We start from the raw sequence: 142,997 nt of genomic DNA on the forward strand, positions 1-142,997 counted from the left end.
ATACCTACCACACAAGCCTACTGTCAACTTTTCACTGTGGAAACATTAGCTAGAATCTAAACTTGATGCTTCAGGGGACAGGGCAAAAGTAAATTCTTTTCTTTCTAACCCTATTCCAAATCGATAATACATTATCTTAACATCTCAGGAGACTGAAGTATGTGGGGCTTTTTTTATTGTATTTTTTTTAATTGAAGTCATCTTTGCAAGTATGGATGCTCATGGTACTACTCTTTCCATTTTACTGAGGAAGAGCTGATTTTTGAAAATAAGAGACCTTTGACATGGTCTAAGTAACATCTGTCTTTTAAAATTTTTTAGCTGACTTCGTTTTTCCTTTTGGCCTTGAAATGTATTTAACTACTTTTTCCTGAATTTGTCTACTGGTTCTAACTGTGGTTTAAAAAAAAAAAAAAGACTTTTCCCAAGAATTTGTGGTGTTTATTCCTTCCACAAATTGTAGTTAATTTACATGAATGCAAAGGAATGATCTGTCCTGCTTTTTGTTAAGTAATCAAATGAGCTATACAAAGCTCAAAATAAAAACAGTAAATCTTTAGAGTTTGCTTAAAAAAAAAATCCTCTGTAAATAACTTCAGTAGCATGATTCCAGATATACTTGAGTGGTAAAAAACTGTGCCATTTCTTTTATTGTTTTTTACTGTAAAATCTCCAATGTTACTCATAAGAATGCATTGAAAGTGGTTGAATTTAGATTCTGGACTCATGCACACTGAAGTTTAGTATATAAAAACTTACTGTATTTTTGAAAATGAAATCATTCATAGTGTCCAATGAGAACAGTTGTCTTCATAATTTTCACTTTTTTCCTTAAAATTTTATTCTGGGATATAAAGCAAATTTCTGATGTGATAGTTGTTTAAACTTAATGCAACAAATTTTTTTTTTGAAAAATCACTTTTAGCTTCAAACATCTTTTACCCGATATGATAATAGCTATTAATTTACATTCCAGCTTTTCCATAGTAAAGCCTGTTTTCTTGTTTTGCTTTTTTTTATTTTGCAAAAACTTAGTGATTCCTGTATTGATTATCAGTTACATGATTGTAACTCTTCCATTTAATAAGTGGTCTTACATTGGTCAATAAGGCCTGTAACATAATATGTAAATGTTGATGTGTGGATCAGTAATGGCTTTCACTCATGGTAGACACTGTTATCCCCTAGCTGTAAAACTGTATTTTATTTTTCCTTTTTTGGAAGTAATTTTCCCTTAAATCTTAGATAGGCATCTCACTGAAAATATACTTGAGAACTTTTTTTTTTTAAGACAAGGCGCTGACACACTAGAATGCATTTCCTCTGCATGCTGTTGTAATAATGGATCATTCTAATCCCAACATGAATTTAAGGTCATTTTTTTTTTAAAAGTAGTTTAGACATACAACTTTTAACAAAGGAAAATACATTTGGGACTGTCATTGAAATATGTTGCATTTGTAAGTGAATGTGAATCCCACTCCTGTTATACCCCTACATAAAAAATATTTTTCTTTTTATAGAACTGACAGTGCATCAGCTGACCAGGACAATTTAAAATACTCTTCATCCAGAGATCGGGGCAGTTCTGCCTCCTATGGATTACAACCCTCAAATTCAGCTGTGGTGTCTCGACAAAGACACGATGATATCAGAGTCCACACTGACATACAGAATGAAGAAAAAGGTATACAGATTGCTGTTTCATGTGTAAATTATGAGGGGACATTCAGAGAAAGGCAGTAAACTTGAAATGGTTGAGAGGAATTTTGTTTTATTTATTAATTTATTTTGCAAAAATGCAATGGATTGTTAGAACTTGTGCCACAGTATCACTGAGTTGAGAGATTTATCAGGGATCAAAGAAAAATTGTTATGGGTAGTGAGGAAGATACGGTGTTGCATTAGCAGGAAGAATGCAAGTGGAGACTTAATGCATAAACAACTTTTACTGAAGAATAGTATTCTGGATGTGTCTGGTCTTCAAGCTGTAATTTCTTCCTGCGTAGTATCTAATGCTTCTAGTGTTGGAAATAGACTGCCTGATTAAATGGACCACTAGTCCGATAGATTATCTATTGCAGCTCTAGTGATTTTAACAGCAAACTGGAATCTTAGTTTGGTAATTTAATCTCTCTTTTGTCTTAAATGGGAGTTTCTATTTTCTCTCCCTCAATCTGACTTCATATAGATTTGTGAGATGTATATATTTTGAAGTATTATGAAGATGGTTCATATAGTTTTTTCTGATTTTTTTTATGAAAATGCATTAAATACTTTCTCAAGAAAACAGCTGTGAATTTTAATTAGTATGTCTTGGACCTGTGTGAAAGAGAAATCTGTATTCTCTTTTTTTGAATTGCTAAATATAGTTAAGAAATAGGAGGGTCTTTTCATTGCAAAATCACTTTTCTTGACTATGCAAATTTTCTTCAGACATGCCGGGCCAGAGAACTCAAAATTCCACAGTAATATTAGTATGGAAGTTTTTATTCTTGAACCTGAAACACTTGCATTCCCCCTACTTCTCTGCCCTGTAACTTTCTGTAAACAGCTTCACGCTTCATCTTAGGAGAAGTTATGGATGAGTGTACCCATGCAAATTTATTTTTTATAACTGGTACATACTGTTAGTAGGAGAAAGGAAAGTGAAATAGGTATTTGTTTATCTGAGTAACTTGAAAACCTTATGAGTTGGTTACCTTTGAAAGAGAAACTTCTTAAAAAGCAGTGTGACTGCTAACATTGAGTTTTAGTTTTTCTTACACACTGACATATTATATTATTCTTAAATGCTTCAGAGTGGGCTAGTATTTAAATAATATATTTGGAACTTATTCAGACAAATACAGTAAGGTAGCGTTTTGTGAAGTTGCTGGGAAACTGTCATTTGAAAAGAAAAATGCACCTAACCCCCCCTCCTCCCCCCCCATACTGTATTTTTCAGAACATGTCTCTGCTAGCTCAACACTTTTCTTTAACTCAGCTATTTTGTTCAGTTGTGACTTGAAAAGAGATGATTAGGATATTCCGTTTTATAAAACTGGATTCCTTATATTTCTAGTTCACTTTTATTTGTGTAGAAATTTGTAAGCTTAGAGATGCAGAATGGCTTCCTTGTTTACTAAGATTTTTGAATTAATGTGTTGGTGAGTATACCAGCTTGGGGCTTTCATTTTAAGAACTTGTGGCTTTTTTATGATGCATAACCATTGTAAGTACCTGGAATTCTTAAAAAGATTTTTCTTTTTTGTTTGGTGCTGAGAATAAAAATGACTTGTAATTTCTTCATTTCTAGAAGTTGCCCCATATCTGATGAAGAACAATATTCCTTTGATATGTAAAAGTTACAAGCAAAGAAAATGCATGGTTTTTTTTCTAGTTCTGAAAAATATTTTTTTTTCTTAACAAAACTTGGTAGGGTGGAAATGACCAACTCAGTCTCTTCAGTTGGTCATCCCTTGAAAATTTCTGGTCTAAGGGCACTTTAAAAACATGTACTTTTATATTTGCTTCTCCATTAAAATTTATTTCTGTTTCATGATGATGAAAAATGCATGTTTGGTAGGTTTCAATTTGATGCCCTGACCTCTGCACCAGTATTTAAAAATATCTCTATTACAGATTTTGTTGAGTATTCTGCAAAATATGAATGGCACTACCAAGTATGTCTGGATTAAAGGCTGCAGATGCTTCAAAGAATTGTAGAGTCGTAGCGTAATGTAGATTGGAGGGGACTTCTTGAGGTCTTTGGTCCAAAGCCCTGTCTAAAGCAGGACTAACTTCCAAACTGAATAGGATTGCTGAGGCCTTGTCCAGCTCAGTTTCAAAAATCTCCAAGGATGGACTGTTCCACAGGCTCCCTTAGCAGCTCGTTCAGTGCTTTACCACTCTCATGGTAAAGAACTGTTTGCTTCTATCCAATTGGAGTCTCTCTTGTTGCAGCTCATGACTGTTGACTCTTGTCCTTTTGCTCTGCACCTTTGAGACAAGTCTGACTCTGTCGTCTTTATCACTCCTGCTGTAGGTAGTGGAAGACTGGAATTAGATCCTTCCCTTTAACCTTCTCTCCTTTACTTTATGAAACAAGACATGAGTTTGCAAACTGAAGTTTTTAAAACTAAATAAAAGCTTTCTGGATTTTTATTTATAAGTGATATGTTCTCCCTTCCTTTATCACCCCCTTTGGTCTGTAACTTCATGATGTACTCAGAGTCCTCGTTGCGGGAAAGATACTACACTAATATTCATATGTCATATCATCTGTATATTTATGCTAAAATTAATACCTAGTGACATAGCTGATTGCATTCTTCTGGGTATCAGATTTAACGCTTCACTAGACTGACTAGAATTTGCATAAATTGACTAGAGTTTTCAAAAATTTTTCAGACCAGCAGCTAACTGTCTATAAGGAGAGTTATAATGTAATATTTACAGCCTTTATGCCTAAATACCTGATTGCCCTGCTGTTTTTTAAATATGCTGTAGAAAGTACCACATGCTCTTACAAATGAGCAAAACCAGCTGGGGTTTCTTGAGTGCTGAAGGGAATATATAAAATATGCTTAAGAACTCTAATTGTATATGGCAGCATGGATATTTTTGATAGTTGATGTTTGTGGTCTGAATGTATGATTGTCTGACATCTTCAGTGAAATTACATTTCTTTGTTGCTCTGTGTTTTAGTGATATACTTCTCTGTACTCATAAATATAATTATCGCTATTAGAAGTAATTTTCTTCATAGGAGAGTGTTACTTTGTTATGACAAAATAACCTTAAGGTGGCATACATACTAGTTTCTTACAAAGAGTTTAATGTTGTAAATCAAAATGTACACAAATTATCTTTACTGTAACTGTTTAATTAATTACAGAACACTGCAAAGTCTCAGTTGTAATGGTAGGGGAGCCTTACGTGCATAGGAATGCACAAACTTCTACTTGTAGTTCACAGATCCATTCTTTTATCAAAAGCTTTGTCATCAAGATGACATTCTTTTCATCCACTAAGGTTCAGACTCACCTTGATGTTTGGACCTGATGCAGGTGGAATTGTGGAAATAACTTTGCTGAAAGAAGTCTTGTATATCTTTTGTTGTTCTACGTTTAATTTTCTTAGTTGATTCTTCCCTATCTCAAGCAGGGAAGGCACTTTAGAAAGCTGTTTGCACAGCTGGCTCAAAAGTGAGCTCTAATACATTGAGTGAAGTATTGTTCAGGCTTGGTGGACAGTTTCATTTCTCCACAGTATTTATTGCAGATGGGAAGAGGTTATCCCTCAAAGTGATGTGGCAGACTGGAAAGAACCTTGGTTTCATTATTTGATTATGTAAATTCTTTTGCATCTAGGACTAAAAATAATCCAGTTACTCAAAATGACACTTTTATTTCTGTTTTGTGTTGCTACCAAAGATGTACCAGGTGTACTTTGAGTTGGAGAATTTAGGATTGCATTTAATTCATTTAAGCTAATGTCAATGTGTGAAAATACTTGCTGTTGCATGTTTAGGAAGAGTTGTTCAATTTGTGAATTGCGATCTACTTGAAGCTTTTGTACTTGCATGTAAATCTGTGGCTTTTGCAAAGCTTTCTCACTTTTTGGCCATTTTGTTGACCCTGGGGATGGTTTATAACAAAAAGAGTTAAAATTCTATATGGATTGTCAAGGAGCAAATAGGTGAATGCCTCTAGCCATGTTTGCTAACAGGTCGATGCAAAGGGTCTTTTAAAATACAAGAACAAAAGTAATAACTTCAAAATACAAGAAAATCCATGTTAAACTATATGGTAATAGTTATTTTATAAACTGGTCAAAAAAAGACTGGATTCTGAGCATGTGACCTGGAAGCTTAAAGGACATAGCAAAAAATTTTTGCTTGTGAAGGTAAAAAATCAGACTAAAGGTGATGATAGAGGATAGGAATGTTGATTTGAATATGAATTAAATAACTAGTAACATACTACCCTGCTGAATAGATGGTCTGACAGCCTGGTTTAATGTCATATTGCTTTTTCTACAGGTGGCTACAGTGTCAATGGAGGATCTGGGGAAAATACTTATGGTCGGAAGTCGTTGGGGCAAGAGCTGAGAGTTAACAATGTGACCAATCCTGATTTTACCAGTGTTCCGCATGGGAATCGTGCTTTAGCCACAAAAGACATGAGGAAATCACAGGGTAAGAATGCCGTAGATTTTCAGGAAAAGGGATCTCTTTTCTTCACAAACTCTCTCGTGTTCAGAATATGACAAGAAGTTCCTTATGAATAGGCAGTCTATACAGCTTTTTCTTGTGTAGTATGTGGTTGGTTGACATTGATGGAAACTGTCATCTTTAGAAGCCTGTTTCTAAAAGAAACAAAGTAAGAATATAAAAATAATTCTGTAATTGGATAATTTACTTTGTGTTTTATAAAGGGAGGGGGCAGGATCTCATTAGGGCTAAAACAAAGATATATTTACTGTTTCCCTTTGAGATTTCCTCCATAATCTAGGCAGATCTCTCAACTCTAATGCTTGTGCTATCACTCTTTTGATTTCCTATTAATAGCTTTTGAACCCTTATTCAATTTAGCCAAATTTGGCAAAGAGATTAAGAGCTCCAAGAAAGAGGATAAGCTCTTAAACTTGTTGAAAATTGGTACCTGAGTAAAAACTTGCAAATTTGAACCCCTAGTGTGGGGAAAAAACTGTTGTGTGAGCTCAACCATTGTGTGTTGTAACTGACCTGCGGTGAACTAGTGAACAAGTGAACTAGTCATTGGATCATACCAGCTAATTAGTCAGCAGCTGCATATTCCTGAACCAGCCACCGTTTGTGCCTCTTGCTCAGCTGAGCATTAGAGGCCAGGGAGGAACTGGAGGCACTGTAAGAATGGGGCAAGGACTTGGGAGATACAGTGATAGGAAATCTGGAGTTATGAGAGGGCATAAAAATGCTGGACACAGGTTTGTTGGAAACAAGGCTTCACTATTCACACTACTTGGGTTTATATCATGGTTTAAAAAAAGAAAAGTTGGTCCAAGGACACTTGAATGAAAATAGAAACTTTTGTTATGACTAAGCATTGTCACTGCATCACTTAATGTAAGTGGTAGGTAGTTGAGCCACCAACAAAAATGGTTGCTACTTTATACCAGCATATGGAGACATAGTCCTTTCCCCTCAGAGAGCTTACATTTTAGATGAAACAAAAAGTGAAAGGAAAGAGTATTCAATGTGCTTTGCAGGTAGAGGCACTGAGGTGCAAGTACCTAGTGACATGATTGATAGGAAAGCCTGATCTTTGGAATGGGTTAAACTCGGACCTTGAAATCCCATTCTGGTGTCTTAATTTCAAAACCATTCTGCCTTTTAGTGCCTTAAATCATGTCTATGTAGAGGAAATAGATAGTTGTCTAATAGAGAACTCTGTGTAAATAATACTTATAGTAGTGCAATTGTGAAGAAATTTACTGGCAGAAATTTATTTATTGGCAGAAAATTCACCGTGTCTTCCTAGACCTCTTTAATGAATCTTTACAATGTTAAAACTGTCCCGAATGACTGAAGTAGCTACCTCCGACTTGTATGCTTCTTGTATGCATTTTTTTCTCTAGATGCCAGAGTTTGAGTCTCCTTGTTAACTGGGGAATCTTCATGATTGTTGTAGGTTTCAGCAAATCATTTTTGTTTTTTGGTAGTTTCTTTAAAATAGGGTTATGTCACAGCAAGTATCATTTTTTTAATTTTTTATATTTGCTTGAGTTTGTCATGGTATGAATGTGTGCTCTTAGCTTTTTTTTAAATAGTAGTCTTCTGTGGTATGTGGCTGAGAATTTGCTGATTTCCCCCCCCACACACACACACACCAGAAAGTCTTGTACAGCTATTCTTTAACGAGTGCTTTGATTAACATATTTCAGTCATATTGGTTATTTTATTCCTTGGTTTATTTTAGGTTATGATTATGGCTCAACAGACAACATTTTCTGTCTCAGGGTGTAATGTTTCTCAGTTATTAAATGGAATAAAAGCAGAGCTTTTAGTAGATAATTTTGAACATTATGTCTTGTTCCAGCAGCAGTGAAATGTCTCTCATACCAGTAACCTTGGTGGTGGTGGTTTTGTTTATACAGGTCTGTTTTTAGGATTTTTCCATCTATAGGACAGCACAACTGTATTTTCAAAATAAATCAGTGTCTTCCATGAAGAGATTACAAACAAAGTGATAAATGCAGAGAAGACAGGGCACTAGAGAATCAGAGGATGAAGGTTTAACTAATTTGGGACTTCGTTTCTGTTGAATTTTCCTCTAAAACTGAAGAGCCAGCCAGCCCTTTCTAGGGAAAAGAGTTACTTTACAAAGATCTAGAATCTATCTATCTATATATACACACACACATATAATTTAGTAAGGCAGTATTTTCCAAACCACTTCATCCTGTTTTGTCCTTCAAGAGCAGTCTCTAGTGACCTGACGCAGCTGATGCTGGTTGTAGTTTCCCACATGCTTGCTGTGTGGCAGGGATCAGCACAAACTGGGTGTGACAGAAAAGGCAGGTGACATGTACTGTGCCTTTCTGGTCCAGGTGTGTCTGTGGTTGTGTGTAGCTGGAGGGCATATTGTAGAATAAACTTTTCTTTCTCATGAGGCTCATCTGTTACCTTGGAAAGGATTGTATTAAGGGACCACCAATGCACTGAATAATTCAGGAGTCGATTCATACTGCTGTTTTGAGTGTCTTCATATGTAGGCAGTCTAAAAGTGAAAGAAGCATGTGTAGATTCAGTTTAGCTTAAACTTTTGAGGTACATTCAGTAATGTAGCACAATACTTTCCTAGCAGAAGAGAGTCGATGCTTGAAATTATTTAGGAATAGCTGTTGCACTCTTTATCTATGTACTGTAATCTATTAATTTCCATCATAAACAAGGCTTAAAAGAACTTCCATTCTTGTCTGCATATGTTTTGACTCCTAACTATTCCATCTGAACTTTCAAAAAAAAATTTTTTTTTCTCTGAAGGTCTGGTGACCTGCTGCTGCTGCTGCCCAGGTTTTAAAGAAAATGATAGACAAAGTATCCCACAAGGCAGACTGCATCCTTCCTAAACCTTTTCTTCCTTCTCCAGGACTGATCAGAATTTTTTTCCTAGATGAGTCACTGCACTAGGTCCCTTTTTCCAACCCTGGAGTTCAGCTTTGTGTTGACTGTTGGTGGGCAAGCCAGGTCCAGCAGGTGGAGATAAAAGGAGATCCTCAGATGCAGGTGATCTAGCGGGAGTTGTAGTTCTTAGACTGGCAACATCACTCAGAAAGACTTCAGATACTACCTCAGAAGGTGCTTTCATAGATTGTGATTCCTTGCATGTTTGTTGCTAGATATGTGGCTTTTCTCCCCCACTACAGAAGGCTGTGGTTCCCAGATAAAGTAAAGAAAAAGAAAATTCTTCCTAAATAGGTATCTATATACTTAAGTTTCCTGTAAAATCAGGAGCATCCTAAAAGAAGGATTCTTCATACCTGTTGGATAACATCTCAACAGATTTAATGTCTTATGCAGATATTCTAGCTATGAACAAAATATGTATTTGATCCTTCAGCCCTTCTTGACATTTTACTGTTTGCTAAGCCATCTAATCTTTCAGGATGTCAGGTGTCTTCAAAATTTATTGCTTAAACTGATGCCTGGCAAGAAACAGATTATCGAAGCCTATTTTATTCATACTTTAAAAAAAAAATAATCAAGAAATAAAGACATGGCAGTAAGGTTGAGAATATTCTTCATGACTATAATACAGAAAAAGTATTCTCCTAAAAATGACTGATGTGCAACCTCAGGAAGAAGTCAGCTGTAGTAGTCTTGAATGTTCACATAATAGTCACTGTGACTAATAAAATCTTCATGTTCCATGAGTCTTCTAATTTAATCACCATGAAAAATCTAATGTTAGTCTTTTGAAAAGAAACCTTATTTTCTTTTTGCAAATGAGGGAAGTATATCAGTCATATGTATTGAGGAAGAATAAGGTCTAACTGGTGTCTAGATCAAGTAAACTGAGTTGTGACCTTTCTCGCTGATATCAATGGTGATTTTGATCAACTTATATGAAATGTCTTCTTACGAAGATACTAGTTCTCTTGTATTATGAATCAGCAGGGGAAAAAAGACTTAAATCAATGTACACTGTACCTATGCACAAGTTCTGTTCCTCAACAGAGGAATTGTATACCTCTTCCTTTTAGAGGCATAACTCTTCTAGCTATCTGAAGATGACTACCCATAACCTTTTCTCTCATGCCAAAATGAGAGAGAGAATCATGTTTCTTGGTAGTCACTTGGGATATAATCTGGTTCTTTACTTAAAGAAGCAACTTGATTTTTCCAAAGGGTTTGCTTTAAACATTTTTTTTTGAACTATTTTGTTTATATGTTCAGTCAGAAAACTGATTTAACCACACCAAACATTTTTAGTTCCATTTATACTGAAGAGGACTAAATCCAGGACTTAGTTTAGAAGTAAATCCAAATTTTGCTTAGTTCTGAAAGTGTGTTTTCCTGGGTACTGTTAAGATTCTACAGTACGTTTTAGGTATCTGTAGGGGTATTTCAGTACCGAAGCTATAAGTGTGTCAAGTAGTTGTATAGTTTTTCTGTAATAAAGGTATATTTCAGCTCTGAAAGTTAGTTAATTACCTTATTCTTTGTAAATATTGAGATAAATCTGCTAACTAAACACAAAACAGTTTGAGAGACAGGAGACTGGCCGTGTTTTTTCTGTCCACCAGAGGAGAGGAAATATTTTGGTAGCTAAACTGGATTTTATATTTGAATTTCCCCATGTTAGCTTTAAAACAAATCAAGATGTATTTTTCACTTTTCTTTCCTCAAAGTACTATTACGACTTACTCAGTACACAAATGCCTATTGCATGTATTATTGAGAAAATGTTGTAGAGAAAACAATTGCCTTTTTCAGAGCGATCGTTGTCTTATTCTGACGAGTCTCGACTGTCAAATCTTCTTCGGAGGATTACTCGGGAAGACGACAGAGACCGAAGACTGGCTACTGTAAAGCAATTGAAAGAATTCATTCAGCAACCAGAAAACAAACTGGTTAGTAGTATTTCCTGTTCCATAGTACTGAAATACTTGTCTTTTTAAAAACATGTCTTTACAAAGATCTAAATATTGAGAAACGTCTGTGAGAAATATCTTTTATACACAATGAGGGAAAGAGTATTAAATATTCCTGGGTTGTCTGGTCTTTCTCTGACATTCTGGAAACTTTTTCTTCTGGTTGATTACCTACGACATGTTGCCTTAAAGCAAACTACTGAATGTATGAGCTATAAGGATAAGTATGCATTCAATTTGTTTTTCTTGTCTGGTCTTGGAAATATTCTCTATATCCTTCAACAAGGAAATAGAAGAAAATGCAAGTAAAACATCCTGTTGTCTTGTTTAAGAGCTGTTTTTGTATTTTAAATTAAAAATATGCAGATATTTATACAGTCTGCAGTGAATGGATTGTCTAACAATAACTCATCTTTCTAGCTAAATGTGTATAAAAACTGAGTTATAGGGAGAGTGCCATTTAGTTTCCTATAACCTATCCAGAGCATCTTATCCACATTTGAATTGTGAGTCGTCCTCACATAAATACCAGTATTTCCTTCAGTAGCTTCCTATATGTTGGCTGAGGAAGAAATGAGAGTCAAATTCTCTGAAGTAAACATGGCGCCTTGTTTTGGGGAAGATGGTTATTTGCATGGTGCAAGCCCACGGGCTCTCCTGAGAGGAAGAGCAGAAATTCTTAAGATACCTCATTGCTTCTGTGGTTTATATCCAAGTGAAAAATTTTATAGTTAATTTTACAGTAAATTGCAGTTTACTCTGAACCTCCCCTGGAATAAAATTGCTCAAAACCGTTATTTGTCAGTCTTTGTACCATAAGAAGCCAACAAGAAGAGTGTAAATTCAAACAGCGTTAGAGATGTAAACAGTGCCGTTTTGCTGTAATGTTTTCTCAGTAACTTTGCTCAGTAGGAAGCATCTGTGGCAGTGAATGTGTTTCGTAATGGCGATAGAGACTGGTAGAATCAGTAGGAGGTTTTGCTTCAATTTGACATCTTTTTGGTAATCTGAGTTCAAGGCATGTTTCTGATGATTTTAAGTTAGCTGTCGTAATGGCTGTTCATCCAGATTTCAGGTTGCAAGTCTGACAGCACTTTAGTGTCTTTTATTTGAAAAGCTGAAGCCTGATGGAGAAGAAATTGCAGTTTTATCTTTACCAGATAATTGTATTTCTGTAAACACAGAATATTTCTGGGAATAAGGCGGCATCAATTTGATAAACTGTCCATTGCATGCAGCACTTCTAGTTTAGGTTTCACAAAGATTGTGCTAATACAGAAAATGTTTTGCTTCCACTGGGTTGCTGTTGGACACGGGAACAGACTTGAAGCTATCAGTTGCAGAGACTTGATGTTACAGGTTTACAGTTTGACAGCCTGAATACATTTGTCAATATTTATGTAGAGAGAAGTGCATAAAAGAGAATCATATAAATGGAACAGTTGCAACACTTATTCTTCAGTAATTGATGTGTTTACCTATTTTGTCATCTGTCTTTGAAATTTTCAAGCTTTAAATTACTCTTGTCTTAACATATTAAAAATTAACTGCAGTATCTTTTTTGAATATAGGTGCTTGGTACTGATTTCTGCTTATTGGTTATCTTGCCTCTAATGATCATCTTATTAGATATAGATAGATATTGGGAACTTAAAACACAGAATCCTTAAAGATTCCTGATTGTTATCAAGAGTCTAAGAACCATAATATGTATCCTTAGAAAAACTAGGACATATCATTCCAGCAGGTCAAAATGTATTTTGTGTCTTTCAGACTTAAAATAAAACCCATGACTCTTCATCATTGTGCATAAGCTTTCTAGGATTTTTTAATGTAAATTCTCCCCTGGTATGGTGAGGCCAACATAATAAGTCTTTTTCTTCATTAGGTCTTTAGGTTTTTAACGAGGTGTTGAACTCTTTAATGTCCTCAAGTGTTTTCTAAGAATTCAGAAAAAAATTATCCTAGAGTGGATATACATGAGTGTTTAATATTGCTTATTTTGAAATGAAGTATTAAAGGGTTTTTGTCAGATGCTTTTCCCTCCCCTGCCCCCTTTCTTTTTGAGAGAGCTTAGGACTTCTCCAAATATTTAAAGGGCAAGAAGTGACAGTTTAAATACACTGACACTCATTTACAGGCAGTGCTGAGATACTTCAATTATGGGTTAATCTGGAAAAGTTAGGACGTCTGTGTCTGTCCATGCTTATAAAAAGTTGATTCATTCTCTTGCTGTCTGGTGGTATTTCTGGTCTTTTTCAAAGCTGTGACACTTAAACATGGTAAGACTTACATTTTGTACATCTAGGCACAAGCAGACCATGTGCAAGTGTAGCTAATAATTCAGCCTTCCTTTGAAACAAAATCCTTGTTAATTCAGGCATTTGCTGAGTAAATATTTTCCATAATTATTCCATGTTTTCTTTGGAATTACTTTCTTCTATTCTCAACCCATTTTTTTTTCAGTTTTCTTATAACTACCTTTTATCTAGGTTTATCAGTATTTCTTAGAATATATTGGACTTGCCATCCTAATGTCTGCAAAGCAGTGGTGAAAAAATTTGTACTCCCTAGTGATCAGAATGTTAATAGTTAGTCACTGAGAAACTGTTCCCTGGATTTCTCCCAGCTAGCTAATCCCTTGAATTTCTCCCAACTAGCTAATGAGAATAAGATGAGCTGTCAAGTGATCTCCACAATGTCAAATGTAAAATTTTATAATGGACAATACATAACCTAGCAGTAATTCCTGCACTATTTTATACTATTAAATGTAATTAAACAGAGTTCTTGTCTTGGCGTGGTAATGTAAATGTACTCAACAAAATAAATTAGTAAAAATATTTAAGCAGTGCATACTGGCATTTTGTTCCAGCTTCTAAACTGTATAGACGTTGTCTTTCTCTTTTTATAGACTCTTTGAGGCCAGGCATGTTCTTAAAATGTCCGCATGAGTTCTGAGGGGGCCAAGCAGGCAGATCTTCCCCCTCCCCCCCCCCCGAGTCGTGATGCTCAAAATTTAAACAACAATACAAAAATATGAAATAACATCTGCCCACTGTGTTAGATTATTATCTTCTAAAGGAAAGAACAAACCCTTTTATTAACACATCAGGAAAACTTCTTGTTGATACCTTACATGTAATACTGTTACAGCTAATATATTATTTTGCAACTCACTGATATATTTCAGTGCATATTAGGCAAATAAATATTTCTGATCTTATATATACTGGAAAGTGCTAGTTGATCAGTAATGTCTTGCCCCTGGAAGATTTCTCTCCATTTCTCTGAAAGTCAGGCTTGCTTAAGGAGAAATTTTAATACTCAAGACTGTATTAGCTGCTCAATTAAATGCTGATACACTTGATTATTAATATAGGAAACTGAGTCTTTGATGTTATTGATAAGCTGTATGATGAGTCTTACATTTGTGATGTAATGTTATCAGCAAGAACTAAACTTAGAACAAAACTTGATATCAGGCTGCCAGTGTATTTTCCTGGTTACTGTAACTAAATATGAAATATAACATGTAGGATAATGTTGCAGTATTGCTTAATATAGTTCATGATAGTCTGCAGTGGCCATGGAAAGCATAATAGCATTCTATTAGCAAGCAGATTTGGCAATGGTGTGTTTAATGTGGGTGTAAACAGAATCTAGTTTGCAGAAGTTATTATGGCAGTATTATGTTTATGGCTTTTATGTATCTTGTGTTACAGGTACTGGTTAAACAACTGGATAATATCCTGACTGCCATTCATGATGTACTCAATGAAAGGTAAGCTGAAATTTGGAAAAACTAGGCAGTTTGAAAATTTTAAGGAAGAAAAATAGTGACAGCGTTAAATTTGGATTTCAGTATAGAAATGCAGTAGAGGGGGAAGTGCTGAAAGAAATTGTCATTCACTGTTTTTTCATGGGTGTGACAAATCATACTAACAGGACAGAACTGGGGAAGAGTTAAGGCTTTCTTAAGCTTATCAACAATACTATTAGACTCTAGAGTACACTTGACATGGGATTTTACTGCAGAAATACGGCTTCTATAGTTGATATGAAGTTTTGCCTCAACTAGATTTAATAGCTTATGTGTAGTGTTGTGCTGCCGTGGTTATGTAGCTTTTAAACTGAACTTAAATTTTTTTACAGCCAGATCTAGTTCATCTATAGCTAATTCAGAGCATATGTAGAGCGAACTTGGGCCTGTATAGGCTTCTTGGTGTTTAGATCAGTGTTTTCAAAGTCAGCTCTGTTATGAATCTTCTTCCTTGGATAGCTTGTTCCAAGTAGATAATTGGCAACATATATGGTATTCTTTTTAATTGATTTATTTCATAGAAAATGGATTTCGGATCCATAATTTTTATTTAAACTTTATGGTGGCTGTTGCTATTAAGTAGGAGGAGAACAGCTTTGTTCATGCACGTACCTATCTTCTTTAGAAAATGTTTTAATTTGGTATGGTTTCTCCTGTTCTGCTCTCACCTCTAAAATGTTACATTTCTTTTTTCTTCCCACAAATACAGTAGCAAATTGCTTCAAGAACTTAGACAGGAAGGAGCTTGCTGTCTTGGCCTTCTTTGTGCTTCTCTGAGCTATGAGGCTGAGAAGATCTTTAAATGGATTTTTAGCAAATTCAGCTCATCCACAAAAGATGAAGTAAAACTTCTTTATTTGTGTGCAACCTACAAAGCACTAGAGACTGTAGGAGAAAAGAAAGCCTTTTCATCTGTAATGCAGGTAAGACTACAAGTTAAAACAGGAACATAAACAATTTCTGTAGTGCAATGCTTGAATCAACTTTTTAACTAGAATGAACAACAAGTAACGCTATGTTGATGTAATAGGTGAGTGTAGGTATAAGTACCACTGGGAGGGAACTTTCTGTTCAAATAGAATTCTTATGATTCCGATTTCATTAGAAGAGAATGTCGTGTGTTCATAAGACTTGATATATTTGGATGCAACATTTTAGTATTTATCGCAGATCCAAGATGAAGAATCAAGTTGAAACCGAAAAGACAGCTCAAGTGGAATGGTAAACAAAAAGCAGCCATTTGATTGCTTAGATGTGCTCCTCCCATTTACAATTTCTACTTAAATTTCTGTCGCATCAGACAGCGGGGAGGATGTGCGCTGACAAACCTGGTCCCTTGGTTCAGGTTTTAAGGTCTATTTTAGGTGTAAAACTACTATATTCAAGATCAGTGCTCCAGTTTAATATTTATTTTATGGAGCCAGAAAGCTTCAGCAGAAGAAACAGGAGCTAAGGACAGCTAGTTGTCCTGTGACTGACTAAAATCTAAGAAAATGGCACCTCCAAACCTTGAACCTGCGTCTACCATATCCCAAGCAGAAGCCTAATTGAAGTGGTTGTTTTGAAGCGGTGTATGTGATGTTCTTTATCTTTTTGTCTCCGTGCAGAACGAATATTGAAAAGTACCTGAATCAGAGTAGTTTGCTAATAAATGCAGTTTGTGTTTAATAACTTACGACTTTTTCATGTGTTGTTTTAATGAAGTGAAATGTTTAGTAGCTTTGCTTTACCTTTTAGCTTGTAATGACCAGCCTGCAGTCCATTCTAGAAAATGTGGATACACCTGAGTTATTGTGCAAATGTGTCAAATGCATCCTTCTGGTGTCCCGATGTTACCCACACATTTTCAGCACCAATTTTCGGGTAAGCTTAATCTGTCCTCTGTTTTCTGTCTTGCATAGAAATGTTGGTATAACATATTGGGTAATTAACCTTTTTTCAAAACTGTTGTTCAGGACACAGTGGACATACTGGTTGGGTGGCATATAGATCACACTCAGAAGCCTTCATTGACGCAACAGGTGTCTGGTAAGTTTGGCCAAAGAGTCACTGATGTAGTCCACTCTAGCCTGCAGAAGACATAGGTTTACTTACTTGTGTCTGGTCACACTGACATGGATGTGGACATGAAACAAAAATGAATTTCTAGCTGTATAACAGATTTTGTTCCTAGTAAACTTCCATTTGCTGTTTTATCCTATATGTGGGAAAAGGATGCTTTATGCAGGCTACACTTAAATGTCAGTTGCTTTGTGCAACTCTTCAGGAATTTTTAATAATTTTTCTAGTTCTCAATTCTTAAATTAAGTTGTGGAAAAATTAAGTTGCCTCTTAATGTACTTCTCAAACATGTCTGTGGTAAAGATACTGGAATTTAGGAAACTGCGAGACTTCTTCCTACCACTACAGTAGTTGTCTTGGAGGAGCTCACAGCAAGTCATTATGCTTACTGTATCATAATTCTTGATTCTTTCTTTAATGTATAGATGTCATGGGACAGGACTTGACCTTAAAGTGAAAATGGCAAAAAAGAGAAATACAATTGATAATTTTTTAAAAAAAGCTTATTATAAAATTTTCATGTGGATGACCTTTTCTTACCTTAGTAATATGGAATTAAAAATTTTTCATTTTGGAATGTTACCTTGTTCATCTGTTCTATTTGGCTTGGTATTTTTATACAGGATGGTTACAGAGCTTGGAGCCCTTTTGGGTGGCTGATCTTACTTTTTCTACCACACTCTTGGGTCAGTTTTTAGAAGATATGGAAGCTTATGCTGAGGTAAACAGGCTTTATTGTAGAGAGCAGAGTTAACTGTTACAAGGTCATTAAGAAATGCGCGGCTGTGACTTTATGTAAATATGACACTTGTAGAAAATAAAATTATATGAATTTCCTGGGGAAAAGAGGATGAAATTTCAGAATATATTCAAAGGATGTAGAATGATATTTCTTAAGTGCTCACAGACTATTTGGATAAAATTACAGCCAGGCTTTCAGCCCTTGTCTTTGAGACTGTTGTGTTAAAACAAATTAAAATAACTAGGCAAACAGAAATATCTTTAACTTTAAAGAATTGCAGTGAAGCTATTTCACTCTTTCCTGATATTTTCTCTAATTGTCCAAAGTTTTTCAGTTGAAGTGACTGTTTTGGGGAGGGTGAAAAGAGATTTTTAATGCTGTCTTAGATTAATAATATATATCAAGCATTTAAACAGAGTAACAGATTATACTGTGTAGTAAATAATGCAGCAGGAGCTCTGAAACCTTTGCCTAATTAATAGGGCACAGTTATAGTTTGTTTGAAGGTTCAGTAAAGGAGGAGGGTTTTTTCTTCTTTTTTCCTTAAGGCAAATGTGTTCTGGAAGACTGTATGGCTGTAACTAAATAATGCCATATTATATATAATTAGAGTTGCTAGCAGAATTGCTCTAGTTTAGGTGCAGATTCCATAGGTAAAACTGCATTTTCAATGCAATCTGTTTCACTCAAATGAATTATTCAGTTTTATTAGCGTGCTTATATGTACAGGAAGACTTCTGATGGTACAGCTTTAAGAGTTAGGATTCCCAGACCTTCTTGGCCCTGTCACATCTACAGAAATCTGCACTTTTGTGATTGTAGATGTGGACGTATGATTGTGATTAAGTTAGTGTAATAAGTCACTGCTTATCAGCTTGGCTGCTGAACTGGACAATATGTATGTCCTTAGTCATGGTAGAATTTTAAGATAGCATGCATCAACTTAAATCAAGGAGGAGACAGTTTAAGCTAGCGTGTTTTATCTTGCAGTGGGTTTGACCAAGGCTATATCTATACTAATGAGATCAGCACTTCTGGCAATGTTCCCAGGCACTGAAGCCAGCTGGCACGAAATAGCCCACTCATAAACTCGTAGTCTCTAGATCAAGATAGCTGCAGGTAAACAGTGTGTTGGGAATGGCCCCTGGAATGCCCCGAGACCCAAACTGCAGCCGGGGGTTGTACGGGAGAGTGGTAGCTAGCTAGCACAGGCAGAGGTATGCAGCAAACTGCTCTAACAGTGCAGCAGTGTGGATGGTCATGATCCAGGGAGCAAGAACACTTTAAGCCTCTCTCAATTTGCAAGATGTGGTCTGAGTACTGTTCCAGTGGCTGAACTGATGAGCACCATCTCATTACTGTTCTCTGACTTGCTCTTCATTGTGTGGTATGATATATCCTGTCTTGGTATGTTTGTGAGTTAGTTATATTGGATAAATGTATCTATTTTTGGATAATGTCTATATGTTAATATATTAGATATATTTAAGTATTTTTAACCTGGTATTTTGATCTTTTATGCATATATTGTAACTATTAATAATGTATACTGATAAGTGAAACTTGTGCACTGTAGGACCTCAGCCATGTGGCTTCTGGAGAATCAGTAGATGAAGATATTCCTCCTCCTTCAGTATCGCTACCTAAACTGGCTGCACTTCTTCGGGTTTTCAGTACTGTGGTGAGGAGTATTGGGGAACGCTTCAGCCCAATTAGAGGACCACCAATTACGGAAGCATACGTAACTGATGTAAGAATTCAGGTTTTTCTTTTTGTTTGTTTGTTGCTGACATAAATCATCATCATATGATGACAAATCTTCATGCCTGAGTTCGAGTCTGTGTATGTCTGGCAGTTGATAAATATACTTATATTCAGCTTTGAATGTATACATTTCCTTATTAAAGAAATATGCTACAAGAATTCCATTAAATATTCTGGTATAGATTGTGACAGTGGCAGGTGGGAGTCATAAATACCAGAGAATAATGTATTTTATGAAGATATTCTGATTTCATATGACTAAGTTCATGCTTGTTATCTGTCTTTGTAACCATGTTACATGTTACCGTTTATTCGAATTATTATGGTGCTATAAAAATTTAAGTTTCATTATGAGTGTAGCTTACAAAATGTAGTTTTTATTGTATCCCTACTGAAATTGGATCTAATCAAAATCAGATAGCAAAGTCCTTTTCTTCTAAAGTATAATAAGGGAGAGTGTAAACTCAGAATAAATATTACACAATGTAGAAGTAGCTTCTGTGCTTCTGTAACAGGAGCTGTAGAGAGTGTGAATGATTTTGGAACAAAGATTAAACAAAACAAAAATATTTGCAGTTAACCTCTTGTTGCTGTTACATGAGCTGCACAATTAGATTTTATGCCTTTGCAGAATTCTATCAGGGATAACTTCTTGGATAAACAGTGGCATGGATTTCCCAACTAATGCCAAGACAGTTGTGTAACTTGCATCTTAATCTGCAGAGGATTCTTGTGACACAAGTCCAAGAAAACAAAACTAGTCCGTCTTTCACAAGAGAATAGGAGTTCTGTTGATGTCAGGTGGTGCCGAATAGAATTCCAAATACTTAATTTTGGGTTTCTATGTCTTTATAGGTCTTAAAATGAGTAACAAACCTAGCAATCAAAGGTTCATTTTTTGTCTTATACTTTTAAAGTGTAATGTACATGTGTGTTAGTCAGAATATTCTCGTGACAGAATTTACCATGCTGCAAAGGAGGATATAGGATACAGTATCAAATGGATGTGGATGTGATTAAATAATGTGCAGTTTTTCTCCCTTAAATGGAGTTTAATTTAGTTTCTTTTCTAATTTTTCCAGGTTCTGTACAGAGTAATGAGATGTGTGACGGCAGCAAATCAAGTGTTCTTTTCTGAAGCAGTCCTTACAGCTGCCAATGAGTGTGTTGGTGTTTTACTTGGTAGTCTGGACCCAAGTATGACCATACACTGTGACATGGTTATCACATATGGATTAGATCAAATGGAAAATTGTCAGACTTGTGGCACTGATTATATCATTTCAGTCTTGAATCTGCTGACACTGGTTTGTATATACTTTTATTATTGTTGTAGTTTTTCCCATTGAAAAATATTATTTATATGTATAATGCTTCTTTTTTGCATATTTGATATTGAGATAGATTTATTTGCTTTAAACTCTTTCTGACTATAAGCAAAGATAATCCTCTTTTAAATGCTTGTATTCTTTTGTGTGAAGCATATCCTGCTAGCTGTTTGTGCATTTGGATTGTTGATAAAGTGGCTTTTAGTTTAGAGTGGCTTTTTTCCCCCTCTTGCTGACTGTTGGGCAATGCCATTTTCTGGCCTCTCTAATTGATAACACTGAATTTCAAAATTTGAGTGGTTAATAGGTTTATCTACTTTTGCCACAGACAATAACTTTGGAAATTGGACTTCTTCAAAATACAGTTCTCGAAGACTAGGCCACATAAGTTTTTAAACCCATTTTGATGTAGGTTAATCGAGCAACATTTTCAGCTCTGCTCTTAAGTGCTACTTGAGTTGAAAAGCCTAAAAATAGCTAGATCACTGAATGTGAATTTGGGAAAGCAAATATAAAATGTTTGTATTGTTGGGAAGCTATTTCTGTAAGAGTTTTCTAAATGAAATATATGTAAATATTTAAGATTGATTAAAATATTGTTTTTCTACTAATCTGTAATAAATCCATTCAGATAAAGATTTTTTATTTTTATCGCTAGATTGTTGAACAAATAAATACAAAACTGCCATCATCATTTGTAGAGAAATTATTTATACCAGAGTCTAAACTACTTGTACTTCGTTATCATAAGGAGAAAGAGGTAAGAGAAGGGGACTTTTTACAGGTGTTTTACAACAGCTTTCATGTATTTCTTAGAACATATTTATTAGGCTGTAAAACTTTGCTCATCTTAAATATATGTGTGTGTGTGTGTATTTTTATATGTCTGCATTTATGAAACTTCTGAGAGAGCAGATGCAGCTAGTTCTTGTTTCAGGCATTTAGATTGGATAAGGAATTGGTAAGTTGGTTGTTATACCAGATGGAAAGTCATTAGTTGGTATGTTTTTCATACTCAGCGTGCATTATGTTAATAGGAAGAGCTGGTTCAGAAAGCATTCCAAAGATTATATAATTAAGTAACTCTTAATTATAGAAAACTGAAGACTTATTTGCATCACACTATGCTATTCATAAAGAAGTGTAATTTTTAATTCTATATTGGCAATTGATATATTAAAATTTCATGCTAATTGATTATTTTTTAAATTATTTTATATTCTCAAGGTTGTTGCAGCAGCCCATGCTGTATATCAAGCGGTACTGAGCCTGAAGAACATTCCTGTTTTGGAGACTGCTTACAGGTTGATTCTAGGAGAAATGACCTGTGCTCTAAATAGTCTTCTCTGTAGCTTACATCTTCCTGAGGCCTGTTCTGAGATCCAGCATGATGCTTTCAAGAACCATGTATTCAATGTGGCTAATGCAAAGTTTGTTGTTATATTTGACCTCAGTGCACTAAGTACTATTGGAAATGCTAAAAACTCATTAATTGGGGTGAGTAAAAATTGTACAGATAATCTGTACAAAAAGTGTTAAAAACACCTTTTTACTTAAGCTGTGGATTTCTTTTAACTTAAAGGGTAAACACAAGACTCTGAATATACCATAAGAGATTTCACCAGTAGTATGTATATATGATTAAAGGGATTATACTTGTTTCCTGACTTTATAATATAGAAAAAGGACTTCCAGTATTAAAACATACAGGATACGGAATGGGTGGACTATATTTCTAGTCTGTGCGTAATGAGAAGCAGTTTCCAGGGTAGATTATCTTACATGCACTGGTTCTGTTGTTATTCTTTGAGAAAAATGAGATGGATAGAGCAGTTTTAGGTCTGTCCCGATACTATATCTGACATGTGAGAACATTTCTTCCTTATCTTTCCAAATAAAAACATAAACCCCTTTAACAGGCTTAAAAAGGGGAAAGAAACAATCAAGGTCAGGGAATGAATGGAGTTTTAAAAAATTATTTCCCTTGTGTTGTGAACAAGCAAAACAAAATAATTAATGGTATAGAAATTACACTTTAGAAATAGATCCTATTTATTATTTTTTTGTGCTTATATTGCAATTGTTTTATAGATGTGGGCCCTTTCGCCGACTGTGTTTGCACTACTGAGTAAAAATCTGATGATTGTTCACGATGACATAGCAGTTCATTTTCCTGCTGTCCAGTATGCAGTTCTCTATACATTATATTCACATTGTTCCAGGTATGAAGACAAGTAATTTGTCAGTATTTTAGGATGGACTAGGATGGGCTGGTCTAAATGGAATGTATTTTCTGAAGGGATGAACTTAAACTATTACAATTCAGCTTTTGCCCAAACTTCCTTAATCAGTTTTTACTTTCATAACTGCAGGGAGTCTCTGTCTCAGTCAAGAAAACCTATTTTGGGTTAATTTGGCATTTTATTCAGAGACAGGCTAGGAGTCTTGAGTTTGAGTAGCAGTAACTGATGGAGAATTTTATTGAGAGTGAATAAGGAGCTATTTTGCTTACTATGAGATCTAGGAGTGACAGTGAAATGTAAACAACAGGTTTAAATGCATTTTGGACCTTATTACTATAGAATGTTGCCAAACTAAGAGACAGTACTAATTAATTGCATAGCTTCTGTGCTTTTTCACTAAGCATTTGATACTGGAGATAGTTGAAACTATGCTACTGGGTTATGTAGCCTAATGTAAAATTGTAGTTTTGTTTTTATATGCCAAGGATCAGAATACTTCTGGTTTTCTAACTTATGTGGTGGTTATGCTGATGTAATTACTGGTAGTGTGTGAGTGCATATTAACTTCTGCTATTGTTTTTTCCCTGTTATATTTAAGGAAATATCCCTTGTTTTGTTTTATTCTTTCCTTGCTTTCCAGGCATGACCATTTCATATCCAGCAGCCTCAGTTCTTCCTCTCCCTCCCTGTTTGATGGAGCAGTGATAAGTACTGTAACCACAGCTACAAAGAAACATTTCTCAATCATACTAAACCTTTTGGGGCTGCTGCTTAAGAAGGACAACCTTACTCAGGATACCAGGTAACTATCATTTTGTTATTAATTAAGAGGGCAATATTTTCATTTGTAGAACTTGGGGTAACTTTAACTGGTAAAGTATTTGGTTTTTGGAAATACCAGTAATATCTATGGAAAAAGTGGTTGCTCATTTTTGTGTGAAAATCACAAAAACTGAAAACTTCATAAGATCTATACATTAAAAGCAGAGCTATCAAAACTGTGCTGGAAAAAAATCTTTGATTTAAAGTAAACTTTTACAATATTTGCAAGGCTGTATTACCAATATGCTGTGAAAGCTAAGGGCATTTTGATTAAAAATGCATGTTACTGTATGACACTCATCTGTAACATGAAGTAATTTAAGTTATATTGAAAGACATCATATTTCTGTAATCATATAGGGTGACTAATACTTCTCTTTTTTTTTTTTAAGGAAACTACTTATGACATGGGCTTTGGAAGTGGCTGTTCTGATGAAAAAATCAGAAACATATGCACCATTGTTTTCTCTCCCATCTTTTCATAAATTTTGCAAAGGACTTCTAGCAAACAGTAAGATATTGGAAACTTTTTGCTTACTATTTTTTATCATGCATAATTAAGTATATAATGTCTTAGTCATATTTCACTGATAGTCTTAACTGTGCTTGTCTCTTTTATTTTGGAGGGGGAGCCTCTGGTTATAACTGCACAAAAACTCACTCTCCTTTCCTATTTTCAAATGCATTCAATAGCTATTACTTATGCAAATAATTATTTTCTTAAAATAGTAACTTGTGATTATGCAATTGATCTACGAAGAATGTCAGCGATGTGCTAAATCTTGTGAGTAAGATTGCTTTTTTTATCAAAAGCAATGGAAACATTCTGTAAGTGATATATTTTGCTGGATTTCAAAATAACCTGGAAAGAAAAATGTGGGAACAATTGTTTCCATAACTTCCGAAGGCTGGGGATTGCTAACTTTACCTTTGTTTCTCCTTATTAAAAAAGTTATAGTACAAATGTACATAGGCCATATGATGATTAATCTGTCAACAAACAGAAAAGGCCATATAAAACAGTAACAAATCCTTAAGTCAATTGTGTTATAAGCATTTTCTTGTTATGATGAAACCAGTCAATTAAATCAAAATAGAAGTAATGCATAGCGCCTGTGCCTCTTTCTACCAGATATGCTATAGAATGTCTGTAGATGTTCTGCCACAACCAAAATAATGAGTAAATTATCAAATTCTAGCAAGAATAACATCTTTTCTTTCAACTCTTAATGCAGCCCTTCTGGAAGATGTGAATATTTGTCTTCAGGCATGTAGTAGTCTCCATGCTCTGTCTTCGTCCCTACCAGATGATCTTTTACAAAGGTACTTGCACTGAATTCTGTCTATTCTTTGAATTATCTTGTTAATGGAAATGTTATGACTCTTTTCTTTTGTCCTTTTTGATGATGCAGATGTGTTGATGTATGTCGTGTTCAACTAGTACATAGTGGTGCTCGTGTGAGACAAACTTTTGGAAAACTTCTGAAGTCAATTCCCTTAGATGTGGTATTGAGGTAAGTTTTCAGGCTAATTTAAATACAGAGAATGCTTTGGATTTTTGCTCTAGTAAGATTTATCTGAAAAGTAATACTTGCTGAATGTTATTTTTCTCAATTTAAAGTATTTAAAGAAAGACAGTGTCATGGTGTCCCTTCTACTTTGCTACAGGCTTACTACAGGTAGTATACAAAGTAGTTAACAAATTTGATAAACTAAGCAGGACTGCTTGTGAGAAATGTGAATACTTGTAAGGTACAGGTTATCCAGAACTTCAGTAATATTACCTGCAATTATACTCAAAAGATGCGAGTCGGTAATTTTTAACTTTAACATGTTCAACTGTATGCTTTAGTCTAGAAGCACATGCGTAGACTTTCTTTCAAAATATTTTGCATTGAAGGAGTTTCTTGTGAAGGAAGCCAAAGCAGTGAGCAGTGTATAACAGTTCTTACCCTGTGGATTTCTCTCAGTTAGCTTGATGCCCCTGATAATAGAAAACGTCTCAATTTGTATACAGAAAAGACAGGATATTCAGAATTGCCTGTGGTATGTGGTAGTCTCCTGCTCTGGAGAACCTGAACCTTGAATATCTACTGTAAATGACTTGTGAACTGCTTCTGGATAATCACACATATATAAATATCAAACTTAAGTCTCATGGAGGAGAAGACATTTTTATTGCATTCAAGTGTTTTTTCCACTGTAGGTATACTCTGTTATGGTAATTTACTACCTTTTATTGTTGAGGATTAAGATGTGTGTGAAATAAGAATAACTATTGGAAAAAAAATATTTTAAATGATTGACTCGTTAAGTCTTTTGCTTTGTCTTTTAAAGCATAACATTTGATTTATTCAAATACATTATGGTGTTGTTTTTCCTCCTGTTCCTATAGTAACCGTAGCCACACAGAAATACAAGAAATTTCTTTGGCTATAAGAAGTCATATGAGCAAAGCTCCAAGTAATACATTCCATCCACAGGACTTCTCTGATGTCATTAGTTTCATTTTGTACGGAAGCTCTCACAGAACTGGGTAAGAACTTCTCTTAAAACTGAAATTCATGGATGTCAAATGGATAGTGAACAATTTCAGAATATATCTAGTTTAAAATTTATAAATGTCTTTACAAGTTACATTGCTTTACCTTCAATCATTTTTTACAATTCTCTTTAGGTACTTTTAAATATATTCAAAGATGCATGTTTTTATATATTTGCATATATAAACTGCTGCAGGAAATAGTTCTATGAGAGATTTGTTTGAGAACAAGTGTATAAAATATGAACTTGTTTTCACATACTGATGTTTCCTTACAGGAAGGATAATTGGTTAGAAAGGTTGTTCTACAGTTGTCAAAGACTAGATAAACGGGATCAACCAACTATCCCTCGCAATCTGTTGAAGACTGATGCTGTTCTTTGGCAATGGGCTGTTTGGGAAGCAGCTCAGTTTACTGTTCTTTCGAAGTTAAGAACTCCTCTGGGTAGAGCTCAAGATACATTTCAAACAATTGAAGGTAATGTACAGAATATAGGTGGTTTTTTTATGTGGGATATTCTTTGTAAGAGACTGTGCACCTAAGACCTATCCAAGACAAGAAAGTCAGTTTTTTCCAGTGGATTTCAGAGATTTTAACAAGTCTGTTTGAAATATCAAGAAAGGGAATTGCAGAATATCTGTTCCATAATTGCTAGTAATGGCAGCACTTTTGAGAGACTTAACTCTGGTGTGGATATCTTCTGACATATTTAAATAGAGCACTGTCTAGTAACTTAACTTGTTCTTTCTGTGTTTTGGTAAAATGGGTAGGTATTATTAGAAGTCTTGCAGCTCATACGTTAAACCCTGACCAAGATGTTAGCCAATGGACTACTGCAGACAATGATGAAGGACACAGTAGCAACCAGCTTAGGCTTGTTCTCCTGCTACAGTATCTAGAGAACTTGGAAAAACTGATGTACAATGCTTATGAAGGATGTGCCAATGCCCTCACCTCTCCGCCCAAGGTTTGTTTCTTACAGTGCTGATGCTTCTTCAAATAGTCCACTAAATTGGTAGTTTTCAGGGTTGTCCAGGTCTTACTGTGGAATCTTTTGGAAAGGAATGCTGTAATCAAACTTTGTTTCCTAATTAGACAAATGAGAAGAATCGCTTCAAAAGCCAATTTGTGCAGTTTTGACTTAATATTATTCCTGGAGAACATGTGAAAATAGGAAATACATTTCTGGAATACCAGCTTGTGTGGTGATGCAATATCAAGCAAGTTTCCAGTATCTTTGATTTATAGCAGCTACTTACTTGTATGTTATTGACTCTCCTGTTATAAAGTAACACAACTACCTGAGGTTTAAACTTGCTTTTTGAAGGATAAAATAATTCTGTGTAAGCAGCATTTCCTTCTGTGTAGTTTCCTCACATTACTGTTGAAATAAGTTGTGTAATTACCAGATTTTGACTTGGCAGTAATGTGTAATTTATAGACAGTTCATGTCAAGATTTTTAGCTTGTGAGTGTGTCTGGCCAGTTGCATGCTATACATGATTTCAGAGCACCTGCAGTTCTTAACATTCAAGAAACAGAATTTTACCTGTTTCTTTACCTCTTAATTGAAAATTAAATTGGAGAAAAGAAACTTGTTTTGACTTGATTGTGTTTGTAAGTATTAAGTACTTACAATAATTAGGCATGCAAAAGAACTGTGTTGTAAAACATGTTATGTTTTTCTCTTTTAAAAGGTTATCAGGACATTCTTTTATACTAATCGCCAGACATGCCAAGATTGGCTAACACGGATTAGACTTTCCATCATGAGAGTTGGATTGCTGGCTGGCCAGCCTGCTGTCACAGTCAGACATGGTTTTGATTTGCTCACAGAAATGAAAACTAATAATAGTATCTCTCAGGTATTCTCTTTTCAGACTTTGTAGACTACGGCAAAAATATTCCCACAATATTTTAAATGAACTAAGCTGAGGCAATCAGTAGTCACTAAACCAAGTGAAGTGGTCTGTCAAGGATCATGTTATTTAAAATATTTTAAATTCATGCTCCTGTTTTGAGAGGTTTTTGTGGTTAGGCTATACTACGTTGGAGATTAGTGTGTAGTGTATGCATTTGATCAAATACAATTAATAAACAAATGCTATAGTTCATTTACAGTTTGAACTGAATAACTTATTTTTAAGCAGGAGGTTCTGCTTAAACCTTATGGCGCTTGTTTGATAGGTTTGTTATATTAGTCTGAGGTCTCTCCTGAGCTTGTGACGATGTCTGTACCAAGCTTTGGGTGTGAGCAGGAAGGAGATGTATGGTAAGGGAATCCTTCCCCTGCAAAGCAATTTCTAGATAAGCATGGGTGTAGGGTGAGGGAATAAACTGGTTAACACTTTTTAAAAAGTTGAAGGGCACAAGTAGTTTCTTGAATGCATGATTTGATATGCTTAAATATTTAAACAAAGGAGATTTACTAAATGTTTATCGTTTGCAGCTTTATGAATTCTTACATGTATTTTTATATGGGTATAGACCATAACACAGTGATTACTAATTTAGCATTCAGGCTGTGAAATCACAGCATAAAAACTTCTGCTGTTAGTGCCCCCCCCCCCCCCATCCAAAAGAAGTGCAACATAATGGATATGCAGAATACTTCACGTTGTGTATGCGTATAGTGAAATACTGCTTTACTGTTTTCAAGCATTTAACAATGTATATAGCTTTTAGTTCATATGAGATTTGTTAAACAAAGCATTTCTTTTGGTTTTAGGGAAATGAATTGGAGGTGACAATTATGATGCTGGTAGAAGCATTATGTGAGCTTCACTGTCCTGAAGCTATTCAGGGTATAGCTGTCTGGTCTTCTGCTGTAGTTGGGAAGAGTCTTGCCTGGATCAATTCTGTAGCTCAACAGGCAGAAGGGCGGTAAGTTGTGTGGTGTTTGTGTGTGTGTTTTTGTTTTGTTTTTAATGCTGAATGGTACGACTCTGGACTTATTTTTCTTTTTTATAGTTCTACTTCTGAATCTTTTAAATTGTGACATGAATCAAGGCTACTGAGCTAATTTCCTTGTTGAGGAAACTCTAACTAAATTACCAGGGTTTGAATATAAATGGTGTTCCTAAGCTGCTTTTTTTCATAGTATCTTGTATATTGCAATACTATTTTCGCATACTACTTAACTTTGCATTGTGAAAATTGATTAATTTAAATCTTTTCTAATGAATTTTCTGGCCAATGGTGTGATCTGGTTATTGGCCACAGTTTGAGAGAGGGAATCTGAGGGAAATACTTTACATTTTTGATTCTGTTTTGGAAATGTAGCTTCTACTTCTGTTGAAGTAGAATTTTCAGTTACTGATACTAGTTAGTGGGTCAATGTGTGATGTTTAAAATAGAGCATAACTTAATTAAGAATATTGTGGGCTTTTCATCTACTTAAAGGAATACATCCTTTCTTCTACTGGGAAAAGCGTATGAAATGAAGAAAGGGACAGCTTTTTGTTTCCATGTTTAAAAAAAACCCAACAAAACAAAGTTGTTTTTTTTTTTTTTTTATGAACTGTTTATTTTTCCTATTTTGTAAGACTCTAAAGTAATGTATATCTTTGTAATACATAAGGAGTTGCCCAGGAATGTCAAGTTTAAGATATGAATTGTTGTCCTAGACCCAGTTTTAGAAACCTCTAGTAAATGTTATTTAGCTAATCAGTATTCTGGTTTATTCATTCGAGTAGAAAGTACCACAGTCAAATCTAAAACTCATGCCTGTGCTTCAACCTATACTTGTTTGAAGTTGGCATTAAGACTTGAATGGAAAAGCTCTTATACTAGGCTATCACCTGAAAGTTCTTTCTCAACTGGTAGACTTAACTCTATTCTATCTTAACCATCCTTTTTTTTCCCCTGAAGTTACGCATTATTTTTTTGGGTTGTGTGGTAAAGAAGTGTTAAAATATAGTCTAATTACAAAAATAAAAAGCTGCTGCTGTAAAATGCTGACTAAGACATTAAACCATTTAAGGTTTGAGAAGGCAACTGCAGAATACCAGGAGCACTTGTGTTCCATGACGGGAGTGGATTGCTGCATAGCAGGCTTTGATAAAGCTGTGCTGAAGTTGGCCAATTCCAATAGCGTCAATAATGCCAGCCCAAAGCACTCTTTGAATGGTAAGTGTTTATCAGTTTCTTCTTTTAAAAGCTAATACAGATTTCATAACTCTATGTACACAGAATTAGAAGTAAAACATTCAGTGATATAGCCATGCTGATTTCACAACATCTGATTCCTGAATCTGAAAAACTTTGTAGTTAAACATAACTGCTTAAAGCCGCTGAAGCTAATATTATGCATAGATATATGAGGGTTTGCAGGACTGAGACTTAGCTTAATGAAACTAGTGATTGGTAAAACATTTTGTATTTAAAGTAATTTAGTTCTAAATTATTGTAGACTATCATAACTTAAAGCTTAGTATTTATGACCTAATTATATCACACACATGCTACTTAGTTCAAAAAGAAAAACTTAATATGAGACTTTGTTTCAATATTCTGTTTTTCATCTTTGAAAAGAGACTTTGTTCCTAATTTAGTTCTTAACAATTTTAATATTTTAAAATTTCTTTACAGATATGGACTAAGTTTTTCCAAAACTTCCTTTGAAAATGTTCTGTTTATATGTTTAAAAAAAAGTTATAAATAAAGAATACTGTAAATGTTGTGTAACTATTTGTTTTTAAAAAATGGAATGTTTCTCTTGACAACAGATTTGGAAATTACATTGAATAATAGACTTACTGTTTAAAAAATATATATTTTCATTGCACAGGAGAAACTAGAAAAACTGTTCTGACTAAGCCAAGTGACTCTTCACCTGAAGTTATAAATTACTTGGGTAACAAAGCATGTGAATGTTACATTTCCATTGCTGATTGGTCTGCTGTTCAGGAATGGCAAAATATGGTCCATGACTTGAAGAAGAATACTAGTAATACCTCAATCAATCTAAAAGCGGATTTTAACTACATAAAGTAAGGTTATCATTAATTTATTCAACAGTATCTATCTCAGAGTACTGAAAAATTAAAGTTTTTGTTGATTTTTAGAGACTGGATATCATTGAAATAGAGGTGTGGTAAGAAGAAAGTTGTGTCCTTAGGGACATATATGAAAAAGCCATACAGATAACTAAAGAGTTAACATCATTCTGAATTACTGTGGCTTTCTGACTATTATGGTTTTTTTAAGTGTTCAAGGAAAACATCTTAATTTATTTCAAGTAAAAGATATCAAATTTATGCTACTTACTTTGGCAGATGAAGAGTATTTTCCTACAAGATAAATATTTAAAAAATAAGTTGCCTGTTAATATATACATTTTTTATGAATTTTGCAAATTTTTATAATCTTTTTAAAAACAAAATATTTTAATTTGTGAGTCTAAAATAACAAGTGCATTGAGGAGGTGGCACTTTTTTGGAAAGTGTCATAGCTTGTGTGTTTGTTTCTTAGCACTTGGTGTATTTGTCTGGTTCTCCTGAACAGACCAAGAAGAGACTCTGTCCTAAAGAGGATTGAAATAGTCAGTAAAAGTGGGAATTTTCACATACTGACTTTTTTCTTTCATAGTCCGGATACTTAAGTAACTCCTTCTTGAGAGTAGATGGGAACAAGAACATTTGAGCATTTGAGTCTTCCAGATTTTGAGCCATCACCCCTCTTACTCTTTCAGTGCCTTTTTTGTATAGTTTGATTAAAAATCTATAATGTCCAAATTATTTCCTGATGTTGAAGAACAATTGAAAGAAAATGAAAGTTTGCTTCTACAGGCTGTTAAGCAATATAAATTTGTATGATCTATGCCCTACACAATATTCCATTATTTCTGGAATTTTCATGGAGAGTGAAGCATTGAAATCTAGGCCTCATGAAATTCCATCACAAAAACTTGCTTTTCTGTCTATGAAGTGTTTTGTCCTTTGTTTTTATCTTATTTTTGTTTGTTTTTTAAGTACTTGCAAATTCAGACTTTTTCTTCCTGCATATGATAGAGTATTATGTATATAGTGTGACAACATGAAAAGTTTCATAGCTGGAGAGAGTATTTGTCCTTTCATTTTAATATAGAATTTAGCCATTTGGTTCAGTATTATTACCATTTACTGATATATGTGAAAATGGGAAACTTTGCTTAGAATTAGTCTTTTGTAAATGCTGTGTTAAAATTTCGGGGCTTTGAGTTAGGCTTGAATCTTTCTTTTGCTGTTTTGATCATAAGATATTAAACATCTGGAATTAAGAAAGAAATGTGAAATAAAACTATAAACATTGAATTGCAGATCTTTGAGCAGCTTTGAGTCTGGAGAACTTACTGAATGCACAGAACAACTAGAGTTATTACCAGGAGAAAATATTAACCTACTTGCAGGGGGATCCAAAGAAAAAATAGGTATAAATACATAAATTAACATTACTTCATATACAAAAGTAAATATTTTTCCCCTATATCTGTCTCTCTAAATGATAGACTGAAACTTCCGAATGCAGTTTGCTGTGTTCAGTTCTGTAACCTTTGTGAACCAAGCTTCAAAATAATCGGCAATAATAATTCTAAATGCTGTTGCAAGTTTTTCAGATGTGTGTCTTATGGAGGTAATTTGTTTTGTTCAATCTATCACAAATTACTAAAATGATTTTTATATACATATGATGTGTGTGTATATGCATGCACACACAAGTTCTTTTCCCAAACTTCCTTGCTTTCAAAAATGTATTCTCAAACTGTGATGCTAAAATTTGACAGTTGTAGTTGGTTTCAAATGCTTAATCTTCTTGTAGACATGAAGAAGCTCCTTCCTAATATGCTAAGTCCTGATCCAAGAGAACTTCAAAAGGCAGTGGAAGTGCAACTTTTGAGAAGTTCAGTATGTCTGGCAACAGCTGTAAGCCACGCAGAGCAGGAGCAAAAGTGGCAGTCAATATCTGAGTAAGTTAAAGCGTGCTGTGAATGAATGTAATGTACTGGGAAAACCTGTTTTAGTTTGTTAACCATAACTTTGTGAAAAGTGTACTCGACTTTGTACTTCAGCATCTATGGTGGTGTTTGCTGCTAGTTTTTGTTGTTGTGAAGTGTAAACTTACAGAGGGAAAATAAATTGGTGTTCAACTTGGAGGTCATCAAGTACTGCTTCCTGTCAACGTAATGTAGAAAGTATCATAACGCAACTCGTGCATGATATTGGAACATTTTTCACATCATCCATAGGAAGATGATGTTTGTGTTTTCAGTATTTTTAATGTCATTTTTTTCTTTAAAAGACTAACAAAAATACCATTCTGATTCTTAACTTTTATTTCAGAAACGTTATAAAATACTTGAAGCAAACTTCACGGATAGCTATTGGACCTCTAAGACTGTCCACACTCACTGTGTCTCAGTCTTTACCAGTGTTGAGCACTCTTCAGTTGTATTGTTCTTCTGCTTTGGAAAACACTGTATCCAACAGACTGACATCAGAGGTGGGTCTGTTTTAAACCTAAATTTTGGTAATGTCTTTCTATTGAATAGTCATGTCATGAGATATTGAACATAGAATATAAATTAATTGTTCTGACTTTTGTTGATAGCACTGTAAAAATGCCTCACTTAATTTTCTTTGGTTTTCTTTACATGCTTTGACCCCAAAGTGTTTTTAATTTACACTTCATTTGGATGACTTTTTATAGTTGTAAATATAGCATTTCTTTTGATTACGTTTAAAGTAAATTACATCTGACTTTGTTGTAGGAATAAATATTACAGTGTATTTAAAGAATTGATACATCAACAGTTCTTAAAAACTACCCCTAAAACTTTGAAAATACTATAAAGGTAACTTTAAAATATTTATGCAACTTTGCCTCTTACAGGACTGTCTTATACCTCTCTTTAATGATGCTTTGAGGTCGTGCAAACAGCATGATGTAAGGCCATGGATGCATGCTCTGAGGTACACAGTGTACCAGAATCAATTGATGGAAAAACTGAAAGGTATACAAACTCTTATTTTAGTGTTATGGAAGGTAAATGCAGAATTTCAGCTTAAAACTGCTGTTAAAAGCAGCCATGTCTTGTTGAATTATTTAAATGGATTACTTTTTTTTAAAAAGCAAGTTTGTTATTCAGGCATCCTGCCTTACAACCAGGGGTCTCAATTATGACTGTAGTGTAGATAGTATTTAAAAAAAAAAAAAGCAAACAAGTTCTTATTCTGAAATGCTTATATGCTTTTACTGTTGAACACTTCAGTGATCTCAATAATTGGTCTTTAAAATCAATTATGAAAGACGTTTAAATTTGTGATATGGAAAAAAGCTAATGGGGGGGGAAGTAGCATTAGGGAAGGAGTACATTTCCTAGTTAAGAAGAAAGATTATAGTGAAAATGACTGATTTGCCCAGCAGATAATCTGTAGATATATATTTTCTTTCAGATAAGATATAAATATTCTAGTCAAAATTGCAGTCATCTAAATTTCTGAAGGAGTTTTTAGGAGATAAGGGGCTGAGCATTTTTTCTTTTATTGATGGCCATATACAGAATAAATTGAACAGAAATTGTCTGAATACCCCAGATGGAATTATTGTTTGTTTAATTCTTTTGTTTAGAATGTCTTTCTTCTTCAGAACCAACAGTTCCAATTAAGAGCCATCTGATGGAACTGGGCTTAACAGCAGCAAAATTTGCCCGGAAACGAGGAAATATTGCCCTAGCTACACGATTACTTGCCCAGTGCAGCGAAGTTCAGCTAGGAAAAACCACCACTGCACAAGATTTAGTCCAGCACTTTAAAAAATTGTCTGCACCAGGTCAGATGGATGAAAAATGGGGTCCTGAACTTGATATTGAAAAAACAAAATTGTTATACACAGCAGGTGAGTTTGTTGATTATCTTGTAGATACTTGAGCTGCTTGTCCTTGTAATCAGGCTAATTCCTCTGACCTTGAAGAAATCACAGTAGAACAGTGTCATTAGGAATTGATTTCATCCTGTTAGCTATTGTCTCAATCTGAAAGTGTTTTCAAATAGATTTTTCTTCACTAGTCGGCTTTAATTTCAAACAAGAACTTTCTCTGTAAAATGTATTACAAGCTGTATGTGAATATGCTGAATTTTAGAAGCACTTTGAATGAAATTAACACTTTACTGAAAATATACTTTTAATGATATGCAGGTCAGTCAACACATGCTATGGAAATGCTGAGTTCTTGTGCCATATCCTTTTGCAAGTCTGCCAAAGCTGAATATGCAGTTGCTAAATCTATTCTCACTCTGGCTAAATGGATTCAGGCGGAATGGAAAGAGATATCAGGACAATTGAAACAAGTATATAGAGCTCGACAGCAGCAGAATCTCACTGGTCTGTCTACCTTGTCTAAAAACATATATACTTTGATTGATCTCCCAGCTGTTAATACGCTAGAAGAAGAGTACCCCAGGATTGAAAGTGAATCTACAGGTAGAGATGTTCTGCTTTTTTTTTATTTATTTTTTTTGGTGAATTAGTGACTGATGGTTCCACTGAGGGGTAGCCACTGTTCTATTGATAAAGGCTGAGTGCCTTATCACTTGTGTGTTTGTTTTGCACTTTTTTGTGTTTGGTTTTACTACTTTTCTAATGTTTTTGTCATTCAAGTGATAATGGACTGGGCAAAAAGGCCCTTGTGAGCATGAAAAGGAGTTACCATAGATTTTCTTATGATGTTTGTTCTACATTTAATTTGAACACTTTCATTGCATTTTGTGGTAACAATATAATTCCCCACTTTCAGTAGACTTTTCAAATGTCAAGATAAAGCTCTCCCTTTGTTTAAATCTGGACTTTATATATAATTTAGTTCCCCTCTTGCAGAGTGTCAGAATTATTTTAGAGATATTAATGGATGTGTACGCAAATAAACACATGTGCCCCTCTTCTTCTCCGTAGGTAACTTATACAAGTTTGCTTTCTGAAGCATAGTATCTTGGTGTTTTGGAGATCATGAGCCTCTAATTTCATTTCCATGTTTCTAAGAAAGTGAGAGAGAAAGCAATTGTAGAGTTGTTAGCCTATGTAAAACTGGTCTTTGTTTTGCCATTTGTGTCAGAGCTGAAGAATGTTTGGTTTTTGGAAAACTGGACTGTTTGGGGTACTAACTTGACCGAAAAAACACGGTGTACTTCTAATACTTTATTTTGTGTGTTGAGGAAATCAGTAACAGGTTTTACCTCATAAACCAACATACATGATTTTATGTATTATTTTTCCCATCACAGTAAATATTGGAGTTGGAGAGCCTGACTTCATCTTGGGACAACTGTATCACTTGTCTTCAGTACAGGCACCTGAAGTAGCCAAGTCATGGGCAGCCCTTGCTAGTTGGGCTTACAGATGGGGCCGGAAAGTAGTTGATAATGCCAGGTAAATTCATCCTAACGTTTAAATTTATAAGCCATAAAAATTTCCTTTTTTCAAGAGGAACTCTAGCTCTGTATTTATGATCGTAGTTCTCTATGATAAGTTACATGTGAGCAGAGATCTGTGAGTATTCTCTTGATTACTTGCCCTCTCTAAATAGAAGTGAGCTTCATGATGTTTTATATATACAATGTTAATAGGTTCAGCTCTACAAATAATATTATTTTGGGGGTCAATAATTCATTAAATATTACAGTCAGGGAGAAGGTGTTCGTCTGCTGCCCCGGGAGAAATCTGAGGTTCAGAGCTTGCTTCCAGACAGCATTACAGAGGAAGATAAAGAGAAAATCTATGGAATTCTTGGGCAGGCAGTGTGTCGTCCAGCTGGGATTCAAGTAAGTGGAAATTTGCTTGCTTAAAAATATTCCACTTCAGTTTGAAACTTAATTTTCCTCTAGTTGTGAATCATATTAACTCTTGTAAATGTTTTAAAGTCAAAATTCAGATAATATAGAAGTTCTCAAGAAATCAGCTGTTAGCTAAGTAACAACACACCTGTTCTGTAGATTATGGTGGTATGATCAAGTAAGGCAGTTGAGTGAGTTGCCCAGACAAAAACTGGATCAGCAACTGATGTGCATTTGTAGAAGCAGCAGGGGAACTTAGTCAAATCTGTTATCTTTATTTGCATTTAGGATGAAGATATGACTCTACAAATCACTGAAAATGAAGACAATGAAGAAGATGATATGGTGGATGTTATATGGCGTCAGTTATTAACAAGTTGTCCCTGGCTTTCAGATCTTGATGAAAATGCAACAGAAGGGTTAATTAAAGTTTGGAGAAAAGTTGTAGACAGAATCTTCAGTCTCTATAAACTCTCCTGCAGTGCATATTTTACTTTTCTCAAACTCAATGCTGGTCAGGTTAGTGTTGTGCTGGTGAGGGAAGCTAAATTACAAATACTTCTAAATGATGATATGTGCTATATAGTTAGCTAAGAGTATTATTTGTTTGATATATAAGGTTCCTCTTGATGAAGATGACCCTAGGCTGCATTTAAGAAATACTTCTGAACAAAGCACTGACGATGTTATTGTGATGGCAACCTTAAGATTGTTACGGTTGCTTGTGAAACATGCTGGGGAACTTCGACAGTATCTAGAGCATGGACTAGAAACTACACCTACTGCTCCTTGGAGAGGTAATTACATGTTATTTAGTAGTTAAAATTATTTTTTTGACACATTTTCACTAAATATAAATAAGCAGAAAGTTATTTATTGCACTTTCATAAAGTTCAGATGTAAACATGATAAAGAGAAAGCTTTTTTTAATTCTGCTTTTACTTAAATAATTTAAATCAAGATGTTGTCCAGTCTCGGTTATATGTTCTGGTTTTAGAATAGATCATTAATACAGGTTCTTTCCCCCCCACCTCTCATTAAAACATTGAAAGGAGAAAGAAAATGTAATTTGTGAAGTATTGCTGCATCTTTCTGAAAAAAGAATTTTTTTTTCCTAGCTACAGTTTGAAAACTGGTTCAGAGAAGAGATTCATCTTTAAGTTTCTTGGTAACCACTGGCCAAAGACAAATATCTCAGGAGTTGTTTGACACTCCACTACTGGTTCTTGTTGTTCAGGGGCCTTCCCACAAAAAATTGTTGAGTAAAAGTGCGGAAGGCAGTACAGGAAGAGACCAACTATTGCAAAATTGTACTACCCTTTGTAAAACATCCGATTTTGCTGACACTAAGAGCTACTGGTGCCACAGATACAGTGTGCAAAACAATTCCTAGTGCTTTACTGCAGGATTTGTGCATTGCATTTCAATGGTAGGAGAAAATAAGCTAGCATCTGTATTGTACAAGACAGTTACTTAAAACAAGGAGAAATTTTTATTGGGAAACTGACCATTCACATTCTCCTAATGCAAAAATAGCATGTTTTTAAAAAAAAAAAAGTCTGTATCATTTGCAGTGTACAAAGTGACTCAGCGCCTTTTCTTTTCCTATATATAAAGGTATTATTCCTCAGCTCTTCTCCCGCCTGAATCACCCAGAAGTGTATGTTCGTCAAAGTATTTGCAACCTGTTGTGTCGAGTGGCTCAAGATTCTCCTCATCTTATATTGTATCCTGCAATAGTGGGTACCATTTCACTTAGCAGTGAATCCCAAACGTCAGGTATGGAGGAAAAACTGAATGTTCAGATATGTTTTAGCTTGTGTTTTATATACCGGATGAAATCATATTGATTTCTTTTTTTAGTGACTCCTTGACACTTTTCTTAAGAACTTTCATATTATGGGACATCAGTGATACCTTTTACTTTGATCTAACAGTTTAGCAAATAAGTTATAGTTTTTCAATTGTATCATCATATACTTGGACAGTAATTAGTGTAATATGGGGTCCTGATGCTAAACGATGTATCGACTAGTATTGTCTTTCTGAGGCCAGAGCAGCATAGGTAATATTTGAACATCTTTTTAAATTTAGGGAACAAGCTCCCTTCTGCCATCCCCACTTTGCTAGGTAATATTCAAGGAGAAGAATTGTTGGGTGGTGAATGTGATGGAGGGAGCCCCCCAACTTCTCAAGAAAGTAGTAAAGATGACACAAAAGTTGGATTAAATGAAGATCAAGCAATGATGCAGGACTGTTACAGCAAAATTGTGGAGAAACTCTCTACTGCAAATCCAACAATGGTATTGCAGGTAAATAAGCAAAATGTATGTTACTAATGCTCTCACTTGGAACTAAAAATATGTAATTTGTATATCTTGTGCAGAAGGATACTGAAAGTTTTGTTGCATCTTTGATGCTGTTAGACTGTCATCTTTTTTCCGAGTTGTTCATCTACAAAAGTAAGTCCTAATATTAGTACTTTTAAAAGTAAGTGAATCTTAATTTATTTTATACAGGTTCAGATGCTAGTAGCTGAGTTACGCAGAGTTACAGTTCTTTGGGATGAACTTTGGTTGGGAGTTTTACTGCAGCAGCACATGTATGTCCTCAGAAGGATTCAACAGCTGGAAGATGAAGTCAAGAGGGTTCAAAACAACAACACTCTACGGAAGTATGTTTTTTGTGAATAATCTGAATGAAAGGCATGACAAAAGATTGTTCTTGGGGAAGCATGCAGTCAAATTGACCAACAGTGTTGTTGCTCCTAAATTTGCATGGCCTTAGCTGCTTCTGTGTAAGCCAGTGACTCAATTCACAAGCGTTTTGATGCTATGGCTAGTAATCTAATCAAATCAGAAGTGATAAGAACAACAGTGTCCATCTGTGAATCCTTGCTAGGATTTCCATAGTGATAATGTGGTAAAACCCAATGCATATCGAGTTCTGGAGGTTTTTGAGATCCTATAGTTCTCTATTTCCAGTCTTTCTTACAAGTCAGCTGAGATGAGGAAAGGCATGTTAAGGGGAGTGACCTGTTTGGCATTTGTACTAGATAGGATAAACAGAATGCCTTAAACCACTTCTGTTTTTCAGTATTCAGCAGGTCTTTTTTTTTACCTATGTGTTTCTCAATTGCTAGTCATTGGGTAGTTACTAAGTTTAAAAATGCCTCTTGAATTCTGTTGTCAAGTCTGACGTGGAATGGGGAAACAGGGCAGTCAGAATCACTGTCTTTCCATTCTTTATAGTGTTGTACCCCATCAGGAAGTAGTAGTCAAGAGCTCTTGTAATAAAGAAAGGAAATAAGTTGCTTAGAGTGCTTTGAGCTGAGTTTTTCCTCAGGGTGTCCAATAGTGAAAGATCCTATTCAGTGTTTCAGTTTAAAAAAAAAATAATAAAATTCAGAGGAACATGTGTTCACTGTGGAATGAAATAGTTTTTCCTTTTAATATAGACGTACACGAAGGCCTCCTTTTAGAGATGTAAGCATTTTCCTGACTTGTTTGATGTCTCACTTGTGATCCATTTTAATGTTTAACTTGTTTTCTGAAGTAACTTGTTTATGGAGTTAAGAGGAAATTAATTTTCTTAATAGAGAAGAGAAGATAGCAATCATGCGTGAAAAGCATACAGCTCTAATGAAGCCCATTGTATTTGCTTTGGAACATGTACGGAGCATCACTGCAGCTCCTGCAGAAACTCCTCATGAGAAATGGTTTCAGGATAACTATGGAGATGCTATTGAAAATGCGCTAGAAAAACTTAAGAATCCTTTGAATCCTGCTAAACCTGGAAGCAGCTGGCTCCCATTTAAAGAGGTATAGTATGCACAACCTAATAATATGATGTTAAGGTTCTAAACATTCTTGCTGCAGCATGTGCTTGACTCTCTCCGTAGTTTTCTATTGCTATTCTCTTGTCATTTCATAATTGCAGCCAGCATTCACTATAGGCATGCTTCAGAGTAACACACAGTAGTTTTTGCCTCCCTAACAAATGCTGCTGATGCCTTGACTATCTGCATTATTACCTTTCTACCTAATGGAATTATTATGTTCTTTCAAAGCTTGCGTCTTCTGCTTTCTGGAATCCTGTCTGTTTCTGGGACAGAGGACTTCAGTTTTTTTTAAAATACTGTCTCTTTGAAACTCTATGCCCTTTGAGTTCAGTGGATTCATAATCTAACAAGTTGGTACTCCAGCTATCCTTAAACATAGTCCTCAGGTTGTGCAGCAACCTTCAAGTGATCTACCCTTCCCAAAGATACTTTTTTGTAATAAGTTTTTCAGTTATGTCATCTTTTCTTAGTTTCTTAAAGGTCTGAGAAGAGACAAAGTACGTATCTGTATTGTCCATTTGGATATCCAGAGCCAACCTGGTAGTTTTTAAATAGCTTGATGGATAGGTACTTGGGTTTACATAAACAGATTTTTTTTGTAATTCCCCTTCTGCCAGAACAAGCAAACAAATTGATATATGAATAAGGAGTTGCTGAACTCTGCTGTCTTTCACCACAACTCAAGTATTTATAAATACAGGAACAAACCTCTTAAGGAATTTGATTTGCCATGACTTTGGTGCTTATCAAAAGACAGGGTGTACATGCTGCATAAAATTGTTTTAAAGGATATTCTTTGCTTAGGTTTTGTCATCTTTATCCCTAAGCTATAAACGAATTAGTAGGGTAGCAAGACTGAAATTTAGTTTAAGAAAATCTCCATATATTCTGGAGGGGGAAGATCATTAAGTTTTTTGTTTTGGAGTTTTTGTTTGTTTTGTTTGTCTGTTTTCTTTTTAATGTTTGCTGAGGTGAACCTCAACCTAAAACACAATTTCTTTGGAATAGGTTATGCTAAGCTTGCAGCAAAGAGCGCAGAAACGGGCTAGTTACCTTTTACGGCTTGAAGAAATCAGTCCCTGGTTGGCTGCCATGATGAACACTGAAATAGCACTCCCTGGAGAAGTATCCACCAGAGACACAGTCACAATTCATAGTGTGGGTAGCACCATCACAATTCTGCCTACCAAAACCAAACCTAAAAAGCTGCTTTTCCTGGGTTCCGATGGGAAGAACTATCCATACCTTTTCAAAGGTAAGAAATGGAATTTTTTTCATAAAAGTTACTGTCTCTTGCTGTAAATTAGACAGACTATACTAAATTTGGGAAGATGCATCATTGCAACTCTTATGTATCCCCATGATACGGAGAAAGTGTTGTTTGGTCCATTTGTACCCTTCCCCTCACCACTTCCCCATATGCATTCTAGGATTTTTGCCCTGTGAAGCTCTAAATCAAGCGTGTTTCAGATCTGTTCTTCAAGGGTTACATCAGAGATAGTGTTCTACTTGCATGCTGATAGGATTAGCTGGATGCACATTTCCAGAAGCTTAAGGTAGCATCTGGAAGAGAAATTCTGAGACTTCATGCCTTCCCCCAAAGAAAAAGGCCTGTGTAGTGTGTCGGTTACTGTTGTGTGTACTGCTCACAGCTGTGATACACTGATTCTAGTAGGCAAATTCTATGTAAACGTTTAGTTTCAGGCTGAACTCATCTGTAGTCTGAGTGGTTTATAAAGCTTCTGAAATGAGTTATGATTTCAGAAATGCTATGTTTTAGGCTTTGTTTAAGAATAAGAATTTTATTTCTAGAAATTGAATTTGAAACAAAATAAATTAACACAGGTTTGGAAGACTTGCATCTAGATGAAAGAATCATGCAGTTCTTATCAATTGTGAACACAATGTTTGCTACCATTAACCGTCAAGAGACACCAAGGTTCCATGCGAGGCACTATTCTGTGACACCTCTGGGAACAAGATCAGGCTTGATTCAGTGGGTGGATGGAGCTACACCTTTGTTTGGTCTTTACAAGAGGTGGCAACAGCGAGAAGCTGCTTTACAAGCGCAAAAGGTAACAACTATGTTTTTTGCCAGCTAGAACATTTCAGAAGGGAAACATCCTGATTTGCTTTATGATCCTGTTTGGTTTTAAATAGTTGTAAATTAAAGTTTTAAAATGTGTTTTTGTTTGTGATAATGCAGAACAGTTCTGTGTATTCATATCTCCTGGGATTTGACCAGATGTCAGATGAAACTACATATATGTACTCCAGTATCTAACATAAGTATGTGGTTCTGGCATAAAAATTCAGAACTGTTTTTGAACAAATGCAGTTAAACTTGGTTTAAGTCATGTTAGTTTGACACCCCATTCTTAACTCTCTTTTTTCATTTTCAGTATAACACAGTGGGAATTTTGGATTTGACCTTGATAACAGTAGAGTTAGGCCAGATTTTTTTCAGAATCTTTAGGTTTTCTTAACTATTGAATTTTGAAAGTAATTCTTTGAGCTGTAAAAGAAAAGTTGATTTCATATTATTCTTGCTAAACTGAATTTGAGATACTCTTCTGTGGTAACGAGAGTTGCATTACGTAAACAAGCATTATTTACCTCTTCTAGGCTCAAGATTCTTATCAGACTCCTCAGAATCCTGGCATAGTGCCTCGACCCAGTGAACTTTACTACAGTAAAATTGGACCTGCTTTAAAGGCAGTTGGGCTTAGTCTTGATGTGTCTCGTCGTGACTGGCCCTTGAATGTAATGAGGGCTGTTCTAGAAGAACTGATGGAAGCGACTCCACCGAATCTTCTAGCTAAGGAACTTTGGTCATCATGTACTACACCCGATGAATGGTGGAGAGTTACACAGGTAAGTCGTAGCAGATGCATTTTCCACTTTGAAAGGTTATGTTCTGAATGGGATGAGGGGCAACAAAAGCCTGGGATTTGTTCAAGCAATAATGCTCTTGAGTTGCGAGCTAGCACTGCTGAAGTTTCACATAGCAGGAAATGTTGACTAACAGAAACAACTGTGAAAAGAGTATATACCTGATAAACACAGTTTATTAATGTAGAGCTGTCAGCTTAAGAAATGAGAACTCTTGTAAGATATCATCAGACAACAAATAAAAAACAGCTTGGAATAAGTTGGTTTTGATATGTCTTACACTTACAATTTAAATAATATTTTGAAATGGTAGTCAGTCCAATGTGTTGGCAGAGGATTCCCACAAATAATTTTTTTCCTGAAACTCTCTTTAAAGTTGTATGCAAGATCCACTGCAGTTATGTCCATGGTTGGCTACATCATTGGTCTTGGAGACAGACATCTGGATAATGTTCTTATAGATATGACTACAGGAGAAGTTGTCCACATAGATTATAATGTTTGCTTTGAAAAAGGTAATTTAAAAAGTGCTATATGTTATTCAAATAAAAGGTTTCATTTCTCGATCTTTAAAAGAAACAACTTTAACTTTTATCTTAAAGGGAAAAGCCTTAGGGTACCAGAGAAGGTTCCGTTTCGGATGACGCACAATATTGAAACAGCGCTTGGTGTGACAGGAGTAGAAGGGGTTTTCAGGCTTTCTTGTGAACAGGTAAGTTAGGAAAAGTGCAGAAAACAGAGGGCTTTCATTTATCATACATTGTCTTAGAACTTCTCTACTAAGCATTCTGCTGTTGATTTTGATAAAGCCTTCACTTGGTGTGATTTTAATTGGACTTATTTAAGATGTACCTAAAATTAGACACTTAAAGTAGATGAATGCCAGATAAATTTAAATGCAGGTAGTGGTGCAACTACTATTCTGTGGGATTTTTGGTGGCTCTAGATTAAAAATAAAAAATTGAATACCATATTACATACTTAAATGCAATTTCAAGAAATAGAAGTTTTTTGCATTACATTTAACTTCAATGTAAATATATTATTAAAACATCGAACGATGCCTTCAGATTCACGTTACCATTCTGGAACATGCACCTTAGCCAAATGAATATATGCCAGTCATTCGGTTAAGAGAAAATTAAAAAAATGTAGTGGCCTGTCCTGCAGAGGAATTAGACTGTATGATCCCACTCTTTCTATATTCTTTTGTGTAAATTCTGTGAATTACTACTACTGAGTTGCTAAAATTATCTGAAAATTTAATATCTTCAAATTTACTATAAGAATTCACATGAAATGGAGTTTCTGGAAAATGTTGATTGGTGCCACAAATGGGACATTTTATTAAGCTGTGCTGTAAAGCTTTAACAAATGTCTTTTAGGGTTTTCTTTTTTCCTAAAAGTGTTGTCAGTCTTGGTAGTATTTCCCTCCCCCCTCCCCCCCAAATGCCATACCAAGTGAGTAAGGTGGCTCTTCATGAAGATTTTAGCCATGACAGTTTTTTGTTTTGTGGTTTAACCTTATAGATATGCTTTTAAAAAAGGAGGGGAGGGGCTATTTTTTTCCATTTTGATAGCAAACAAATTTTAGATAAAATAGCTCATGAAGTTTTGCTTAGCCTTCATCCTATATGACCATGGCAGATATGATTACTATGGACAAAGGAGAAGTTTCTTCCTCAAGGGGATGTTGTTAAAGAGAATAGAGTTTGTGAGGAATGCTAGAATGCAAACTTTAATTTTAGTACTGCTACAGTAGGCTAGCTGCATTTGTATATACTGTGGTGGTGATCCTGCGTTTGAGGTGGTTTTGGAAAAACTATGGATTTCTGTAGTTATTCAAATACAGTATTTTGTATTTAAAATTCCACTGATCTACAGTGATAACACAAGCTCAGAATAAGTCTGTTTAAAATATATGATGCAGGTCCTACATATCATGCGGCGTGGGAGAGAAACTTTGCTTACGTTGCTTGAAGCTTTTGTATATGATCCTCTGGTGGACTGGACAGCAGGAGGTGAAGCAGGATTTGCAGGAGCTGTCTACGGTGGTGGGGGCCAGCAGGCTGAAAACAAACAGAGCAAAAGGGAAATGGAAAGAGACATTACACGTAGTCTCTTTTCTTCTAGAGTGGCTGAGATAAAGGTGAGTTCACTACAATAATTTTTTATTGCATAACCAGAATGGGCCATATGCTTTCATTTTAATTTCATTTGTTTGCATTTTGGGGATGGTGGAGGAGGTAGTCATTTATTAGAATCAGTTCCCAAACTTTATTGTGCTAAACTGAGTTTCTGTTTGGGGAAGTGTTTATATGGAATTTGCAAATATTTCGTTTTTGGTTTCTGTGTGTGCTTAACTCTAAAGTATGTCTTAATGTTTTGCCTGAATCAAGGCTGGAGGAATAAAAATAGAAGTTTAGAGAGAGCTGTCTAAATAAAGAATGTCCATTAGGATTTCGACCTGTAGCGTTGAAGGTAATTCCAGATGAGCAACATGATCGAAATCTTGTATCCTGCCTTATATTATTTTTTTCTTACCTGTTTGAACTAAGCCTAGTTTTATAACTTCTGTATCTTGCTTATAGGTTAACTGGTTTAAGAACAGAGATGAAATGCTGTCTGTGCTTCCAAAATTGGACAGTAGTTTAGAAGAGTATCTGAACTTGCAAGAACAGTTGACAGATGTAGAAAAACTGCAGGGAAAACTGCTGGAGGAGATAGAATTTCTGGAAGGTGCAGAAGGAGTGGATCATCCCTCTCACACGCTTCAGCACAGGTATAGAGGAGCCAGGCATTCTGTCGGAGATCTCAAGGCTTGATATAGTTGGTGGTTTAATAATGTGCTTATGAGTTAGATGTTAAAAATGTGTATCTGAGAGAGACTAACAGCTAATCTTACAGTAAACAACTCATTCCTTATGCAGAACAACTACCGAAGCCCACTTTCCTACTGAATAATCTTTGTTACGTCCTAAGCCTCATACCTCCTCAGTAGCCTCTGCTATCGCATGTTCCATGTATACTGACCAAAATGTGCTGACAGCCAGCAGCTGTCAAATTCCCGACATAATGCTTGAGTTGAGCCTGCCTCTTCCTTCAGTATGGTTACTAATTTGGATCACTACTCAGCTGTTGATAAATGACACAAATTTTTGTTTCTAACTCTTCAACTTATTTCTCGTTTAGTTGAAACTGATCAAGGATTTCAAAGTTGGATGAGTATGTGTGCATGCACCCACGTTCTTTATTTTGTGGGAAACCATAATTAGTGAGCACAATGTTTATTTTTGTAAGCTTTATGTAACTGGTGAGAGTATTTTAACTTTTTGGTCAAAAAAGTAGTACAGTATTGTTCAGTATAGTTTTGTATTCAGTATAATTAAGTACTTTTGTTTTCTGGTAGTATTTACTTGATTCTGTGACTTCAATAATTTAGGTATTCTGAGCACACACAGTTGCAGTCTCAACAAAGAGCTGTCCAGGAAGCAATCCAGGTGAAGCTGAATGAATTTGAGCAGTGGATAACACATTACCAAGCTGCTTTCAACAATTTAGAGGCAACACAACTTGCAAGTCTACTTCAAGAAATAAGCACACAAATGGACCTAGGTATAAAATAGTATTTGATCCTTTTTTTCTGATGGGTTGAAAATAACTAGAGTTTAATATCAGGAGGCATTATGAATATACCCCAATTTAAAGGCATGGTTACATATGTAATAAATGAAAAGACATGGGTTTCCCTAAAGGGTGATTTAGAACACCACAAGGCTTCTATTTCAAGCTGCCTGAAGGTTTGAACTTGTCTGTCTTGCCCCAGCTGCGTACATTATTCTCTTACCTTGGGCTTAAAATTGGCAGTATGAATACTCAATACCTCCTTTACCACAGGTGAAAGAATGTTTTGGAAAAGACTTTAATACTCGGTGCTTGTATGCTATGAAGTGCGTATGCTTCAGAGTTCAGTGGAGGTTGATTGTTTAACTGTCTTTCTCAAAAGGTCCTCCCAGTTATGTACCAGCAACAGCATTTCTGCAAAATGCAGGCCAGGCACATCTAATCAGTCAATGTGAACAATTGGAAGGAGAGGTTGGTGCTCTTCTTCAGCAAAGAAGATCTGTTTTACGTGGTTGTCTTGAGCAATTGCACAACTATGCAACCGTAGCTCTTCAGTATCCAAAAGCCGTGTTTCAGAAACACCGAATTGAGCAATGGAAAACTTGGATGGAAGAACTCATTTGTAACATGACAATAGAACGCTGTCAGGATATCTTCAGGAAGTAAGTTTGCAAAATAATGGATTTTTTTTTCCTGAAGAATTTAGTTTTCAAGCTGTCTTAGGATTTTAATTTTTAAATTAAAATTAAGTTTTGCTTCATAATGGGCCTCCCAAAACAAGTTTAAATTGTAATTCCAGAAGCCTAGAAAAAAAGATGAAAAGCTGCTTTAAAAATATTGTTCCAGAGTCTTGCTATGTACTGCAAAAAGAGAACTAAATAACATTTCCCTGTAATAAAAAGATGAATAACAAGGTGTGGCTTTAGAGTAGTTATAATTGGGGATTTTGGAAACTTTCTAGTATTTAAAAATCACTTAAGTCTACCAAGGACTCTTTTTCATTAAAGCAAACTTTCAAGCAGTTATTTTTTCCTTTTCCTCCAAAACCAGGCCATTCCAGCATTCCTGATGCTTGGCCTACAAGTTTTAGATCATATGCAAGTGTTTATACTGAAATGTTTTTCCTTCCTATTCCTTATCTTCTTTCTTTGCCTAGAGGACTTCTATTTGGCTGACCTCTGTCCTTGCAGATAGTAATGGGATGTGATGCTTCTGTGATACTTTATGAAAGTGTCAGTAGGACAGCCATTGACTGCTGTGGTGTTTCAGATTGATATGAAGTGCATGATGTGATAACTGTTCAACTGGGGAGTATTTTTGCTTCCAGGGAGTGGAATGCAACTTGCTAGAGCTTGAGAAGGGAGAATGTTGTCATGGTGTTCTTGCTTTACAGGTATGAATTGCAATACGCTCCTCAGCCACCTCCAAGTATGTGTCAGTTCATAACTGCTACAGAAATGACTCTACAGCGCTATGCAGCAGATATAAATAGCAGGCTTATCAGGCAGGTGGAGCGTTTGAAACAAGAAGCAGTTACTGTACCTGTCTGTGAGGAACAGCTGAAAGAAATTGAACGTTGTATTAAAGTTTTCCTTCATGAAAATGGAGAAGAGGGCTCACTGAGCTTAGCAAGCGTTATCATCTCTGCTCTCTGTACACTTACGAGGTGAGGTGCCTCTTGAGACATTTTTTTGTATTTATTCATGCTTTAAGACCACATTAAAGGAATATTCTAAGTGACATAATTATGCGGAGCATGCAATAGCATGTTGGTATCTGCTTGTCTAACTAAGCGTCATAATTGGTCTAGGCGGAATCTGATGATGGAAGGTGCAGCGTCTAGTGCTGGAGAGCAGCTGGTTGATCTCACCTCAAGAGATGGAGCCTGGTTCTTGGAGGAGCTGTGCAGCATGAGTGGGAATGTTACGTGCCTTGTACAGTTGCTGAAGCAGTGTCATCTGGTACCCCAGGACTTAGATATTCCTAACCCAATTGAAGCATCAGAAGCTGTTCATTTAGCTAATGGAGTATATATCTCACTTCAGGTGACAATTATTTTTGTTACTTTTTCTTCCCTCATCCTGAACCTTCTAACCATTCTTAACAAATCCTTCCTTAAAAATAGCTAAATGCTTGTTTATGCTATTGCTAAAATTGTTTGGACCTTAGTCTTGGTTGCTCCACTTCTTCACTGAGTTGACCAGCCATTTACTACTTCCATTTGCATTTTTTGTTGGTCAGAAGAAACCATTTTGATCTATACATGGCAAGTTTTTAAAATTGCTGTAGAATAACCATGAGAAAGTTGGTAGCAAAATAAGAGCTTTGTGTCTTACTCACAAGTAAGACACAAATTAATATCACAAGATAGAAAGACACAAATCAATTAAGTAGCCTGAAACAAATTCTGCAAAACCTGCTCTACAGACCCCAATCCCCAAAATAGGAAGGAGAAAAATCCATTTTTAATTTTGCATTTTAAGAGTTTTCACTAACAAAATATTTCATTAGTGACAGCTTGAGTAAAACAAACATCTTGTAAGGAATGTAGGCATTTTACAAACTCTAGCTGGTACAAATAGCTTTTTGAGGTTTTTGGTCCCGCTGTATTGCTTTTGAAATGTATTTCCTTACCAACCTTTGAGTGCATTGAGATTTTCTTCACTTTTTTTCTTTACTCTTCTTCAAAGCATTACCCTGTGTTTCAGAAGCATGCATGTAATTTCTCTGCACTGCAGCTGGATCTTTCACCAACACACTGCCATATTTTGAGCTCTTAGATGAGATGTGAAGCTTGGTAAACAGCCAACTAATCTTTTTTGGTGTGTGTTGTCTCATTTTGGAGATGGAGGGCAATGGCTGGTCCCTTCCATAGCCTGCTGTAGCCTTCTGATGCATTCTGTAGCCCTCTGATGCACTGTTTGGTGAAAATTGCTTTACATACTAAGGTACTGTTTTTCCTACCTGCAGTGATTTCTATGGTGTGAATAGGCCTCTAGCTACAATAATCACTACCTGCCATCTTTGATTCTGTTGCCTTCTCTAGTCCAATCAGTTTAGCAAATCATAAATTCAGTTGTTAATTTAACTCATTTATAGTTCCATAGTGGGAAAGAAAATCTAAATCATTTGAACAAATGGATTTGCAAAGTGTGGTCTCTGCACCGTTAATTCTCTGCTGAGCATTGCTGTAAGAGATTGCTGCTGTTGCTGTGAGGTAGTTGTTAGTACATTATGTAAATGTTTGACAAATCTTTTCTTTTTAACAAGATTTTATGTGCTAAGTTTAAAACCTGTTGCTAGCCCCAAATTTAGAGGGAGCCATATTCCTGAGTGGGTTTTTTTGATTAAATTTTTTTTTACCTTTGCTAACCAGCATCCTGTTATAATTTAAATAATATCTATTGTAGGTGGTGTAATACTAAAATGAGAAAGGTGTTGCATATGGTAGTTTTTTGGGGAAAAAGTTCTTATGATTCTATACTTAATTTTCAACAGGAATTGAACTCAAACTTTCGGCAGATCATTTTTCCTGAAGCACTCAGGTGCTTAATGAAAGGAGAGTACACTTTAGAAAGTATGCTTCTTGAGTTAGATAATCTTATTGAACAAACAACTGATGGAGTCCCTTTGCAAACATTGGTTGAATCTCTTCAAGCCTACTTACGAAATGCAGCTATGGGACTAGAGGAAGAAACACATACTCATTACATTGATGTTGCAAGGTAAATCGCATACATTATTATTTTGTTTTTTTAGTTCAGCTTTATGTTCAGCAGTCTTCATATACTTTCTTGTTCTTAATTTGGCTGCATTTGATTGATTATCTGTTTGAAATACAGGCTTTTTTTGCCCAGGAATACCCTTAAGAAGAGCATATATAGATTTTACAGTGAAACAAATACAGAGCTACAGCAATAGAAACATTTATATCTGCTGAAGGTAGACTTTTGAGTTGTATGGTAGTTAACATTCCAAAATATGTGTGCTTGTGATTTTACATTTGAAGCTTTTAAGGAATGAGAGAAAAGGAACAGGAACTGGTTCACGGGTCTGTGGGAGGAACCTGCGAAAGGGAGCACTTGTAACCGTGGCACCTCCTTGTCGGGAGCTTTGGGCAGCTTTTGCCTAATGAATCAGTGACTTGATGACCAGACTTGTGCAACTTGTAACATGGGACAGTACCTTTCTGGAGAAGTGTTTGCTAGACAGCCGAGCCAATTTAAAAGCTTCCTGCCAAGTAAAAGGAGAGTGGTCTTGCCGCTTCCCTTGCGCCAGTTATGTGGTGCTCATCTAATCCATCAGTGGTACAGTGAATCTTGCTATACCAGTTAAAAACAATTTACTTTTTTCTCTTAGGTTAATTTTCTTCATGGTTTACCCATTGGCAAGCCTGCTCAGCTTGTTAGTTGAGGGTCAAAAATGATATGAGGGAGGGAGAAGATAAGACTGCCCTTTCAGGAGCAGCAAGCTGTTAAAGCATCCCAGCCATAGCCTGAAACCTCATCCTCCACCTATTTAGCCCATACCTCATTCAGTCAATTATAAATGCGTGTTTTCATAAAATCAGTACTTGGTTTTCAAGGAACGAAAGGTAATTTTTGCATCACTTATTCATAATTTTTTACTATGCTTATTATAGGAAGTACAGTCTGTATCCTCTAGCTAGGATTTAAGTTCAACTTATAGGCGATCCTTTAATACAACTTTAACTTGTATAATAACATCAACTGTTCTTATGGGTCCAGCATTAGAACTTCATGTATAGAATCATATGGAAAGAGGAGTGGAAAAAAAGAAGCTACAAAAAATTCACTTAGTTTGAATGCAGCTTACATTTGGTTCTGATCTGCTCTAGCTATGGAGAAAATAGATTTTTAAAAAAAATCCTGTTTATTGACTGTAGATTAAGCAAAGACATGTAAATTTTCTTTCTTTAAGAGTACTTCATGCTCAGTATGGTGAGTTGATTCAGCCAAGAAATGGTTCAGTTGATGAGACTCCCAAAATGTCTGCTGGTCAGATGCTTTTGGTAGCATTTGATGGAATGTTTGCTCAAGTGGAAACTGCATTTGGTTTATTGATTGAAAAGGTATGTGCTTTATTTATTTTTTTCCCCAAAGTACTCTTTGAGCCAGGAGTAAAAGGTTTATAAAACAAAACTAATTTCCTTTACATCACTCAGCTAAACAAGATGGAAATACCTGTTGCTTGGCGTAAGATTGACATAATTAGGGAAGCCCGAAGCACCCAAGTTAATTTCTTTGATGACGATAATAATCGGCAAGTTCTGGAGGAAATTTTCTTTCTGAAGAGACTACAAACAATTAAAGAATTCTTCAGACTCTGTGGTACCTTTTCTAAAACATTGTCAGGTAAATAAATATGTTGTCAAATATTCAATATTGCTTTGTCCACTTCTCATCTCATGTCCTTTTTGAGAAAAATGTTAAAAGGATAGTCACATCTTTTGTAACTTATCTTTCATATATGGCTAGTAGCCAGAAGTTAAAAATGAATTCCTGTAATTTTGCTGTGTTTCTAAATCTGATGATATTAGTGTATCAAATGTTTAATTTATAACAAGAATACTATCTATTTCTTTCCTTTAAAAGGAATCAGTTCACTTGAAGACCAGAACACAGTGAATGGACCTGTTCAAATTGTCAATGTGAAAGCCCTTTATAGAAACTCTTGTTTTAGTGAAGACCAAATGGCCAAACCAATAAAGGCTTTTACAGCTGACTTTGTGAGGCAGCTTTTAATTGGCCTTCCAAATCAAGCTTTGGGACTTACTTTGTGCAGTTTCATCAGTGCTTTGGGTGTGGATATCATTGCTCAGGTAGAAGCTAAGGACTTTGGAGCGGAGAGCAAAGTTTCTGTGGATGACCTGTGCAAGAAAGCTGTGGAGCACAATATCCAAATTGGCAAGTTCTCACAGTTGGTCATGAACAGGGCAACAGTATTAGCTAGTTCATATGATACAGCATGGAAGAAGCATGATTTAGTGCGCAGACTTGAAACCAGTATTTCATCTTGCAAGACTAGTCTTCAGAGAGTGCAGCTGCATATTGCCATGTTCCAGGTGAGACTGCATGTTTTTTGCAAATTTTTTCTGTGGAAAATAAGTTTTAGTTACTGTGTCTGAGCACTACAGGGGCTTTATTTTGTCAAATGATTTTCAGTGTATTTTAATGGACTTGATATACTATTTAGGTTTTTAATTCTTCTCTAAATGTATAGAGGGGGGAAAAGTGTAACAGCTAATTACTTTGAAGATTAGCTGCCTTATAAGATGCAAATGTGACAATGCGTAAATTCTTTTTTGACTAAATACACAACTTTTTTTCAGTAACCATGAAGTCATTTATTAGAAGAAAAGATGTCATTCGTTGGCTTTCTTGTAAGGAAAGATTTCCCATCTCCCCCCTGCTTGTTTAAATAAAAAAAAAAAAAAAAAAAAAGTAGACTTTAAAGAATGTGCTTGCTTAAAGCAGAGGATATACATTGCTGAATGTCATCTTGTACCCTTCCTTCAAATTTCACTGCCTTAACTCCTTGTTCCCCTCTACCTCATGGAACAAGTATAAATAGCAGCTGTATTGATCATAAAAACGTTCTTCAGAGGCTTTAGATGAATGTCATCATGTACATTGAATTGTATGTTGGTATCCAGTTGTATTGTAGTATCACTGCTCTTCATTCTGTAGCGACTTGTAGGTTAAGAGTAGAGGCTTTGTCCACATCGGTTACTAACCTGTTTCACAGGTTGGTAAGCAAAATTGTCTGTTTGTTTTGTAACGTATCACAAGTGAACTGTTTCTGAAGATTGAGGAGTTTTCCTTTACATTAAGGAAATGTGTATAAATCACTTCTAGTAAGTTAGTGACTGATTAATGGCATAATTGTCCAGTCCAACAAAGCATAGTTTATAGAATTTAACACTGTAAAGATTAAGAACTTCAAAACATGCTGGTATCATCTTCAGATACCTAGTCCTTTTGAAATACTCTTACTATAAGGTGTACCAGAATACTAGAATTGCTGTTCGTGAAGCAAAGTGTTTTGTGATGAGTAATATTGCTAATCAAGCCTTTTCCTATTTAAAAAAAAAAAAAAACAAAAGTGGCAGCATGAAGATCTTCTTATCAGTCGCCCACAGGCCATCTCTGTTACTCCTCCACCTCGTTCTGCAATTTTAGCCAGCATGAAAAAGAAACTTCATACTCTCAGTCAGATTGAAGCTTCAATTGCAACAGTCCAGGTACTGCTACTTCCGGGGGCGGTTGTTCAGCAGCATATTGAAATGCGACTCTTTCTAACCATACATTCCAGAATTATCTGCCACCTCCAGATTAACTGTGTTGTTATCTAAGCACAAACTTCATGGTATTTTCATTGCTCTCTTTCAGTCTGCTTTGTCTTGCTCTGTCTGTTGTGTATTATTATATTTGATTTTTTTGTCATCTCATAGTACACAGCATTCTCTCCTGGTGTACCAGTAAATCTGTTTCATGGGCAAAAATTCTGATACGTAAAAATACCCTTCTTTCTGAAGGCTGATCATACTCTTATTCTTTACGTTTGTTTTACTTAGGTGATCCTCACTATCATTTTACTAACAAAGTGTTGAAAGCTTCCTGTGCAAGTCTGGGCAAATCCTTTCTTGTGTGTGTTAAGGCTTCTACATGTTGTAGATCTGCCCAGCTTTTCAGGCTGTTGTAAGAACAAATTAAATTTTTGTTTTTATGTGTTTCTTTTTTAAGACTTCAGGGTATTACAGTAATTGATGTTTAATTGTTTAAAAATACCTACTGTTTAACTTGTTGAATTTTAATTTTGTTTTTATTTATTAAGGTACTGCTCATAATCCTTTTTTGAAGATTATTTGTACAAGAGTCCAGGACTCCCATGATTTTATTTTATTTTTAGTCTAGACATGTAGTGATTTAATTTGTTACTGTATTTTGTGGTGGGTTAAAATCTAGACAAGTGATTTTGTTTTCATAACAATCAAATCCAGTTGTGATGTGTTCTGAAAACAGCATAGGCCTACATCTGTCATTCACGTATACCACATTCTTTTATATATATGGATATAAAAATGTATGTGACTGCACGAGTTAATATGCATAGTTTTTTTAAGTTAGGCTTAATATGCTCTGTGTGTGTGTATATATATACACACACTTTCCTATTATCATTTTTTCCCAATGTAGGAGAAACTAGCAGCACTTGAAGCAAGTATTGAGCAGCGTTTAAAATGGGCAGGAGGTGCTAATCCTGCACTGGCACCAGTCTTGCAAGACTTTGATGCCACTATTGCTGAAAGAAGAAACCTTGTCCTTAAAGAAAGTCAACGAGCAAGTCAGGTACTATAGATGAAGAAGTATTGACTTGATAAGTATGTTTACTTGTTACTTTCTACTTGAGATATAACTGATTTATGTGAAAGATATTTTTCCTCCTCAACATCTAAACAGCAAGAAATCCAAATATTTCTGGGAATCCCACTTTAAAAGCAATTTGAATCACCTCTGGGAGAGTTGCCACAGGGCTGGATGCCCCTGAAATGATATCATTATTGTAACAGGGCAGCTTTACTGCTGTATTTAAAATTCGCTTTTCTAAGGATATGGGACAAATGCAGTTTGTTTAATACACAGTTTAATTGGGCTATCTTCTTTCTTGCTTTCTCTTTGATTCTCAGGTTACGTTCCTCTGCAGTAACATCATTCATTTTGAAAGTTTACGTACTAGAACAGCGGAAGCCTTAAATCTGGATGCTGCATTATTTGAACTTCTCAAACGCTGTCAACAAATGTGCTCATTTGCATCACAGTTCAACAGTTCAGTCTCTGAACTGGAGCTTCGCTTACTTCAGAGAGTGGTGAGTAAAAGTCAAAGCAAAATACATAACGCTACAGAATTACTGTAATGAGTTCTCCATTTTGCCTTTCATTCCCCATAATATTGTGTATACCTTCTAATGAGTAATGGATGACAGTTTACACTGTCAACTGCTGAACACTTGGTGGTAGCACCTGCAAAGCAATTGAGTTTTATCTCTGGATATAGCTATTAAAATGCTTCTGTTATTTTTAGGGCACCGGTCTCGAACATCCTATCGGTAGCTCTGAATGGCTTCACTCAGCTCACAAGCAGTTGACCCAGGAAATATCTACACAGAGAACAGTACAAACAGAGAGAGAACAGCAAATAGAAACAGTCTGTGAAACAATTCAGAACCTGGTGGATAGTATTAAAACTGTGCTCACTGGTCATAATAGGCAACTTGGAGATGTCAAGCATCTGCTGAAAGCTATGGCAAAGGTATGCCTGAAATGTCATTAAATTTTAGTGCTGAAAACAATGTCAGTATAGTTCAAGAAAAATAACACTTTTATAAATAAAGTGTGTATCTGTATATACAATTAAATACGTATGTATAAAAACAAAACAGTGAATTTTGTTCATGCATATAGTGTTCCAGATGTGAATTTTTAGAGATCAAATTGGTTTTATAAAGCTGTATTTCTAGAGCTGTTAATCACATTTTGGTTGACCTTAAGCCTTTTTGTCTGTTGGCAGTTGAAAGATTTTTTTTATGCATTTAAAAATCCTCCTAGCTTTTAATCGGTAAAACATATGATCTTTTTCAAATTTTTCTTGAGATGCAACTGTTGAAAATTATGGTTATTTGTAGACAGATTATGAACTAAGAGGCTGAAAACACTAAGAAATGCTGAGCTTCATTCTATTTTTAAAAATATAACAGATAGTTAAACCTTTTTATCACATCTCTGTTACAGGATGAAGAAGCAGCTTTGGCAGATGGTGAAGATGTTCCCTATGAGAATAGTGTTAGGCAGTTCTTAGGCGAATATAAATCGTGGCAAGATAATATTCAGACAGTTTTGTTTACATTAGTTCAGGTAATGGGTCAGGTCCGCAGTCAGGAACATGTCGAAATGCTGCAGGAAATAACTCCCACCTTGAAAGAACTAAAAACACAGAGCCAAAGGTAAGTTCCCTTCTGTTTGTTGAAGACATTTTGCTTATCCACTAGCCTGTAGCAGAAGCACGACACCGCGTGCCTACTTGGTGATTGTCTTAGCATGCTAAAATCTTTTTGCAAAACTTGACTTCTGGCTTTCATTTTGAATTTTCAAATCAACTTGAATAGCTGCATGAATATTTATCAACTCCATTATGTTTTCTAGTGTCTACAATAATCTAGTGAGCTTTGCATCACCCTTAGTTACGGATACATCGAATGAGTGCTCAAGCCCAACATCATCTGCTACGTATCAGCCAACCTTTGCTGCAGGTAACACTTGAAAAAGTACCAAAATTCAAACATGAGGAATTGATGTTAGAGAGGGCATCATAATTTTTGATAAATCTTGAAATACAGCTAGTCCTTACAGGATTATAATAGCCTGTAGAATTCCAGTTATGCAACATCCAATACTGGATGACCAAGTAGCCTTCAAGATCTAAATTTGCTCCACAAAGCCCAGAATGCATGCAACCCATTACTGTGTATTATACACTATTATCAACCAAAGAGTAATTAATGTTAAAATTATTATTAAAACTTAGGGTGACTTTGGAATAAATTCTGAAACTGTGCTAATGCATTCATGTCCACAAAATTTTTCATTACTTTACACTTAACAGAAACATGCATAAACTTACCCTGAGCATGAATTTCTTCTTATATAAAGAATTATTCTGCTATCAATATTTGGACTGAGCATAGTTTCCTGACTTCCATTAAGGACAGGAATTGCTTTTTATAACTGCCACACAAAATGATAGTCAGGCTAAGAGCGCTTTAAAAAATTGTTTGATATAAATAAATATTTTGTGATAGAACAAAACCTCTGGTTTAATTCTATGAAGTGAAAGGAATTGGCTTTTATACAGAAAAGGAAATGGGAAAGACTGAAGAGAGAAGAACTGTTCAGAGACTCATGCATTTGTTTATACTGAAGTACTGATAACTGTATTTGATGCATATTTGATAGTGCTTCCATCTATAGTATACTATTTTGAACACTTATGTGTGTTTAACAGGCAAAATCCAATCTTGATAAGAACAAGTATTTTCTCATTTCAAACTTCACTGAATGTATAGTTTATCTACGTTAAGCCTCTTCTTTCTTAGACTGAAATGCGTTTTTGAAAATAAAAGTTGAAGGCTGCTGGAGTGGGACATGATACCTCACTTAAGGCACAATCTATACAACTGCTTGTTTTGATATTAGCAGTTCATAAAGATGCAGAAATCCTTAGGCAAGAAGGCAAAGCTAAAGATTTAACTATTGCAATTCAATAGTGGACAGGTTATTTGGATGAATAAAGGTTATTTTTTCAATTTAAATGTATTCTGAAATTTAGTTTCGGAAAGTAGATTTCAATGAAATTCTGTGGCTTAATTCAAATTACTTCAACTCTTCTTTTTGTACAGCTGTACGTAGCAATACAGGGCAGAAAACTCAGCCAGAGGTGATGTCACAGAATGCAAGAAAGCTAATTCAGAAAAATCTTGCCACATCAGCAGATACTCCTCCAAGCACAGTTTTGGGAACTGGCAAAAGTGTTGCCTGTAGTCCTAAAAAGACAGCCAGGGACCCTAAAACAGGAAAAGGTAAGTACAGGAATACAGTGGGATTTGTGTGGGTTTCTTTGTTTGTTTGTTTTTTTTAATGAAAAGTGCACTTCTGTGCTGGAATGTAAAATTCAATTTTATTTTGTGCTTTTAGCCGTGCAGGAAAGGAATTCGTATGCAGTTAGTGTGTGGAAGCGAGTCAAAGCCAAGTTAGAGGGCCGAGATGTGGATCCCAACAGGAGAATGTCTGTTGCTGAACAGGTGAGTTGAAACTATTAAAATTCTATTACTAGACCTTGCTTTAAATATTTGTGTGTGCACGCATGCCTGTGTGTGCGCACACATGCTAAAGTACAACTTTAAAAATGAAACACTATGGTGAATGGGGTCTGTTTTTTATCTTTTGAGATGTACTATTTATATTTCAAAGCAAGTCAAGTATGCGGTTGCCCTGTATTGCTGCATTCATTTTTTATCAAATGTTCTCATTTCCTATATCATAAATTTTATGTAAACTCATGAAACTGATAAAATTGCATTTTGTACCTTAATAAGCCAACATTGGTTACACAGCTGTTGATATCCACCAAAGCACTGGATTTTTACAGCTGTCTAATAGACAGGACTTGTCTGTGTTCACCAGCATAACATAACAATATCTGTCTGTCTCTGAAGCGTCAAAGTCGGTGGACCCAAGTGCCCATGTAAATTTGAGAATGTTGGGACTATTTTCTAGATTGGGGTTATGAATGAGATACCATCTTTCCCCCACCCCTTCCCCCAGTACACGTTCCTATTTCTTCTGTGGATTATGTGAGATTATGTAAAATTAAGTGTACAGTTACTATAGATCTTTTTTCACTGAAACTTCGTATATTCAGGCAACATTCAACAGTTAATTTTAAGATCACCTAAACACACTTTAAGATCTAGTGTATTTTAATTTCTTGTTTGACTTTTTCATAGGTTGACTTTGTGATTAAGGAAGCAACTAATCTAGATAACTTGGCTCAGCTGTATGAAGGTTGGACTGCCTGGGTATGAGTAGGGAGAAAGCAGATGAGTCTGGTTCAGCGAGGTCAGACATCCACCAGAATCAACACGGCCTCAGGCATCCATAGCCGCACCACAGTCGGTGGTGATGCATACTGGGGCTTAATCTGAGGAAACCTAGGAAATCTCGGTGCACTGGGAAGTGAATCCTGCAGGATAGCTGCACTCAGGGATACGCTAAACACAATGGTCTGCAACCCCCAAGGTCAAGGGTGAAAGTTCACTGCTTGAACAACACGGTTTGTCTTTCTGCTACGGAAGAACTGCAAACGTGTCTGGGGGTTAGCTGCAGAAAGAAATCGGGATGCTACAAACCGCAGAGTGATTTGGAACTCAATTCCACCTGACCCTGTGAACAATTCAGGAAACACCGAACCCTGTTCAAAGAAAAACAGAAAAAATGGGGCCATGAAGAAATCACAGCAAAGGAAGATTTGATGCATTCAGATTCTTGTTACTCTTGTTGCTTGGCAACAGAGCTGGTTGAGTCGACCAGTTAGTGCAGAAAAAGGCTACAAAATGTAAACTTCAGAAATGGACTGAAAGCAAAGAGCTGTACATCAGATATACGCTGCATTGGAAGAACTTCTGAGATAGAAGAAAAAGCCTTTGTTCTCTTCTTTTCCTCTTTCCTTTCTTTCCTCCCTCCCAGCCTCTCCTTGCATACCCCTCTTTTGGCTTATTCTTGTAGTTTAGGCGTACTTCCAATATACTTTTTATTTCAATCCTTCTACTTCACAGTTTAGTCAAATTAACAACTTAAATTTTGTTTGGTAAACAAATTTTCCAAAAGCACTGAAAATAGAGAACATCAATGATTACTTATGAGTTGGATGGTCAAATGCAAAATGTAATTTTGGTTATTTTAAAGTCATTTCTGTGATTCTATCATGTACAGTTTCTCAAAATTGTCACTGTGCATTTAAAAGTAATGAATCTTACAGGCATTTGATTTAATGTGCACTTCCCTCTGCTTGCAGTGTACACTTTTTTTGTAATTCAAATTGTCCCTCCAATTCATTCTACTGTGATTGCTGTAGTTTCTTTCGTACAACGTAGCTAATCCAATGTAATCTTTACCTTTTTAAAAACCAGGATAGAGTATCTAGTAGAGTTTTACATTGATGACAGATAAACAATAAAGTGATGTTCTGGTGGAGGTAGAGTGATACGCTTTTTACTTCACTTTCCTAATACTTTTAGTTTACACTTGTAAATTATAGCGCTTCAGTTCACAGGGGTATACATATAATCCAACAAATGAAGGACTCTCCAATTTTTGTTCAACTAGATTTGTAAAGATTTCTGCAAAGTAATTTTGCTTTGCCATATTACTTCTATAGGTTGTTGTTCAATAATGCATTCATAGTGAGTCTTCCACCAAGGCTTTTTTTTTTAATCAGTTCTTCACTCGAAGTGTGATTATGGTCAGAAAAGTCTCTCTAAAAATGGCATCTTTTTACTTAGAACTATGTCCTGCTTGTCCGTCAATTGTCTAAAATACCACTTCCTTCCTTTTAGAAGTTTGGACTGTCTTTGGCTCTGAAACACCTTTAGGAAAAGGAAACTTGCTTTTCTTATCCCAAATAAACCTAACATAATTCAGTTATAACTACAGAATCTGTTACAGGGATATCCAAAGCAGAAATGCACATTGTCTGTCTTAACTCAGATAAATTTGCATAGCTACATATAAAAAGTTTCCTTTTGTAAATTTGGTGAATTATTTACATGCAGCTGCTGAAAAAATGATAGACATGAAGTTCCTTTATGCCATTTTAGTCACTTTTCAGAGTAAAAACACACTTCAGTTTTTCAATCAAAATTTAAGTATTAGTGAACTTGGCTCAAATTCTTTACTAGGATAAAATTCATTTAATTGAATGGATTTACAGCAGTTCATCTGAGTAGAAAGCTTGGCTAACAATTTTCAGATAACAAATTAACACCAGACATAAGTAATAGAAGAACTTATATTATTTTCAGTATTTGCACTATGCTAACTGCTCTGCCTCCTAAGTAGGTCTTAGAGTTCACTTTCTCCTCTGTTGCCAATTTTTCGTGGACATGCACTTTGAAGTGTAAGAAATGTCAACAGATATACGGCCTTTTTCTTTCTTTTGTGTTGCATTCTGATTGCCTGATTAACTCCAGGGAAGTCACAGGCTTTATATTTAATGATACTCATGTGCAAATGCATTCCACTGTCATTGCTTCCTGAACCCTCTGCCATGCCATGTATTGCAAGAAAGAAGGTGTTTGAATGTTGCAGTGAAGAACATTCATATGCAGAACAAGACACTTTACACTGTTAGTCCTTTTTACTTTTTCTCCAGTTAAAAATAACCTTACGAACAATCTGTTTGGAGTACCATAGTAATAAGAGTGTATTATACATGCTGTTTTATTTCTTGGAAGTTGTGGGAAGGGAGGGGTAATGCACTCACCTGTGGCTCATGTATTATACCTCTGCTATCCAGAAATGAAACACTTGTGTGGAGATGGGTTCTTTACTGCGTAATTTAATAAAGTTTTAAAAAAAAAATTGTGTTCATAATTTCCTTTTATGCAAAACTTTGTGGTTTTGAAAACTATGGGGAAGAATAAAAGGCCTAGTACCTATCAAATTCCAGATTATAACTGGATTCTACAGAGAATTAAATGTGTGTAATGTTAAGGAGACAACTCACATGTTTAGGAGTTTGTGGGACTGTCAACTTTTATGTGCTGAAGTCAAAACACATTTTTCCTGGTAAATTTTGACAATGTGGTGAGATGGTACAGTCTTTCTTAAACCTAAAATAGAGTTCTTAAACAGATTTTCTGCGTGCATGTTGCATGCACGAGACTGCAGTAAGACTGTTGGTTTTTTTTCAAATTAATGTCTTTACAGGAAAAGACATAAGGTTACTTTGTTTTAGTAAAACTGAGACATCTACTTTGTTGCTGCAACAAAACCTAGAATAATGCAAATCTAGAATCAAAATCTTCATAAATATACATAAATCAGCTGAAGTAATAGAAGCTGAACTGTTCAGCTGATGGCAGTTTTTTGCTTGATGCTCACCTGCAGGAAATGTTAACCAAGGGATCTTGCTATAAATGAATTCCTTACAGTCAAATTTGAAGTGGTGCAGCAGTTTTAAGTTGTTACCTCCTTTCAACTATATAGTCTAATGCTTGAGATACACTTCACCCTCTGGGACTCCAGTTACTAGTTTTTCTGTCTTCCCACCCATTTCCATAAAATCAGGGTAGAAGCACTGCTTTTTCTAATAGGTTATTGCAATGTGTTTAGGCCTAAGCAACCTGGAGTCTTCAGTGGCATGTCAAGTTAATATAACTTAAGTTGAAATCATAGCGAATATTTACAGTAATGCAACTTTTTAGTACTTTGCAGACACTTCATGATCTGTTTATTTCCTTCTCAACATCCAATTTTGCATTCAGTGATTACTCTTTTTTTTTAAAAAAAGTAGTATTTTTCATTTGTAACTTTTCAAATATCTGTAACAAACTCAAGTCTGTAATCAGAATTTTGAGACATTGCATCTGGGGAAAAAAACATTTTTCAGTCAAAAATGACAAGACATTTTCAAGACTTTGAATTAAGTTTCTATAAAATCATTGGTGTGACTTAATGCTAGTGCTAGGTTATCTTGCATGGGAAACAAGTATGCTTCACTGCACAGACTCCACAGTGGGAATCACAGCAACCACGAACACAGCTGCTGCAAAACCACATAGCTGTCTGCTTTCTATTCAAAGCTGATAAAATAATATTTATCCTCTGTTAACTGCTTTGAGATGTCTGAACAAAAAGCACCATATACAAATATTATTTTAAAAATACTGTAGAGGATTGGAGAGTTAAAGCTTTATTTTTATAAATATTGTAGTCCTGAAGATCCATTTTCTTTCATCAGTGTGTTCTGTGCCTAGTACATTTGGCCTAGCTATTTTAGTATGCTCAGATGCTTCAGAAGTTTCTTTGCTTTATTTTCCCCCTCTCCTTTTTTTTTCCTTTTTTTTTTTTTGCAAGCTTTTTCTAAATTAGCAGGCATGCCCCCTTATGGGTTAAATAATTGTTCTAGGAAAAAATGTTTAAGACAAGAATTGCCATCCATTTAGCTTTTGTTTTCTTAAATGTGGTACCCAATTAGCACATGTAATTTATATTTTTTCTGTAGTGAAAAAGATCTATTCAGGAGTGCACTATTAGCATTTTAGTTAACAAAGATTATTTTGTTAGCAATGTAGACAAATGTTAAGTATGACATTACTTTTGTGTGTACCTAAATGTGTAACTGATCAGTTCAATTTTTCACTTCCATCAGGCATTGTCTTTTTGTTAATAGCATAAGGGAAAAAAATTTTTGATATGCATTTATTATTGTACATGTGATAAAGGGGTGAGAGGATTACCATGTAAAATGTCTCCCCGTCTTCCTCTCTCCCAATGCAGGGACTAATTAAACTGCGTCTCTTAATGGCACTTTAAACTTAGCTCAGGCATTTAATTAAATCTGTTGTTTTAAAACTGACTTTATAAGTCTGAGGCTTGCTGCAAATTCTGTGCGTCCCTTCTAAGAGAATCTCAGTGCATGAACACTGCATCTACCTTGCAGCACCATCTGCATGACACAGAAGCATATAGGAAACTACTGGTTTTCCACAGTTCAGGCAATGTGTGGGAGGTGATGGATAGACTTGCAGGATTGGGTTTCCACACTCTGAGCTACTGATAGCAGCGTTCTCTGCCTTCTGTATTAGGACTAGGAGTTTTAACAAATGTTGTATTTATATTTATACACATACACGCATGCACGTGCGCCTATTTTTTGGATTTATGCTATGCTCTGTGGCCTGGCTGCTGACACAGGAGAGCGCCCAGTGGCCTGGCAGGGCCCGAGGCTGTCGCGTTCTCTGCAGTGGGGTGCACGCCTGCGCCAGTGCTCTTCCTGGACAGCGAAGGCGTCCTGGGAGACTCGCTTTGCCCTCCACACCCTGGGCCTGGAGGAGCACTTACACCAGGGAGCGAGACCTGTGCGGGCCCACTGGGATGGGGGAAAAGCTGCAGCTGTAGTGTCATTTGGGAGTTGGCATTTGAAAGACCACCTGGGAGATCGATGAATCTGGCAGTGGGGATGGAGGCAATGGAAAATATCTGCTTTTTTATTGGTGACTGTTATGTTTTTGTGGAGAGAATTATCCGACTAGATGAAAGCAGGAGCTGGCTGGTTGGCCCTATTGAGCTGGCTTATGCAGGATGCTGCAAATACTCCTAGGAGCAATAACAGTATGGACATGAGTAGAAACACAGCACATTGCTTTCTCAAAAGACTTTCATCAGAATTACTGCTGTCATCACTTTCTTATGAAATTATTTTTTGTTTGAGGTTTGCTGTAGTGCAATAGTGGATTTTGAGGGTGGAACCCATTTTTGAGGTTAAGTGCAAAACAATACACAAAGATATTCTCAGCCTTTAGGAACTGCAAGTAAATCAGTTTGAAAGTTGTTCAGTAAAGCATCTATTCCTTATAGAGTGCTCTTCAAAATCATTCAAGATTCTAGAAGACCAAAGACATTTACCTCTGAGGTATCATCCCTAGCCCTGGCTGAGGTGAAAGCTAGCACTGTGTCCTTTCTGCTCTGTGTCAAGTTCATGAATTGAGGTGAAGGGGTGGAAGAAGAGTAACGCAGTTTTTGTGTCAGCAATGATAAAATGTTTTCCCTCACTCTGGAATTGCATTACATCCTAGAGACAGTGATTAAGCTCATAAATACATGCATGACTGAAACATTTAGGAAATTGAGTCAGAAAATATATATCTACTAGTGCCTTTCTCCCGTATCTATTTCTGTGCTACTACAGCTTGTGAAAAAATTAGAGCAAGTTGTCGGACTTGTGACGGTAATTATGGTGGCTAGGTCAGACTGTTGTGTATTCAGACCTGGTGCAACTTCCAGAGGAGCTATGGATTATTTCATCTGCTTCCTGTGTGGTAATCTTGAAGAAATCTCTTGCAACTGGATTCAGCTCTATTATAGGTGACATACTGGCTGTTTCACATCAGTCAAAAGCAATCTGTTTACATACCTATGCTATTAAAAACAGGAGAACTTCAAGAGCAAGAAAGTTTCTGTTGGTGAGTCCTGGTGACATGTATTTCAGCTATAGTGGCTATTCATTAGTTTTGAAACATTCTGGACTTTTTCAGTTTCAGAAGCATCTGACTATTTTTAACACATGCTATATGTGTCAAGCAAAGGTAATATGTTTTTACTGTTTTTTCAGTTTTACAGTTTTTACTACTGAGTAGCCTTTTACTTAATGCCTTCTGACAATCACATTTTTAGGTTACAAGGGTAAGATGTTTTAAAATAAGATTCTCCTTGAAGGTCCTAAGGGGGGGGGGTAAGTGGGTAAATAAGACGTTTGTTTTTCTGACACACTGCAAGTGCTTGTGCCATTAAATTAGCCCTGCGTCCAGACGATTATTTTTTGACTAAGCGGCATTAACAATGCTGTGGTTATGTCCCAGATATTGACTGCAATTTTGCTGGATCGCCTTCCCCAGGATGCCTCTGTCCCTTGAGGAGCTTCCTCATTTTCTGGTGTGCTGTCCGCACCGCTCGGGGCCTGCCGAAGCCGCCGGTTTGCCCGGGCCGGGCAACGCAGCCGCCCGCCGTAGCCTGCTGCGAGGGGGGGCAGCTCGCCGCTCCGCCGACAACCCGCAAGCACCACTGCCCCCCGCGGCGGCCCGGCCGTTAACTGCTGCCCCTGTCGTGGTCGCACTGCGACAGAGGGGGAGGGGCGGGGGGCGGCTGCCGCACGCTGATTGGGCGGCTGCCTCTATTCAAATCCCATCGGCCAACCGACCGTCGGTGAGACCGCGCCGGCGCTCTGGGATTGGCCCGCGCTGCGTTTCCCGCCGGCCAATCACGATGCCGGGCAGGGCTGCGGCACGCTGACGGGAGGGGGGAGGGGCCGCGGCTATAAGAGGCGGCGGCGGCGGCGCTGCGGTGCGCGGCCGGGCGGCGGGGGGCGGCGGCACCAGGGCGGTGCAAGATGGCGGAGGGAGACAATAAGAGCAGCAACCAGCTGGTGAGCGGCCGGGGCGGGCGGGATTGGCTGCGGTGCCGCTTGGAGCGGCGCGGGGGCCGGCAGCGCCCCTGCCCGGGGCCGGGGCCGGGCCGTCGCCTGGGGAATGCCTCGGTGGGCCCGGCCCGGCCCGGCTTCTCCGCGCCGCGGCCTGGCTGGCGGCCGCGCTCGGCCCTCCCGCGCCGGGGGAGCCGGGCTTGGCCGCAGTCTCGGCCGGCGGCGGCCACCTTTCTTTCCCACAAGGCTCCCGTGCGTGGATTGACTGGGACCTCGGGCCTGGCGGAGGCTGAGCTCAGCTAGGGCAGCTCTGTGCCGCGCGTAGGAACGGGCGCTGCTGTTGCTCTGCTGCTCGTGGGCTCATAATAATGTCTCGCTTTACCTGATGCGCAAGGCTTACATTTAATATTCATGTCTTCATGTTTCAACATCCCTCGGCTATGCTATCGTACGCTTAAAAGATGCAGGAAGACAGTGACAGGAGCTGGGTGGTTAGCCTACCTTAAATACATAAAAGGTGGGCTTGGACAAGGGTATGAGTGTATCGATCTCTGTAACCAGACAGGTACTGGGAAAACTGCTGTAGAGCATGGGGTTGAAGGGGTGGAAGAAGGGAGACTTCTGAGTGGACTGCCTACCAGTGTTTCTCGAAATGGGAAGCTGGACAACTAGGATATACTGAAAGAATTCAAATTGGCACTTTCAATAGCTTAGAAGTGGAAAGAATATTTAGATTTCAGAAGCAAAAATAAATGGATCTGTGCTGCCAAAAATTTGCCCTATGTTCTAGAGGGATGCCCCCTTCAGAACGGAAGTTCAGATTTATGGAAACTTGATTTTATTTAATTAATGGAAAATCACTTTTGATGGACATATTTTGGAATTAAGATGGTGTTGGTGTTGACAAAACTGACTTAGCAAGCTTTCTCTCCCTAACCCACTGGGAAAACAAATTACTGTACTTCTAGGCTGACAGAGGCAGGCTACTGCTAATAACAGTGTTATATTCTGCTCTGTTTCCCATTAAATTTTCTTTTGGCTGTGTTGCTAACTGCAGACAGACGGAAGTAATAAAGAAAAACAGTTTGGTGTAAAATATTTTCTGGAGAAAGGCAACTTTTTTCCCTTTATGTGGGGGCTTGTGTTCTATAAAACATGAAATAGATGTGATAGCTGTCTGCTCTATTTTGTCCTTAGCTGTAGTTTTAAAATAGTTTACAATGATACTGTATAAGAGAACTGTGTTTTACCATAGTAGGTGCACGCAGCTGTCTTTGTTACCTAGGAAATGGTATAAGGCTTCTCATTTGAGATAAATGTATCATCCACTTGGGAATTAAACCTGCTCTGCCATCTCTGCACAGCAGATGTGCAGGTCGTGATGACTTTTAACCTCTTACTATGTAGGAAATAGTCTGTTCTGTTCGTGGTTACTTGAGTTTTGTAATCTCTGAGATCCCTTGTCCCACTGAGGGCAAACTATTAAATGTGGCACTCCTCAGGCCAGCTGCTCAGCAAGCTGATGCTGGAGCAGATCCAAAAGATGCGCAGAGAGCAACTGCGTCGTTTGATGCCTTTGCTAGTGTAGGAAGGGGTGTAAAGGTCCCCTGGCCACAGTCTTGGGCGACTTGTGGAACGACTTTGCAATCTGAATATGATCAGCTGGATAACTTTTCCTTATTGTAGTTTCTGAGGTTTTTTTAATCTGTCTTCCAAGAAACACTGTTTCATGTTGGATGGCAACTAGAAGGCTTTAGTTTAAATGTGTTGGAGTTGTTTTTAAATATATTTGTATTTTAATTAGTTCTCATGTTTGCCACTTTCTTAGTGTTGATACTGAGAATTTGAGGGGTTCTAGCTAGACTTTAAAACTTAAGTTTTTAATAATCTGATGAAGGGGAAAAGTACCATAAAGGGGAGACTGGGGAAAATCAGCTTGTTAAAATCTGGGAGAAGGTAGTGAGAATAGCCATAAAGAAGTGGTTTTTTAGATATCTAAACTATTATAAGCAGGATGAGGATGAACACTTACTTTAACATCTTTTTTATTAGAGAATTGAAACAGACAATTTGGGATGTGACATATAAGTGCTTTATAGAAGAATACTTTTTGTTAGGTTCAATATTAACAGGTTTTGTAATTAAAAAAGAAAGGCTTTGAAGGAGAGGAAGAATGGGAACATGCATATGGTTAAACAGTCATATTGGGAAATATATCACAAAGTGCATGAAGTGAACTTAAGAGAACTCAGTCTTTGTACCAGTTTATATACTGACATGAGAGATGCTACAACTCTGTTGGGACCGTGACTTTTCTAAAGTATCACTGTTACAGTGTCATAACGTGGTAGATATTTTACAACATCATTAGTAATGTAAAGACTGCAGTCACAAATCCTTCTGTGTATTTATTTATGATGTACTTTTTTAGATACTTCATGTACAGAAGCTAATGTGATATTTTGGTTAGTAATAAAAAGTTTTCTTCTCTTTTTTTGTGTAGGCTGCAGAAACTGCTAGCTTGGAAGAACAATTGCAAGGATGGGGAGAAGTGATTTTGATGACTGATAAAATTCTTCGTTGGGAGAGAGCCTGGTTTCCTCTTGCGCTGATGAGCGTTGTTTCCTTTTCTTTCCTGTAAGTAGCTCATGGAGCATAGATCAGCATTGCACTCTCATGGCTGGTAGCAAAACTGTTAATAAAATTAGTAAGATATTTTCTTTAAAAATCTAATGGGAAGCTTTCTTATTCCAAGTTCTATTCCTTAATGCGTGTCAGCTTTCTTGAAAAGAAAAATTGAACTGGGAACAGAAAGTAACACCCATCACATCCCACTCACATCTCGCACTTCCTTTTAACTTCTCAACTATAGACTTTAAAAATGTGTTGAGGGTGAGGGGAGAGGTAGTGCTTTCTGCAAAAGCTATTTGTCAGTGATAACTGCTCTAGCTTCTTACCACCTTCAGCTGTATGCTGTTAATCTTTGTATCCTACTTAGTCAGATCTGGTTATCTTCTGTGGCTTTTTTCCCTAAGCCAACAGCAATACCTTTATGGTTTCAAGTTATAATAGAAAACTTGTTTCCACTGGGCAGACTTTTCAGAAATACTAGCAGTTTTGCACCTTTGGCGTGGTGTTTAGGATGAATTCAGTCAGTTTCACACAATTGGTACTTTTAGACTGGCTCTTTGCTCTTTAAGAGAGCAGGAGGGGGGAAGGAAAGACTGTGAGTAACTTTTGGTCAACATGGTAGAAGAATGTTAACTGCCTCTGGGTTGGAGATGCTGAACTGGATTGCTGGAGGCACTTGTATGTGCTTTTATGTAATACTGTAGTAGCCAAGATGACCCCTGCAAGCCTTGTATAGATAAGTGTCCACATCAGTTGTGAAGTTTGCCAGTTGCCTGTCGTCTTGGAGTGAAGAAAAGAGAGCAGTTATAAATGTTGAACTAGGTGAGATAGGGATAAACTGTTTTTTGTCTGATCTAAATAAAGCTTATGGTTCTCAAGGGAGGTGAGGAGGATAGAAATCAAATGAAACTGAAAAGCAACTTTAAAAAAAGTGTGATTGCATGAACTTCAGGACATTTGCTTATAAATTGTCTGTAATTATAGCAGGAAAGATACTGTGTTGAATAATACTATGAGGAAGTAGAACTGCTACAAATCCTGAATTTGGAATTGGTACTTCATTGAACATGAACTTGAACATTCAGCACGTAGCACTGTGCCTAATGTATAAGAAGACTGGTCCTGCAATGGACTGTCACTTCTTTAATTCTATTACTTTAGTGTTTGGGAAGTGCTGCTAAGTGCAAATAAGTAACACAAGGCACAGTTAAGTGTTAACAGACACTCATGAAATAAGCTAGTTCTTGTCCAGAACTGATACTGTTGCATTTGAGTGATGGCAAAGTTAGTATGTCAGAGCACGCAGCACTGTCCTAATTGGAGGTTTATAAGTCCTTGTCTAGAACTGGTTTGGCCAACTGTTACAGTGAGAGACAGAGTAAATGACAACCTGTAGTGGATCTGGATATTGTAGTTTACTTAAGAACCAACAAGGTTAGAGCTTTCACCCTACCTGGTTATTTTACGTGCTCACAAACTCACTTGCCTCCCTCCATCCCCCTGCCCTGGCCAGTATAATGTTCACTAGGTCTTGACTTCTGGGAGAGCAATAATGAATTTTTAGATCTAGTGTACTTCATACTATGCTGTATTCTAGCATTTTCTTACCTAGTATGTTAAAAAACTTGTACTTTGATCATTTCATCTGTATTTGCTTGTAATAGTACTGAAGTATTTAAAACTAGTAGTAACAGGAGCAAATTTGGAAAAAAAAAAATTGCAAGTGGGCAAGAGGGTAGGACTATTGTTTGCAGTCTTGAGCCAGTCTGAAGAGATGGCTAAATATGTCAAGTATTTAGTAGACTGAGTATCCAGAAATCATTTCCATTATCTTCTTTCTACAGGATGATCTACTACTTGGATCCATCTGTTCTTTCAGGCGTTTCCTGTTTTGTTATGTTTCTCTGTTTGGCTGATTACCTTGTTCCTGCTCTCGCACCTAGAATCTTTGGCTCTAATAAGTGGTGAGGAAAGCTTAAACTAAAATAGTTTCTCGAGTAATGAAGAAATTATGAACTTTATCAAAATGGTAGTTGGCTTTGTAATGTCAAACTACTCCTATATAAAGACATCGTAGCAAGAAGCTGGCAGTCTCTATATGTGAAGTAAGGACTCATAGTAAGATGTCCTGCATTCTTCTGTTTTTGAAAGACAATTACTACAGCATGTCTTTATTGTTCCTTCTCCAGCAAAATAAGATTTTTGCAGGAATATGGGCTTTTTCTGCACTACATTAAGGATGCTATTTAGTTCTGCTAAACTAGTTTTTACCAGTTAATGGATATTAGATACAACTAAAATTATGAGGAAGAGGATTGTATCATGTATTCAGAAAGAGAGTGGTAGCTGTAAATATTGATGAAGGTAAAGCATAATGCATATACTCTTTAGAGTATAGATGTGGTCATAAGTGATTGAAACAAATTGGGAGAAAGGCAAGGCTTATATAAAAACGGTAAGCTAGAGGAGAATCTTATTTGAACTATATTTTGAATTAAAAATAAATGTTAGTACATCTGCTCTAAATTGACTACTGGATAGATGTTCTTGTCGAATAATGTGCCAGCGTAAGAGCCAGTATAATAGAGACTGGTGGCAGGTAGAGATTAAAATCAGTGGTCTTCTGGATTAACAGGGGGTTGGGATTTAAGAGAGATTTGGTGTACAGAGAAAATACTAAATTAAATTAAAACTATATAGACAATTATATTACAGTGCTCAATAAAGTTAAGGTACTAAACTAAGCAAAGCAAATATCAAGATAAATACTGGACAAATTTCTTCTGCTAGAAAATACAGGAATTTTTTAATTTAAAGTTTCATATGTAAACTTAAATTCATATCTCTTCCCCCCCTCTCCAATAAAAGGACTACTGAGCAGCAGCAAAGATTTCATGAAATTTGCAGCAATTTGGTAAAAACTCGTCGCAGAATTGTTGGCTGGTGGAGACGTCTTTTCACACTGAAGGAAGAGAAGCCTAAAATGGTATCAGAGTTTCAGTTCTTCCATGTTGTCTTAAGCTATGTCTGTTTTGTTTAATCTTAAGTATTTTAGCAAGGGTTATGTCTGAAAAAAATGGTACTTTGCACCAAGAACCAACAGTTCTGGCTGTGACTTAATGCCAGTCATACATCTTATTTAAACCCTGAGTAGCAGTTACACAACTTCATACCTTTGATTTAAAGGTATCTAAAGATAGATTGGGTTTCTTTGGATAGGTAAATCCTTGGAAACCCAATTTGTAAGAGCACCTTAAAATAGATGTTTCCAGTGTACACTAACTGGCTGGAAAATTAGACCTTAGTAATGTATCAGATTAGGTACATGAACTGCTAAATATACTGTCCTGAAAACAGCTTCAGGTACTGTGTTAAGCAGAAGTTTATCAGCTGGGATAGCACAATCTGGCTCCGTGATACATATCTGGACAGAAAAGAACCTAAATACTGTACAACTGATGAACTGAAAATAAATGAGGAAGTACAATTGTAGACTTAGTAATCTCATAATTTTAATGGGCCTATGCATAAGTATTGCATGTGAAAGGGGCAAAAAACTTCAAGACAGTTTTAAATTTTGAAATAGTGCCTCATATTGAAGGGAAGGAATAGAATTCCCAACAGATTTTTGGTTAATGTTTCCTTCTCATTTTCTAGTACTTCATGACCATGCTTTGTTCTCTTGCTGTGGTTGCTTGGATAGGACAGCAAGTTCACAATCTCTTTCTCACGTATCTTATTGGTAAGTTTACAGTGTGCAAAATGGAAGTAACTTTTTTCTTACCTGCTTATACAGGTATGAGACTGATGGAAGTTAGTTTTGATTATTTGAGTGTGATGGGGTTTTTGTGTGGGGGTTTCTTTTTCTGTTTTTAAGCAGTTAATGGGGTTTAAGGGAAGCAAGAAATTGCAAGGTGAAAGGAGCTTTTTAAAGGAGTATTAAGTAATTCCAGTTGTTTGGGTTTTTTCTCTTTAGTAAGTTTCTTGCTGCTGTTTCCTGGACTAAACCAGCATGGGATCATTACAAAGTACATTGGAATGGCAAAAAGGGAGATAAACAAGCTTCTCAAGCACAAGGAAAAGAAAAATGAATGAAGACTTAACTGCTGTTCACTCTTGTAAAAGGTTTCCTTGGGAACAGTTTTGAGAATTAATGTATAATTAAGATAATAGAAGGAAGTTGTCTTGCTCACTGGCTTACTTTTTTTTTTTTTTTTTAATTGGCTCCCTGATCAGTGAAAATGTCACTCTAGCAACTGCTGTGGATTTGTCTCTCTTGTTCTGTTGCTGATGGTTCTGCAGCCTGCAGCTGATCTCATATGAAAGATCCTGACCTTTGACATGTGGAGCTTATTCAGTATCTTCACCAAATTAAGAGGCCCCATAAATAAATACCCCAACTCAAAAAAACAGCAGTATTGTAATGTATGAATAGCATTCTGGTAACTATGTTAGCTTCACCAGTCATTAATCAACTAATGATTTGTGGCTACAGCAAGTATGGAAGTTTCTAAAGCTCCCACTTTTTGGAGACTTGTTACTACTGATTTTTGAGAGAAGATAATTACGTGAATAAGAATGAAGAATAATTATAGCTGAGGGTGCATACCCAGGATTGGGGGCAGAAGGTGATCCTATTGCCTCACTGAACCTCTGTTTGCTTATTTGGCTGCATAGATCAGATTCTGTCAAATAGGGTTCTGGAATACCTACATTTTTAGTTCTATTATTTAGCTGTAGCATAAATTTCAACTTATTGCACTGAAACTGTAGAAACTGAGTTAAGGTGTGTGTTACCTTAACAGTTGATAGTTTTAAAAACTGCTGTTGTCATGGAGCCATGTAATGCATTTGGTTTTATGAATGTTGTCTGTATACAAAATCACCTTGAATAGGCTAGATTTGTCCCTTGTAAATAAGCCTGTCTGAATTGTTTGTGCTTTTCTATGACCTCTCCCTTCTTTTTTTTTTTAAACTGAACCGTTTTTCTTTAAAAAGCTAAAACCTGTGTTAATGCATTTTAAAAGTTTACTGTTTTAAGATGAACTCTCTTCAGTATCTATTGTAATTGTTGAATAGATAAATATAGACTTAAGAGAAACCTCTTTCAGAGTTGTTCTTTGAACATAAAGTTGTGCAAATGTCTGTTAATCAAGAACTGGACCTGGGTATGTGTTAGAGTGTCACATGGTAGTCCTATACATTGCTCGATCAGTGCACAATGTCTTAACAGAAAAGAATCTTTTGTTTGAAATAGCCCATTGCAAATAGTAAAACTTCTACCTGGTAAGTATTGACAGCTTCTGCTGTAGAGGGGAAGAGCTGTAATATCATCTATAGTTGATTAAAACTGATAAAGTGGACTGGGGTTATATGGAAGGATTTGTGGGGAAGAAAAACAGATCGTGCCCAGTAAGTCAAATTTGTAACAGATCTGAAATGCAGGGAGATGCTACAATGCAATATTGAAAATGTTATTTAGAAAATGCTCTACTTGCACAAACAAACTGGTGTTGAAAGAAATACTGCATATAAATGGCAAGCTGTGATATTCAACAGTGCTGTAGAGCTGTCTTCAGAAGAGTTGGTCAACCCCTGCACCCCCAGATTAATAACAAAGTAGTGTAAATTTTCTCTGTTACAATACTCTAAGAGCCATGTTCTCATTTGAAGTTCTGTAGAAACGCAATCAATTGTCTTGGTGTGGCTTTCTGTTAACCTCATAGACCTTCAGCTCCTCATGTAAATCCTCACAATATGGAGTACTACGCTGTTCTGTTAGTGTATATGGCCCAATTAAAACTTCAGTACAAATCAAATATATTAGTAATTCCTACACTATGTGGGGGGTGGGTTTTTTTATGTATATAATTAAACCACTGGCAACTTGCAGTTCTGCTCCTTCAAATGACCTTGAAGGGGTGATTAACTTGGGAACCCTTTTCTACAATGTGGGTTAAGTCTCAAGAGGATTATGCTGGTTTTTGGCTACCAGTGTTTTTATAGGTGACTTGAGAACTGTGTGAACACTTTTACTTTCAAGACTGTAAGGCAACTTTCTTCTGTTTCTCAGCAACTATAGTTAATGCTTTCACCATATACATTAGTATGACTGTTAGCAGTTTGCAGTGAGTTAAATAGCACACGGGGTAAAATGTCACCTGGCATGACAGTAATAGAATTATGAGAGAAATAATAGCACCTTTTAAAACACTTCCAAGCTTAATTGTAGTTACCCATGGTGTATTTGCTAGAGACCATGAATTTGCATTGTGACTGCAAGACTTTGTATCTTTAAAGGCAAATCATGCCACATGGATGCAGATACGTTCTTATTTTGTGGATTCTATATTTTGTAGTAATAGTGTCACGTCAGTCAATTTTTCTGGCAAGTCAGGTATCTGTTAGCCTATTAAGTTTTGATTAAAATGTACTTTTTGTATTTAACATAAAATAGCAAGTGAAGATGTTTAAGCTATCTTTTTGGTTCTCTGAGAACCTTTCTATGGCTTCTGCCGTGTACATTTTTGTACTTCAGTTTGTGATAAAGTTTTTTTTTTTTTTTCCAGACCAGTTCTTAAGTGCTGTATGCATTGCGAGTTCTCTTAAATATAACTCTGAGCGCTCACTCTGATGGTAGAGTGCCAATCTGCTGCTTTTGGCTGGAACTCAAACCTAGTGCCATGATAGTAATTGTCCTCTGAAAGCTTTGCAGTAGCTAATGGGAAAGCAGAAAGCTGCGGAGTGCGGGGTGGTGGTTAAAGACAGGTCTGAGTCATCTTTTTTAAAAAACAGCAAGAAACCAGAAGCTTTACATTATTTAAAGATGAGGTGCTGGTGTATTCAATTTGAGCAAACTGCCTGCTGCCCCAGGTCCAGCTGTCCATCTAGAACGGGTGTTTATGTCCAATTTGCTGTGTAGAAGACAAGTTAGCGCCAAGATGCTTCTTTCTGGTTCTGGTGAGTTATTTAAGGTTAAGCTCGCTGCCTGCGGGTGAACGCTGGCGAGGGCGCACCTCTTGGATTTTCTCCCACAAAATGCAGACGTTTTGCAGCTCGGCTGCGGTGCGCGATCCGCTTGCGTCCGTGTCCCGGCCGAGGAGCTGCTGGCAGCAGCAGTTCAACCTTTCAGGCTCTTCCGCCAGGTCGGCGGCAGCGCTCCCGCGCTCTCCACTAATTTTGGCCCCTCCAAGCGGCCGTAGCGCGGCTCTCCGCGGAAGCGTGCGCGTTGCTATAGGAGACGGAGCGGAAGCGCCGCCGCGGGCCTGCCGGGCGCGGCTCACGGCCAATAGGGGATGGCCGGGCCTCGCGAGCGGCGCCTCCCGACTGGGGCGGCAAGTCTCGCGAGACTCGCCCGGGCGCCCTGCGCGCCTGCAACTTCCCATAAGCCCGCGCGGGCGCCGGGCCCCTTCCTTTTCCGCCATCTTGCTGCACCGGTGAGTGGGGGGTGCTGCTGGGTCCCGGCCGCTATCCGCCTCCTACCGGGGCCATCCGGGCCCTGCGGCGGCCGCCGCTCGCCTCCCCGGGGCCCCGAGGCTGCGCCCGAACGGCCCCGCCGACTTTGGGCTGCCGGCGCCTTGCCTGGCGCTGTCTGGAGCCTCTTGAGCAGGGGGTGGGGGGCAGCGCCGCCGGGCTGTGGCTCCGCTCTCCGCAGAGCTGCGGGCGGGGGCCACGGCGCCAGGCCGGGCCCGGCCCGGTGCAGGGGGAGGCTGGGCTGGACAGGGGGAGGCCAGCCGGACGCCAGGCCCGGGACTTGGGGGAGCGAGCATCGTATGGCGGGGCCCGGGGGGAGCGCAGGGCTTGGGGAAGGGCGGCGGGCTGGGCCCCGGGAGCGGGCGGCTCGCCGCGGACGGAGGGGTGCTGGCTGGGCTCGCCTTTGGGCAGCAGTTAGCGAGGGCTGCTGCTCCGGGGGCGCCTGCTCAGTGGTGAAACCGCTCATGTGCTGCAGGACCCGGCCATCTCGGGAATGGCTTGACTTGGCCCCTTGGGCCCAGCGTCAGGAGCACCTTCCTGTGTAGCTCTGGCAGTGCACTGGCTCTATTAGTAAGTGGCACGACAGCATCAAGTCATGTAATGCCTTGTGGTACTGGGAGAGCTCTTGTTTTTGTCACTAGAATGCAAAAGTTCATGCCCAGTGCCCTTTTGAGAGCACTGTGTCAAGTATATTTAATGTCATATATATGTTATTTTTCAAACAGAGCTAATGCTCCATGAGTTTTAAAGCCCAAAATAATTCACCTAGAAAAGGTGCCATGTTGATGTAATGTTTCCTAGATAGTGTATTTTAAATCTGTGTGTGTGTCTGCTGATAAAGCTGTATTTAAGTAACAGTATGTCACATGTCCCAAGTTGTTATGATGGTTATGAATCCCTTTGGACATACCTGACTACATGAGTTGACCTGTTTGTTAGCCTTAAAGTGCTTTTTAAGCTTTAGTGTAACTTTTTGCGAGAATGCTAGATTTTTCAGGGCATAAAAGTAGCTCTAAAAAAAGTGTGTTTCTAAACATATCCATGATGAAAAGCTGGTATACATAACTGCTTGTCTTTTTCTCCCACAGGCACCATGGTGCGCATGAACGTTCTGGCCGATGCTCTTAAAAGCATCAACAATGCAGAGAAACGTGGAAAACGCCAAGTTCTCATTAGGCCATGCTCCAAAGTAATTGTCCGGTTTTTAACTGTGATGATGAAGCATGGTAAGTTTAGACTGCATGAAGTTGACTTTTGTCTGTGAAGAATCACAAACAAGGTCCAGTATGATAATGTTAGATTGTTTCTTCTGTCTAATTTCAATACTGTAAATTGTTTAAATGAAACAGAAATCTCCTGGGTAATGGCAAGCACTCATTCGTGGTTTCTGGCTGGTTTGCTTTAGTAGCTGCTTTACTTTAATGAAGGAGATCTTTGGGAAGAGCTTGAGCATGTTGTTAAACTGGCAATTTAGTTCTGCTTAGACTTTAACAATTAGTTGGTGGTAATAGTCATTGTAGAATGACTTCGCAAGTTATGTATGTATGTTTTTAGGTGAGTTTGTTATTAACTGTATTGCAGGGGCTGAATAAGCTTATTTGATTACTGTATTCTTTCTAAACAAAAGAACTTCTAAGGTATAAAACTACTGCAAGGATTATACAGGTACGAGACAAGTTCTAAAAAGCTAATTCTCTTTCCAGTGTTACACATGGATTCTAGCTTTACAGAATATAGTTAAATACAACAAACAGTTCTTTGGTGCATTTGAGCTGCACCAGATTCACTAAAGTGGGTTAAACTGTTTGCTGAAAACAAACTGTTCAGAAATTATCTGGATGCTGTTTTTTTAAGGTGTTTTTTAGACTTAAGTAAATGAAGATGTTTGAACAAGTTTTGTGCAGCCTAGTTAAAATGAGTTGTATGTAGCTACGTGTTATACATCTGGTTTTATCTGCTTTCTAATCTTTTATAGGTTACATTGGTGAGTTTGAGATAATTGATGATCACAGAGCTGGGAAGATTGTTGTGAATCTCACAGGCAGACTCAACAAGGTAGGATTTGTCTTTCTGAACTTGGTTCTCTAGGAAACGGTTTAAATCTGAAATTTTTTCATGTTTTCTCCAATTCTGAAAATGTTACTTATAAAGAGGGTGGTATTTGTCAAGTTCATGTATGTGGAGAGTAGTATGGATGTTATCAGTAGCCTAACTTGTTCATTATTTTTTCTAGTTTCAAAATGATGTGCTTGTCTAGTTACAGTTCTGTTAAACACAGAATACAAGCTTGCGAGTACGTTGTATTTCTTTCTCTTTTTGGTTACCTGGTGATTTCCTGATTTCTTTTATGTTTAAGCTGTTTAAAACTTTTGTGTTGATGGATAGCAGCTGAGTTGCTTTCTAGTTGATGCTTAATACCTGTAAATGGTGAGAAGACCAGCTTTGCTGCTGCTGATAGATGGGCTTTGCTTGCAGTTAAGGGAAAGTTAAATGGTACATTCTCCAATTGTATTGGTGCTTCTTAAGTTGCTGGGGCATATGAAGTATTTATGTATGTTTTGGCAATTGCTTTTTTTTTGTGTGCATTTGTCTTAAAATGCTGGGCTGTCTAGTTTAGTGATGACTTTGCAATGTATCATTGTTTCCAATTAAGCTATTCAAGTGAGAGGTAGTTTTTCAGTAAATCAAAAAATTAATAGTTCAAAATATGCTGGGAAGTTTCATCATGGTGAACAAATCTTGCAGCTAAAAATTATTTGAGTGTAGTAGGGAGTGAATTATAGCACTAATAATCTGGATTGTGTTAGGTTTCATAATATATGTCAGTTTTGAGTATAGTGTTCCTTAAACTGTCTCTGGATGCTTTGTAGATGATCTTGAGTGGTACAGCTGAACATAATGCTTCTCTCAGTAGTAGAAATAACAGAAAAATTGGTTCAGTAAAATGTCCATCAGTGCAGAAGGTATACTTTTGTTTTTGTTCTGGATATTTATTAAGCTAATTGAAAATGGTAGTAGTGGTCCCGGTCAATAGTTAATATGCTTGACTTGAAAAAGATGATGACTTTTTTGCATGTTTAATTTCTCCTTGTTTAAAATCTCCAGGTATTTTTGGCTAACTCTGTATGATGATTTTTCCAAGTAAAATACCCCTGGGTAATCTCAGTTTTTTTGATGTAGGATATTAATCTTTAGTGGCTTAGTATGCTTTTGTACTCTTCCAGATCTAGCCATTAAATTGTTTAATTTAGCTTCAGTAGCAATATAAGTCATTCCACGTAGGCAAGGAGGGAGAGGCAAGGCTAAGGAAATAAAAGCTGTTTAGCTGTGTGAGAATCCTCACTTCTCTGAGGAAAAAGTCCTGTTTCATGTTATGAGTAATGGAGAATACTTCTTGGTACTTCAGTCTTTTGCTGACAAAAAAAGATTTGAATTGCAGTTGTTGAATTCTTTCATACAGTGAGTTGGAATGACAAATGTATAAATGCAGTTTATGAAGTTCTTCAGTTTGTAATGGAGTTCTGTTTTATAGTGTGGTGTAATCAGTCCCAGATTTGATGTTCAGCTGAAGGATTTGGAAAAGTGGCAGAACAACCTACTGCCTTCGCGTCAATTTGGGTAAGTATGGAGAGGAGTTAAATGCCTGTCCTATGTAAAACAAGCTGGAGAAGGGAATGTATGGAAGGAGTTTTTTGTTACACTTCCATACTGTCTAAGTTAGACTCATTTGACACTTTCTTCTCTGAGTCTGAAAGTAGACATCAGCCCAAAAGTTAAACTTCCATATAAATGCCTTTTTTTAACCAGTTTTTAAGTGGCTCTGGTAAGGACCTATTTTTGCTTTGCACTGAAGCTGTAGAAGAAATGGTGAAACCAGCTATTGGATTTTTCTTACTCATTTTAATTTTACTGGTGGTCATCTACAGGTGGGGAGTGAGTATTCTAAGTTACCAGATCAATGGAAGTAGGTCATACTACCTTAGTCATGCTCATTGTGAGTAAATGAATTGGATATTAAGTGTTGCAAGTCTTAGGGCTTCTGTTGAACAAACCTCCAAAACATAGAGAATCCTACTATTTTGCAGTATGGTGATCATTCTCAAAATTCACTAAGTCAAGAGTAATGAACCACAGTGTACCAGAACAGAGCTAGAAGAGTCTTCAGTGGCTCATCTGGTTTGTCCTGTCAAAGGCAGGATTAACAGTTCTTGTCATTTCTGTTGTTAAAGCTCCAGCGTTAAGTTTAGTTTTGCTGTACCTATAGCTTACTACTGTGTATTGTTATATTGAGATTTTTTTTTTCAAGAGTATTTGTGGAGTGGTGGTATAAGAGATTCTCAATCATCAAGCTGTGTGGATGAAGTATACTGATAATCCAGATGTTGGCATTAGATATTACTAAGGCTGCTTTAGCTGTCAGTGCAGATACCCATCTGCATCACAGTGAATTATGTTCAAAACAGTGATAAAGCATTCAGACTTTAGAAGCTGTCTGGCACCATGGCAACTATACCTGCTGCGAAGAAAAGTGTCTGCTTAACACAGCAGCAGACTTTGTCTAGAAACTGTAGAGTTGGTAGCACTGGAACAGCTGAACTGGCTTTACAGTAGCAATGTATATGAAAACTTGCTTGAGACTATGCAAATATTTGGAAATCTGAAGCCTATGAATGTCCTTTGTGTGCTTCAAAATTGTACTTTGTGAGAAGTGTTGCTCTTTATTGTTGTCTGATATTTGCTAACCTGATCTTAGTTACATTAGGCCAGTTCTAACAGAAACAGATCTTAACTGTTGTAGTACAAAAATGGAGTTAGATAGTGCTGTCAGCTCTGCGTGAGTATAGGACAAAACTTAAATTACTGAGCATTTTTTCTTTCTTAATAGGTACATAGTACTGACAACCTCAGCTGGCATCATGGACCACGAGGAGGCTAGGCGAAAACACACAGGAGGCAAAATCCTGGGATTCTTTTTCTAAAACTTGTAAAAGAGGATACTAATAAATTGTTCAAATGGACTCTGGTGTTTCCAGTCAGTATTTTAATGGTTCCTAGCCATACCTGCAAGAGTGCTTGTAACAGACAACTATTTAACAATGCTAAAGTTCTGACTTTACATCAGATATAAGATATTGCAAGTTAAGGACTCGGCGCAGACATTTGAGTTTCACACCATCTGTGGTTGCAACTTTTATTTCTGTTAATGATATAACATGCTTTTAATAGTTACCCATTTTTTGAATGAGTTCCAGACAGTTATCCAAAATAGCCTCAGTAGTGGAATTCTAAGCTACGTACTATTCTGTCCTGTGGTTGGGTCACCTTTTAGATATGTGTGACTCCATTGCTTCACCTGTAGGCTAAATAATAGAAGATGCCCTGCCAGAAGATATTTTCTGGTTGTGGTTTAAGATTATTTAAAAAGTTATAGGACATAGGATTGCGGAGTAGTTAAGATGCTTGAAGCTTGTTTTTGGATCACACAAACTTCTTTCAAAACTTATAATGTAGGGAGTAACTGAAGGACTGGGGTAAATTGTTTTTTTTCCTCAAATTTCTAGTTTGATGGTTCTTGGAAACAAAAATCTTGGGTAGGTGCTCTGCAGCTGCTCTGCAGGTTGCCATGCAGACTTAATTGTTTGGTTTTGGATCTTTTTAAATCCCTTTTGAAGTGAGGGAGTAAGGAGTTTTGAACCAGCAAGCAGTGAATGTCTAGTATTGTGTTGTCAGTCTGTTTTAGGCTTCTTGATACATGAGGGCATAGAATACTTGACAGAAAAATCAACAGCTTCTTTCAAAGCAGTAAACAGAGCAAGTGACTGTGGACAAAGAGCTACTTGCAGACAGTAGAGAACGGGAAGGAAGCTTCTGGGCTGATTGCATTGCCCGTCAACAGCAGTTGGAAATCCTTTGCCTTATTTTGCTTTCTTTGGAGTCTATTAGGAAAGTTCATATGGAAACTCAACAAGTCTTTTTCAACATTTAAACTTTAAAGCAGTTACGGTGAATTCATGGATTTCCTTGATACAAACAATTGGAAACAATTTTCCTTCTTGGTGATGTGTCTTGATCATAAGTACAATAGTTTGACTAGGAGTACTGTGCCTCGAAGGTGCTACTTCCATCACAAAACTTTTCAGAGAGCCTTGGGATGGAAATGACTCTTGAGGCACAAAGTCTTTAAACTGCGTAGTTTCTAACTTGCTAAACTGAAGTAGGTTAAATGATTATTTTCTTATGGGGAAAATCAGAAGGTGATGCTTATTCCTAAACAAGCAGGTCTTACCTTTTTCTAGGCAGGCAGGTATGGTCTTAACCTAATGTGTCTTTTCTCTGATCAAGTAACAATAGAGCTGCAAAAGAATACTTAAAGTATGCATTCTGGTGGTGCACCCTAGGGTCCCATAGTAAAGGGAGTTGCAACTTGACTGAGAAGAGCACAAGTATAAAGAAGGCTAGTTTTCCTCTCGCATCTGTTGCGTTCAGTTAAAGTTCACAAAGTCTGCACTGCAGATGGCCCCAAAGCATTCAAGTGTAATCAGTGTGAGCCTCAATATCAGCAATCAGAAAGTGAGCTTTATGATCCTCTGAGGCAGAAATTTGGTCACCTGGAGACAGAGGTCTATAAACTGAACTACAAAGAGTGGTTATGAAATGTAAAAGTCTGTCTTAGCTCCATTTTTCTAATTTATCACTAAATAAAACTCTTGTCACAGAAACGTTTTGGATTCCTCATGGAGATAGTTCTGCAGTATTGGGCACTGATCACATGCACAAGCTGAGCTATTGTATCTCTTGCTTAAAATAACCCTGAAGATCACCTCAAGATTCCACTGTTCATTTTTATAAAATTTTGGTTTGTATCAGTCTTAGGTACTGCAGATGTTCCAAATATCTGATGGAAGAAGACCAGTGGTGCTGTAAGAAGGCTTCCTTTGTATGAATTTACTATGGCTTTGGGTTTCCTGCTAATTTTCCATTCTTCATGTTTTAAGCCAGTTTTAGAAACCAAACACATTGTTTTTTGTCAGTACCAAGCAGTTTACCTGTAGTAAGGGTATGTGCTTTAATACTGCACAAATATGCATTATGATGACCCTAATATAAAGAAGTATATATAGTCCTGAAATACTCTTATTTTTGACATTCTCAGTTGACCAGCTAGTTGGGAATAGTTATTACACAGTCCTGCTGAAGCCAACCTGACAACTTTTACAGAATTACTAAAAAGAAATGAGAGCTGTGAAAAGAATGACTTTTGGGTAAGCATACAGCAGCAGCTGCACCTTTTCCACAGCAAACTTTACCATGTGCAGTGTAATTTACAGCATGGATTTCCATAAGGCTTCATCTGGAGAATGCTTTGACTGTTTCTTCCTGTTCACAATTACACAACTCATGTGGCAGTTCCTAATGTAAGACTATACCATGAATTTTCAGTGTTGGGGTGTGTGTGTGTGTTTTTTTTGTTTTTTTTTTCTTTCTTTTAATATTTAGAGGGTAGTTGGGGGCAGGTGCCTTCTGTCAGTCAGAAAACTGTACCAGGATGTGTGTTTGGGAAAACAGCTTGATGTTTTGGTATTACTCTTGGAATAGTCAGCTCCTATGAATGAATAAGTAACTTCTGCTCCTTAAAGGAGGATTTCTAGGTTAATGCAGAGAGGTTCAGTGCAAAGGTTTGCACCTTTCAAGATCTTGCTAATGGCCCTATTTGTAATCCTGGACTTCGCACAAGTGCAGCATCTAACAAATGTAGTGATACATACAGACTTACAGCACAACTGTGGAAGCTAATGCAGCCGATCTGAGTCCTAAGATGATCTCTGAGTACCTGTCAGTTTGCAACTCGCTGATGAGAAAGGTCTTTACCACTGGACAATGACTGCTGTCTGGAGATTCAGGTAACTTCTGAAACGAGATTGAGGAGTTGGCACAGGATTGTGAATACAGGAATGCAGCTACTTTAAAAGGGGTTGCAGAAAATCTTATTTTCTGACATACTTAAACCCCCAAATTAGTGCTTTTTTTAAGCCTCGGTGTTTTCTGAGCTAGGGGCATGTGCCTTGGGAAAGCAACGTTTGTATGCAAAAGTTAATTATCATTTGGGGTAATAAAAAGGATTAACAGGGAGAGGTGAGAAGAGAAAAAGGCACAAACCTGCAAGCTTGAGTACTGGGTGCAACTGGCAATCAAGTCAAAGCCTTAGTCTGAGAGAAGGTGTTTGGTACCTGTGGAGCAGAGCGAGATGTTAGGGAGGGGTCCTCTATGCACAGAGGCAGATGGCCATCATATGGGGAAAACTGGGAGGATGGGTGACACCTGAGAACTACTGATGTGTTGGAAAACCTTTCATGGTTTTCCATAGGATTGCCATTGCTTGTAGTGCCATCGTTTAAGAACAGGATAAAACGTGTGAATAACCTGTTGTGCATCAGGAGAAATACCTATTTATTTCTGCAGTGGGAAGTTGTCAACAGATGGCAGCAGATGACTGAGTCATTGGAGACTTCAGTGGGATCCTGTAGTGTGAGGAGGGTCCCGGGAGCGCTGGTTAGTGACTGCTTGACTTTGGCACTGCTGCTGGCCTCTCTGCTCCTTGAGTAGAGCTAAATATTTGGACTTGCCTCGTACTCTGGTCCACAGAGGTAAACTTCTGACTTGGATGCAGTAGGTCCTCATTTAAGATAATATGGGAGGTGTGACTAAGTATGGACTTCAAAATACTGCGACAGAGTAAAGCCTGGTGTGTGAGAGTGTCTTTGCTGGAAACGCTCAGGGATGACCTTCTCCTGATCTGTCTGTTTTCTGCCATAGGTAATTCAATCAGCTCAGTTCCCCTGAATGCTGTGTGTGTTTTGTGTTGGTTTGTTTTTCAAATTCATGTGTCAATTCCTTGCACCAGAAATGCAAGTAGTGATTCAACCTTGGTCTCCAAAGTCTGAGCAGTTATTTTAGTGACTCTTTCATGCTTACTGGCATCTAGGGGGAAGGCAGCAGAGGCAGACGAGGATGCATGTTGTTGCTGTGCAGCAGAAAGAGAAAGTGGGTGGAAGTGGTGAGTGTGTCAGGGCCTCCTGCTGTCCTTTGGAAACCTCTAGGCTGCCTTAGCTTATGGCAAGCACCTTGGGTTTGTGTGAGCTACCCAGATCTTGCAAAATAAAATACAGTTTTATTTTAAGGAGTCACAGTCTCAGCAGCTCAGCTGGGAGAGATGGACTAGCCGTGGGTGGATTTGGCTGGTCTTGCCTGTGACTAGACTGTTGGCTCTGATGCTGCTTTGTCATCAAGGGAAGCCGGGCTCTGTGCTGTGCTAACACCAAGAGAAAAGCTACCAAAGCTGTTATTTTGGTTTTTTATTACAATTACATGCTCTCAAATGACAAGATTTCTTGTGTTTTGTCTACTACTATTCAGCTAATTTAGATTTAAAACAATATTCAGTTCAATGTCTTATGACCAATTAAAACAAATATCAGGCTCTCACTAAACATCGTGATGGATTTAACCAAGTCCAGAAAAACTTTCTGTCAGAGTTGAGGCCTTCCAGAAGCTAGTAGGTCCTGTTCCCATTCATGTCTCTGAATGCTTTTTCTGCTCAAATGCAGCCATTTTGCTCATGCAGTTCTGTTTTAAAAAGAATTATCTAATTTTCTCTTAATTCCCCTGCTGTTCGTCATCTGCTTGTTCTGGTACATTATATTTTGACTACTGGCTCTATTCATGACCTGGAATAATTTGGTTTTGTTTACAAATATTTCTTACCAAGAAAGTGCTGACATAGCAAGTGATAGGAGTAACTGGGTAAGCCTTCATTGCTTGATACTTAAAGGTGCATCTTTTCCTGGAAAAAAAATATATCCATTGACCTCCTGCTGCTTTTGTCAGACAGAGGGAGGATGTCTGAAGGCATAAAACCTCCCATTTACATTTTTTATTTCATCTAGTCTGGTTTATTATGTGACATATATAAGAAAAATCTTAAATTAAAAGCACTATAAACAAAGGAGAACATGTGCAAAGAAATGTCGTTGTGGTTCTGGTGAAGGTAGTAAGAGTTTTGACCTTTGGGAGGGCCACCCTGTATATAGTCAGGTAGTCCCAGTAGCCAGGATTACCCACTAGTTCCCTGGACTTTTGAAAGCTGTCCGGTCATCCTGGGTCTGACTGGGTTGGGTTTAGCATTTACCAGGTGATTCTCACTCGGTGCGTGGAAGGTAACTTGGACCTAGGGCCAGGCTTTGTTTATATGAATAGGGCAAAGCAGTAAAATCTGCTGGCCAGGTGCTGTGATCCGCGTGGCCAGAGGAGCCGGTCGGAGATGGCAGCCTGTGGGAATTCGCTGCATGCAGAGGGTTCATGCTTCACCGGGACAGGGTGGCTGCAACAAGGACTGCGCTCGTGGTTTTGTCCTCCTCGTTTGTGGTGTTTGCTCATAAGTGTCTTCCTTGTTTCTGAAGGCGGGGAGGCACTGTTATTAATTGCATCGTGGTGATTTTTTTAATCAATGAAGAGTTGGGAAGAGTGGGACTGTTGTGTGTCTACCAGGAACAGATGGGACTCTGCTTTGTGCAGCAGTTTGAGATATAGCTCAGTGCTGGGCATGTGGCTCTGGTTAGGATGCTTCCAAAAAAAGTGAAAGAGTGTTTTGGGGACTGTATCTTTTCTCACACAGTACCTAGAATGAGAGGATGAGCAGATACTTCTGTTCTGATGTGACAATACCTCAGTCTGTATAACACAGGTTTCAGCTGGACTCTACTGCTTCCAGCAAGCTGGCTCTCCTGATGTACTAATTTTCCTTAAGCAGAAAAATGGATGTTCTTGATCACCTGACACAAATTCTAGCTGGAGTTTTAATGGGCCTAGATGGAGGAAGGAAAGATGCAGGACAAAAAATGTATGTAAAATACAAGTAGGGAAAATAGCACTTGTGTCGTTAAGACAAAGGTTCCACCTTCTAATATTTGAGTTGGAAGTAAGTCCAGGAGAGACCACTCAGCTATCTGATCTGCCCTTTGTGTGACAAAGTCATGGACCTCATTCCTGTTGAATTTCACCTGGTTTAGTTCTGCTCAGGTGTGAGGGAGCGAACATGAACAGGAAGGTGTGCTGGTGGTGAAGCTGCCTTTGCAAGTGGAGCAAAGCTGCAGTGATTGCTCTCCTCAAGCACAAAGTCATGGTCACAGTGCTGGGACCTTGAAAATGTAAAAACCTCTTTGAAAGATCTCTTACGTGCCGGTAACTAGCTGCAGCCTAACAAGGTGATCAAATGCATGTCTGGTTTCTTTAATAGACTAAATGTAGCTGACTTTGCTACTACTGCGTTTTGTGTCCTTGAATCCCATTTCCCCCCGTATGCCAGTTGTGACACTCGGCTGCCTGCAAGGACCCTCCGGGGATGGGAGGTTTTTTCTTGGCTGGCTTCAGGTCAATAGTCATGGCACAGCTGTAGCTGATCAGGTTTTAGTGCCGTGCAGCAGTGTAATGCAGAACACTCGAGATCAGCTGGCTGAAAACACCCAGCAACCACCACTTAGTTTTTTTTATAGCGACATAAAATATTGTTCAAGTGGACATCAAATGTTCTATAAAATCATATGGGTCTGGTGCATGTTTTAGTGAAATACGTAGCTTGTGCTACCTGTTCTGGGCTGTGATTTGACTTTTCTCATCAATTTGGCTATAGGCATGTAAAAATGGGTCAACTGAAGGACATTTTTACTGCTTGATTTAGTTAAAAGCAAATATAAATATCTGGTGCCCAGCTACAACAAAATACTGTGTTGCAGTACAGCAGTACTGCGTTTCAACCTTCTGATGTATTTGGTTCCCTCTCTACTGGAAGATGATAAAAAATGGAGGACATGTCCAGGATCACTTGCAAAATATTACATGTGGAGCGACTTTGCTTTTTAAGTGTTCTGGCCTCCCTGGAAGCTGGCAGTTCCTGCAGCTCCTATGATTTACCTGGAAGTCTTCGGGCCTGCTCAGCACCCTGCAGAGTTTATGAAATATTCAGGCCTAGATTTACGGGGTGTCACTGGCTGTAACTCAACTGATCCTCAAGACGGCGTATCTTATCAGTCATGTAACCGGATTGAGGAATGGCCGGCTGTTGGTGCGACGGTGCTCGTGGGCTGGATGTGGCCCTTCGCGTTGCTGCCTGGTGGGCAGCGGGGAAGGAGGCTGCTCCTCCTAGAGACTGGGATGTCTCTAGCCCAGATTAGGCTACATTTTTAAGAGAATAAAAGGGCAGGATTCGAGTTCTAGGTCTAAGTTAGTTAAGTTTTATCGGGTGTTGTATCTGTTAGTGCCGCACTTAACCGTGGCATTTGCGCGCCTTGTGTCGGCTGCGGCTGGACGGGGATCCCCAGCAGGCCGAAGTGTGCACGGAGCGATCCAGCCTTTGCTTGCTGCTCGGCAAGGAGGTGCTTTTCTTTGCAGTTTGGATGGAGCGTAGTGTGATGGAAAGCTATGGAAATGGAGAGCGTTCGTGCTACACTATAATCAACTGCTATTCACTCTTGGGTCCCTTCACCATTTATAACCAGGATCTGCTTTGTTTCAAACTCCATTCGCTTTATTTGTTGTTCCGTCTGTGTAATCACATCATGCTACCTATTCGACAGAAAACTCTGTTTTTCCAGAAACCTGCAATCCCCTGTCTGTGATCTCTAGATGTCTCTATTGCTCTAATGTATGAAAAATATGAAAAAGGCAGGGACAGCAAAACAGTTGGTATGTGATCTCGGATAGAAATGTATATGTGAAAGATCCCTCTGTCTTCTCCTCTGCAGCTAGATTCAAGTGGGATTTGTCCATTTGGTTGTGGGGAAGAAATGTAGCATGCCCATTCCCACTGTTTTTTACTGATGCAAATAAATTGTGTTTTCAGCTGGACCAGGCTGTGAGCAGAAAGGAGTGAGGATTATATTTGGGAGCAGGAGGAGAAAAGCAGGTAGCTGGTGAGTTTAATAGAAAATCTGCTGCTGAAACCCACCTCTGATGTACTGTCCCAGTCTCATTAACTAGGCCTAATTGGATGGAGTCTAATTGGTGTGCGAGTTCCTATGCTATTTCTTTTGAGGTGTTTGGTCCACTGATTTGTGCAGTATGAGTCTGTTTTAAGAAATCCAGGAAAATTAATGAGAGCTTTAGGTTTTTAATATCTCTATGAATCAGGCCTTTAACAATGAGAATTAATGGAAAAACTCATGGGAAAAATTAAATATATTTTTTCCTTTTCTCCCTACACCTCTGCAATTCACATGGATGGTTGTCTGCTTGCTTGCAATAACATGCCCAGCTGTATTCCAGCTTAACAGGATCCTCAACATATAATCCACAAGTCTGTGTGGGCTGGTAATTAGTGCTGGCCCTCAATCAGTCCCTGGGATTCATTCCCTAGGGCAGTAACCTTAGCCCCTCTGTTAAGCATCCCTGCTCCTTGAATTCGAAGCTGCCACACCATTTTTCCCTCATTTGGGCAGGCTGTCTGGACCTGGGAGCTGACTGCACAAACCGTCTGTGTTTGGGTGGTTGCGTTTGCCCTGGTGCAATGGGCAGGGAGATCTGTCCCTCTTGGGCAGATGTCAAATCCTTGCTGGTTTTCCATGACTGGTAGAAGATTTCTGGCTTGGTCCTATTTTGAGTTTAACTTGAAAAATAATTATAGTTCAGCCCATGTAGAGGGAGTAGTTAAAAGCAGTTTCTGAGTTTGGTTCAATGCATTGCTTCACAGCAGCCACCAGCAGAGACCCAACGGTGAGGGCTGTGAGATGAGATTGGCGTGTGGGGTGGGAGAGCTGGACCAGGCTTCACTGGGAAAGTAGTTCAGTACAGGAATGTATTGGAGCTTGGCATAGAAACGACTTCGGATCTGTTTTCTGGTATAGATCTGGATGTCCTGTGCACGGTATGGGACTGAGAAATGCAAGCTAATACCATGTCAAGAGCCTTCCCGATTCCCCTACCCAGGTGCGGGAACCCACCTTGCAAACTGGTGAAATACGAATCCAGTGCTGGTAGGTGGCGGCATCAAAAATAGAATGATACTGCGATAGCAGATAACATTCCCTGATAGCTGAAATAAAAAGAATTAAACTGAACAAAAGTGTGCTTTAATTGCTAACTCTCTCCTGTCTGCTTAAATCACTGGAAATAAAGGTCTCCTTTTTAGTGATGAGCGGTTCCAGGCAGAGCAGACGTGATGGGGGAAACATGTTTGGAATAAATACTGATGTGAATGACACTTATTAGCTACAGTGTGGCATATTTATTTCTCTGTAGTTAGCATAATAGCACAGCTTGAAATAAGAAGTGTTCTTTACTCATGCCTGTGTGTGTGTAAAAATAACAATGGATTGTTACAGGAAAAATGTGGATGATTTCTCTGTCTCTGCAATTAGCACTGACTTCTGGACAGCATCGTTTATTGTGGGAGATCTACTGAGCAAATGGCTTAAGCGTGGCTGTGCTTAGAGATGACTTTCTCTTCTCGTGTTGAATGGTTACGGCACATGCTGTGTATGAGTGGGCCCAAACGCGCTCTGCAGAGGAGGGAGCACGGCGTGAGATCAGGCATGCTTAGTCTGCTCATGCTTCAAAACACAGCACAACCTCGGGGCTGGGGTCCTCCGTGGTGCCAGGTCTGCGTGAAGCCTGTAGAGGGGAAATCTCCGCACCGGGAGAGCCCCTGGCCCAGCCCTTGTGTTTCTGCTCTCCGGGTGCTTGGGCTGTGCTGACAGAGGTCTGCACTTGAGCTGTGCTTGGAGCATGAAGGGAGTGGAAATGTCCCAGTTATCCAGCAGAAATTAATGAGAGAGGCATGGGTCGCTGGGTGAAAGCATCACTGTCTTCTGATGAGCTGGATGCTCCAAATGGGGATGGTGGGTGGAGATAAGGTTGGTTGCTTGAATATGCGTGTTAAATGCATTTCTGTTAATAGGAACTTTCTTGTCTCCTTATTCTTCTCCTGCCTTTCCTGTGCTGGTGTACCAGGCACCCTTGGGAGCATGAGCATGGACAGCCGCTCTCCCCGGCTGGTGAGCAGGGAACCCCTGTCACACTCAATCTGGCCAATAGTGTCTGGCCCTGGCAGCCCCTTGCTGCATCTCCCTTTCTTGTTTCACAGGCTTTCCCCATCTCTTTTGCATATCTTTTAATGCAAAAACTAGAAATGGAAAATGCAAAAAACTCCTAGAAATGGAACACCTTAGATCTTTACTTTCCTGTTTAACCTTTGCTTGAATTAGCTAGTGGCTTGTGGAGCTGCTTAGGGAAGGGGAGACCCCATGGTGGGTGGACAAAGGGGTCACTTAAGCTCTGCTTCCTTAAGGAAGACCATGAAGTATTTCAAGGGAGAGGAGCCAAGAGCTTCCCAGGTCAGCTGCGAAAGCTGAATACCATCTCAGAAGCTGTTGTTGAGGAGGAGGATACTTTTGCCATAGCATAATTATTTACTTGCCAGCTATTTGCCTGCCTTATTTGCACTGCATCCTTCCACTGCTGAAACTGAAAGATGAAAAACCTTAAGACATGCCTGGGAGTAACAAACTTTTCATTCTTCGTAAGTTCGCTTGATTGACTGCTCGGTTTAGAAATACTATAAAAGTGCCAGGCTATAGCTTGAAATATCTCATTACCAGGTGTCAGGCTGCTTATAACTCTCATTCAGGGATTGTTGAGTTTTTTGTCCCCCCCCCCCCCATTGGTCTTCTAATGAAAATGCCAAAGGGGTAAAAAACCATTACAAAAAATAAAAATTGCTGCTTTGATTGAAAATAAAAATGCTGAGGCAGCAGTGGCTTTCAGTAGTGCTTACTCTGTTGTATGGCTCTGACTATATATCATTTCAAAAGCCTGTGGGATGTTGTATGGTGTGAGAGAGCTTGTACAGGCATGAACTTACTGTTTCTTAGCAAGCCATGAGGTATTGCAGAAGTGGGAGATGAGCAGGGAGTTCATGTTGATGCAGGGCCAACAAGCAGGCAGGCTGGGAGGTGGGGAAGGGGCACCTCTGGAGGACCTCTGTAGGTTTCAGAGACTTGTGTGGCCTTCTTGGAGACCTCCCGCCATGGGGAAGGAGATGTGTTGGGACAGTCTGTACTCATCCTCAGGTCTAGCCCCAGCTTGTACCAACTCTGGGCTGCATCAGGATCTGTTTTCAGTCCCAGCCTTCACCAGTGCTTCCTTGCTGCTAGGGCATCTCCCAAAGCCAGGACAGAGGCAAGGGGCTTGGGAAGGAACGGGGCTCTCCTGGGTGCTGCTGAGGAGGAGACTAGGTGTCGCAGCCTGCTGCAGTGCTGGCGGACACGGGCTGCGGGAAGCACTGCATGCCCATCACTGCCTCGCGGCATGCCCTGGAGCAGCCTGTGTCCTTGGGAGGTTTCTATGGTCCTCTCATCGGTTCAGCTGATTGCTTCTTCAGGCCTGCCCACGGCAGCAGTCCCCTCCTTGCAGCAATGCTGGCGTTTCCCGCAGCAGGGAAAGGGAAACTTGGAGACGTGGCAACTAATTTGCAAATAATAAAACACTTAAAGCTATATGAAAAGCGTCTCGCATGGAAAATCAGACAGGGCAGGAAAAGCAGTGCTTAACATCAACATAATGCAGCTGAAATCTCCTTCTTAGAGATAATCATCTCTGACTCTAGCAGTAAAAATAAAGGACAAAAGCTGGAAGAAGCCAGAAAGCATAGTTATGGGAGTGAATCTTGGTGAAAAGAAAATTAAAAACACAATGAAAGGCCTGGAATTGCCTTAAGTAAAAACAGAACCATCTGCCTAGAACAACAACTGAGATTATAGGGGAGGTGCATGGGGAGCGTGGGGAAGCAGCCGCGGGGGCTGCAGTGGGGCTGGCAGCCGGTGGGGTGGCTGTGCCAGCGCTCAGCCATGCCTCCTCCATGAAGGAAGATGGGGAAGAAGCCTCTGCCCCGACTCTTCAGAAAGATCCAGGTGTCCCTCACAGTCTAGGTAATGTTCAGGTCCTGGCTTTTAGTGCCCTGTGTGAAGGGTAAAGTCCTTCACGGTCAGTTTGGGGGATCACTGGTGAGTGCGGCCAGTGCCCATCTCTGCCTGGTGAAGGTCGTGTTTGCAGCGCTGACCTTTTATGCACAGTATGTGCTCAACTCTTGTTACTCAGTGAACCTCCTTGCTGATCTGCCTGCATTTAAAGGTCTGTGCAAGTCGCGGTCCTGATCCAAAGCAACTGAACAGATTTCTGGTGGCACAGATGCAAACCTTACCAGGCTGCGATGGCTCAAATGGGCAACTCTGACTGCGGGAACTGACCGTGAGCAACCCATGGATTTCGTTATTGTCACTGCTGTGAGGAAGCACTGCCTAATGCGCATCAGGGTCACAGAAAAACTGGGCCCAGATATAGTTTCCCACTTCAAGTTTTTAACTAGTCATTTGGAGATCCTACATTTAAAAATAGCAGCTTTTTAAGTGCTACAGGAGATGCGTGGCCTTTTATCAAACGATGCTAATGTGTGGTGTGAATACCTGTGCGTAATGACTATTTCAAGCTGAGCTTGATGGATTTGTTACGCTAAGTGTCATAAAAATCAAATTTCTTGATAGTCTAGGTGCTATTTCCCACAACACCAAGAGAGCACCTGGGGCCCTTTTGCTTCCGGCTGGCAAGGGCACATAGCGGCTTATGCAACACTCCTGCTCTGCTGATGCCTGCTCTGTTCCAGAGCTGGCGTGGTATTTTTAGATGCAAGAGAAGTGTCTCCTAACTATATGCTAATCACATTTTCAATGCTTCAGCTGATATTAAAAAGATTAAACCACCACCTGAATTCACATACTTTTGTCTTTGCCTTTTGTATACTGTGTAGCTTTTAACACGACCATTCCTATTTTCTACCAAAATCATGGTTTGGGAGCTCCCATATGACAAAGGATATTTTTATCAGGGAAGATCATTTGAGTTATCCTTGGCTCTAGCTATTCGAAGTACATCCTCAGGCACATATATTCTCTCTGCAGGCAAACAACGGGAGGAGGAATAGACTTTATAGCTGTGCTTCTCAAATTTTATTAGTCAAAGGGCTGCCTGACCTTCAGGAGGAAAAACTTGGGAACCATCATGTCTGATATTGCCACTGTGGTGTTCATTTATGGTCAAATAACATCTTTAAAAGATATAATTTTTATTAGAATTGTTTGTCCTTTTGTTTTCTTGCTTGCCTGGATGGGATTATGCTCAGTAACTGTCTCTGTCTGTCTTTGTGGTCACTGTCTGGAGTCTTACATAGCACCCGTGCGCCCCAGACCACGCCGAGGAGTCTTGTCTGCAGCCCTTGTGGCCTCTGCCCCATCAGTCTTATGAGGCGTCTGCTGGGCTGAGGAAAAGAGAGTCACTTTTCTGTAGATGGTATGTTGAAATTAGTCCTTTTTTTAGCAAAAAGATGTTGCATGCTCAGACCAGCCTATTGTTTGAAACTGAACAAGCTTTCCTCTCAGATTAATTCTGAGTCCATCACAGAATAAATTTACCATGTGCTTATATGCATGAGAAATGCAGCAAATGTTTGCTGTAACTTTTCCTGGTTTACTGGACGATGGCAGGGATGCTAGCACAGAGCAATGTTCATGCTAGTGGGGTGCTGGCGGCGGCTCTGCTTGTATCACTCGGGAATGAAAGGAGATGAAAAGACCTTGCTGGGCCTGCAGTGAGGTGCTGGTGTGGCATTTCTAGTCCCGCGGTCCTGTTTGCTGCAGCCCACAAAGGGGTGTTGGACGCGACCGACCGGGCTGATCGCGCTGCAGGGCACGTGGGGGCTTCGGGATGCTTGTGTACGAGTTGGTGCTTCCAAAGCAAATCCTGGGGCTGATGCCAGTGGGCAAGGGCATGAGGATAAGAGGGGGAGATGGGGGGATGAGAAAACACGGGGCAGGCAGGAGCTGAGGGGCAAGTGGGTGCCCCGAGCCCTGCTTGGCGGGGCGAGGCCAGGGCTCTCTGCGGCCGGGGCTGGCGCCAAGCACGATGTGGCCCTCTCCGAGCAGCAGCAGTGCCATTACCACAGATCAGGCCCTGCGAAAGGCAGCCTGGCTGTCCTGCAAGGGTGGTTTGTGAAGCTCTCTGGGGATATTTTCCTGGGGCAATGGCAGCCTTGGCTCATGTCCCCCACCTGCCCTTGGCCACCCCGGTGCCACCTGTGTGTGAGGCACTGTGCTGACACAGCTGGAGGGAGGTGGCATGCGGCTGGGGTCAAGTGCCCAAGGCCGGAGCCGCTAACACCAGGCTGCCGCAGCGCCAGTCTCTCTTGCAGGCAGGCGCTGTCGGGGCGAGCTTCTGCCACCGGCCTGCATCGCCCAGGGCACGTCTCCTCTGCGGGGATGTTTTCCTCGTCTGGGCAGGGGAAGCCGATACAAACAAGTATCCAGGTGCCGTTTACAGGCTGCTCAAGGAGCTCTGCGCTCTTCTACACAAGCAGAAACCCTAAGATGCTGTTTTATCCACCGGAGGTTGAAGTTTACTTTAGGCCAGAGATGTTAGGGGCAAAGTCAGGAGAAGAACTGTCAGCAGAGTCCGGGCAGAGAGTGAAGACCAAGCAGCGCCTTTGCCCTTGCTTCAGTGAACTGTGCAAGGGGTTGAACTTCTGTTCGAGTGCCGACACACCTCGCTCCTTTCCTCATTGCTTTCCTTACCTTGCTGCCTGCTTTCTGGTGTGTACTGATTGGAAATGGCACTTAATGGTAGGGCTCTGCTCACATGCCTAGGAATGCAAAGTATTTGGCCATAGGAGGGACGTGGTGAACGTTTCTGTCTGGTTTCTAGGCCAAGGGATGTAGACAAGCCTTCAAACCGTCAAACTTGTGGCTGCCTCACTGAAAGGGTGCTTGGAAGTAGATGGAAATTCTGCGCAGCTTTTTTCACACTTTCGAAAGCAGTTGGTTGTAATTTTCCGTAACGCATTGAACATGGGAACATACCACTCTTGTGGTAAACGCAGCAAAAGCGCCAGCGAACGTCACGCCTCTGTCGCCCTGTTTCCGCAGGAACGGCAGCGACCCTGTTCGCTGCTCTGGGCTCCGCCGTGGCAGCTGGGCTTGGGTTTCGGGATGCTGGCGCCTCCTGGACAACGTTTAAATGGACGCCTGGCTCCCAGCAGGGCTCGGCTCCCGGGGTGCCCTCTGCCTTGGCGACGGCCGCGTGCCTTGGTCCCGCCGGCGCCATCCCAGTCGCGCGGCTCCTGCCTGCTTTGGGACGGAGGCGCCAGCTGCTCCCTCACAGCCGTGTGCTGGCGTCCCCGGCCCCACGGCAGCCGCTGCTGGTGTCGCCCGCGCTCCCAGGGGCCGCTGCCGGCGCCGCTGGGCTCACACCCGCCACTCCTGCTCCGGCCCCGCTCCGTCACCCGCGGCAGGCGAGCTGGGAAAGGGTTCAGCAGCCGTGTGGCGCCATTTCCTACTCGGCAGCAGCGTCCTTGTGCAGACTTCGGTGCCGTTGGCGGAAGCAGGCGGTGAGAAGAAGAAAAGGAAAAAGAGCCGAGTTTGGGGTAAGCAGCGGAACAGGGGAGAAAGCAGCGGTGCCGGCGAGGGCCCGCTCGCTGCCTGCCTCGTGGGGAAAGGTGATTTTCTGAGGAACGTTTGAAGGAACCAGATGTCCTGCGTGGCTGGCGACGAGGAAACGTGCATTGCTGTGGGTGACAAGCTCACCCCAAGTGCGAGGAGGGTTTCTGTGGGACTTTGTCCCCGCGAGAGCCCGGCCCGGCCCCCGGCCCCACGCGGGGCTGGCGGCCCCACGCCGCTCCGGGCCCCGGGGCTGACGATGTGCAGCTGGAGGGGCGGCCGAGGCCCACACCTGCGCCGGCCTGAGCCCAGCCCAGCCCTGCCCGGGGCGGGGGAGCTGACGAGGAGGGCGGCTCGGGGCCGGGACGCAGGTGAGCGGGGCCCTTCCGCCCCCGGGGCCGGCGGGAGGTGCATGGGGCGTTTCGGGGTGGCAGTCCCGCGTGGTCGCGGCCCTGATCTCCCCCGGCACGGCAGTGCCAGCCTGGCAGGAACTCGTGTGTCCGAAACCGGCGCAAGCGTCCTCGGGCGGCGGCGGGGCTGAGCGCTCCCGGCTCCGCACGGTCGTTGGCGCTTTCGCTGCGTCAAGGTGAGGGAAAGACGAGCTGCGGGGAGAAAAGGAGCTGGTGCAACTCGCGCACCGGAGGGAGCGACTCGCACTAGTTACGGATTCAATCCGTGCGCCCTTTTTTCCCCGCGCTGCCTTTCTTCTCCTCCTCCTATTTAATCCTTATCTGTCCTGGGTTCAACTTTTTATCCTGATCTTCAAGGACCAAAGCAAAACTCTTCTACGGCTCAGCAAGCTGCCTGGATTTGCGTTTAATGTGTTTAGGGCTGGATTAAAACCAAAGGGAGACAAAACTGGGAACGGACCGATGAGTAAGTGCGTGTGTGTATGACAGAATAAAGGAGACGCACGCAGATACGCAGAGAAAATAAAATACGGAAAAGAAGGCGGAGATGCCTGGGCTCTCTTTGTTGTAATATCAAGCACACTGTGACTAATGGAGATAATTTTTTTTCTCCATCGGTACCATAACAGAAGAATAAAACTAATTGTCATTTGCCACCCACTGTTTGTAATGCAGCTTCTCATAGATAATTTTTAGGTATTGAGTTCAGCTGTCAAAAGGAGCAGCTTTTTCCATGGTCTGCAAAACACGTTTCAATACAAACACAGCTCAATGCAAAGGTCACCCCATCAAAAATGTTTTCCCTCAGTAGTGAGTATAATGGCAAAAAAGGCATTTTGCGGTCTATTCTCACCATTTGACTTGGTATTTCTTAAATTGCAGGCAGCTGGAAATTAAATTCCCTTTGATGGCCAGAATTTGAGGGAGAATTTTTGGTGGTGTTTTTTAGGTTTCCCTCTCTCTCCCATGCTGGAATATGGGCTTTTTAATAGCTGCTTGTGACAGGTGGCATGAGCCATAAGAAGAGCAGGAGGCAGAAGAAAATTACCTATTGTTTTTCAGATTGGCTGTTGTTTCTTAGCATGTTAGCATGTATGTGTTTCTGCATGTGTTAGTGTTTTAATGGTAGTTTGGTTCCTGGATGCTTAAATTACTCTCCCTGTCAGTGTTTCCATTTACCTGATATATTCCAAATATGAGAAGACATTGGGAAGCAGCCTGCAGAGCAAGGGCAACCAAAGCAGCAGCAAATAGCACTGCAGACTATAGGCAGAGGCCACATGGTGGAGAGGAGGAGGGCTCCTGCCAACACTCTCCTGCAGAAAGGTCAGGATATGGCGTTTTGAAGTTATAATTACAGGTGTATACATGCAGGAGTGCCTGCTTTCTGTGCGTGCTCACAGATCTACTTGTAATAAGCCTGTGGGAAAAAATAGGTCCAACTGTCTTCTGCCTGGCATCTGAAAGCAGTTTCTACATCTTGAGGGATGTAACTGTAACACATGTAAAACGTTTTAGGTCCAAGTGGGTTTTGACTGCAGTTGAACCTGCTTTGCCCTGTTGTGCTAGCAAAAAAGTGTTGACAGGGATGGGCTTTAAAGCCCTGGGCTAAATTAACTGTCTGGGAATTAGGCAGGAGATGTTTTGAGAGGGTGTGCAGCCAGGGAAAACTATGCAGTCTGGTCTCCTCCAGCTTCTGTGCAGCTGTGCAGTCCAGAGAGCTCCTTTAAGTTGTGTTGTTCACTACTGAGTAATGGCAGTGGAGGAGTCCGTCCTTTGTCTGTGGGTCTGTCCATGGGTGGCAGTGCCACGAGGTGGCAGTGGATGATAAATAATGCCTAGCCAGAAGCACACGGTCCAAGGAGTGCATTTGTCCAGCTCTTTGCTCTTGCTGCTCCAAGGTAGGGGTGGGAGCACAGTTCAGTCCCTGAACACCAGCCAAAGCATTGCTCTAGCTTGTGTTTGTGCTTTGACGTTCAAGCAGACCAAAATTTCCATTTCTCCATTCCCAAGTTGTCCGAGAACCGTAGCATGGTCAGACAGGGTTAGAGGTGACTGAATTCTCAATGAATTGTGCATTGCTTTTTGCACACCTGGGCACCTACAGCCCCTGGAGGGCTCGTTCCCATTCAGGGGGCTGCACCCTCCCTGTGTGATTACCTTGGGCTCTTCATGTAATGGTAGTTCTGCCTCCGTCTCCTTTTCTAGATATTCAAATTTTGGCTGACATTTTGCTCTTTTATGTGTGGACTACCTGAGATGGGCAGCAGGAATTGCAGTGTGAATAAAAGCTAAATCACTTGAGTGGTAATGGCTCCATTGCCTTCTCACAAGTCTCTGTGTCTAGAGGGACGGAGAAGTTCTCCTACAGTTCAGTGGGACAGAGTTTGAGAGATGTCTGACCTTGAGGCATTGTAGTAAACCAGGGGATATATCTGTTAATCTTGGTGCTGCATGTCCACAGGAACTTGCGACACCACAAAGTCTGGAAGTCCCAGGAGGCCTTTGCATTGTGCTCAAATTGCCTCACTAACCCTGGCAAACCTGTCCTCCTGGCCTGGAGGTGCTGGCCCTTCCCAAACCTACCTGCTATAAAGAAGAGGCCATTTACACCCTCAAAAGCTCTGTAGATTCAGCCAGTTCAAGAACCAAACTGGAAGCAGACAGACATGTCTCTGTCATGCAGCTACTGACTTTTTTGCTCTCTTCGTTTGGTGTAAGCAGTGTAAAGCAAGAACCATGAATGTGTGGAAGAGACCTGAAATGTCTGATAAATGGGAACAAACGTTCAAAGGCAGCACATTGGGCGGCTGTAAGGAGAAGAGCTAGGAAAGACAGTATGGCTTACACGTTCTGCAGTCAAGTTACCGAATAACCTGAGGGAAGGCCAGCAGGTTGGAAGGAAGGCAGAAATCCCTGCTATTCTGTTTTTCTACTGATAAAACAAGCACAACAGCACAAAACCTACTAAAGTGCTATGACATTCTCAGGTAAAACATTGCATATAGGTGGAATGTGCTACCTACCCATGACGGAAAACAATCACTTTCCATCATGGGACTTTCTTGCAGTCACATCATTGGAGTTGGCAGATATCATGTGCTGTAGATCTCTGCAGGCAAAACATTAGAACCTCCCAATTCATGTTCTCCTCTGTAAAATGGATTTTGTTTCAGCCGGCAGGGGTGAGGTGAGGATACATTTGTTGACATTCTTGGGGTCCTCATCTATTTTGGGAGAGTGCTGTGAAAGACTTGGATGGGAAATTCTTTCTGGCAAGCCACCCATAATTGAACTGGTCTGTTTATTCATGAGTTCAGGAAGGATTATTATTGTTTTTCTTAACCTTGATCCAACAAATTGTGCAATGTGGTCTGCCACACATCTGTGGCTCTGCGCTTGCTGGGGAGGGTGGACACCTGGTGTCAGTGAAGGGAGAGCAGTAGAGTGAAAACAGTGGCCTCGCTGGAAATTTTCTTTGAAAATAAAAACCCTGCATGGCTGTTTGTGAAACATTTCTTTTAAAGCAGCACTAGTGTCTGCAGCAGCAGCAGCAGCAAGGGTGGGTTTGCCATCAGGCAGGAGACATTATAAAAGTAAATAGCTGCAAGTGGCCATGTGCTTAATGAGAATCTGTCAGCTGTGACAGGTGAACTCTTCTGGCAGCAGCACCTGCACCCTGGCTTGACTGCTGTGTCACGCACTGGTGGTTGCTCTTGAGAGAAATGGTTTCACAGCGTACCTGATGCACGTGTTGCTCCTCCTCTGTGTGAGACAGCTGTTTCCACCATGTAGCCTCGTGAGTCAGACAGGAAAATTACACTTATCGTCACATGCAAAGACTGTGACTGGCTGTGCTCTCTTGAAGTGGAAGGGGGGGGAAACTGGGTGGCAGGAAGGGGAAATGTCCTCCTGTGGACAGTGCTTGGAAGGAAGGGGAAGCAACCTGTTGGAGTGGGGTGGATGCCTGAGCACTCTTCCTGCCAGTGTGGGCACTCACAGAAAATGTGTGTGCTTTCCTCATTGTGTCAAAGCCAGAAAGCCCTGACCCAGCTGGAGGAAAATAACAATTTGGACAGAGATCTCATCAAGCAAGATGTTTCAGGTTGTTAGAAAACAACCTACTGTATGCTTGAAAGGCGCCTGCAATGCATAAAAATAAATGACACTTGCTTGTACTGGGAAATCTAAAGTAGAAAGGTAGGTATTGACCTCATCTCTTCACACTAGAAAATTATTGCCACTTAACTTGCCATTCCTGCTGTCTTAAAGTGATTATTGGAGAGTTAGCAATGAGGAGGCATGTGTAAATTTGGCTCAATTGTTTATCAATTTGCAGCAGAGTCTCTTGGTTGGAAACATGTATAATAAGTGGAAAAGCAAGTGAACAAGCAGTACTGCCTGGCTTTTAAACTGGCCTCAAACTTCCAGGTGTCTGGAAAGCGTGGGAGGGAAGAATTCAAAGTGAACGATGTTGCCTCACCCTTGTGTTGTAGGCGACTGTGGCCCTGTTACTCACAGTACAGACTTCTTGTGTGGTGCCTCACATGTTCATTTGGGAAACCTGGTCCCAGTGCAACACACTGCAAATGTGTTTAGAAAAATGAGCCCATTCTGTGACCCAGGCTTTGCCTACAACTCTGGGACGATCTAAGCGGGCTGGCGATAGATGGCACAGATGGTTGTATCAATCTGTTGCTCTCCTCTTGCCAGTTCAGAGCACTGGGCTTTTGCTGTGATTCCAGAGCTGGAAGGATGCCGTCAGGCAGACTTGGAAGTGAGATGTGCTGTGTGCTCCTGGAAGGGAGACAACACCTCTGTGTGGCTTATGTGGTGGGCTGTCATGTTAGAGGTTTTTTGACTAGCATACGGCCTTTGGGAGATGACTCCTTTATGAGAAAAGATATACACAGTGTCTCCAGTATTAGTGATCTTCAGAGAGTGCATCTGAAGAGAGAGAAGTTGCTAAGAAAAGGACTGAGCGGTAGCAGTGGCTGGAGGGATCTGCAATCTGTGTGATGACTAATTGTTGTGTGCTTTACTCATGAGTGGTTGAATCTACATTGCTCTTAAGCAAATTCCATAATTCTGAAAAAAATTAACAGATTCTGTTTCTGAATCTAAAGTACAGTACAAAGCTCAAACCATGCTGGGTGGGGGAAATATGGGTGGCATGGAAAAGCTTAGAAAACTTTGAAATGTGTTGGAATTATTGGATATCTGTTTTTGAAGCTCCCTGTCTGGCAAAGTAAACTGCTGTCCTGGGATTTAGCTGTTTGCTTAGGAGCTCTGAGAGCCTGGTGTGGTCCTGAGTTCCCCAGGTTCCCGTATGCCCTGCCAGAGAAGCCAGAGCCAAGCCCTGGCTAGGGAAGGAACTCCTTGACTTCAGGCTTTTGTTTCACAGCAGGGCATGTGTGAGCCAAAGGCCCTTAGCCTTGAGGCAGGCCATGTGGGATGGGACCACTGCAATATGTCTATCTGGCATGCTTGGATGTGCAGGGATAGACGAAGCAGATTGAAGTATATCACCCAGCAGTGGAGAGTCTGCCACTTCCCCAGGGAAGCTAATCCAATGCTTTAATTACACTCACTGTTGAGAAAGAAGCTTTTATTTCAAGGCTGAATTCTTTTGAGTTCAGCTTCTGACCATTGGGTCCTATTTTGAAGAGACTTACTCTTGGCCATCTCCTCTGTGTGTATCTGTGAGTATCAATTGAGTTGTCCCTTTGTTTTACTCAGGAAACTCAATGGATTCAGTTCCTTAGGTTTGTCTTTGCATGAATTATTCTCTAGGCTCTGTTTTTCTTTTAGCTCTCATTTAAACTTATTTCTGTGACTTCTCCTCTGACCTTTTGGTCTGGACATAGTACTCCTAGGGACTTCTCAGGTCTATATACAAAGCTAAGGTTGCTGTCATGCTCCACAGCTTTTCAACCATCCAAGAATGGCATCAGCACTACAGAGAGAGCTTTAAAAGAATTATTGTCCATGATCACTGCTTTCTTCTCTGCATTGTTGTTTTCTGTCCTGTAAATGCAACCCTGTCTTTTTGGTTCCCAAATGTGTGGCCTTGCATTGGATTCAACATGAGTAGTTCAGCGAAGTGTGTGCTCATCACTGCAGGCAGCGCAGACGGGGCTGTGTGAGAGCCGGGGCTGTGTGCAACTCGCAGATGTTGGTTTGTGCACAGCCTGCCAGGCTGCTCTTTTCTACCAGGTCAGTTATGCGGGTGCTACTAACATTCACGGAAATGTGAGAGCTCTCCCTGTGACCTCCATTTCAAAACAATTTGATTGTAACTTAATTGACATTTGTCAACATTAGAAAATGGCCAGCTAGCTTCTTCAGGCTTGGCTAGGTTTCAGGAGAGCGGGGAAGCAGGAACTAGTCTCACTTACTTTGCTGGGGTTTTGCTGTCTATAAAGGGAAAGGTGGGGATGGGAATATGGAGGGTGAGAGCCGGAAACTGGGTTCGATACCCACCATGAAGGCACGAGGGTACAGCGGAGAGGGCTTGTTTTTGGTGTATGAGGTTTTATAGGCAGTTGCAGAGAGAAGCTACCAAATGTGACTCAAAGCAACCATCTGCTGTGGGCAGTCTGTGCAGCTTCCAGAAGACCCATCTCTGTTTATGAGGAATACTTAACTTCACTGTGAACTTTCTCTTATTTGACCACTTATGACAAGAATTGGTTAACCTTATGAAAACTCCCGGGAAGTGGGCAGCATTTTGGAGAGTCAATGTTTAATTAAAGTTTAAATTAATGTGTCTGCTCCCCTGCGCATTATAATCTGTGTGGGCAAAACCTGGGAGGACCAGAGATGGCCAGTTATCACCTGTGAGACGCAATTTGCACATCAGATTAGTAAATGTCTGACACTAACGAAACGGTGCTGGAATGAATAATAGGTTTCCTATCTGTTCTACAACTCTACTGTCTGCACGCGCTTGAATCTCACTAAAGCTGCTGGGATTTCAATGCAGTGCTTGGTCACATGCTTAGTTTCTAATTTCTCAGATTTCGGGATGGACTGAAATGCGTGTTAAATTTTTTGGTGAATGGAGATCTTTTGTCAGAAAAAAAACCAACACAGAAATCAGAACCAGAAATCAGGGTATCTTTGTCACAGGGTTCACGTTTTTCTGTTTAAATGCAAATATTTCTCCTTGTCAGTCTGCTTGCAGACAAACAAGATGCTTGGTCCTCATGGCTGTGCTGGTTTCCTCACTTGAGTCTGGTGCTATAAGGGGCAGTCAGATTAAATAAAAAAAGGCAGACAGTTGGGCGGAGATGGGATGTTAAATGTTTTGGAGACCATGGAAACCCTGTGTCAACCTGGAGCTTGTAAAGGGAAAACCATCACTTGGCAGAGACAGCTTAATAGGCTTGTAAAATCCGGCACCATCAAAACCACGATTGGGGTTTTATCAAAGCATGGCAGGGGAGCCTTGAGAAATGACAGCTGTATTATCTGTCTTCAGATCATTCTGAGAGCAACATCAGGAGCAGGCTGGAAACAGTTCAGAAAATAATTTCTTATTGAGGGTTTGCTGGGGGCAGAAATGTATGGAGAAAATTGAAATGAAAGAATTAATAACAGTATCAATAACATTCCTACAGCAGCTATCAGATGTGACATGAAAGTGACTTGAAAGTTGTCATCTACTTTGTGTATTATTCCCATCAGGAAGGTTTGAGGGATGAAAGGAGAATCCAAACAAGGCAATTAAAAGACTGGAGTGTGTTCAGGGAAAGGAGGAACATCTGGTCTGTAGAACCTTTACACGCAATTTTCCCTGCCAGAGACAGGGGCTGGGCCAAATTCTGATAGTAGTGGAGCAGCTATTGGAGTGAGTAGATTTATGAAGCAATAAGAGTTACTGATGTCTAGGCTGGTGTGCACAGGGGCAGTGTATGTAAGATGCTAATCCTTGCAGCAAAGAACACAGTGCATTTTGTCCTAGAAGTGCATTCTAGAGACTGAAGACTAGTGGGAGTTTCTTACCACCAAAACTTGTGAGTCTTGGAGCATGATTCAAATTCACTGAAGTCACTGCCAAGATTTTCAGCACTTTTTCTGGTCTGTGGACCGGTTCTGCTTAGTCCAGTCCAGTTTGCGTGGGTGTAGGGGATGGTAGAAGCAATTTGCTTTTTTTCCTATCAGTGAATGTTGACTCTGAGCCATCTGTACTCATTGCCTCTTCACCAAGATGGCTTGACTCATGGCCAGGAGTTCACTGCAATTGGGACTCTAGGCCCAAACTGGAATTATCACTAGCTACTGGAAAAGAAAGCCTAGCACATAGGTTAAACCACTTACAAATGATGGCATGACTGAGGCAGTGAAGTCCTATTTCTAGAAGTGACTTAGTCACTTAAGAAATGAAGCTGTGCCAAAAATGTTATCCTTCCTGAGGTCAAATGCTTTCCAGACATTACCTAACTCAACAGTTTGTGACAGGGCAGATTACTGCAACACCACCTGCCAGTTGCAGGTCATTAATGTGCAGAGATGAGACTTGTTTTCAGACTTTCTCAGAGACAGCAAGTTTCTGTAAGAGGTGGGTGGCAGCTAAAAGTTTAAATGGCCAAGAAAACATAGTCTGCAAATCATTCAGAACTGACACTGTTTTTTGACTTTCATTTAGCTATATCGTTGCTGCATAGGTAGCCAAACTTGCAGTGCTTCCAAGGTAAAAGAGAAGATGTGAAGCTTGCAGTGTCCATTTTCTGAATTAGCACTTATTTGTCTAAGAACTTCAGAAAACTTGATCAGAGAAACTAGTGAAGAAGAGAAATCACTTGCATGAAAGCATGGTGAATGCCAAGGCACAGGGTTACACAGGGCTAAGAGCACAGCATCTGTTTATATACAGAGGAAAAACAATGGTACAAGATGAGCATGTTGGTCATTTGCTCAGGAAGTCAGTCAGTACTTTCTCTCTTGCTCTCAAAACAGAGTCTCTGAAATTAATAGGTTACTCTTTCTTAATGGAGATAGTTACGAAATAGGCTTATGCTTTCACATGGAGCAGGGGCACTGAATGGAGGAGCAGGTGCTGTCTTGCTGCTGGAGGAGGCAGGCTGAGGTCGGCCAAGCAGCTGGGAGTCGGTGGGAAAGCAGGGGAGTGTCCAGGCTCCGCGTTGATAGCTGGAGTAAGGTCAGCAGACCGTGTGCAGCTCAGTCCTGTGCTGCACTAGCGACAGGACTGCATGTTGTCCTATCCCCCTACCTCGGTCTGCCCTGGGAAGCCTGCCTGCCCCACTGCTCAGGTGTCCCCCGGCACTCTGCTAACACGGTGACGTGCAGGGACCATGTGCGCTTTGGAGCCGAGGGATGTTTGTGCAGCCGGCGGGCTGGGGCCGCTTGTGGAGCAGGAATGTGCTGTTCTGAAGCAGAACAGGCTTAGAGAGGTGCTTTCTTCATTTCTGTTCCCATTCCTATAATCTCAGCACAGAAGGAACAAATGCCTTCCAAGAGAAAAAAGTCAGTGTATTTGCAGGTCAGTGTTTGTTCAGTGGCTTTGTTTTGCCAAAATAACCTATGTGCACCGAGAGGAACAGAAGACCTCGTGACACTGGGTCTGTGAGTCTATGTTCTTTCTCCCTTTGAACATTTGCTTTTCTTCTGCAATATGTAGTTGATTTGGCTGGGAGTTATTCAAAGGTAGCTTCGAAAGATCAAACCTAGATCCAGCCTTTATAGCATTCATGCCTCTGCCATTCAGTTTATGCAGATAGTAATGAGGTGCATTTCATAGGGCCTGACATTCACGTAGTCTGTTTACTTTAATGAGATTGTTCTGCTGTCCTCCTTGTTTTAACAAGCCATAGGGACCCCAAGACGATGTTCTACAAAGATTTTTTTTTATCCTAGGATTAGCAGGAGCAAAACTAGGAATGATATTTTTAACAGGCATAAAACATCAGGATCTTGCATCTGATGCCTTCAAAGCAGTGCGTTCTCCACTGCTTCACTTTGTATTATCACAGGTTTCAAGCTAACACACACATTTCTTGCCCTTTTATGTCTCTAATTGTTTTCACAAGTTCATTAATGATTTTGCAAAAGCTGTAGTGAAACTAAATGACATGCTCATAAACCTTTAAAGGAGAATATACCCACCTGGTGATGGGAAAAGTCTCATTAGTCTTTTCAAATCGCTCCCAGCAGGTTTTTCTGCAGATTCAAACTTGTTAGGTGCATAAATATGCTTCCCTAATTTAATCGGCTGTGCTGATTGTGTGACAACTGAAGTTTGCTCCGCTTTTAAGCAGCCTCTATAAACACCTTCTAAAGCTGCTGTTCTGAGAGCCAGAACCGGGCTGAATTCTGACAGTTATTCAGGATCTGCAGAATATCTTGGGCTACTGATGTCACCTAAGCTTTGTTTCCAAAGTCCTGTGGTAGCTCATTAGAAAATCTTTGGGTTTCTCTCTTAGCAGGGAGTATGGAGGTGATGATGATATAGGATCTGCAATGCATATGCAGGCCAAGGCTTAAGCCTGTTTGGGAGTTTTGTTGGGAGAAAGACTAAATTCGATAGGATTAGTCACAGCGTGGTAAGGGAACGTGATGTGGCCATGGGCAGGAGAGGAGGGCTGGAGTAGCGTGGCACCGGCCCCCCAGGTGCAGAGGAGCTGAGGGGAACCGAGACCAGAAGAATAACCACTTCTGTAAAGTACAGGGGACCTTCCGAACTACTAGAGCAGCACATTAAACCCTCTGTTTCGAAGATGCACTTTCTATGCTGAGATAAAGAATGAAAATGATTTTCAAAGTCTTGAGAGTGCTTTCCTTTGAGCTCATCTAGATGAGGATATTTCTACCACACAAACCTTAATTAAAGTATTTGATTTCCCTTTTGTATGTAAAGTTAATTTATGTGAAACAATTAAAATGCCTGTTATTTATACAGTAGGAACTTAAAACTGGAGTAGGTAATTAAAACAACAGAAATGACTCTTCTGAAATTTTAACTTAACTAAAAGCATAACAGTCCTTTGACTTAATATTCTAGTTGAGCATTTTTGAAAGGGAATAAGTTAAATATGAGTCTTCATCTTAGATCAATTCTTTTCCATGCAAACTCTATTTTGTGCCTGACATTGGAGATGTTTAAAGGATTTTGAAAGAATTTTAATTGCACGAGGCAGGGGATACTAATATATTTTGGGGGCGTTATTGCTCAAAGTTGCCTGAATGAAGTTGATCTGTTTTGTAGTGCCACTTCAAAGCAGTAAAAAAAAAAAAAGCCCTTCTGGCAGCATTTGTTGTGTGTATTATAGTTGTCACCGCTCCATGTAGAGTGACTCAGCACCAAACTGGCGTTCTCACATTAGGAAGTGAGTAGTCCTTGGTGACACAGAGGAAAGCAAATCCCTTCCCCCAAGCAAGCAAAATAAAATGAGCACATCCAAACTGAAAACTAGAAAATAGATGGCATCAGGGCTGGCTTGCACTGCTGCTGGTGACTGATGGAGAACTTGGAGCTGGGCTCCTTAGTGTATAGCCAGAGACCTGAGGCTTTGATCTTGCATAGTAGCAAGCACAGCTGTTATATTCTGTCCTGTACAGGCCTCTCTGAAAGGGGACTCATCTGTAACTCTATTTTTAAGGCCTCGCTGTGTCTGAGACTTCACTGAAGCTATAAATAGCTATTTTTGGATTTTTGGTTGTTATAACTGACAGCTGTTGTACCCTGCAATTTTGCACAGTGCTGCATGTATCATAATGAAGTGCAAACATCAGTCCTGGCTAGTCCAGAAAAGAAGACACGCATCTGCTGACACTTAACCTTGAGTCTACCGAAAAGGGCAAAGTCCTTCTCCAGATTAATCACTCAGCTGAAATGTCTTGGGCCAGCAGGTGCAGACCTTCACGGGTAGGACCTCCTGCCTAGTTGGACAGGTGGACATGGTCTGGGGCTGGAGTGGCGAGGTGCCTGCCTGCCCTCGCCACCGTCTGCCGAGGAGCATGTGAAGTGGAGGGCCCTCAGGCTGCGCTCCAGGCAGGCCGGGGGCTCTGCCTCCTGCACGGTGCCTGCGCGTGTGCTCCTCTCGCCTGCCCACGCTGCTCCCGCTGCTGCACGAGCAGGAAGGATAGCTGCGGGTGCTTTCAGGCTTGTCAGTCCCAGTGGTAGTTTTGCTAGCTTGATAGTTTCCAGTTGCTTTACAGCCTTAGTCTCCTAGCGTGTCCCTTTCTCCTTCCTCCCCTGATCCCCATGGTTCTCATAGCTAATTCCTTCCTTCCTTGAGCATTGACACATGGAGGATACAGAGGCTGTGGATCTCTGTTTGGAGCAATTACACCCTGGGAGGAGTTCAGAGGATCTGCTCTCCTCTGCTCCAAGACTGCAAGACTGCAAGACCCGACCTTCCCGCCAGGTGTGAATGCCACACCAGGACGGTGGTGCTCAGTGCCCCACTGCTGTGGTGTTGGTTTGGATGTCAGCCTACACACATCCACGAGGGAGCTTTCCGTATGACAGGAGAAAAAGAAGTTTCACTGTGAGAGTGGTGCAGAGAGGTGGACCCAGGGAAACTATGGTATCTCCATGCTTGGAGGTGTTCAAAGCTGGACTGGAGAAGACTCTAAGCAGCCTGATGTAGCTGTGAAGCTAGCCTTGTTTTGAGCAAGGCTTGGACAGGAGACTTCCCACCTCCAGTTTTCCCATGGTTCCATACGGAGCATGGGACCAAGCTGCTGGGAATGTGCTCAAGTTTGCATCCAAGGAGGCGTGCTCAGGGTGTTCTTGGTGGCCTGTATTTTTCGGAGCTGTTCTGTCTGTTGCAGTGGTAGCTTGGAGCCTGGGGCAGGTGGTCAGTTTGGGTGCCCTTCCCAGCCAATGGGGCAGAGCGGGAGGTCGCCAGAGGGGTGCTTCCAACAGCGCGTGTGGTCATGAGAACGTGAGGTGAGACTGTGCTCCTAGCTGGTGAGGTGGCTTTCTGGGGCGTAGGTAATGGGCAGTCGGGGTTTGGCTGGTCCTTGTGCCGGGCTGGTGGGGCAGCAGCTGGGGACAGGGGGCTCTCCTCCTGCATCCTCCCTTGCTGGTCGCACCCTGTGTCGCTCCTGCCCTGCGGGGATGAAATGGGATGAAACGGGATTTCTGTTCTGTCTCTTCTCATCTGCTACACTGAGACAAAGGACCTGTTTTCTGTGAGGAGCAGCAGAAAGTGCTATATTTTATTTACAGTCTGCCACAGTTCTGAGGGCGCCCTTGTCCTTTTAGTGACAAGTCCTTTTTTAGTTGAACTGTTTTGCCTCTCTGCTGTGACTTCCATTTTGTCTCTGAAAAAGTAAAGTAGCAAGGGAAACGAAAGAAGGTGGAAGTGTCCACTTTGACTGCCACCAGAAACGGCAGTATTTCAGGAGCAAAAAATAACCTAGAAAACCTGAGTTAGCTGTAATGTGGGGAGCATGTCAGTCCCATCTGGGAGCTCTTTCCTTGGGGCTTGGTGTTGCAGCAAACCCTGTCTCAGGACCACTCGGACCAGGAGGCCTGAGGTCACTTCATGCTGCTTTGTACCCGAGCACAACTTCTCTGACATTCAGCTATCAATTATTAATTTCCTCTGATTCTTTTGCTGCAGCAGATTAAGCAGCTGAAGTCAAAATGTAAAAGAGAAGGAAAAACTCCCAAAGGGCCGGGAGAGGGACAGACAAATGGAGAACAGATCGGCTCTGGAGTGATCAGTGCTCTTTACAACTGTCCTTCAAGAGCATCGTCCTGCGGGAGTACTGGGCTTAGGCACAGGCTGATAGACAGGAGACAGAGGTCAATGTTTGCCGGAGGTCAGAGGTTGGGAACTCAGTATTCTGTAGGGGAGAACTCACAAAAATGCTGATTTCAGCAAGTCTCCCAAACTAAATTTTTTTGGGGAAACCATTTGAAATTGCAGAAACAAGATTATAAATTTCTCTTTAAAATATGTGGCAAATCCACTTAGTTCTATAACAAAGAATTCAGGATAACAGAGTGAAACTCCCCAAAGTTCTTTTTTTGTTTTGTTTTGTTTTGCTTTTTAATATATTTTAGATCACCAGCATGTAAAAATGCTGAGATTTTGACCTTACTTCTCAGGATTAACTAGGGGAGGACTTTTCCCTGGGATGAAAAAAACATTTTCCTTACAAATCTACTAAGCTCTCATTATATGAAAGTCAGAGTCACTCATCACTTTGGATATTTTGGCCGCTTTTCTAATGTCTAACTGAGATTCATTGTTCTCAGTCTCTAAAACAAAGGAATATTCTCCTCTTGCAAAGTGTAGTTGTGCTGCTACGTTAGTGTGTGCAGTGTTCTGAAATCTTTGCATAGAAGGTACAGTTCAGTGCAAAGTCCTTGTTACACATGAGAAGATAATTTGCAATTAATTAAGTTATTGGATGAATTCCTCCTTTGTTCTGTCTGAAAATGGCCTGTGAGCAGATTGCTAAACTCTCAAATGATTCATTACAACAAATTGTGAGTTTCGTCCCTAAATAATTCCTGGTCTGTGTAGAACAAACAGTTCACAATGTGCAGATGGAATTCATAATTTCTTTATTTCTTGACTGGGTAATATATGGAGAGAGGTTCCCCATTTAGTGTGAACTGCAAATAGCACAAGACATGACTCAAAACTTGCTTTTGATCTGTGCTTTAATACTGAAATGTTGAGCTGTGATCTGAGTTATCATTATATTGAGGGACTGAGCCCAAAGAATAGAACGTGGATGGATTAAACCTTGTTTTCAGATGGATATTTGCAAAGAGGAAGTATCTGTGTACGAGGAGAAGCTATGTAGTGGGAACTCAGCGGGAGGAAATCCAAAGAACAAGAATATGGGCAGTCCTTTGACCCAGGAGGAAGAAGGGGACAAATGGAAGGTGCCATGTGACGGGGATCTGAGCCCAAAGCTGAGGAGCTGGACAGGAGGATGGAGAGGATAGGAAGCCTGGGCAGAGACTGGTCATGCAACTTGAGTTTACTAGGGCTAGTAGAGGTCGGGTGGCAGAGGCCTTGACTGCCAAATCATCACCCAGCCCATCCAGCTACTAAATATTACAGGAGCTGAAAAAAATGAACAAGAACATAATAGAAAATGTCACCGACTATGCCAGAAACTGAAAAGGGCTGGACTTGGTGGTGTGACACTGGCAGCCCCGTCTGTCACTGCTGCAGTAGCAAATCCTCCATGCTAGTTGTGGGCAGCTGTCAGATATCTTGATCCACATTCCTCTGCTCTCAGTATTTGGAAACCGCACGGGATGCAAAAAACCAGGTGCCAATTTTTGCTTTATTGCATTCTATTGCTTTCTGCCTGTGGTGATTTTGTTGCCTGACTTGGTATAAAAACTGGCTGGAGCATTTTCCCATCTGTACTCTGAATCTCCTTTTCATACCGTTCTTCCTCTCCTCTGTGGAGGGTTGTATGTAGCTCCACTAGTGTTTGCCTGTGCTGGCTCATGATCGGCTGTTAACACAAAAGTGAGCCCCGACTAATGAAGATGGAAGTGTTGGCGCTCTCACTATTGCTGATGCTTCTTTTCTAGTCCCTGGTATGAATATCTTTGCCCCCTTGTTAAAACTGACTTGGTAGCATGCACAACAATGTGCACTTTGTCAAAATTTTGGATGTCCTTCTAGATTAGTGTAGCTCCCAGATCAGCTGCACTGGCATCAACAATTAGTTCATTCTGCTTCTGTTAATTAAAATAAGCTAAGAGTATTACATGTTATCATGGCCTTTAAAAGAATACTAGCATATTTGTGTCTATCAGCCGGTTCCCATGGCTGATCTTTGTTGACTGATTCATGTTGTGGCTGTGTAATTGTTGCTAAATCTGGAGTGAAACAGGAACAACAGCTAGTGAAACCCAGAAGATTTCTTGCTTCTCAGCTGTCTTTGGCTCACTGGCAGGTTATATCTCTACTGTCTCTCTTGCGAAGCATTGAAATTAAAGTATTGTCCTTTGCGGCTTGGGTGGTGGAGTTAAAACTGTTGAAGCAGGAGTCAGTAGATGGCACTGTTACTCCCTGCTGAAGAAGTTTGGAGACAGGTGAGCAGTGCAGGTACAGCCTCTGAAAGATGTTCTGGTTTTCTGACTTGACTTCTCTCATGGGCGAGTTTGTGGTAAGCAGCAGGCAGACCTTTTGCCCCCCTTAATCTCCGCAGCCAGAGTCCTTTTGCCAGTGCAGGGGAACGTGTCACTAGTGTTTTGGCTGGCTTTCCTGGCGGAAGGGACACACCTCGGAAGGTGTTTGGCCACCTCTGTTTAGGGACCAAGGCAGACAAGGCAGTCAGCATTAGCTCCCCAGGCGTCTTCTGCCGTGCAAGCTAACCTCTGAAAGGGGGCTTCGACTGGGCAGGGGCTGGCGTTTGGGGTTTGGTGTCTGTGAAGGTCACCTTGGTATTCCTAAGGGGGTATTCCTGGGAGAGCCGCGGTGACCGGGCAAAGTGGAGCTGAGGCAGTGTGTTATGGAGGAGGTCAGCACCATGCTTTGCCATGCAAGCCTGGCTCATTTGGTGCGACAGTAACTTTCTAATACCTCAAAATGGCAATTTGGGCTTACACAGGATAGCCAGGTCTGCACTTCTGGTGAGATAGCCTCATTTCCAGAGGGACGTATCCTGGAAAACTAACTAGTGTGGCTATAAAATGATGATTTGTGGTTTAATAGTTATCATGGGAGCAGCTCCAGGAAACCCTCTGCTGCACAGTCACCATCATGCACAGGCTGCTGTTCTCTCTGAGCAATGCTTTTCTTCCAGCTTCTGGAGCAGATACTGAACTTCGCATCATGTTCAGCTGCCCATGCACCATAATATTGTCAGTGACATTCAGTACTTTAGGGATTTTTGATCACTGACTTTCAATGACATTTTGAGCAATCTCCATGGCCAAAGTGAGATACTCCTCTGTCCTAAAGGATATAAAAGAGAATGTTGCATTTAATATATTGGAGTTCATGAGACACAGCAGCAGTTTGTGTGATTTATTGGGAAGACAACAGCGCACCATAGCATGTTCTGTAAATATAAGCACAAACAAGTCATGCTACATCCAGCTGTAAATTTCCTTTACTGCCAAAGTGTCTAAGTTAACAAATGCATCAATAATGGAGTCATTCAAACAATACGTTCCATCACAGGCTACTTGCTCATTGAGATGGGGGCACACCCAGCTGCCCTGATGAGGATATGGGACTTCAGATGTGAAAGAAAACAACATATTGTTTAGAGTATGGCCTGATGCCCTTGAGTCTGCAGGAGATGGTTGGTCCTGGGGAGACAGCAGAAAGGGGCTGCCCCAGTTCTGACAAGGGTAGCTCCTCTGGTCCCAGTCATGCGTTAAATTTCGGTGCTGAAGCAGCCTGCAGTGGTGTAGATAACCCCCTCTGAACTCCTCCTGTGCCTCTGAGGAAATGCTATTCTGCATCTGTCACTGACTACCACCCCTTGACCTCTCTTGTTTGTGTGTATCAGGTGCAAGCCAGGTGGTTCCTACATGGTAGTGACCCAAGTACCTCTCATATTGGAGCCTTACTCACTTGTGCTCTTTTCTCTAAACCTGGAAGGCAGGAACATGGAGAGTTGCTCTTGGTTTCTTTGGACAGATTCCAGAAAAGGAAGAAACAAATAAGTAAATACATGTGTATATATATTTTTAAACTATTAATTTTTACTTGGGATGAGGCTGACAGAAGAGAGAAGCTGGTTGATGGGAGGCAGTGTGGTGTGTCTGTTATCACATCTTGTACAAAGTTGGATGTCGTCAGCTGGCAAATACCAGTGACTCTCCTGAGTTCATCGCTCATCCTGTTCATGTTGACATTTCTGGCAAGGGAAGGCAAAGAGTTATCCCAGCTACAATAACCTGTGAGGTCTTGCTCTGTGTTTCTCTTAATTTGCCTGAAATTAGTCTCACTCAAACAGGAGCAAGGCACGTGCCAGCACATCCTAGCGTTAGTACTGGCTGAGGGACTTGCACAGTGCTGTGGAGGTGGCACCTGAGCCCTGGCACGTGGGATATAGGTGCAGGGGTGCCCTCAGCTGTGAGGGCTTGGTGCTCCTGGGGCTACATCACCCTTTTTGTACCATTCACAGCATGAGCTGCTTGCACTGTCTGGAATTTGGAGTCATTTGGGATTGTTTTTCATTATTTGTTTGACATTAGCTGTTAAATAACCTTGGAGAAACTTTACCTGAATTCCTACTCAAGCATATGAGATGCTGCTGATGGGCAAAGGCTATGAAAAACACCCTTGGCTCTAAAGAAGAAGCTGTTGCTGAAAATGGGTTTCATTTGAACCATCAGAGTCCGTTTCAGCTTCAGATTCATTTGCACAGAGCCCTTGACTTTATTATTATTAACTTTAAAGTCTTTGGGCTTGATTCTCTTTTCGTACCAGTCTTACCCTGAGATGACACTGGAATGATTTTCCTTTTGATTCTTATATAGCAGTGTAGGTGAGACAAGAATCTGATTTTCAACCTGAACCAAGAATATATAACAGGGAAGAAAAAAAGAAAAAGAAAAAACAAGCCCAAAATGACAGACCTTTTGCAATACACTGGAAATATAAGGCACAGGGAATAGAAAATTGGTTAGAGCTGTTGGGAAACTTTACGTTCATTATAGTGATCTTGGGACACAGATCATAATGGCATGTCATTTTGTCTTAGAAGCCTTAATAAGAATATAGAGTGCATGTGTGATAATAGACTGGTATTTTAAATAAGGATAAAAGAACTAGCTCTGAGGTCTGAAGAATGTTTTCTTTCATTGGAAATAGATGCCAGAAAAAAATCTGTTACCTGAGTAATCTGAATTTTGCTGAAGTTATTTCTGATAAAATATTTTGTCCTTTGAATTGCTGCTGTAGTTTAGGTGGAATATGTCAAGTAGTTGTGTCATTATCTGATGTTCTTCAATAGACTCAACTGACATCTTATATATGGGCCAAAACTTACAAAGACTGATAAGAAAACCTTTTTCTTTCTGATAAAATGATTTATATGCCCTGAGAAGAACAGCAGTGGCATGCTCTGCAAGTTCACACTCTGCTTTTGCTGAGGGGTATGTGTGCTGTAGGCAGCCAGAGAAATATGTAGAGGGGAAGGCTTTCTCATGGTGTTTTCCCCCTTTCTAGCTACAATACAACCTGGTGAGCACAGGTTACACCTGTGGAAGGGAGACAACTGTAGTGCTGCAGATCATTAGTAAGAGGACATGGTATACCGTGTGTTCAAAAGAGTCCCTCCGCTGCTGCCGAGCCCAGACTGTCCCAGCTGTGAGACTGCCTCCGGGTTGGGATTAACAAGTGGTAGGACATGCTGTTGGGTGGATTAGTGCAAAGAAATGCAGCCTTTCATCTAAAGGACCTCCAAGTCCAACATAGGGCAGGGGATGAAGGTGACTGCAGGCTGTGAGCCCCTGTGATTTCTGGGTCTGGGCTGGTGGTCTGTACCTGGTGCTGAAGAGGGAGGAGCATCCCTGTGTCTCTGCCCTCAGCACGCTTGGCTGAGCTGGAAACGGGACCCTGCCCGGGGGATTTGCAAAGCTGTGTCTGTGCTACCACCTGGGCGGATGTCCAGCCCTGCGCTGCGCGCAGGCACCCACTGCCCAAGGCAGGGTGTCAGTGATCTGTGGCTGCGACGTGGCCAAGCTGCAAGTATCTCTGAGCGCATTCAGGATCGTTCAGAATAAATACCACTGAAAAATGGCACCGGATATTTGTGTTGCTTCAAGGATGTTTGCTCTGAAATTCAGACTCACCTGGTCTCCCCATAATGTAATGAAATGAGCTGTCAGTATAATATTTTCCCTTCAGAAATTCATCAAATACACCTCTGTCTCCTTCACTGAGGCCCACACAAGCTGTATTTCCTCACAGTTCTTCATCTTCATGAATTTTTGCAACTCTGAGTGCTCTTAGACACAGCCCAGGCTGACAGAACAGAGATGTACATGGTTCCTTATAAAAAAAACAAAATCCAAACTAAAAATGTAATCCAAGAGAAAGCAGATCGAATCGTTACTGTTTGACCACGTGTTAGACAAAAATTAAAGCAAGCACCTATTTCCTAACACAAAGCAAAATAATCTCAGATGGGCTATTAATTAATAGTAGTTTTAAATTCTGATATCTTGCCACACTGTATATTGCATGCTTTTTTTTTTTTTAAAAGGCTTTTTGGTTATAGCTATTATACAGAAAACTGTTACTGCCATTTCAAAATATGCATCAAATTTATTTGCAGACTAACATGAAGTCTAAGCGAGCTGAAAGACCCATGTCTCTTGCCTCTGTTTGAACCCAAAAACTTTGATCTGTTTTCACAGAAATATCCAAGCCATTTTAAATTACTTTTAGATTTTTTAGCTTGGCTTTATATTGCAGTTTGTTTTATCAAGGCTGACCTCCTGCCTCCTTTTCTGTGTTTTGTATAATCATCCCTGGATTATCATTTACCTTTAAAGGAAGGCAACAACCTTGTGGCAGTTTCCACAAGGTTGATTTTGTCTTGTGAAAAGACCTGATCAAATTAAAAGCTTAATCCTGCAAATTGTGCGTTCGGATAGCTCTTCAGCGATCTCTGGAAATCAGTGTGGAGCTGAACAGACGTGCAGGCCTGTGGGGGTAGTGCTCTCCCTGCGGGACTTGGTCCCTTAACCCCTATTGCCTGCATGGCTTTGCCAGCATGTTTCCAGCTCTGGCACTGTGAGCTGAAGTCTGGGAATTGCTGTGTATGTCAGCTCTCACTGAACTTCGTGGGAGCTGTGAATTCCTGGCATACTGGGGCCAATACATGCTTTTTGTGAGCGAGGGCAGCACAGTTAAAAAACGTGCCACTGATCCAGAAAACCTGCTCAATCTGCAAACACTGTGAGTTGTATCATAGCATGACCTGGAAGTCAGAGCTGCTAGCTGCACAATGACATGATTGCTGTCCATAGGACGTCGTAGCTTTAATTCCTGTACAGAGGAGCATCTGCCAGGCTGGATACAGCGCACATACATAAAGCTGGTGTCAGTCAAGCTGGCAGGCCAGACAGGGACTGGAAGGGAAGCCGGAGAGAGAAAAGGCTTGACTGAGTGTTTGCAATGCTGGCAGGTGCCAGATTCGCCAGGCGTTGTCCCTCGTTGTCACACTGCTGCGTGCTTCAGCTCACCAGTGGCTATATGAAGTAGATTCTGTCTCCCAGCAAGTACTTTTATATCCTATTCATTATCCTCCTTTTTACTCCAAAGCTCAACCCCTCATTGTACCTGGAGAATTTCAACCTTGGTGTTTGTTGACGTGCATGCAAGTAGTAAAATGGCAATTGGACACTGTCGTAGCATGGTTCTTGAGTCTTGCAGGCCCATGAAGTCTGACGTTGCCTATGGCAAATGGTTTTCTCAGCCCGTCTCCTCCATCGTCCCTGAGCACTGTTGACAGTTCTAATTCGTGTTGACTGCTAGTAAATCCCAGCAGCCCCTTTAGCTGCCTTAGTGAAGCTTGTCTGTGGGAGTTGTTCCTCCTTTCTTATGACTTGGTTTTATTGTTTCTGTTCCGACTCCCTTCAGTGTGATCTGCTTGGGAAGTGCTCCAAACCTGGAGCGTGTGGGTACAAGGAAGTGGTCTGTAAAATTCCACCTCTGCGACTACGTAATGACTCTCTATCTCAGCCCTGTGGTTTTGGGACTGAACTTCCGCCACACTGGAAACACAGCAAATGAGAACAGCTCCTCTGAGTCCTCAGCATTAGTGATAGCACAAAGCACACAAAGTGTATGTATCTCTGCAGTGCTCTCCATTAACTGCAAAGATTGCTGGGGAAAGCACACCAGCTGCTACAGTGATTAAGTGAAACCCTGATTTTTTTTTTTTTTTTTTTTTTGCATAGCATAGTTACCGTACATCATTTTGATTCATCGTTGTGCCTGCTTTGCCACAAGGTGCATAGTTCCTAGCGGGAGAGTGCTCAGAGGCCTAGCAGGGTAGTTTGATGCCTTCAACTTTCCTTCCAAACTACTTCTCAGTCTCTGCCTGGAGCCTTAAGATCCTTAGCATCCCCTACAGTGAGGAGACAGCAGCAGCCTTGGGCGTATTTGCCCTTTATTTCTCCTCCTTCATTTTCACCACCCCCAGGAAGGGAAAGGGATAACTGGTCTTCCTGCAGCCTTGGACATAAGAAGCGGTGACAAAACTATGGTGAGCCAGGGCTGATTTTTGAACCAGTCTGAAACACAGCAGCAAAAGCACCAAAGTTCTGGGGACAGAAGTTCCCTCTTAGCTGTTTGGCCTTTTTAGCCTTCTATACAAACTGAAGTTTGAGGGTGGCAGATCTTACTAAATGCTTATTGATAGGATCAGCTAAATAAGTGTATATAATTTAAAAGTTGCTTTCTCTGTGCCCTCCTCCATCTCCCCCACCAAAATAGCTCTTGTTGGTATCCCTCTGTTAACTGAGTTTTTTAGAAGATTAGATTCAACAGAGTATGGAATAATCTTAACTGCCAAATTTGTTAAATGTTAGGACACTAGTTATCTGAAAAAGAAATCCACCAGGCAACTTTTAAGGTCTGGAGAGGGTATTTTGTCATTGCATAGGAAGTAAATTTCAATCTGAATCAATATCTACTGTTTAGTAGCAGGGTCCCAGGGGGCATGTGAGTTATTGATAAGTGATTTTCAATGTTTTTTTTTTTTAAAGTATTCTTTTAATTATATCTCTGAGTCGCTCCAAAGTGGTAAATTGTCAGACTTGGTTTAAGTGTTAGTAGTTCTGCCATCAGATCTAGTGAATTGGGTTGTATTGTTCCTAACAGACACATCTGAAGGCCTTTACACCTTCATGTGGTGCTGCTTGGGGTCTTTGTCAAAGACAACATTTTCTGATTTAGAGTTGGTATTACAACTGTGAAAGAGAAAAATACCACTTCTTAATGCTGACCTCAGTGGGAGCCACGGAAATGATGGACTTGCAACCCAAATTTCTGGGAGACAGAAAAAGACTACAGTGAGAGAAAGAAACTGCTCTTCTCATTGCAGCTATGAGCAGGTGTGAGACATGCCAGAGCACAGAGGTGGGGGTAAGTTAATAGATTATGCATCTCCAGCTCTTCTTGGGTGTAGGCTGACATTAGGAGAGGTGCTCAATATGATCCAAAGCCTACAGAAATGAAGGAGAATTTCTGATGACTCCAGTTGGCTGTGGCCTGGGACCATGATGAGTAATAGAGGAGGGGCCAGGTTCTGTTTTTGCCTAATGCTCTCGTCAGATAATGGAGTTGGACTGGCAGGGGACGTGGTCTGAAGACTTCAACTGGGAGCACTCTTTCACCCTTGGCTCATGACTCTGGCTGAACCAGTCTGTGGCTAATTGGCTTGGGTGAGGAAGCCCGCAGTGGGCCAAGTAGCAATTGAGCTCTCCTAAACAATCCCCTCCTTCAAACAGTGCAAGTGGGAGACACCTGTGAGTCCCCTGGGAGGTCAGCTTTTGCTCTCCATGGGGGCTGGATCTGTGTGGTCTACTTGCCCTGTGAAAACAGAAAGTGGACTCAGGTGCCTGGGGACGATGTTCAAGAGGACTGGTCCCACCTCAGGCCTGCAGGCATCAGTTTGTTGGCAGATGGGTTCATTTCATTGCTTGCTGTTGCCAGGGTGACTGCTCTCAGGTGGAATGACCATCATGTAAAGGTTTCTGCTGAGCGTCATGTCGTCTGCCACTGCTGCTTCAACCCAAAAATCTTTCTTTAAAAAAAGGGCAGACCTTTTCTTTCGTCATGCAACCTGGTTGTGCCATCAGCTCCACTTGTGAAGGTGTGCTGGGTAATTGATTTCTGTCTTGTTCAAAACCAAAAGGCCAAATTCTCTCTTTATACCAATGAGGGAAAACTTCATTTACTATTAGTAGAGAACTTGGCTCAAAATCCTTAGTGAGGGGATAACCTTGGATAACTGAGAAGCCAGAAGATGAGGGACACCAATTCTGTAGTCCCTGCGGTCTTGTCAGCACTTGAAAGCTAACGTGGAGCTAGTAGGGTGCTTCAAGACAGCTGCTAACTAAATCTGTGCACACACATTTCTGTGCTGAACTAAATGAGCGCAAGAGTTAATGAAGGGCAGATCCACATGTGAACAAGGCCTTGATGGACCATACAAAGAGTTGTGCTTAAGCACTGCTGGACAAATATGCCTCATGAAGCCTTCTTTCTTTCTGACTTTATAAGCAAACAAAAATGTTTTTCTCATCCTAGAGAGCTGACAATTTGCCTTCACAGAGAGGAGAGGAAATTAAAAATTAAAGAAACCCCAAACTAGCTGACTCTCTTGCCAGCATCCTATGTTTCATTAGGCTTTGCTCCAATGCCTATGTTGCCTGTCCTGTTAGTAGTAGAGTGTTTTCCCTTGGAAGTTAGGTACTTTAATATTCTTTCCTCTTTTCAAAAATGTGACCTATGGCTCTTGAGCTTTCATAATTGCTATAAATCTGTTCAAAAGAGAAAAATAATAGAAAGGGCAAAAATTAAAGTCTGGTCTGTCTGACTCCAGTCTTGACCCTAGTATTTTCTCTTTTAGAAATGTACTTCTCCCCACTCTTAGGAGTGCTAACCCCTGACTGGAGAACAGCTGCTGAGAGCCACGGCTCCCTGTCCGTGCGTCTACGGCAGCCTCATACAGAGGCAGACAGACTTCCTTTTGTTCCAGTTAGGGCTTGGTGTCCTGACCTTCCCACTGCCTTTTTGACCTGCTATTTGTATTCAGTAGCTGCAGTCATCCTCCGGCTCGACCTCCCTCCTCTGGGTCCCAGGAGGCCTCTTCCTGTGCAGAGGGACTGCATGGGTCACATATTCCTCTGAGGAAGCTGTGCCTAGGGAGTAGCTTTATTATCCGAAACCTCAGGCCTGGGTAAGACAAGAAGCTAGTCCTGTGATCAGAGCTGGGCCTAAACTGCCTTGTACTTTCTTGCATTTTTCAGAGTAAACATGCTTTAAAACTTCTGATAATTATGTGATGGGAAGTTGTTCTTCAACCCTTTTCAAGGAGTTTCACTCTACCACGGCACCTCTCCCCTGAGTGGGATCCAGACCAGTCTCTGTCCACCAAGCGTCCTCCTTCAGAAACACCTTGTATTATAATATGGTGCCAAGCGAACAACTATTGAAGAAATTTTCCTTCCTCACAGCTTAGCCACATATACTATTAAAGTACCCTTCCCAGCACCTACTGCTTAAATAAGTCTCCTCTTTAATGCCTGAAAGCTCTGTTCACCTCTGCCACGCTAGCTTGCTGAACTTGTGCTGCCTCCTTCTCCTGCCAGGATGACAGCCAGGAAATTATTATAGTGCAATTTAAAGACTATAAAATATAGGATGAGCAGATGGCAGGTCACGTATCGTTCCCATGAACAGCCCATGTCACCGTGGCAGTGCTTCAGCACACGCTGAGCCACACTCACGGAATCTCAAACAAGAAATGTCATTGGTGGAGATGTCTGTTGAAGCTACATCCCAGAAGCACAGACCTTATGACTGTGACAAAGAATTTGGGCACTGGCAAGGAGCTTCAGTGGCCATGAGCTTTAAATACCTGCTGCTAAGATAATCACAATGATCTGTCTGCCAGCTTTTTCCTAATGTGCATTTTCTAATTCATTGTGGGAGGCAAAATCCTTTGACCAGTGGAATGAAGATGTGGCACTGAGTACAATTTAAATTGTTAAACAACTGGAAGGAGAAACTACCAAAAGCTGGAAATCCTACCCAAAACAGAATAGCTGCCTTCACCGACTACATTTTTTGAAAAAGACTAGAAATTAGTGTTTTCGTAGAAGGGAATTCCTGATGCAAGGGATCATCAGTTCTGTGAAAGGGATTAGAAAAGTGAATGTCCCAACTGCTGGATTTGCTGCAGTTCTGTTTCCCTTCTGATCCTTTTGCGGCTACCTTTTGAGTATGGGATCTTCCCTTTATCTCCCACTTATTGTTCTGTGGACTACTGTATTTTGTGGGAGACAGGATGCTGGAATAGCTGCCATTCCCATTGTCCCAAAGCGGATATTCTCAACTGGATTAATCTCTCTTCTATCTAAGTGGGGAAAAACAAACAGAGCAGTTGTGTATTGGCCCTTGGTGCAGCAGTCAAGGTGATTCCCCCTTCTGTCCTTTCGGCATTAATTACAACCCCCCCGCTCCTATGAGCACCACTTTGATGAAGAAGGATGTATGTTACCTACTTAATTGGCAATGCAGCTGGATACAGTCGATACATAGGGACACATCATGATGTAAGTTGTCACAGTTCCTTTACTACCAGCGGAGCTCGAACAAGCGAACGATCTGGGATGTAAGATCCAGGTATTTCTTGGCAGAATGGAGTTAATATTTTGATAGGAATGTATCTATCTTCTCAAAAAAATGAGGAAAGCCTTATATCTAAATGATCCAGTGAGCCTAACAGCAGGGTGAGCAGGTATATAATATATCCTGAAAGAAGCACAGCCTTTCAGAAATAATTTTCTTACACAGTTTATTTTCAATCATTTCTCCTCTTTTCACACTGAAAGCCTCCTTTTTCCCCCGAGGTGAACAAGGGCAGGAGGGCAGACGAAGCCAATGTGCAATGCTTTGTCACCTTGCTGCCCAGCCCGGAGGGCAGCTCAGAGCTGGGCCCTGCCCGAAGAGCTGGACTTGCACGAGACCTTCTCATGCAGATTTGGATAGTGCATGAAAAACATCTTTTCTTGGTTCTCTAGTGGGTGAAATTTGCTGTAGTGTGACCCTGTTTCCATGTGAATGTGTCCCTGCCCCAGCGAGGCTGCATTTGGCGCCCTTGTCAGCAAACCCCTCTGGGAGACGACCACCTGCAGAGGTTGGGACTGCGACTCCCTGCTCACCTTGGGCAAGGCCCATTAAAGGCCCTTTTCAAGGCCTATTTGTGGAGGCTGCTGCTGTTTATTCTGAGGAATAAGCAGAATTTGAGTATCTGCAGCTGCTTTTGGCACCTTTCTCTAGTGCAGAAATTCCCATTGTTATCTGTGAAAAAATAACCAACAAAAATCTTTTCTAAGAAAAATTCCTAGGCAAAATGTCACCTTTCATGTAGCCAGCTGAACTTAGCCAGTTGTACGGTTTATTCAACAGGGAGCAGTATAGTTTGCACTTTGCATTTCTAAGAATTGAATTTGCTAAATGAAGCACTTCCCACTGATGAAGCAGGAGTTGTGTTATGCTTTTTTTTTGCAGCTGGAAGCCATTTTTACTCATATCGTAGCGCTTCTTAGCGCTATTGAATCTGGCTTAGTGTTTCTCAAGGGATGGAGGAAGGATTGCTAATAGCTTTTCAATCCACTTTAGTCTCTCTCTTCATAACGCAAACTCTCAGCAAAACAGACTGAAGCAAGGTCCTTGTCCTGGATGACTTTTCGCTAAATAAGTTAGCAATGCTCTAGTTAGCAAAATCTCTTATCCCCTGTGGATGCGTTCAAACTTACTGGTACACTATGTTCTACAGCGTGGCCGTGACAAAGATAATGTGAGAAATGCTAAGAGAGGAAATGCATTTGCGTTCCATATAAACCTTAACGCAGTCAGTACGCAACATGCGTACTCCAATGAAAATATTTTGACCTGAATCAGAAAATCTGTCATTTCTTCGCAGGGAATCTGAAATTGGTCTGTCTTTTTCTCTCTCTCACAGACAGACAGACAGACAGACATGACTTGCTGGTTCCCTTTCTAGAATAAGTAGACTTTATCTTTGGAGAAGAACGTTTGTTTCTTCTTCCAGAAATTTATTCATAAGCTTGTTTTCCACAGCAGTCTTAGTTCCTAAAAAAATATATCCAAGGTTTTGTTTGTTTTTTAGAGACTTCCCCATAAAAGTTGTACACTGTAGGATGGTGCAAAAGGGAGCAGGTACCTATAAAAACTTCCTGAAAATTCTTCCAGACTAGACTTGTTTTTTATGTTTTTTCTTATCTCTGGCTTACAGTGAAATGAATCTTTAGATGACAGATGCTGGACTCTGACAGGCATCTCATCTTGTATTGAGGCTAGTGACAGTCTGAAAGAAATTGCTCATTTGAGTCAAAAGCCAGAATCCTCCAGTTCTGTTTGTCTTTGGTGCTAATTTCATTTCTTTGTTCAGTTTTCCTGGAATCTGAGCGCTGACCTGGTAAATAACTGAAGCCAGCAATAAAGATAAAGGGAAAGTTCTACACTCCAGAGGTCAAGCTAGCCTCCAAATCATATTCGTCCTAATGGAGAACAAATTCAACACTACCAAAAGTCAAATGAATGTTTAGTCACCTGAGAAAATACCCTTATGAGCTGAAATGAGCTCTCATTATTTTTCTATTTTATTTCTTTAATTTCTCCTTGGCTTCTGCTACAAAACTAAAAATAGGGGCATTAGTCACGGGGTACTTCAGAGGCACCCTCAAGGCAGATGCAAGGTTCTAAAGTAAATCAGAGCTGGTGGCTCTCAAAATGGATGAAATTACTTGCATTAGGCCTTCAGGATGCATATTTTCATTTACTTGATTTATTCCCATTGTTTAAGCTGTAATGTGAAGTGGCATAGACATTATGGAGCCAGGCTGATGAGGAACATTATAGCGAGCTGTCATGGCATAAAATGCCATTGCCAAGGGACCCTTCCCTCGGAGCCGTTTGTGAAGACAGAGCAGCAGAAAACTAAGTGTATGACTGAAAAAAAAAAAAAAAAGACACATGGTCAAATAGGCAGGTGAATTATCTGACATGCTATTAGGGAACAAGGCCTTGGAGGGCCCTGCACGAAGGGCTGCGGTGAAGAGCGGGGCAGAGGCAGTGTCCGATAGCTGTCCTCTGGACCTGCTGCTGGCGTGCAGTTCCTCTTGGCTCTGCGATGAGTTCTTTGCAAAAGGTGCAAATACGGTGTTTCCACAGCTTTGGAAGCAGTGATGGCTTTCTGGAGGTGAGGTCTGCTGCAGCTTCGCTCTGCGCAGTCGGAGAAGTGCTGGGGACCGGTATCCTGGGTGCTAGCTCCGTAAGCCTCCTCTGCGTTCCTGCACGCCCTGGGTGTGGGAATGCAAAGACTAGTTAGTGTCTGATGTAATACTTTTGATAGCCAAACCAGTTTGTTTTGGAGCCCAAAAGGTACTTAGCAAATAATTTTTTTCCTCTCGCCAATGTCATCTGGTCTCATTCCCACTTCATTGTGTCACCAGCATCTAAGAGAAGATCCTGGGCAAAGCAGTCTTGGCAATAACAAGGTGTTTGATTACCAGATATGTTGTCTTCTGGAGAAATAGCGGAATCTGCAGTGACAAAGATGACTTTGATTGCGTGACCAGGGTGCCCTATTGTAACTCATATCTTGGAAATTGCATAAACCATGTTTATTTTGTAAAGCATTGCAAGAGAGTAAGGAGTTGCTGTGGAGGTAGATATTAGCATGGACTGGGAAAGAGTGGAGAACCTCTTATGTATCCCACTGTGTCGCTGTAATATCTCAGCTCTGTCTTACCTCAGCTGATGTATGTTTTGTAACGATGGGCATATGAGTCTTAATTGGTTGTGGGGACTTTTCTACTTAGTCTAAGTGCAGTCGTTGTGGAGTTCATTGTGTAGCTCAGGTCTGCATACAGAGAACATGAAATATTTTCTGTACTGTGGATGTCATTTATTACAGAAATCTCTTTGTAATGAAAGATCATCTGATTTGTGTGCATGATAGCAAAAGTAATTCTGAATGATTAACTTGCATATTACTGTAGTAGAGGTAAAAATGGTGGAAACATCAGTAATGTCTTTGTGTTTCTGTACTAGAGAAATGTATGTAAATCACAACAGAGATGTCGGCAAATTGTAACAGAGTTGACTTACCACTTAAGCTGAAATTCTTTCACCCATGTGAGATGATGTGCAGCTTTTATGATAAATTACATTGAACCAGCTTACCGAAAGCTGTTGTACTGTATTTTGTGGCTTTTGTTTAACTACTTGTGCTGCACTTGTAATGGAAATTCACTTAGTGCAAGTTTCCTGTAAATTTCAAATGCAAAAACACCAAAAAAAAAAAATCCCCAAACGACTCCTTGTCCAGATTTCCACAAAATCAGAATATTTTCATAAGCAAACTCTGATTTTTGTCATTTTTTGGGTTTTTTTTCAGAAAATAAAATGAGATATGTTTTGGTTCATTTGAAAATTAACACAAGCTGCCAAAGGTGTTATACTTTTAGTGATGGGTGTCGCCGTTCTCTTTCCCTGACCAGGCCTGCAGCTTGTGTGCACTTCCCTGGGTACTGGGTGGTCCCTTCTCGTGGAGCTGCAGGATTCCCATGCCGGCACTGCCCCCCTGGAGACATGGTCCTGCAGCAGAGGCCAGGCTGAGGAGGAGCTTGAGAGCAGGAGGTATGCAGATAATAGCTGTCATGGACACAGGCATGGGCAGTTTGCAATCAGATATGTCAGTATTTTTTGAAGTGAAACCTTCTGAATTTTTCTTCTTATGCATATCCTGTACTTTCATTTCACTGGAATGAAAACAAATGTCAGTATCTCGGGCATCTTAATTTTTGATCAGCTCTATATGGAGATCAGCAGGAGTTTTGGTTTTTTTTCCTGTTTCTCCCATCAAGGGGTCAAAGCCAGCTCCATGCTCTTATGTCACTTTCTTGCACAAAATGACCAGGTTTAAGGACAAAAGGACATTCTTCTCTGGAGGAAGCAGGTCTGATGATTCACAATTGTAATGACATACTCATTCCAGGGCTGAATTTGGCCAACAGTTTATAAGAGCACACAATATACCAGCTACAAATGGAGCATATATTGTTTGGCAGGGGAGAAGGAGTGCTCCTCCTGGCATAAAAACAAGAAAGTGAATGAATCTGAGAGCTAATATGATATCCTAGGCACTCCTCCATAAATCAATGGAAGCAAAAGTACTAAAAAGGCTGCCTTTCAGATTTTAATAAGATGTTGTCTGTGATTATTATGTATTGGCTTATAGTACAATATGCCATTTTCCTCAATTCTTTATAATCCTTTCTAATAATACATCTGTGCTTACATTTTGTGGGTGCAAGCTTATTTTAGGTCACTTAGTCAAGTGACATTAGAAAAATGCTAAAAATGAATTTAAAAGTGCTGCTGGTAGATGGGTGCAATAGCTCATTTGGTAAACAAGCTGTTAATGGGAAAGAAATTACTGGTGCCGTGTATAACAGTTATGGCTACTGGAAATGTTAGTTTAGGTCCATGTCACCAATGCCATCAGCAGGCAGGTTACTTTGGAGATAACCCCAGTCAGACTGGCCATGTTTTTTTCAACAGCAAAGAAATTAAAGTTGTTTTCCTGTTCTGTTTTTAACATAGTTTGTACCAATGATGTACTCAGTAACTGTATGAACAGAATAGTTATGGAATAATTCCTACTGGATAACTGGTAATAAATATCCAGCAATCAGCTCTTCAAATGAAATCCCTAGTTCTTTCTCCTCTCTTCCTTGACATTATCATTTGCTGTACCATTCACGGGGCTGCATTATGTGTGGGGCTCTTGTTCCAGCCATGCCTTATAACTGAATTTCCTGGAACCAAGAGACAAGAGAAGTTCTCTGGCAGACTTAAATGCTGTTGATTTAATTTTCTGCCCAGTCGTTAGATCCTGTGTGATCAGTATGCATGACACTGGTGCTGTGCCCCCATAAAGGCTGTTTTTACTGAAAAATAAACAATATTGCAGTGGTGGGCAAACTGTCTATCTAAACCTCATCTTAGATTTAGCACCTGTGTCAACACTCCCAATTGTATAAGAGCAGTATATTCTCTGTGAATACGCAGCAGTAAAGGCAACCCAGCAAATAAAAATTGTATCCCTGAAAAACCCTACTGCTGTATCTGGGGTCGCAGGTAGTGACGTTTGTATTTTGAGCTGAGGGCTCAGAGCTGGCCATTTCTGTTTTAACTTACCACGTGCAGAATGAAGTAGAAAATATCATTACTTTTATGTTAAGTAAGTGAAAATGAGCGAATTATGGAATATGCAGTAGTGTTTTAACTCTCTTGAGGACAGCCAAATGGGTCTCTATAAGCTTTGATGAGGCCAAATTATATGAAAAATAGCTTGCAGAACTTATTTGCTAGTTTAAACTCCTCTAAAGCTTATTAATACCTGAATTCTTGTCCTGGCACATTTGCAATGAGCAGTTCAGTGGAATGGTTGCTTGGAGTAAAACTTGTTGGGGGGTAGAATTATGAATTTAACCTATTCAACACCATTAATGGTACTTGCTATTTATCTAGTACTTTACAGAGTCAGATTGTCATCCATACTGATTTTTTCAACAGTCAAGATCTTCTATACATTCTAAGCATGGAGAATAGAAGCAGGATGGTAAAATGATGTGCCTCATGCCACCCAGAAAGTCAGTAACAGAGTTAAGGTTAGTGCCATAGTCACGAGATGCATCTAGAGGCTTACTTGTCCTCTGTTTTACTGTTCATGAACACTTGTCAGACTGATGTTTAATTCAGGTAATTTTTCACCAAAAAGTGAATCTTTTGTATGTGGCTGATGAAGCAGGATATCTGTCAGGAACAATTAAAAATTATTTTAGAGATAATCAGAAATGTTTAATTCAGCTGAGAGGTTCAATACTCAATAACCATTAAGACACAGAGGTAAATACAGAGTACCAAATACCCACTAACAGTTTAAGTTCTTTCTATGGCCACCTTGTGAGTAGTCTGCACTCTTGAATACATTAAGCAGCTGTGAATAATGGGTAAACTTCTGAAAATTAATCTGGTTTTGGAGGGACAGTTAATGGGCTAAAGAAGGGGTAAATTTGTTGAACAAGTCATTTATTTGATAAACAGTTTGACTTGAGAGTATGGCAGCCTCTGTTACAGCTCTCAACTAGACCTGTGCTAAAAGGGGCTTGTACATTTTAGTCTGATGTAACTGTTTTCTGGGTATTTTAGTGCTATCCCAATATCTGGCTGTTCCAAAAGGATGGGAACACTCAGATAATGTCAGCAAGCAAAAGGTAAGCAATGGTGTTAAAATTATCCTGGAGGAACATCACTGTGGCCAAGGTTTAGCAAGATTAAAAAGAGGATTGGACTTGTAATTGAACTAACAAGAACATCCAGAGGGGTGATGTTAACAAATTTTGGATAGGAATTTGTATGTTATTCTTCGGATTGTAAAGTAAGCTGTATTGCTGGTCGGGAAGAAATTTTTATGAGCTGAGAAAATTATCTCCTGTGTCCCTGCTGCCAAGGTGTTTAGCTGATCCGGAGTTGCCCAGTGCCATTTCTGTGGCAGGGGCCCGTGCAAGTCAGAGGCTCGATCCATTTTGATGCTTCTCATGCATCTTTTAAATCTTGAATAGATCTTCCAGCACAGCCATGGTATGGACAATACAATAACAAGCACAATGGAAAGGCTACTTGCCTATTCCCACACGGGATGTTCATTACTAGTTTTTTCCTGAAGCATCTGGAATTGGTCACTAGATGCTTGACGAGACTGACTGATCCCCTATGGTAATTCCTACACAGTTTTCAGCCTTATGGTGCTTAGAGATAGATCAGTCCGGGAAAAGAATAATGTTTTCTGTGTGTTTGCTGGTTCCTGCACTGCCATTTGAGAGGAAATGGCTGATCGTAGCCCACACGTACAAACTGGGGAGAGCAAGTCAACAAATAAGCTGTGTGATACCATGACAAGGAAGCCACTTCCCTGCACCTGCCGTATATAAAAGGGGATATAACACGGCTATTTTATAGCCTTTTATAGCCATGGGAGTACTTGGCTCTAAGTTAGCAAGCAGGATTAATAAGTGATTGTTTTGTTGATGAAAAACATGTAGCATTTGCAGACTGTTGAGGGAATCAGGTGCCAAGAAGAAAACAGACTAAGCCACTGCTTTTAGCCCTGAGTGGAGATGAGGGCCTTAAAACTGGGAAAGGGTATGTTAAGGAGTAGAAAACAGATTGATAAGTGGTTCTTGGATAGGCATGTCTGGTGCTGGTTAAATGGTCAACCTGCAGGGAGCTAGAGAAGGAAAAGCTATACGAGGGAAGGAGGAGAAAAGCTGTTACACAAGAAAGGGATTGAGATGTTAAAAGCAGGACAATACCCAATTCAAAATTTTTTCATATTAAAAAAAAATAGAAAACCTAGCCCTGAGTGAATAAAGCATCAATTTTCCTACATTTTAAATGAGATCTAAAAAAGAACTCAGTAATGGCATTGGTTGCCATGGTGTTTAAAGGTGCAGCTCCGCAGACACTTCAAATAACAGGCAATGCTTTTATCTGCCTATGTGACTGAGTTAATTTTCTTCTGCTGGAATTATTCATTTAGTTTGCTTTAATTATTCTATATTGGCAGTATCATAAAAGAGCCGGATGCTGCCATCTTAATATGGGCAGAGCTCTTTTTGACTCCAGAGGAAGAAAGGCTGCTCGTGCGCTCTGCTTGCGGACAGGCTCCCCACGCCTGTGCAGGGGTTGGGACCTGACTCAAGCCTTGGCTCGTGTGTGCAGCTTCTTGATCCTCTGTCTCGGGACCTCTGTATCTCACTGGCTGAGGTCTCTCTGTCCCCTTGTATTTTGGCTAAGAATACAGCCATCAATACTGGCATTGTGTCCCTAAACATAAATACCTCTTTCCTGTATTTGACTGTATTTAAAACACAAGATGGAGCTGAAAGAGAAAAAATTAGAAACTGATGATGTGACATGATGCAGGCCTGTGTAAGTATACCTATGGCTGTCATTTGAAACAGCTGATCAATAAATGCATTTATCATGTTTTCTCACCAAATATTAGTTGTCACATAATCTGCAATGAAACAGCATTCAGAGTCTCAAGCTCTTTCCCAGCACTCTCTCTATGCTTTATTTCTTTATTTTATCGATTTTTTTTTTCTTCTTCCCCTTAGAAGCATGAGTCAGGAACCCTCTGTTATTAAAAGTAGTCCCAGACCATACCTTTCATTTCCTTTGAATTACATTAATTGCCTGACAGCTAAAAGTGATCTGGGTTTTTTGGTCTTCAGTGCTGGACTGCAAGAAATATTTACCAGCTACAGCAGATTTATAAAGATGCCACTGAGATGCCTTCAGACTAACAATCAGAAAACACAGCAGCAAAACAACACTATTTTTCAAGGTTAAATGCTTAGAATGCTAAAAAGGAATTGCACATAATAAAGCCAAACAAAGACTTGGATTCAGCCCGTTGTTTCCTCTGCTTGTCTCACATAAAAGGAATATGCCAGTGGTTTAAAAATGACTCCACAGCATCACACAACAATTAGAAATTTAATAAGGGAACTTTAATTTTAATTTGGTTTTTGGTTTTGTAGTTCAAATATCCGTTAATGTCAACCCCTTACCTCTATTGCATAGTCATTTTCTTTTCATGCATGCCTTGTTCCGTGTCTTTATAAGACCCACTTAGTTTGGAATGGCTAGATGATACTATATAAAGAGCAAATAACGTGAAGGAGGGATTGTCCAGGCTGATGTTAGCAATCTGGAACTTGTACACGTCCTGCATGACTTTGAAAAAGTCATTTAGTCTCCCTGTGTCCTGTTTCGCAGGTATAAAATGCAGGTAATAGCACTTCTCACCTCACCCAGGGCCATAAGGATAAATACTTTCTGAGGTGCTCAGGTACTATGGCAACCAGGATCAGGAAAGGAGCTTAGACAGATGAAACACCCTTTAGATGTGTACATAATGTGAAGGCAATGATGCAAAATTTGCAAGCTTAAATACCTGAACAGCTTTTCAGCTTTGTTTCAATGACCGTATGAATAGGCCTGATTCTCATTTACTCACAGCTATCACCGCTTCTGCATAAAAGCGCCCAGCTTAAGGCCGTGTATCACTGACAGAGACATTGCCCTCGAGCCATAGATAAGCATTGGGGTTGTTTTCGTTGCCTTGAAACTGTGACGGAGGTCCCTACATACAGTAGGAAGATATTCCCTGCCTTAAAGTGACTTCAGGTCTACAAGGAAAAAATGAAACCTGACCTTCAACAGATAGATTTTTGCCAATCTCAGTGTAATTTATAATGCAAAATGCAATGTTCTATATGGAAAAATAACAAAATTGAGCCATTTAAAATTGGTCTGCAAAGGCAGTAATAATCATTTTTAAATGCTATTTACTGAAAGAAAGTGCTGAAAAATATTACTAATTCTCACCCAAATGACCTTGTAAGAATTGTTTGTCCATGTTCCAGGTAAATGCTGTACCCTTACATATTTATGAATTATTTTTATTAGAAGGGAAAGGCTTGCTCCCCGGAGCTGACACCTGTAGCCACAGAACTGCTCCGTGTGTTCTGAGAGTAGGGAGAAGGGGATCACGTCCCAGGCTCAGGGTGGACTTCACATAATGGAGTTGCCCACATTCCAGCTTCGCTCGCCTAGGAGGCTATCTGAAAAGATTGGCAGCAGCAGGGAAAAGCTAGAAAAGGTATTCCTTTTCTTTCTGGCAGTGCCTCACTGCGAACCCTAGAGAGGTCATTACAAACTGCTGAGCTAATCAAATAAACCAGCTTCCTGGGGGTAGCCAAAACCGTCTCCAAAGGCAGCTCAGACTCGTGCTCCTGTCTCAGGGTAGGGACACTGTTGAGCCCTTCACTTCCACAGCCACGTCCTTGTAGCACCAGAAGTCTGTGCTGGGGGCAGGTTTGAATACCATATCAACGGGGAAGTAAGGACTAGAAAAGTTCCGTAATGGTATAGCCTCGCATTAATAACAACTGAGACGTTACTGACAGGCACTTCCTTCTTTCCAAGCCATCCTTGAAATTGCAGTTTCCCTTAGAATGTAGCTTAAATTTAGTCCATTTGTCCATACAATCAGAGTTTTTCTGAGAGATGTCATTTCTGCAATGGGACAAGCTGATGGAGGTGAGCGTAGCAAAGCCCACAGCGCTATTGCAGGTGGCCTAGATGACTTAGTTTGGATAGCCTGTTATTCAGAAGCTTCCTGAAATTGGTTTGCAATATGTTGGTGACCCAGGTACTTCCAGCAGACCAGAAAGCTTGTCTGATAGCAAACGCTGCAGATTGCTGGCAGTTTAGCACAGTGGGGTGGCTGATGACAGCAGCGTTTGGGACAAGGCCAGCCCTAGCAGATTCAAATTTTGCCGTCTGCATTGCACAAGACAGAGCCTTCAGTGGCAGAGAGTTTTTCACTCTAGTTAACATTCATGCTATCTACTTTCAGTACAAGTGATGTGCATGTGGGGAAGGCTGGGGTAGCTTTCCTGACTGTGTAGGGAAATACATCATTATTATGAATTAGAAATATCTATTGAGGCTTGAAAGTTTGGATTAAACTTCTATATATGGACTCTGTCGAATACAAAAGTATGCTGTGTTCAGTTTCTCAATCTGTTTTCAATATGAGTTAAGAAAATGTATTATTTATATGCACCATTTATAAGTAGGTGAACTTCTCAGCACTGTAATGTGGTTTTAACTAATCTGGTGTAAATTCATATCTTTAGTTTACATTATTCTTTCTGAGCACCCTTTTACAGATGAAGTCTAAATATAGGCTTCAAAATCTTCAGCTCTTGTAGACTTAGCAGCAAGAGGAAATGCTTGTTCTGAGATCCTGTCTTTGTGAGTGGTTTAACAAGCTGCAAATCTTTTATATGTATAAACTGCATCTATGCATATGTGCTGCATGTATGTGCTTGTGTGTTTTTAAATGGGATCCCTGTTTAACAAGCAGTTGCACAGAAGAGGGAGATTTTGTTTCACAAATATACTTGGTATTTCTCAGTTATTTTACTTACTTGACCCTCTTTTGTCAGCATGGCATTGGAAGAGCAGTTCTACTTTTTCAGTGCAGATCTTGTTAATTTTGTGTGGTTATATGATATTGTGGCTCCCAGTTTATTCTCCCCTGATGAATATGGAAAGAAGATTTTCAGTTTTCAGTGCACTAGAACATCACACCCATTATTATTTCTTATCTCCCTTCCTCTGCTTTTCCATTTGGGAGGAAGCCCTTTGCAGATCAGGTGCTTTCTGTACTTGGTAGCTGCATCAGCTCCCCACCTGCCCACATGGGGAGCAGCAGCAGTATTTGTGATTGCAGAGGTCTTCCCATGGGGACTTCCCTTTTGGTCTCTTCTGTTCAATTGTTCTATCAACCTAAAATAAGAAGCTAAATTGGTTATGCCCCGCGCTGGGGGAGGATGGGGAGGAAAGGGAACATAACTTCTGCACAGTTAATCAAAATCCTCCAATGCTTGGACCGAACACATCTCTGACTTTGAGGTATCCTCCTTTTTCATCCTGCAAGTAACCAGCAGCAGTATAAACAGCCTTAGCAGTGAGCTACCACGTGTTCATCCGCAGATCGCAGTCGTCTCAGCAGTAGCAATCTGCATCAGTCCCCCATCTCCCCACCTCTGCTGTATTATGCTGGCTCATAGGAAGAAAGAAGAGGAAAGCAATAAAAGTGAGGGAGATGCCTGAGGGAAAGGATGGGTGTTTTCAGCGGTGTTACAGCAATAGAGGCAGCATGTGGTGATGAGGAAGGGTGCAGTAAGGTCCTGGAGGAGTTGGGAAGAGTTCCACAAGCAAAGAACACCGATTATTTATCAAGTGTATACCCCCCACTTTAAAAAAACAAGGAGATGGAGGAGGTTAACTTACCTTCCCATGTAAGAGTAACACTGCTCCAGGGAGCAGAGACTTAGTCTCCAGAGCAGCACTGAGATGTGAGGGCTGGTTCTGTTCTTCCCATTAAGAAGAAGAAATCATTCTTCCCACTGCTGCAAACCAAATGAGTATCATCTGACTGAGTGAATTTGTAGCAAACAGCTAATAAAATCTAAAATAAATGAGATTACTGAATCAAATCATAGAATGCAAAATATTTGTGTAATTGTATAATTCAAAGCTGTTGCAATATTAATGAATATTATAATACCATGATTAAACACAGGATTCATTTTGGTTTTACAAATGTGCCTAAACCTTTAATCTAGAAGAGTATTACAACATAGGTAAATTTTGCTAAACCTTTCTGTGAAAGCATTTTATTTAAAAAGCACAACTATAAACCCCTTCCTTTTCAAAGCCCTTGTCATCACTCATTGTTTCCTTTAGTCTCCTCTTCCCATTGTTTCCTGCTCACCTGCTGAAGATAAAATGAGACAATACGCAACTAGAAAGACGCATCTAGCAGTGAGAAACCAAGGATATAGTTCAGCACAGCTAAAGTCCCATTGCCTAAAGCATCCCTTATTCAAATCCTGCCTTTGCTTTTCCTGTAGTGTGAATCATTCTCTTGTATAAAGTATTTTTTCTCTGGGTAGTCTTGCTGATTGCAGTGAACTGTTTAAGGAGCAAGGTCCTACTTAATGGCAGTAAGTGTGGCAATAAGTAGCCCCAGGAGAAACACAGAAAAATCGTAACTGCGCTCTCATTTATCTCAACCCCTATTTATTTAAATTTTGTTTATATGTCCCAAAGTGCCAAACATAAACCAAGCAGTGCATTTTTTCTATGACTTTCTGGATTGTCTTCTGTTCAACAGCTAAAAAAAATGATGTTCAAACACCTTTGTGTTTATTTTGATACCCAGAAAAGGTGCAGAACTTCAGTCCAGGCTGAACAAAATTGATTGCTCTTATTTTCTACTGTCTGGTAACTAATCTTGGCTCCTTGGAGCCTTGCTGTAAGTTGTTCTACAGAGCTTTTGTGTTGCTGTAAATCATTGCTGTTGTCAAGATGGAAAAGTTTTGAGCTTTCATCCATCCATAATGCTCAGTACTGCAAGGTTGTTAGCTTGTGTCTGGACTCCGTTCACTTGATCCTGGCAATAAGAGGGGCAGATTTCCTGACTGCAGCCTTTACATTAGCATTGTGCAGGTATATATTTTATATCCTGTGAGGAGGGCAAGGCTAAGATGTTGTACAGCCCCCTGGGTGCCGCTGGTATCCTTTGTGTTCGAATCTGCTCCTGGCCAAACTGCAGCCTGGAAGCAGATGGGCAGCAGTGATCCTGTGATAAACAGTTCTGGGACTCTTGTCTTCCTAAGCAAGGCTGGTGGTTTTGCTGGTTCAGTGTCCCATGGGGCGATGCAAATGCCTTGCTGCTGTGAGCAGAGCGGAGTGGCTGGCAAGCATCAGTGCACGAATGCTCCTGGCTTACTGCAGAATAGGCTCTTTTTCTGCAGGCCACAGGCTGGGCATCCGGCTCTGGGTCCACTGTGTGGTCCTGCTTCCCTGCCCTTCTCCTCCCCTGTGGAGACAGCTATATATAAAGGATGGCCACAGCAGCATCTGTTCACAGGACAAGTGCCCGTCAGATTGGATTTACCTCTGTAAGCACCAGGCTGTAGGATGGAGGCATTTACCATCCTGTCAATGAGAAGACTGTCATGTGGATGGCCCTGGGAAACCTTTCTTTCTCAAAAATCTATTCCACCAGTTGAAGCATCTCCCCTGGTTACTGGAAAACCAGTGGAGAAGGAATAGACATATTAAGTCTAGAAATAGGTATGTATTTTAGCTGCAAGGGGAATTAATCATTTGAACAATTTACCTTGGATTGTGCTGCATTCATTGTCACATGAAGTCTTTAAAACAAAACTGGATGCCTTTTCTAAAAATAAGATCTACTTCACTCAGAAGTTAAGCATCTGCTGAAGGACTTACTCTGTGAAATTCTGCCTTATGCGAGATGGAGAATGCAATGTCTGTTCTAGTCCTTTTTGACCTTAAAATAGATATGAATCAATGCTAGGAAGGTGAGTGAACCACGCTTTGTGTTCCCCTTGCTATCTAGGAACGAACTGCATGGTGTTACAGTGATCACCTGGTTGTCATTCTGCACACTCACACTGCAGAACTGCTCTAGCTCAGCTCCTGTATGTCTTTCTACACTTACAAAAATGGCATTTGGTTGCCCTTTTTATGCATTATTCCTTCAAAAGTACTAGGCACCACTGAAGTGACTGTCATGTTACAGTCACTCTGGCATCTTGGAAAAGGTGTGAGCCCTTGGATCCAAGTTATGCTAAATCATAACAATGTAAGTAATACTTTGAGTGCTTTGATTTAGGAGAATAAAAAGCTCCCCATAGCAGCTCGAAGAGGTTCTGGGAGCATCTTTTTATCATAGTGGAAATATAACCAGTTGATTTCAGTACCCAGTAGATGATATGACAGAATCTCTTCTTTGCAAAATGCTGAAGGAATCTGGCAAAATGATTTGATTCACAAAACAAATTGCAGAAGAGCTATTAGTACATCTGAGCCATACATGACCTACTTCTCCCCTTTCAGTCCTCACAGTTAGCAGAGCACAGAGTAGCTGTCATTTCCTTTCATATACCTACAGGCGTTTGTGCATATACTTGTAAATATAGACCAAGGTTTGGATCCATGGCCTCAGAAAACCACAATGCCAGCATGGGCGTGAGGTTCCTTGAAAGGCAATCAACGCTATTAACACACTACCACTTCTCATGAGGAGAGCAATGAGAAAATGAAGAGGGGAGGTTTCTGAGGAGGTTGCAGGTAGTTTTGTCTTCCCCAAGAAAGTAGAAGCTCAAAACCATTCAAACCTAAGCATTTGATTCAACTTGAAATGAATAGCTCATTTTATTTTCAAATGGCCTGAGCCTTTTATTTTTGCTTTGGAAAAAATGAACTAAGCTTCTGTAAAATGTAATATCAGTAATTAATCTTGAAAATATAAAAACAAGACCAGTAGACTTTTCCAGTACTACTTCTTCTTTGATTAAGCTACTTGCCAAAAATCAATCCAGATTTACAAAGAGTGAATTCTCCCCAGTGAGTTTGCTATTAAGGTAGTTTTTCTTTTGTCCGACATAGCTACAGTGCTTTCTCAGGGTTAGGGTAAATAGTTTGACACTTGGCCACCAGCAGATGAAGAGCTCAAGAACAGGCTAATATTAATCCTGTCTTATGTAGGAAGGATACAAGGTGAGCTTGGCCACTGCAGAGGGCATTACTCTGGAGGTCATTGCACCAGTTTTTAGCAACAACCATGTGGCTTCATGCATGTGTATGTCTAAGAAAGGTCTGGGAATGCACTGTAAGGACTGTCCTGGCCAAGGTGCTTGCTGGGTAGATTTGGGGATGTTTGAGTTCCCTGTCCTTTCACTGGCTCAAGGATCAATTCCTTTATGTTACAAGAAAATCATATTTCCTAACAATGATTTTCTGAAATCGTTTCCCCCCCCGCCCAAGTACAGTTTTGCAGTAGAAATTACACATGTCCATGTCTTTGAACCTGTAAACAAATTGCAGGTGCAAACCGGACTAATTGGACCTGTTTAGGAGCCCTTAGCCTTCAACAGACTGTAGATTCAAACTATGGTCTACACAAGTTTAAAGCCTTTGAAAGTCAGGCGTTTGCTGGGTATGGCTGAGCTCCCCCGAAGTCGTTCAATGAATGAGAGGTGACCAGCACTCCTGGAAATCGGGCCAGGAGAGTTTAAATGTCTTAATTGTGGGAACTCTTACAGAGAAGCCTCTGCAAGAAGTAACCTAGTTTCAAACACAGCAGCCACTGCTCAGCACACAAATGGTCAAATTAGATGCTTTCCTCTCCACATAGATTTGGCATCTTTGTACATTCCTGTCATTTTTTGCACTTAGTTCTCATTGTGTATGCCCATGTTGCTTCTGCAGTTCTGCTATTCTCTCCCAAAGTGGCAATCCTCTTAGGTTAGCAGTGTGAGTGACAAACTGTGGCCACGTGTGCTATTAAGATGCACCACTCGTGCCTGGAGGGGGAAGAGAGGTGAAGTGGAAGAGGAACTTGCAGAGGCAGCAGTGTGAGTTCTTCTGGGAATCAGGGCATAGTCTGAGCTGACTCAAACCTCAGGAATGGACTGGAGGAGCTAATGACAGAGTCAGGCCACAGAGCAGCAGGCACAGGTTAGCAGAAAAGGAATAGCAAGAACAACTTGTATGTAATTCAGGTTTCCTCATGGCCAACATAGTTCTCCAGAGAAGCCTTTAATGTGGGCGCAGGGAGAAGCTTGAGGATGAGCTTAAAGAGTGGGGCAGGGGTGGACTCTGTGACAGGGTGGTGGTCCTCTGTATGAAGAGATGTGTGGTCAGCATGAAGGTTGACAAGAGCGGGCAGGCGTGGAGAGGCAGAGGGGAGTAGAGCTTGGAGCTGCCGAAAGGCAGCTTGACTGTAGCTCATGCATGAGCTGCCAGTGCCTGGGGTCTCCCTGGGCGAAGAAAGGGAGTGATGTGGTCAGCTCATCAGGTGGCTGCCAATGGAGCCAAACTAAGATATAACCAGAAAAATACTTTGTTCTGATGTAACTAGAAAAGTTATTGTAAGGTTCATTTCTGTAGTGAGGGAACTAAGAAGCTTTTCCTGCAGCTGACATATCTAACCTATTTTCTCCAAGTTCAGTGGTTTCCCAGCAAGGGAATATGTTTTTGTGTGTGTCCTCTTTTCCACCACGGTTTGTATTATCATTGCCTAAATACACCTTGGCATCCTATTTAGCTCACGCTAAATTGTCAGTACCTTTGTGGGGCCTCTACAGCTGGGAATACCAGGCATAAATCATTGCTATCCAAGTCCTCTGTGTGACACTTCTGGCAGCGGCACAGTGTTCAGTTCCACACAATGCAACGGGGCTATCGTGGGAATGGAGAGGAAATGAAGTGAGGGAAAAAGAGAGTGTGAACGTTCACAGCCTGACCATCCTTTATAGGTATTGTGCTAATCTCTCACGCTCCTTTCAGGCTTTAACATATCCTATGGCTGATACTAGCCTGGAGCCAAATTACTGCCAGTTTAAGGAGTTAGAATATGTCACAGAATTTATGTTTTCTCAATATTCAAAAAGCATGTGCTATAAGGACAAATGCAATTTCACTGTAAACATGGCCTGGCCAGCATTTTAAATGGAAATGGATCACCTTCAAAAAAGCAATTGCATTATGCTGCTCCACTGAGGTGTTAAACTGTTTGGTGAACATTTCAAAGCTGCAGTCCTGCCACTGATTAGCAGCGATGCACATGTATCATGCATCCGACCCTCACAGCAAAGCTGCTCATGGGCTGTGGGGAGTGCCAGCCATTTCTGCTGTAATAGATCTACTCCCTGAAGTTTCTCAACTTATTGCTTGTTGCTTATATTGCTTTTACTTATGAATACTTCTGCTTTTGAGTGCTCAGTTTTGAGATGTCCTCTGACATTCAGACAGACATCCAATATATATGTATTTTTTATTTAATGTGTGTGTGTCCAGGGTTTTCTGAAGCTCTTTGCTTCCCTGGAAGCTCCTAAGCATACAGGTCACTTTGGAAAATATTGGCTATCATTCAGCTCTTCCTGTAGCCATATTAAAATATCTAATTAGTGTTTCTTTGGTCTCAAAGCTTTGTAAGAAAATATAATTAGTTTAGCAGTACTATGACTCTGTTACCTGCTATGAGAGCAGGATTCCTTCCTGCTTGTGTTTTTTCAAAAATTAGAATATCCTACAAGAGCTAACTGGTTTGAGCAAGAGAGGAAGAGTTTGACGATAAGAAAGA

At 40.0% G+C, this 142,997-nt stretch overlaps 3 protein-coding genes and 1 long non-coding RNA gene across 13 annotated transcripts; all 4 read left to right on the forward strand.

Moving 5' to 3' along the window:
- Positions 1 to 1,523: 1,523 nt before the first annotated feature.
- Positions 1,524 to 62,823, forward strand: SMG1 (SMG1, nonsense mediated mRNA decay associated PI3K related kinase). 6 transcript variants are annotated; one of them, XM_026082958.1, is made up of 62 exons: positions 1,524 to 1,687; positions 6,026 to 6,181; positions 10,964 to 11,100; positions 14,847 to 14,905; positions 15,654 to 15,867; positions 16,682 to 16,807; positions 16,900 to 16,972; positions 17,629 to 17,726; positions 19,324 to 19,497; positions 20,594 to 20,818; positions 21,498 to 21,599; positions 22,067 to 22,336; positions 22,931 to 23,061; positions 23,723 to 23,884; positions 24,297 to 24,415; positions 25,140 to 25,227; positions 25,317 to 25,418; positions 26,300 to 26,440; positions 26,725 to 26,924; positions 27,218 to 27,414; positions 28,144 to 28,311; positions 29,175 to 29,329; positions 30,429 to 30,574; positions 31,236 to 31,437; positions 32,746 to 32,855; positions 33,245 to 33,392; positions 33,766 to 33,925; positions 34,316 to 34,436; positions 35,054 to 35,320; positions 35,621 to 35,905; positions 36,703 to 36,847; positions 37,101 to 37,239; positions 37,540 to 37,770; positions 37,847 to 38,048; positions 38,869 to 39,030; positions 39,346 to 39,563; positions 39,771 to 39,925; positions 40,850 to 41,072; positions 42,101 to 42,347; positions 42,938 to 43,167; positions 43,718 to 43,966; positions 44,361 to 44,499; positions 44,587 to 44,696; positions 45,915 to 46,133; positions 46,576 to 46,766; positions 47,427 to 47,599; positions 47,991 to 48,270; positions 49,002 to 49,274; positions 49,419 to 49,653; positions 51,107 to 51,333; positions 52,550 to 52,700; positions 52,794 to 52,983; positions 53,224 to 53,693; positions 54,735 to 54,872; positions 55,828 to 55,980; positions 56,319 to 56,498; positions 56,714 to 56,941; positions 57,421 to 57,632; positions 57,832 to 57,938; positions 59,085 to 59,264; positions 59,380 to 59,486; positions 60,192 to 62,823. In XM_026082958.1, the coding sequence occupies exons 2-62, from the start codon at positions 6,166 to 6,168 to the stop codon at positions 60,267 to 60,269; spliced, it is 10,638 nt and encodes a 3,545-aa protein (XP_025938743.1). In that variant the 5' UTR covers positions 1,524 to 1,687; positions 6,026 to 6,165; the 3' UTR covers positions 60,270 to 62,823. The 6 variants fall into 6 exon arrangements, with proteins under 6 accessions (XP_025938743.1, XP_025938744.1, XP_025938741.1 ...); XM_026082959.1 differs by having other exon boundaries at positions 35,072 to 35,320; positions 37,871 to 38,048; XM_026082956.1 differs by lacking the exon at positions 1,524 to 1,687 and having other exon boundaries at positions 6,083 to 6,181; positions 37,871 to 38,048.
- Positions 62,824 to 67,292: 4,469 nt separating this feature from the next.
- ARL6IP1 (ADP ribosylation factor like GTPase 6 interacting protein 1) lies at positions 67,293 to 75,117 on the forward strand. Of its 3 annotated transcripts, none has more exons than XM_026083188.1 (7): positions 67,293 to 67,387; positions 69,885 to 70,018; positions 71,857 to 71,976; positions 72,881 to 72,998; positions 73,670 to 73,754; positions 73,989 to 74,137; positions 74,236 to 75,117. In XM_026083188.1, the coding sequence occupies exons 1-6, from the start codon at positions 67,352 to 67,354 to the stop codon at positions 74,105 to 74,107; spliced, it is 612 nt and encodes a 203-aa protein (XP_025938973.1). In that variant the 5' UTR covers positions 67,293 to 67,351; the 3' UTR covers positions 74,108 to 74,137; positions 74,236 to 75,117. The 3 variants fall into 3 exon arrangements, with proteins under 3 accessions (XP_025938973.1, XP_025938972.1, XP_025938971.1); XM_026083187.1 differs by having other exon boundaries at positions 74,249 to 75,117; XM_026083186.1 differs by having other exon boundaries at positions 73,989 to 75,117.
- Positions 75,118 to 77,420: 2,303 nt separating this feature from the next.
- On the forward strand, positions 77,421 to 82,503 carry RPS15A (ribosomal protein S15a). 2 transcript variants are annotated; one of them, XM_026083061.1, is made up of 5 exons: positions 77,421 to 77,448; positions 78,574 to 78,711; positions 79,461 to 79,540; positions 81,018 to 81,103; positions 82,371 to 82,503. In XM_026083061.1, exons 2-5 carry the CDS (start codon positions 78,579 to 78,581, stop codon positions 82,462 to 82,464), a joined length of 393 nt encoding a protein of 130 aa, XP_025938846.1. In that variant the 5' UTR covers positions 77,421 to 77,448; positions 78,574 to 78,578; the 3' UTR covers positions 82,465 to 82,503. The 2 variants fall into 2 exon arrangements, with proteins under 2 accessions (XP_025938846.1, XP_025938845.1); XM_026083060.1 differs by lacking the exon at positions 77,421 to 77,448 and adding an exon at positions 77,930 to 78,055.
- A 1,925-nt stretch (positions 82,504 to 84,428) lies between these two features.
- On the forward strand, positions 84,429 to 91,748 carry LOC112974273. 2 transcript variants are annotated; one of them, XR_003256237.1, is made up of 5 exons: positions 84,429 to 84,900; positions 85,254 to 85,386; positions 85,946 to 86,299; positions 90,381 to 90,450; positions 91,381 to 91,748. It is a non-coding gene; the product is annotated as an uncharacterized LOC112974273 (long non-coding RNA). The 2 variants fall into 2 exon arrangements; XR_003256238.1 differs by having other exon boundaries at positions 84,429 to 84,747.
- The last annotated feature ends 51,249 nt before the right edge of the window (positions 91,749 to 142,997 follow it).

This window comes from Apteryx rowi, unplaced genomic scaffold (assembly GCF_003343035.1).
Source record: "Apteryx rowi isolate R43461 unplaced genomic scaffold, aptRow1 scaffold_6, whole genome shotgun sequence".
Classification (NCBI taxonomy): Eukaryota; Metazoa; Chordata; class Aves; order Apterygiformes; family Apterygidae; genus Apteryx; species Apteryx rowi.

Coding starts and splice junctions, on each gene's coding strand:
- SMG1 (XM_026082958.1), top strand. Junction 11,101..14,846: donor AGCAACCAGAAAACAAACTG/GTTAGTAGTATT, acceptor CTTGTGTTACAG/GTACTGGTTAAACAACTGGA. Junction 16,973..17,628: donor ATTGACGCAACAGGTGTCTG/GTAAGTTTGGCC, acceptor ATTTTTATACAG/GATGGTTACAGAGCTTGGAG.
- ARL6IP1 (XM_026083186.1), top strand. CDS start 67,352: ATGGCGGAGGGAGACAATAAGAGCAGCAACCAGCTG. Junction 70,019..71,856: donor GTTGTTTCCTTTTCTTTCCT/GTAAGTAGCTCA, acceptor TTCTTTCTACAG/GATGATCTACTACTTGGATC. Junction 73,755..73,988: donor CTTTCTCACGTATCTTATTG/GTAAGTTTACAG, acceptor TTTTCTCTTTAG/TAAGTTTCTTGCTGCTGTTT.
- RPS15A (XM_026083061.1), top strand. CDS start 78,579: ATGGTGCGCATGAACGTTCTGGCCGATGCTCTTAAAAGCATCAACAAT. Junction 78,712..79,460: donor AACTGTGATGATGAAGCATG/GTAAGTTTAGAC, acceptor AATCTTTTATAG/GTTACATTGGTGAGTTTGAG. Junction 81,104..82,370: donor CTGCCTTCGCGTCAATTTGG/GTAAGTATGGAG, acceptor CTTTCTTAATAG/GTACATAGTACTGACAACCT.